The sequence below is a fragment of the Orcinus orca genome, chromosome 5 (genome assembly GCF_937001465.1).
Source record: "Orcinus orca chromosome 5, mOrcOrc1.1, whole genome shotgun sequence".
In the NCBI taxonomy this organism is placed as follows: Eukaryota; Metazoa; Chordata; class Mammalia; order Artiodactyla; family Delphinidae; genus Orcinus; species Orcinus orca.
This window is the reverse complement of record NC_064563.1, coordinates 34131559-34275737: the sequence shown is the minus strand read 5'-3', so window position 1 is coordinate 34275737 and position 144179 is coordinate 34131559. Positions and strand designations below refer to the sequence as shown.

Here is a 144179-nt window from a genome sequence, read left to right as displayed (position 1 = left end):
TGGAGATGCTGGGGCGAGATGGGTTGTGGGAACTCAGGGGGGGTTTGAACTTAGGGGACGACTGGGGACTGAAAGGTAAGTTAAGAATCCTTAGCAAATGCATAGCATTTAAGGCTGTGGGGATGGGTGTTCCTTAGGAAGGGAATGTAGAGAGAAGAGATTGAAATGTTGCTCCCAGTTCTTTGCTCCATGGTAATACATACCATTGCCACTATTTCATCATGAACATAACCCCCCTTGACTTTGGGCCATGTGACTTATTTTGTCCAATAAGATGTTAGCAGATATTATGCTTTTGTAGTTTGGCTTGGACGTCATGTTTCTGTCATTGCCAGAAGAACATACCCCAGGGAGGAGGACACCTCAGCCTAGCCTCAGGATAAGACACATGGAACAGAACTGGCCCACAGTTTACAACCTCAAGCAGAACTGCAGCTGGCCTGCAAGTGCTGAGGAAGAAAGAAATGCTTATAAGTATAAGAAATGCCATAAGTATTTTGTGGTTGTTTGTTATGCAGTGTAAGCTACCTGACACACCTCCCTTCAGCCTCTCGTGCCCATTTTTAATTAACTCCAGCTCTCCTCCACTTTGGAATAGCCTATAACCTCCCAACTGCCAAATCTTTCCTTTTCTCATCCAAGATCTTCAAATCCTATCCCCTTGGACTTTGCTCAACAAGGTGAGGGGGTGAGAATAGTGCTTTGTTTCTAGTAGTCATGACTTGCCAGCACTCAGCACTCCCGCGGGCCTGGAGCACTTCTTACACATTCTCATTTGGTCCTAACAACCTCATGTGGCAGATGTTCTTGCCGTCATCTTGCTGAGGAGGCAGCCAAGGTTCAGAGAGGAGAGTCTTGCACTCGGTCCCACAGCTGGAGGCAAAACAGGAGCCCAGCAGCTGAGACAGAAGCCTTCCTGGGGCCAAGCAGAAATCAAACACTGGCATTCTGGGAACAGGGTGGAGGAGAGAATTGTTTTTCGCTGAATAACCATTTGTTCCTTTGGAATTCTGTGCCACATGCATACATTATCTACACACACACACACACACACACACACACACACACACACACATGCACGTGCATATACACACAGCCCAGGAATAATCAGCAATATTAACACACTTTAAAAAATCCATTTGTTTTGGGGGATGGGAAAGGGGGAAGCACAATTTTTATTTCCAGTTCTGTCCAAGGGAGGAGACCTGAGGTGCAGTATCCCACAGAGGCCTCTCTACTTCCAGTTCTGATTCCACCCCTCCAGGCCTTCCTTTGGATGGAGAATTAGGAGCTGGAAGCATTGAAAGTTCTAGAGGAGAAGAGCCTCACTCTAAATGCGGTTCTGCCCTGCCTTGTGTGAACATGCTTCCTGGGGATCTGAAACTTTTGGGGTGCTGGCACTCTCCTTTCCTGGCCGCCCGCAGGGTCAGGAGACCCTGGAGAGACCCCACCTGAGACATCAGCCCCAAATCTCCCCCCTTGAGCCCTGACACCCCTCTTTGCATGGATATGCCTGCTAGTAATAGCAACCCAAATTGAGTGTGGGTGCTTCTGTTTTTAAATCCATAAAGACCACATCTGTCCACAGTTTCCTCTGTCTCTTAGTCTTTGGTTTTCCATCTGTGAAAAGGGGTGATGTGTTGGTTGTGTGGGGGAGAAGGGAGTGGGGTTGAGTGGGGGAAGGATGCGCTCCACAAGCTGCAGCCTGAGAGGTGCCTAGTGGGGAGGATGGATGATTAGAATCTTTGGGGGACACGGCAGTAGTTGTAACAGTAGAAAAGGTGAGTAGTTTGAAAAGGTGAGTTCACAACGGCCATAGCTTTGTTTTTGTTTGTTTGTTTGGTTTGGTTTGGTTTTGGTCGGGATATGCCAAAGTATTTGAAACTTCCAGTAACTTAAAGGAAGATGTGAGCTATTAAACACATGTGGCTGAAGAGAAGACTGCTGGGGCAGCAGGCTGGCAGGTGGGACGGGAACGGGCCGCATTTGCAGTTGCAGAAAAGAGAAACTCTTCTTTCAAGCCTGTGTCCCAAGAGGCCCGGACAATTGGGGTAAACTAGGAGGTTCAGACTTGCAGACAAAACCTGCATCTGCATTTGAAACGGGATCGCAGGGGCTCTTCAGGAAGGCTTCCGGCGGGATCTGCCAGCTGACGGGCTCCTGCGGTTCCGATAATATCCCAGAAAGCCCAATCAGAGGGCTCCGGCTCAGATGGCGGACCCTGGGTGTCCGGGTGCAGGAGGGGCCCCCAAAGAAGCCCTGTGCCCAGAGCTGGAGTGGGAGGGTGCCGGCGAATGTCCCCGGGTTTGGCTATTTGGCTCAAGGTCACCTCCAAACGGGATTAGAATAAACCCTCCTTGTTTGCCTCTCGCCCGGGCTAAGCCCCGGGTCCCCTTGGGTGTCTTCCAGGACGCCAGGCGCGGCGGCTTACAATTGCGCTCAGACGACAGATGGCGCGCGGGGCGGGGCGGGGCGGGGGGGGGCGCTGGCAGGTGCGCGGGGCAAAGGGCTGGGGAGGGGGGACGCGCCACCACTGCGCCAGCCGCCCCGCTGAGCTCTCAATGGACTGCAGCCCGCCGGCTGCAGGCGCCCCCCAGCCCAGCCCCGACAACAGTAACCGAATTCTCGGAGCACCCTGACCCCACCCCCGACCCCGGGCTCGGCCACGCGCCAGCCGGGCTCGTCCATCCCCGTGAGCCCGGAGCTCCCGGTGGGCCGGCGTAAGGGCCAGCGCCTCGTGTGCGCTGGGGTACACGTGCACGCATGGACACACACACACACACACACACACACACACACACACACACGCTCACGCGGGGCTCTGGGCCTGTGAGTGCTTGCAGAGGTCGCAGGTGTAGCGATGCCAGTGCCGAGAGCACAATGGCTTTCTTCCCTGGCACGCACGCCGACCTCAGAGAGAAGCGACGATTGGCTTGAGTGCCGAGCTCAGTATCAGAAGCCACGGGGCTGGTAGATCAGACAGGGCAGCGACACAGAGGGCCCGAAGCGGAGTTGGGAGGCCCGCAGCCTGGCCCTGGCTCTGCCTCGCGGAGGGGCCAAGTCGTGGGTTCGCAGAGCACCTTCTCATGCGTTCGCCTCTCCCCTCTCCGCTCTCGCCCGCAGGCCCTGGCAACTACTGTTACACGCCCCTCCCCTCTCTGTGCTTTGTGCTCCTTCCTAAAAAAAGGGAACCTGAACCCGCCAAGGCAGGTAACCCACAGCAGCCCTTTCTGTCCATCTCCTCAGGCGCGAAACTTTCCTGAGGTCGGTGAAGCACTTTGTGAGCTAAGTGGAGTGTTAGGTCCTTGGTGGCGGGGGGGGGGGGGGGGGGGGTCTCCCGAATCCTCAGGAGACACTGAGCAGTTGGGCAAGTCCATCGCAGATGGAGGCAGGACCCAGCGCAGGATGAGCCAGGACCCTTTGTTGTTGAGGAGCTCACAGCAGCCTGGTGATGTGGGTCGGTGAAAGTTTAAAGGGTGTGTTTGTGTGAGAGAGAGAGACTTTGAGAGGGGTGTGGTGTGTCCCAGCAGGGCCTCTTAAAGGTGCCACCATGACCTCCCTTCCTCCCTCCTCCATGCCTTGTGGACAAGTATTAATGAACATTACACAACAAAAGAAACAAAAGAAATACGTGACGCACCTACTTTGGAAGGAATTCCTCCCTGTAGTAAAGGCATATTGGGCTTTGCGGTCCTCAGTAGCCCAGACCCCTCTATGGAGGGGGTCCCCGGTGAGAGAGGAAGTCCCTTGTGATGGTTACAACTCCTGTCCAACCTTTCTCTAATAGCCCCAGGGTTCTGTGTCCTTGCAGCTATTATATCTAAAACATTATAAAGTCTGCCTCCTTGCTTTCTTGAACTATCTGTGTCTGTCCTAAGTTCTGTCTATGTGTATGTTATACATATTGATACATGTATATTGCACATACACAGTGTGTATATATATATGTGTATGTATGGCTTATCTAACCATGGAGAAGTCATTTTACTAGTTTAGTTCTGATTGTGAGCTTTTTTTTTTTTTTCCTTTAAAGCAACACATAACACCTTGTTAGAACACTCTGGTAATTCTGCCATGTAGAATTCTGCTGTGAAAGGAAAATTCAACATTTTTCTGGTGTAGTATTTCCCAGGCTTTGTTGTTCACACACCACCTTTGTGATTTCTGTCATAGCATGTATTGTCCATAATATTATATACTTGAGGTTTCTATAAATTCTTCTGCTTTTTAAACTAAATTCATTTTAAAAGGATATTTTAGAGGTGATTCTGGGGACACGGTAACTTGAATGTGGTTCCCTTTCCATCCATTTCCAAATGAATTTATCTCTCTCTCTCAAGCTAAACAGTTGTAGGTACCAGTGGAAAGAATGAGGGATAGGTGTTCTCCCCAGTCAGTTCGTCAACTACTGGGGAGCCTTGAAATGTCCAAGAAAAGGTGGAGCCTGGCGAGAGTTTGCACCCCAGAGATCTGTGGATGTCCAGAGGAAGGCTGACATTGGGTCAGATGAAGACACCTGGACCCCTCATGCCAGCAACTAAGAAGTTGTTGAACCAGTGGGCTTAGTTCCCTTGTTCCTGAGTCTGGAGATGCCAAGGAACCCAGACCAGGTAAGCATCTTCCAGGTACCCCCACAGGAGATGGGCAGTATGCCTGCATCTGTGCTGCCTTGATTAGGACAGAGCTCTTTCCCCTGTTTTCCACCAATAGAACGCCCATCCCTTAGGCTGCTAATTACTGTCTATTCTCATTATTCTAGGATGCTATATTTGCAAATTCACATACTTGCTAAACTTTCTTTGTAACCCGAAATCAATTTTGCAAAGTACAATACGTATAGGAAATGCAAAACGTACAACTACTGTGGAAGATAGTTTGGCAGTTTCTTACAAAACTATACATACTCTTATCATACGATCTAGCAATTGCCCTCCTTGGAATTTACCCAAATGAGTTGAAAGCTTATTTTTACATAAAAACCTGCACATGGGTGTTCATAGCAGTTTTATTCATAATTGCCAAAATTTGGAAGCAACTAAGTAGACGAGTTTCCTTGAGTAGACAAATGGATAAAATTAACTGTGGTTCATCCATACAATGGCATATTATTCAGCACTAAAAAGAAATTAACCATCAAGCCATGAAAAGACATGGAAGTACCTTAAAGCATATTACTAATTGAAAGAATCCAATAGGAAAGGGATCATACTGTATGATTCCAGCTATGTGACATTCTGGAAAAGGCAAACAATAGAGACAGTAAAAAGATCAGTAATTCTGAGGGGATGGGGGAAGGGACAGAAGGAAGGTGAAACTAGTCTACACGATACTGTAATGATGGATATATGTCATTTTACATTTGTCAAAACCCATAGAATACACACCAAGAGTGAACCCTAATGTAAACTATGGACTTTGGTGACAATGATGTGTCAGTGTAGGTGCATCAGTTGTAGCAACCGTAGCAAACGCAGCACTCTGGTACCAGTTGTTGATAGTAGGGAGGCTGTGTGTAGGGGCCCTGGGGGAATATGGAAGCTCTCTGTACTTTCCATTCAGATTTGCTGTGAACCTAAAACTGCTCTAAAAAATAACTATCCATCTATCTTGGATTAAAAAGATCAAAGTTATATAACAAACTGTCTAAAAAGCAATGGAAAACTGAAAAATAAAGAAACTGAGTATTCATCTTACAAATGAGAAAAGCAAATAAACCAGAAAAAGTCAGATACTAGATTCTAGTTTAAAAAATAAAAGAAAGGAATCAAGAAAAGGGAATCTAAAAAGATAAAAACTGAAATTAATGACATAGAAACAACAACAAATATGTCAAAGGAAAAATAAACCTCAGAATAGTTTTTTTGAAAAGATGAATGAAATAGATAAACTCTCCACCCACTTGATCTTAATCCTTAGTCCAAAGGGAGAGAAAGGGCAAAAACAAACATGATTAAGAATGGGAAAGGAGACATAGTTACAGATGAGATTAAAAATAATTATAAAGAATACTACATGCAAGTCTTTTAACAACAAATTTGAAAACTTACAGAAAATGGCTGTTTCTCTGGAAACATAAATTTCCAAAATTGGCCCTATAGAAGAAGTAGAAAATATGAAAAGGCCAATTACCATACATGATGGGAAATGTGATAAAAGACTTACTACTGAAAAACACTCTAGTAGGGCTTCCCTGGTGGCGCAGTGGTTGAGAGTCCGCCTGTCGATGCAGCGGACACGGGTTCGTGCCCCGGTCCGGGAAGATCCCACATGCCGCGGAGCAGCTGCGCCCGTGAGCTATGGCCGCTGAGCCTGCGCGTCCGGAGCCTGTTGCCCCGCAAGGGGAGAGGCCACAACAGTGAGAGGCCCGAGTACCGCAAAAAAAAAAAAAAAAACACTCTAGTAGCAGATAGGTTGATGCCTGAGTTTTTTCTTACCTTTAAGGAAAATCAGGCCATAGAAAAAGTTGGAATGTTTCTAATTCATTTAATGAGGTAAGTTGTATTAGTCAGGTTCTGCTGCATAACAATTTTAAAAAAATCTCAGTGGCTTCCAACACAGGCTAAGGTCTGTGGGTCAGCTATGGGTTGGCTGGGCTTGGTTAGGCTTGGCTTCAGGCTACAGTCTGGGTTTAGTTCTGGTCCATATGTTTTCTGATTCTGGGATGAATGATTCCCAGGGAAACGTTTTTCTCAAGGAGGAGGATAGCATGGGAAGGAGGCAAGTCAAACCAGGGATGAATGTGGCATATGCTGTGTTTGCTCACATTTCACTTGTCAAAGCCACTCACATGGCTAACGGCAATGGGGTGACCATGTCTACTCCATCCTCACTGAAGCCTTGGCAAAGGTGGTGGGGGAGGTGGAAGGGGAGAACTGTGTACAAATAGTACTATTTACTTGCCAGTATAAGTTGAATACCAAACTTTACTATTTTATTTTATTTTATTTTGGCCACGCAGCGTGGCATGTGGTATCTTAGTTCCAAGACGAGGGATCTAACCCACGGCCCCTGCAGTGGAAGTGCTGTGTCTTAACCACTGGACCTCCAGGGAAGTCCCCCAAACTCTACTTTTTAATATAAAGGCAAAAGCTCTAAATAAAATATTAGCAAATAATAGAAATATCTCTACCTTGACCTGAGTGGTGGGTATGTAATTATTTGAGCTATTCACTTAGGATTTGTGCTCTTTTTTTTTTTTTTTTTTTTGGCAGTACGCGGGCCTCTCACTGCTGTGGCCTCTCCCGTTGCGGAGCACAGGCTCCAGACATGCAGGCCCAGCGGCCATGGCCCATGGGCCCAGCCGCTCCGCGGCATGTGGGATCTTCCCGGACCGGGGCACGAACCCGTGTCCCCTGCATCGGCAGGCGGACTCTCAACCACTGCGCCACCAGGGAAGCCCTGTGCTCTTTTTTGTAAGTGTGATATTCTTCAATAAAAAACCTGAGTGTATACTAGAAAATTAAACACAAGACCAGGCAACCGACAGACCTATGAGCAAAGAATAAATGGTTTGTTATTGAAGGTCACTGAATTTTTTAAACAGCTTCCTAAAAGGTAAAGCTTCATGAGGTCAGAGATTTTGTTTTGTTTGTTGCCGTGGATCTAAACAATGCGCTTGACATGGTAAGCTATCCATAAGTATTTGCTACGGATAATGAAATAAAGTAACAAATAGATTCCACCAAAATATCAAAAGAATAATGTATTTTGACCAAGTAGATTTTTTTCTAGGAATAAATATCAGGAATTCCATTCAACATAATTTATTATATCAGCAGGTTAAAGGGGAAAAATTGTAGGCTCATATTAATAGATACTGCAAAGGTCTGGTAAAATTCAACAACCATTCTAAAAAATTTTCATAATAAACTTGAAATAGAAAGAAACTGCTTAAATATTTCAACAGACTATTCACTAAAATCCAATAGGAAATGCTATTCTAAGTAGTGAAACACTGAGATAATTTCAATTAAAATGAGAAACTTGGCAGGGGTGCCTACTATCATCATTGCTATCCAACATTGCTTTGGAGATTCTAACAAATGCAATAATACAAGAATATGAAATAATTGCTATAAACAATTAGAAAAGGAGAATTAAAATTATCTTTTTTTCTTTCTGTTTATGTTATAGTTCACCCAGAAAATCCAAAGACTAGGAAAAAACCTGCTGGAATTAATAGGATAATTTGGAAAGTGTTTTAGTAGGTGATATATATGTCAGAATAGCCTTTCTTTATTTTGGCAATAAACACATAGATATAGAAGTAGAAAAAAAATTTCAGTACAAGGGTGGCAAAAGATATATGGTGCCTAGAATAAATTTAACATGACAAGCACAAGGTCTATTTATAGGAAAATCTGAAATCTTATTTAAAGACATTCTTAGTTGAGAAGGCAATATTATAAACTATCAATTCTTCCAAAATTAATATATAAATAAAAAACTTTAAGTTTCCATAATAATTTTTGAATTGGATAAAATTATTGTAATGATTATGAAGAATAGTATAATGCCTGAGAATTGGCCAAAAGGTTAATATCTATAATATGATAACAGCTCTTACAAATTGATAAGTAAAAGATGACCTAATTTTTTTAAACAAGGGCAAAGGTTATGAAAAGGAAGTTTAGAATGTCCAAGAAGCAAAAAGAACATACTCAAAATACCAGCCATCAAGGGACTGCAAATTAAACTAAAAATGAAATAATACTTTTCGTTTATTTGACAAGAAAAATTTTAAAGGTACAGCATTGATTGTTGGAGGAGATTCAGGAAAGAGGTACTATCATACAGCCCTGGTGGAAATGTGAGTTTTGGGGAATACAACATCTACTAAAATAAAAATATAGCTCCTCTTTGACCAGCAACCTCACTCCTGAGGGTCTTCTCCTTAGTTATTAAACCATGGATGTATAAAGACACATATACAAGGATGTTTATAGCAGCGTTGTTTACGAAGGACAAGAATCAGAATCAGTGTGAATGTTCATCAGTGGGCGAATGGTTGAAAGAATTGGGACACATCCATGCCATAGAATATACATGGTACATACAGCTTCTAAAAGAATGGATTAGGGCTATAGCAGTGGACTTGGAGGAATTCCCAAGAGGTGGTTTTTTTTTTTTTTTTTTTTTTTTGCGGTACGCGGGCCTCTCACTGTTGTGGCCTCTCGCGTTGCAGAGCACAGGCTCAGGACGCGCAGGATCAGTGGCCGTGGTTCACGGGCCCAGCTGCTCCACAGCATGTGGGATCTTCCCGGACCGGGGCACGAACCCGTGTCCCCTGCATCGGCAGGAGGACTCTCAACCACTGCGCCACCAGGGAAGCCCCTAAGAGGTAGTTTTAAATAAGTAAAGCAAAATGCAGGACAGCATATACAACATGATTACATTTTTGTGGAGCAAACAGTGCCAAAGTCCTTTAATGAATGAAATAAATAAAAAAAAAAAGAAAACTAGCATGATGTTTCAAATAAAAAAGTAAAACGGGAAAGAAAGAAAAAGGCTTTTGTCCCTGCTAATAGTCAGACGTGTTTATCTACACCTAGTTTATTTCTGCTGAGTATCTGGATAGATAACAAAGCAGTGTAAGTCAGAGTTGTCATTTGCAGGGTATATGCTTGAATTGATCATCTTTAATTCAATTTGCTAATGCCTTAGATTTTCCTTGGTCCATTCTAATATTTAGAAAGGTTAATCCCAACAGGTTTACTTAAAGCACACTCCCTAGCCCAACCCCTGCTTTCCTCCCTACAATGTAAAATGCAAAGCCCTTTTTAATGGAAAAAAAAAAACTGAAAAGGAATCTATATTTTCACCATAAGTAGAAAACTAGATACAGTTAAAATAAATAGAAGGTAGCATAAAAAATTAAAATAGTAAAATCAAAATGAAGTTATGTAACTCCAGCTGCTACTGCCAGCAGATGGCTTGGACCCAAGACTCAAGCTCAACCTGTAATAAAGGAAGATTAAAGTCATTAGAGAGGTGTTAAAGGCCCACCAGCGCCAAACTGAGACTTTCTATGTTCCGGTATTAAAGAACTGAAAGATAACTGCAAAGAATTCTTTCAGTGCCTGCTTAAGTCTCATCTGATGCTCTGCTCTTGTGCCACCTAAATTCCCTCGTGTCACAGCTCCAGCACTTGGGCAAATGCTGATTTAGTCTAATCTTCATTTCTCCAACTGGAAAATCAACCCCAGGAAAGATGGGTGTCTCATGCAAGGTCAAACACCTGGACGGTAGCATGTCCTTCTGCCTACCAGGCTGGCTCTTCCTGAAGAAGCAAAAAAAGAGATGCATTCAGTTCTATTCTTTGCTGGTTGTGGAAAATAACTCCTTACTCCTTTCCTTTCAGTCATTTAGAAAAATAATCTTATTGCCAATGAAAATAAAAACAGACGTTCAAAGGATAGCATGGAATATGTAAAGGTTCTCAGAGGAGAAAAATGTTCATCAAGAAACCATTTAAAGTGCTTTGTCTTGTTTCTCAGGGCGGAGGAGGGATTTAAGAATAGAACTCACGGAAGCAAGGGTTCCAAACGGAAGAGAGCAGGCAGGGTAATTACAATGTGATAGGTAATTACCAGCGGCTGGGTAATTACAATGTGATAGGTAATTACGGCTTTCCAGGAAGTGCCTAAATTACAGGGCAAGTGTCAGGTCCATGCTGCTTCCTCCTGAGAAGAATAATACAGGCCAGAAAAATCAGGTCTGGCTGGTAGGCATTTGAAACCTGGGCACATCTGGTCCAAGGCAAGACAGTTTTGTGTCAGGGGCTCACTACTGCCCCCTCCCTTCCTTCCGCCCCTTGTCTGGGGGGTTGAAGGGGCGCTGTCACTGGCACCCTGCTCCCTTCCCTGACCAATCTCCATAGTAGGGTGGTGCCCTTCACCAGTCTCCTCCTGGCCTTCTCCTTAGCTCCAAGAGAGATGAAATGGTGAGAAAGCCAACACTGATGAGGTCATGGAGAACACGCGGCCATGAAATAGCAGATTCTCGTTCCCCTCTCCTCTGTACAATGGCAACCTTTCATTCCCTTGGAAAAGTCCACCACAGGCCCTGGTGAAGAAATGGTCTTCCCCAGGACTTCTGTTTACCCAGCTCTTGCCTGGGAGGCCAGGCCTGGCTGACACAAATGCCATCCTTTTAAGCCATACTGACCTTAAATTGGCAGGGTGGAAAAATAAGAGTTTGTGTGAGGGGATCCCACAGGGAAGGTCCATGGAATTTTCCTGCAGCCATTTTGACTGCAACTGCAGCAGCTGTTAAACACACGTTGTTTTGATGAGGGGCTGTTTTGACTCAGCCTAAAACCCAACCATTAATCTTTAGGCTTAAAAAAAATAGGCCAAGTACACAGACGTCCCTATCCAGCTCTTGAGCCTCACCCCTTGGGTGGGGTGAGTCAGGAATGGAGTAAGAGTTATAAGAGTCTGTTTTACACATTGATTAATGATTTTAAGAAAGTGTTTTACACTTGTACATAACCTATCAAAGTGTCAAGAAAGTAGCATCAGAATGGCCACATCAAAACATCTTGCTTCTCATCCAGCCTCACTCTTGCCCTTCCACAGGGCACCCCCTTTCTCATAGAGCCTCCTCTGTTGGTTTGTGTCCCCGCCCCAGCATAAACTCCTCAGGGGCAGGCACCACTTCTTCTGAATAGCAAACAGTAACAGCTGCTTAGTGCATGCTTATTTGACTAACAGAATAAAATATACTTACATTCAGCTAGGACTTTACCCTCGTCTCCAGAAGAAAAGATAATAAATGAAGATCTCTAGACCAGTGGTTTGTTCAAACTCTTTGATCACTATCTAAAACAAAAAAAAATTTAAGCATTCTATACTACAACCCAGTGTATAACCTCTCTCTCTCTCACACACACTCACACTTGATACAAAAGTTTGGTAAAATAAAACTTACATTTACTATGTGCAGTGCACTTCGCTATTTTCTATTCTATGCTATTTTGTTCTCCTTGATTTCATTTTCAAAAATGTTTGAACATTCTGCATTCAGCTGATTTACCCGATGGATGTTGACCCACGATATGAAAACACCACTCTTGACTTTTGCTGGACCCATTCCTGACAGTGCTCAGCAGGGCATCCGCCTTGTGGGTCATTGCTCAGGGCTCACTCACCTCCCTGAAGGTACCTAAGCAGGAGCTGCACTGTGTGCTTCTGAGCTTGGGCCCATGATGGGTCCCATGCTCACTGGCCAGGTAGCTGGCACTCAGTTGACTTTATGGGATAGGTGGATAGGCTGAGTGTTTTGTGTCAATGTAGAGCTCAGGCCTGGTATGCCAGTATGCCTGGTATGCCAGTCAGGGTGCAGTTGGGAAAAGGGAAACCACACTGGTATTTCAACAGAGGGGAATTAATATAGGGAATTGCTAACACAGATGTTGAAGGGCTGACAAAACAAAAAGGCATCATGAGGTAACTCAGAGGTAAAGTCAAGCAGTTAAGTGGTTCCTAATCTGGCTGATTTGCCTGGTAAAGGGACAATGAGATTTAGACAAGTGGATTTAGACAGTTTATTTCTCACAGCACAACAGGTCTCATGAGCTTCCTGTTTGCATCCATTTCCCTTGTCCTGTATTCCACATTCTGTCCAGTGCAGCGGAGTGATAAAGAGAGAGTGACAGAAAAAGAGGAAGGGGAGAGCTCCCTGCAGGGACATAGAGAGGGCCTGAGAGAGGGCAGGAGGCCACGCTCGGCCACCCAGGGCCCCGTCTGTGGCCTCTTCCTTCCTGCTAAAATCCCTACCTGCCCTCACCTCAGGGCTCATCCTTGCCCTCTCTGTGCTCCCACTTCTCAGTCCCTGATTTATTTTTAAACCACTCTATTGAGGTATGATTGACATGGAAAAGGCTGTACATATTTCATGTATACACCTCAATGAGTGGTAAGTATACACCCATGAAACCATCACCACCAACAGGCAATAGACATATCCATCACCTCCCAAAATTTCCTCCTGACACCTTTATTATTATTGCTATTGTTATTATTATTGTTACTGTTATGTGTGTGGTGAGAACACTTAGCATATACTGCATTGTATACTTACAAAATTCTAAGTATACAAGGCAGTATTGTTAGCTACGGGCACTATGCTGTCTAGTAGATCTCCAGAACTTATTTATCTTGCATACTTGAAACTTTATACCCTTTGACCATCACCTCCCCATTACTCCCTCCCCCACAACCCCTGGCAACTACCATTTTACTCTCTGCTTCTATAAATTTGACTATTTAGATCCTACCTATAAGTGAGATCATATAGTATTTATCTTTCTGTATTCAGCTTATTTCACTTAACTTGATGACTTCAAGGTCCATTGTATTAGTCAAGGTTCTCCAGAGAAACAGAACCAACAGGAAATATATAGATACAGATAAGAGGACATTTATTATGGGAATTGGTTCATGTAGTTATGGAAGCTGAAAAGTCCCACAATTTGCCATCTGCAAGGTAGAGAACTAGGAAAGCCGGTGGCGTAATTCAGTCCAAGTCTGAAAGGCTGAGAACCCAGGGGCCACTGGTGTAAGTTCTAGAGTCCAAAGGCCCAAGAACCAGGAGCTCTGATGTGCAAGGGCAGGAAAAGCTGAATGATGTCTCAGCCCAAGAAGAGAGCATATTAGCCCTTCCTTCACCATTTTGTTCCAATTGGACCTTCAATGGATTGGATGCCCACATTGCTGAGGGTGGATCTCTTTACTCAGTCTACTCAATCAAATGCTGATTCCTTCTGGAAACACCCTCACAGATACATCCAGAAATAATGTTTTACTAGATATCTGGACATCCCTTAGCCTAGTCAAGTTGACACATAAAATTAACCATCACATCCACCTATGTTGTTGTGAATGGCAGGGTTTCCTTCATTTTTAAGGCTAAATAATATTCCATTGTATGGATATACCACATTTTCTCTATCCATTCATCTGTCAGTTGATATTAAGGTTGTTTCCATATCTTGCCTATGGGGAATCTCAGCCTACCCACCATGATGTTCCCAGGACCTGGACTTTGGCCACTACCTGTGGACAATGGAGGAAGAGAGAATTTGGTACCCAAGACTCTGGATAAGGTCCAAGGTTCACAAAGGGGACATTGTTTAGCACCTCAGAGCTAGAAGTGATTTTAATCACCACCTAATTGAAGACTTCATTTCACAGAGAAGAAGGCTGGGCTCAGGGACACCCACAGGTCTTCAGGTTCCTCTGGCATGGTCTTGCCCACCATTGCAGAACTCTCCCACCCAATCTGGGCTGGCCAGGCCTCTAGTACCAGGCCCTGTCTAGAGCAATTTTACCACTGGATGTCATCTGTCCTTGCTTCTTTCAGTGTGTCCTTGTACTGTGTTCTCTCTCCTTGAGGAAAAGGCTGGGAACAAGTCCTGGGTTCAAATCTGGACTCTGACAGTTACTTGCTGAGCACCTTTGCGCATCATTTCACTTCTCTGAGACCAAACCTCCTCTCTCTGAGAATGAGGATCTATTTTTTTAAAGGTGTGGTACAGACTAGATGAAATAATGTTTACGCATAAGGCAGCTATGGCATCATGGAAAGAAATCAGAAAAATTGGGTTCAGTTTCCTGACTTGCTTGTTGTCTGAACTTGGGCAAAGTTGTAGCTTCCCTGACCTCAGCATACTGATCTGAAAAATGGGGATAAAAATCCCTCTCAAAAACGGTTGTTATGATGATGATTTTATTCATCCATTCATTGAACAAATATTTATTAAACTATAAACTACTATGTGCCAGGCTCCATTCTAGATGTTAGGAAAGCAGCAGTGAATAAGACCTACAGAATCTGTCATTATGGAATTTATATTCTATTGGGAGAGACAATTAATAAGCAAATGAATAGATGCACATACAATCTAATATTCTGAAGTGAAAAGGACTATGGAAAATGAGAGAGAGAGAGGCAGAGAAAGAGGGAAAAGAGAGAGAAAGAGAGAGGGAGAGAGAGAGAGAAAGAAGAGAGATTGATTGTAGGAAGGCACTTGGTAAATTACAGAGCACTAAATAATTGCCTGGCATTTAGTAGGTGCTCAACAAATGCTAATTTCCTTCTTGTCTACATTTCTTATTTCCACTTTCCTCAGGCAATTCCATGCTCACTGTTATTCTCAGGATGCCCATAACGCGACTTTGAGCATCCTCACCATTTCCATCCACCATCCACCCAGTCATGATGTGCTCCTTCCCACACCCCATCTCTTGCAGCCCCTGGGCCAGGCACTGGGCGTTCAGCGATAGCAGGGCATCAATGACAGTAGGAAGTTTTGCGCAAAGCAGTGGAAAGGCAAGGAAACAGAGGCACATAATATAGCCGGGAGCATTCCCCTTGGTGCTGTGCAGCTGTTTATGCACTGGGGCCTTGCCCTTTTAGGACTGGGAGCTCATCCTGGCCAGAACTTTCAATTTAGTAATGAAGAGATTTTTCTGAAAATATCACACTGATTATCAAGGATCAAGCCTCTCTCTCCCAAACTTATTCGTATTAATGAAGTTTAACATCATTGATTTATCTTATTCACCAAAGAGTATAAAAAGCAATTCCAAAATATAGAGCAAAAACAAGGAAAAAAAAATTTTAATGAAAAAAGGCAAGGAAAGGAAATTTAAGAAGTCCATCATACTTTTTTTCCATTTGTAAATACATACCCTGTCCTCTTGTACTCTCTCCCTTAGTTGTGAATGACTCCAGGTGTGAGGTGCTTGCCTATTCTGCTCAGAGTTCAAGGTCAGGAATACCCTTGATTAGTTCTGTTTGGGGTGTCAGAGGGACAGCTTACCTCTATTTGGGAGAGAAAGAGTCTAAAACAACCTTCCTTCCATTGCAAAGCCTCCGTTTTGCTCTTTTCTTTCTTCTAGGGCCCCCATCTCAAGCTCCCTTTCTGGAGCAGGCACCTACAATTCATCTCTGAGAGAGGCTGGATGCTGGTCCTGGGGGGCACTCAGGGGTGAGGACACAGAGGCCCCCTCTCAGAGAGAAGTTACTTTCAGTTCCAGCTCAATCTTTCACCATCCAGGCCTGTTTCCCCACGTGTAAAACGAGCGGGCAGGCAGAGATCAGTTATCCACGTACAGCAGTCCCATGAGATGCTCTGGGGAAAGCGACACTTTGGACAGTAAGCTGTGAGCCACTCCCTCCTCCAGGAGCATCTGGGAAGGGCTGCAGGTGAAAGGTCAGCTGCTGCATTGCACCCACCCCAGCCGCCCACCCTGGTGGGACACACAGCCCTTTCCTGCCAGGTGCCTGCAAGCAGCTTTCTGGGAAGAGCCCGCTGTGGGTTTCTGGAGGCCTTTCCTAGTCAGAGCACAGGGCTGTGAGGCTCTGGGCACCCTCTATGACGTATGGCCTGTGGTCACATCCCGCCTCCGTGGAGCTGCTCCAGCTGCAGTGGGGCCTGATGCTCTTCAGGCTGGTGGTTAAGGGGACAGGACCCAGCCAGGTGCACAGCAGCAGCCGTGAGCAATCGGGGCTTCGCTGCCTGCAGCCCCAGACAGCCTGCCTCATCCTGCCCCTCCTCACACCCTCCCCCAACCCCCTCCATCTTTTCAGAGATTCCCTGGGGCAAGAGAGACTCAAGCTGAAGCTCGGAATATACCGTGGAGGGGCAGGTCGGCCTTGCCTGGCGGGGACCCCTGTCAGAGTCACCAGCAGGGACATTGCCCAGCTTCTAGAAGTGGAAGAGGGGCAGTACCATCAGAGCAGCCGAGTTAGTTTGATTCCAGAAGGAGGTGACAAATGAACCACCCTTGGTGAAGGGAAGGATGGACGGTGCACAAAGCCCCTGGTTACTGAGACCGTGGTGGCAAAGGTCAGTGAGAGGGAGATGGTGACCTCAGCTTCTGTGAGGTCGGCCAGGAGCCCAGCTGGTACAGCTGCAGGAGCCAGCAGGAGGTCTGGGTTGAGTGTAGACTGAGGCATCCCGGGAAGGCAGAGTCCAGGGTAGTCACCCCTGTGAGTGATGAGCGCCTTGAGGGAGGTCAACGTCACGGACGTGTCTGGAAGGTGAGTCAGGGACCCACAGAACAGAGGTCTCGGCAATCCTGGGAACGGCTTCCTCTACTGCTTTTTTCTCATGTGTTTTCTCCCCTGAGTGACCTCAAAGGAATGAGAGGCTCACAAATGACATTTCTACAGCAAAATGAGCCAGTGTGCATCAGCGCTCCAAAGGTTGGAAACTGTGGGGATTCGGAGGCTGATAACTCTTCTCTTCTTCCCTCCCTCCCTCCCTCCCTCCTTACTTCCATCATGTCTATATGCATCTTTCAAATATTTACTAAACAACTACTGAGTGCAGGCAGTGTGGCTGGGGACGGAGAGATGAGCGAGACATGGATGGTCCCTGCTCCCACACGCCCTGTGGTCTACTGCAGGAGAAGGACACTGAACAACCACAAATAATCAAGTGCAATTTGAACCTAGTCCTGGGGGCTCTGAATGCCTCTAAGTGGACTTGGCAGGACCTGAAGGGCCAGGGAGGGCTTCCTCAAGGGCAGTACACTTAGGATGAGACAGGCAGGGCGGAAAGTTCACAAGGAAGAGTGTTCCAAGCAGAGGAGACAGAGGAAGTGGAGGCTTTGAGAAACAGTGTGGTCAGTGTGGCCTGAGCTAGGGGAGTGACGGGGAGGGACAGGAGTCAGGCCAGGCAGGGCCTTGTGGGGGCTGCGCTGAGGATGCTGGGATTTATCTTAAGAGCAATTCTCAGGCAGGGGAGGGTGGAGGGCAGGGTCTCCGGTGGCGCTGCAGTTGTGAATCCTGCTGGTGAAGTGTTCTGATCCCCCATCATCAGTCACACCTGTGTAAGGGTGCAAGCCCATGGCCAGGGAGAGAGAGGCTCCGGACCAGATGTTCTGCCCCAGGAGGATGGCTTCCAGGTGTCATGCTGCCCAGACCCACAGTGGCTGACTGGGCAGATGCTTCAGTCCCCCTTACTGTAAAATGAGTTGAGTAAGACTTGGATCAGCATGTCGAATTTCTAAGGGGAAACGATTGCAGTGGCTGGAGGGGAGCACTGTGCTCTTCTAATGGACAGTCTAGGCCTAGATAGAGGCTGCTGATTGCCCCGCTCCAAGCCAGCAAACCCTGGGGTTATGGACCATAGCAGTCTCTTCATCGTTAGGTGGTACCGTACTCTAGGAATTGGAGAAATCCCAAGGAAGAACCAAGTAGTTCACAGATACTTTGATATAGTAGAAGGAGTCCAGGCTTTGGAGCCAGAAAGCCTTGGACTTGCCTTCTGGATCTGCCACTAGATGTGTGGCCTTGAGCAGTTCACTTAACCTCTCTGAGCCGCATGTCTTCATCTGTGACTCAGGAACAGTTGCAACAAGCTACCCTTATCCAGTTGTTTCAAGGATTACAGATGGTGTTCGTAAGTAGTGGAGGCAGGGAAATGTTCACACCATCTGAGAGAGGTGGCTTTTCACCTGTGTTCTGAGAAAGGAGAAACTTCCTCTGCCATTAGGGCCCTGTGACAGTCCTTTATCCATCAACCATCACTGCCAGGAAGTCCTGCCCTACGTCTCTCTGCGTGGCAGCTGGAGCCCATCTTCCTTGATCTGTCCCAAGTCGAGACTGGCAGCGTCTGGGCACCATCACCAGTGAGAGGTGCCTGGACCCCTGGCCACTTACAGGACTCCTCCCCTAGTTCCCACCTCAGAGCTTACAGATGCAGGGAACACTGGTCCTGCTGAAATAGCAGGAAGGCTGCCTGGATTAAACCCAACGCAGGCACAGACACCCCCTCCCCATCACTGTCTTTGAGCCACACACCAACACCTATCACTGCAGCACTAAACCTTCCCAGGACCAAAGCAGGAGAGGCCCACCCTGAAGTGAGCAGGGGGCCAGGATGAGGATACAGGGTTCTGGGGCTGCAAACACACACATACATACACATACAAGGACACACATGGGAACACATAATTATGTAACACACACAAGGAGAGACGTGTCAGGGGACCCAAAACCTAGAGACCCCCGGACACTTCAGTCCATTAAAATGTTATTTAACTTTTCCAGACCTCAGGTCTCCTGTCTGTGAACAGGGAGGATAGTAAGAGGGTAATGTGGTTAAGGTTACACAGAAGGTACGTGGAACACTGCAGAGCCCAGAGTGGACGCTCAGTTTTCATTAGCTGTGATTCATTACAGTTGGAAACCTTCATAGGACACAGGCAGACATGGGAACACCAGTACACCAGGCCCTCAGGATCAGATCACAGGCACACATACCCCAGGTCTGACCACAGATGCAGGTGCAGGGGCCCATCTGAGAGAAGCCTGCTGGTGGCCAGTGTGGTAGGACCCACATGGTTTGGCCTTGGCCCAATTAGGCCTGGTCTGTTTCAGCCAGACTGCAGAAAAAAAAAAGAATGAAAAAAGAAATTGCCTGGCAAATTCTAATGAGCAGAATTTTGAGGAGTGTGGAGGGAGACCAGGGAGAGAAGGAGGGTGTGAGGAGAGTAGGGGGGCTGGACCTGAGAGTCAGAGCTTCTCTCCAGAGTTCAGATAGTCTGTTTGTAGCTGTCTAATGGCTGGGCCTGTAGAGTTGCCCCCTCCCCAGCCCCTGCCTCTTCAGTGGAAGGTGTATTGCTAGCAGCACCTGACATAACAGGTGTTTGGAGATGACACAAGAAAGGGGGTTGTGTCCCCATCTGAGTTACTGCAGCACTGGCCACACTTAGAGGCAATGCCTAAGAGATGATGGATTCAGTGGGAGCAGGAAATTAGAGTCTGCTGACCAGGACAAAGGGAAGGGGCCTGAGGCCACTCGAAGACAGGGATTGGAGCCATTTGTATGGCTGGACGGCCATCTGGGTGGCCAACTTCTGAATTATAAACAGAGCTGAAATATGAGCACATCTGTCCAGCTCTGGCTAAAACAATATCCCCACCTGCTCAGGGAGGCTGGAGGGAGGGTGTGGGAATTGTGTGGGTTTCGTAAGAGGAAGCTCTGTGAAAGGTGAGTGTGGAACCGAGGAGACGCTACATTGCGGTTGACCTGAAAGCAGCGCGCGTTAGATGGTGAGGGGCTCCTCCAGGAACTTTCTCTCCATTCACTAAGAGATTTCCCCTGCTCCCACACTGCGTAGATTTAAGATGAGTCTGTGAGTGGCCCTCGGATAATTAGTCCCTATTGTCTTTCTTTCAAGGATGAAGCCTCCCCCCACCCCCCACCCCCACCCGCCCACCCCCACCCCCCTTACCCCCCCACCCCCGCCAAATCTGTGATTAACACACACCGGCTCTGGATGTCACCGGGGATTAAAGGAGGGGGTGAGGTGCTTTTGAAGAAAAGGTGACCATCTGGAAAGTTCAGGGGCAAGGGCTGGGCTGGAAGGTGGCAGATGGTTTCGTTTTCTGAAGACAAATTAGGGAACACGGAAGATGACAGACAGGCAGGTGTTGTGAAAGGGTTTTGCTCAGGTGAAACAAAGACTTTTTTCTATTTAAATTTGGGATGAGCACAAAGATTTCATCACTATTTATTAACTGCCTTTCAAACTTTGCCCACAAACACAGGAGGAATCTCTTTATGGCAAATTAATTTGGGAAATAACTCAAGCAATAAAAAGAAGAGAAAGGAGAAGACAGGCAGGCCTAGCATCCCTTACCTGCAATTCCAACAGGTCAAGACAGCTCTGAAAACTGCAAGTTGTAAAAAAACTCATTTGGCAGCACGACCTGACCTGAACTGACCTGCAGCTCTTTGTCATCTTTATCCCACATAGTGCAGACGTTTGGTGCAGAAATACTGATGCATTTGACTATTGAGTCCTGCCCCAGGCCCCACTGGGGTTTTACATAATCCAAGTAATATGCACTATAGTAACTTTCCAAAATCCCAAAAGTTCTGGATTCTGAAACACATTTGGCCCCTGGGGTTTGTGGACGGGCCCCGCCCACCTTCAGGGACAGCTGAGAATGAATGCTGGGTGGGCTGCCTGGTGGTGGGTCTCAGTGTGGGATGCTCAGGTGAAAGAGAGTGGAAGAGGCTCCAAGGAAAGGCTGCAGCTCTTTGTACGGGTACATTTGGGGGGGTACACTTGGGGAGGGGATGGAGGTACCCTTGGGGAGAGGGGATCGGGGTACACTTGGGTTAGGAGGACCAGGGATATGGTACATGCCCAGACTGGTTCTACTGACTCCAGGTTGTGAAATAAAGAGAAAGAAGAAGCCCTTAGGAAGCCACGCTCCCGGATGAAATGATAATTCACTTTGACATAGTGCTAACGATTAAAATATTTTTCATGGCAGTTTTCTTTTTAACAGACTCGTTTGGTTAAGTCCACCTGCCAAGCCACTCCCACTCCTTTTACAACACATTTCAGAAGTCTGGGGTGTGATTTTGCTGTCCCCTGACTTGCCTTTTTGTCTCCATCAGGTGGGTGCCTGTTCTTGGCCCCTCAGTGTCCCTTCCTTGGCAGTGAGGAGGAAGGCGGAGGTGGGAGGGATCGGGGCCAGGGGATCATAAATAGATTTCGCCTTCCCCGTTCTTCTCACTGAGGCCTCCTGAGCTTCCCCAAACAGCTGCAGCATCTGCAGCCGTGGCCACAGGAGTGTTGGTATCACCCAGGACACAGCATCAGGCAAGAGGGGTCCTGCTGGCTGGGAGCTCCAGAGCAGCTGATGAGAAAGGCTCAACAAGTAAACAAATAAACACCCAGAGAGCTCTCATAATAAAGGAGGAAACTTACCAATTTCTTGGACAATTTTTAAAACCTAGAGCGTAATTCAAGAAGAAATATCCTGTGTGGTGTTTCTGCAGAGAACCTTGAGTGACCTGCATCTGTAACAGTGGTTTTGCCATTGACGCAAATGTAAATTTTTAATGATTTTTTTGTTTTTTTGTTGATGTGACCAACAATGGAAGACTTCAAAAGAGGCTCCAGACCAGTGATTCTTTGGGGGCCACCTCGAGGATTCAGCACAAGCACTCCTGTTACAAAGGATGTGGTGCAGGCTGTGCTAGGTCCCCTGCACAGGGTGCAGGAAGAGATGCTCTCGGGCAGAGTTTATTAGGCAGGAGAGGCTAAGGCTCTTGGTGGGAACCCAGAGTCCTCTTCACAAATTAAAGGACTTTCAAAAGAAGGAGAAATCAGGGAACCGAGACCAAGGGGAGGAGTCTCTATAGTCACCTTCTGTCTGACTCCGTCGAAAGAATGCTTCCCAAATGACGGAATGGGCTGTAGGGGGAAGCACTTCTGAGCACTTGCAATGTGGCTAGTGACAACGAGGAACTGAAATTTGTAGTTTCATTTAATTTTCATTGATGCAATTTAAATAGCCACATGCTGCTTAAGTCTACTCTATCAGATGGCACAGGACTAGACTATTTTGTTCGTGGGTTCTGCATCCATGGATTCAACTAAGCTCAGATCGAAAATATTCAGAAAAAAAAATTCCAGAAAGTTTCAAAAAGCAAAACTTGAATTTACAACTATTTACGTAGCATTTACATTGTATTAGGCATTAAGATGATTTAAAGTATACGGGAGGATGCGCATAGGTTACAAGCAAATAGTATGCCATTTTATATAAGGGACTTGAGCAGCCTTGGATTTTGGTATCCCAGGGGGTCCTGGAAAAAATCCCCCATGGATATTGAGGGACAACTGTATTTATTCTTTGAGAGCAGACATTGTTTTTTAAAAAATCTTTGTGGGACTTTCCTGGTGGTCCAGTGGTTAAGACTCCGGGCTTCTACTGCAGGGGCTGCGGGTTTGATCCCTGGTCGGGGAACTAAGATCCCGCATGCTGTGCAGCACGGCCAAAAATAAAAAAGAAAACTTTTTGTCTCCAACTCCTTGGATAATGCCAGTAAGTAGATATGCGATAAACAGATAATAAATGAAAATGAGGACTTTCTGGGAGGTTCCTGGAGAGAGCATGGCTGAAATCTGAAGGCTAAAGGATTGCTTTTAATAGATTAATGTAGAAAGCAAGTCACTGGAGATTGTTGGCTGGTTTGTCTGCAGTTTTGTTCCCAGTGGTTTTGGTAATTTCTGCCATTTGCATTTTGACAAATGTACACAAACATGTCACCACCACCAAAATCAAATATAGAGCATTTCACCCCTACTAAAAGTCCCCTTGTACCCAGGGTCGGTTTCATGGGTGTGCGACCTGTGCCCTCACATGGGGTCGGGGAGTCAGGCTCAGAAGGGCCCCTCGCTTGGTTTAATGCTCTGCTGTCCCTGCCTTGAAATTCTTAACTTCTGAACAGGATGCCCCACATTCTTATTTTACGCTGGGCCCCACAGATTATGTAGCTAGTACTGTTAGTACCTTTTCACAGCTTATCCCCTCCGACAACCCCAGTCTCAAGCAACCACTGATCTGCTTTTGTCAATGTAGGTCACATTGGTCTTTTTTTGGAATTTTGCTACTGAACCAAACTTGGGTTTGCTCGCCTGGTTTGCAGCAAAGGCAATGTACTGACACCAGGTTGCGGTGAAGGAAAATACAGGGTTTATTGTAGGGCCAGGTAAGGAGAATGGGCAGCTCATGTTCAAAAGACCAGAACTCCCCAATGGCTTTTAAGGAAGGGTTTTTAAAGACAGTGTGAGGGAGAGTGTCACAGGGTGCACAATCAGCTTGTATGTAATTTTCTGATTGGTGGGTGGTGAGGTAACAGGGAAGGTCACAGGGGTCAGCATTATCAGTCTTCAGGCTCCAGCCCGTCTGGGGGCTCATGGTCACCATGCAGTTAACTTCTTCCACCTGGTGGGGTTTTAGTATCTGCAGAACAGCTCAAGGATATGGCTCAGGATATTATCTAGCCCTTGAGGAAGAACTAAATGTCCTTGATTTTGTTCTATGGCTAACCTATTTTTATTGTCTCACTTGACTCTTTTTCTGTGTCTGCATTTTCTCACTTCTCTAATTAAATTTGCTCTTTGGAACTCAGGGAAGGCCTAGGAGACTAAAGCTTTTACATAAACAAGAGGCATGGGACATGCAGGTGTGTACCTGGGAAGACCCCATGGTCCCACTCAGTTTCAGTTTCATATAAATGGACTCATAAATATGCACTTCTTTGTGTCTGGTTTCTTTTACTCAAAACAATGCTCTTGAGATTCATCCTGTTTATGTGATTATCAGTAGTTTGTTCCCTTTTTATTGTTGACTAGTGTCCATTGTGTGGATATGCCACAATGAGTCTATCCATTCATTTGTCGATGAACATTTAGGTTGTTTACAGTATTTGTATATTATGAATAAAGCCTTTGTGTGGACATAGGTTTTCATTTCTCCTGGGCAAAAACCTGGGGATGGGATTGCTGACTTGTAGTTTAAGTGTATGGCTAACTTTTCAGAAACTGCTAAACTGTCAAATCGCCGAAGTGTTTGTAGCATTTAGTATGCTCACCAGCAATGTGTGAGAGTTCCAGTTGCTCCACATTTTCACCAGTTCTCTGTATGTCCATCTTTTAAATTTTAGCCATTCTAATGGATGGGTCATATCTCTTATTGTGATTTTACTTTGTATCTGCTTGGTAATTAATCATGTTGAGCATCATTCCACATGCTTTTGATTATTTGTGTATCTCCTTTTGTGGTTCCTGTCCAAATCTTTTGTCCATATTTGTTTGTTTGTTTTCTGATTATTGAGTTCTTTATATATTTTAGATATACATTCTTTGTCAGATGTGTGTGTATTTATCAGATATATTTTCTGCCATTTTGTGGATTGCCTTGTCATTTTCTTAATAGTGTCTTTTAAAAGTAGAAGTATTTAGGACTTGCCTGGTGGTCCAGTGGTTAAGACTCTGCACTTCCACTTCAGGGGACACAGTTTCAATCCCTGGTCAGGGAAGCCCCATGCCCTGTGGTGCAGCCAAAAGAAAAAAGTAGAAGTAGTTTTAACTTTGAGGAAGTCCTTTCTATTTAATAATCTTATCTTTTATGATTTGTGCTTTTTGGTATCCTAAGAAATTTTGCCTACCCTAAGATTACAAAAATCTGCTCTTAAGTTTTCTTTTAGAAGTTTTATAGTTTATTCTTTATCTTTAGGTCTATGATGCCTTTTGAGTACATTTTTGTGTATGGTATGAGATAAGAGAAAAGATTCTTGTCCTTTTTTTTTTTTAAAACATACTACATCCAGTTGTTCTGGCACCACTTTTCCAAAACCTTCTCTTTCGACATTAAATTACCTTTGCACTTGTGTCAAAAAACAATGGCCACATATGTGTGGGTCCATTTCTGGATTCTCTGTTTTGTCCCATTGATTGATATGTGTATCCTTATGCTAATGCCACATTATCTTCTTTTTTTTAGCATCTTTATTGGAGTATAATTGCTTTACAATGGTGTGTTAGTTTCTGCTTTATAACAAAGTGAATCAGCTATACATATACATATATCCCCATATCTCCTCTCTTTTGTGTCTCCCTCCCACCCTCCCTATTCCACCCCTCTAGGTGGTCACAAAGCACTGAGCCGCTCTCCCTGTGCTATGCTGTTGCTTCCCACTAGCTCTCTACCTTACATTTGGTAGTGTATATAAGTCCATACCACTCTCTCACTTCGTCCCAGCTTACCCTTCCCCCTCCCTGTGTCCTCAAGTCCATTCTCTACGTCTGTGTCTTTATTCCTGTCCTGCCCCTAGGTTCAGAACCATTTTTTTTTTTTAGATTCCATATATATATGTGTTAGCATACGGTGTTTGTTTTTCTCTTTCTGACTTACTTCACTCTGTATGACAGACTCTAGGTCTATCCACCTCACTACAAATAACTCAATTTCATTTCTTTTTATGGCTGAGTAATATTCCATTGTATATATGTGCCACGTCTTCTTTATCCATTCATCTGTCGATGGACACTTAGGTTGCTTCCATGTCCTGGCTATTGTAAATAGAGCTGCAATGAACAATTTGGTACATGACTCTTTTTGAATTATGGTTTTCTCAGGGTATATGGCCAGTAGTGGGATTGCTGGGTGGTATGGTAGTTCTATTTTTAGTTTTTTAAGGAACCTCCATACTGTTCATCATAGTAGCTGTATCAATTTACATTCCCACCAACAGTACAAGAGGGTTCCCTTTTCTCCACACCCTCTCCAGCATTTATTGTTTGTAGATTTTTGATGATGGCCATTCTGACTGGTGTGAGGTGATACCTCACTGTAGTTTTGATTTGCATTTCTCTAATGATTAGTAATGTTGAGCATTCTTTCATGTGTTTGTTGGCAATCTGTATATCTTCTTTGGAGAAATGTCTATTTAAGTCTTCTGACCGTTTTTGGATTGGGTTGTTTGTTTATTTGATATTGAGCTGCATGAGCTGCTTGTAACTTTTGGAGATTAATCTTTTGTCAGTTGCTTCATTTGCAAATATTTTCTCCCATTCTGAGGGTTGTCTATTCGTCTTGTTTATGGTTTCCTTTGCTGTGCACAAGCTTTTAAGTTTCATTAGGTTCCATTTTTTAATTTTTGTTTTTATTTCCATTTCTCTAGGACGTGGGTCAAAAAGGATCTTGCTGTGATTTATGTCATAGAGTGTTCTGCCTATGTTCTCCTCTAAGAGTTTTATAGTGTCTGGCCTTACATTTAGGTCTTTAATCCATTTTGAGTTTATTTTTGTGTATGGTGTTATGTTGTGTTCTAATTTCATTCTTTTACAGGTAGCTGTCCAGTTTTCCCAGCACCACTTATTGAAGAGGTTGTCTTTTCTCCATTGTATATTCTTTTTCTTTTTAAAATAAATTTATTTATTTTTGGCTGTGTTGGATCTTTGTTGTTGTGCGAGGGCTCTCTCTAGTTGCAGCAAGAAGGAGCCACTCTTTAGTCGCAGTGCGCAGGCTTCTCATTTGGTGGCTTCTCCTGTTGTGGAGCTCAGGCTTAGGCATGAGGGCCTGAGCAGTTGCAGCTCGTGGGCTCCAGAGCACAGGCTCAGCAGCTTTGGCGCACAGGATTAGCTGCTCGCGGCATGCAGGATCCTCCCAGACCAGGGCTCGAACCCATGTCTCCTGCATTGGGAGGCAGATTCCCAACCACTGTGCCACCAGGGAAGCCCTCCATTGTATATTCTTGACTCCTTTATCAAAAACAAGGTGACCATATGCACGTGGGTTTATCTCTGGGCTTTCTGTCCTCTTCCATTGATCTATATTTCTGTTTTTGTGTCAGTACCATACTGCCTTGATTACTGTAGCTTTGTAGTATAGTCTGAAGCCAGGGAACCTGATTCCTCCAGCTCCATTTTTCTTTCTCAAGATTGCTTTGGCTATTCAGCGTCTTTTGTGTTTCCATACAACTTGTGAAATTTTTTGTTCTAGTTCTGTGAAAAATGCCATTGGTAGTAGGTAGGGATTGCATTGAATCTGTAGATTGCTTTCGGTAGTAGAGTCATTTTCACAATGTTGATTCTTCCAATCCAAGAACATGGTATATCTTTCCATCTGTTTGTGTCGTGTTTAATTTCTTTCATCAGTGTCTTATAGTTTTCTGCATACAGGTCTTTTGTCTCCTTAGGTAGGTTTATTCCTAGGTATTTTATTCTTTTTGTTGCAGTGGTAAATGGGAGTGTTTCCTTAATTTCTCTTTCAGATTTTTCACCATTAGTGTATAGGAATGCCAGAGATTTCTGTGCATTAATTTTGTATCCTGCTACTTTACCAAGTTCATTGATTAGCTCTAGTAGTTTTCTGGTAGCATCTTTAGGATTCTCTATGTATGTAGTATCATGTCATCTGCAAACCGTGACAGCTTTACTTCTTCTTTTCCGACTAGGATTCCTTTTATTTCTTTTTCTTCTCTGATTGCTGTGGCTAAAACTTCCAAAACTATGTTGAATAATAGTGGTGAGAGGGGGCAACCTTGTCTTGTTCCTGATCTTAGTGGAAATGGTTTCAGTTTTCACCACTGAGAACAATGTTGGCTGGGGATTTGTCATATATGGTCTTTATTATGTTGAGGTAAGTTCCCTCTATGCCTACTTTCTAGAGGGTGTTTTCCATAAATGGGTGTTGAATTTTGTCAAAAGCTTTTTCTGCATCTATTGAGATGATCATATGGTTTTTCTCCTTCAATTTGTTAATATGGTTTATCACATTGATTGATTTGCATATATTGAAGAATGCTTGCATTCCTGGGATAAACTCCACCTGATCATGGTGTATGATCCTTTTAATGTGCTGCTGGATTCTGTTTGCTAGTATTTTGTTGAGGATTTTTGCACCTATGTTCGTCAGTGATATTGGCCTGTAGTCTTCTTTCTTTGTGACATCTTTGGTCTGGTTTTGGTATCAGGGTGATGGTGGCCTCTTAGAATGAGTTTGGGAGTGTTCTTCCCTCTGCTATATTTTGGAAGAGTTTGAGAAGGATAGGTGTTAGCTCTTCTCTAAATGTTTGATAGAATTCGCTTGTAAGGCCAACTGGTCCTGGCCTTTTGCTTGTTGGAAGATTTTTAATCACAGTTTCAATTTCAGTGCTTGTGATTGGTCTGTTTATATTTTCTATTTCTTCCTGATTCAGTCTCAGAAGGTTGTGCTTTTCTAAGAATTTGTCCATTTCTTCTAGGTTGTCCATTTTATTGTCATATTGTTGCTTGTAGTAATCTCTCATGATCCTTTTGTGTCAGTGTCAGTTGTTACATCTCCTTTTTTATTTCTAATTCTATTGATTTGAGTCTTCTCCCTTGTTTTCTTGATGAGTCTGGTTAATGTTTTATCAATTTTGTTTATCTTCTCAAATCACCAGCTTTTAGTTTTATTGATCTTTGCTATTGTTTCCTTCATTTCTTATTCATTTATTTCAGATCTTATCTTTATGATTTCTTTCCTTCTGCTAACTTTGGTTTTTTTTTGTTTTTCTTTCTCTAATTGCTTTAGGTGTAAGGTTAGGTTGTTTATTTGAGGTGTTTCTTTTTTCTAGAGGTAGGATTGTATTGCCATAAACTTCCCTCTTAGAACTGCTTTTGCTGCATCCCATAGGTTTTGGGTCATTGTGTTTTCACTGTCATTTGTTTCTAGGTATTTTTTTATTTCCTGTTTGATTTCTGCAGTGATCTCTTGATTATTAAGTAGTGTATTGTTTAGCCTCCATGTGTTTGTATTTTTTACAGATTTTTTCGTGTAATTGATGTCTAGTCTCATAGCGTTGTAGTAGAAAGAGATACTTGATATGATTTCAATTTTCTTAAATTTACCAAGGCTTGATTTGTGACCTAAGATATGATCCATCCTGGAGAATATTCCATGAGAACCTGAGAAGAAAGTATATTCTGTTTTTTTGGATGGAATGTCCTATAAACATCAATTTAGTCCATCTTGTTTAATGTGTCATTTAAAGCTTGTGTTTCCTTATTTATTTTCATCTTGGATGATCTGTCCATTGGTGAAAGTGGGATGTTAAAGTCCTCTACTATTTTTGTGTTATGTTGATTTCCCCTTTTATGTCTGTTAGCGTTTGCCTTATGTATTGAGGTGCTCCTCTGTTGGGAGCATAAATATTTACAATTGTTATATCTTCTTCTTGGATTGATCCCTTGATCATTATGTAGTGTCCTTCTTTGTCTCTTGTAATAGTGTTTATTTTAAAGTCTATTTTGTCTGATATGAGAATTGCTACTCCAGCTTTCTTCCGATTTCCATTTGCATGGAATATCTTTTTCCATCCCCTCACTTTCAGTCTGTATGTGTCCATAGGTCTGAAGTGGATCTCTTGTAGACAGCATATATACGGGTCTTGTTTTTGTATCCATTCAGCCAGTCTGTGTCTTTTGGTGGGAGCATTTAATCCATTTATATTTAAGGTAATTATTGATATGTATTTTCCTATTACCATTTTCTTAATTGTTTTGGGTTTGTTATTGTAGGTCTTTTCCTTCTCTTGTGTTTCTTGCCTAGTGAAGTTCCTTTAGCATTTGTTGTAAAGCTGGTTTGGTGGTGCTGAATTCTCTCAGCTTTTGCTTGTCTGTAAAGGTTTTAATTTCTCTATCGAATGTGCATGAGATCCTCACTGGGTAGAGTAATCTTGGTTGTAGGTTTTTCCATTTCATCACTTTAAATATGTCCTGCCACTCCCTTCTGGCTTGCAGAGTTTCTGCTGAAAGATCAACTTTTAACCTTATGGCGATTCTCTTGTATGTTATTTGTTGTTTTTCCCTTGCTGCTTTTAATATTTTTTCTTTGTATTTAATTTTTGATATTTTGATTAATATGTGTCTTGGCATGTTCCTCCTTGGATTTATCCTGTATAGGACTCTCTGCGCTTCCTGGACTTGATTAACTATTTCCTTTCCCATATTAGGGAAGTTTTCAACTATAATCTCTTCAAATATTTTCTCAGTCCCTTTCTTTTTCTATTCTTCTGTGACCCATATAATTCAAATTTTGGTGCATTTAATGTTGTCCCAGAAGTCTCTGAGACTGTTCTCAATTCTTTTCATTCTTTTTTCTTTATTCTGCTCTGCAGTAGTTATTTCCACTATTTTATCTTCCAGGTCACTTATCCATTCTTCTACCTCAGTTATTCTGCTATTGATCCTTCTAGAGAATTTTTAATTTCATTTATTGTGTTGTTCATGATGGTTTGTTTGCTCTTTAGTTCTTCTAGGTCCTTGTTAAACGTTTCTTGCATTTTCTCTATTCTATTTCCAAGATTTTGGATCATCTTTACTATCATTTACTCTGAATTCTTTTTCAGGTAGACTGCTTATTTCCTCTTCATTTGTTTGGTTTGGTGGGTTTTTACTTTGCTTCTTCATCTGCTGTGTATTCCTCTGTCTTCTCATTTTGCTTAGCTTACTGTGTTTGGGGTCTCCTTTCTGCAGGCTGCAGGTTTCGTAGTTCCCATTGTTTTTGGTGTGTGCCCCTCGTGGGTAAGGTTGGTTCAGTGGGCTGTATAAACTTCCTGGTGGAGGGGACTAGTGTCTGTGTTCTGGTGGATGAGGCTGGATCTTGTCTTTCTGGTGGGCAGGACTGCATCCAGTGGTATATTTTGGGGTGTCTGTGACCTTATTATGATTTTAGGCAGCCTCTCTGCTAATGGGTGGGGTTGTGTTCCTGTCTTGCTAGTTGTTTGGCATAGGGTGTCAAGCACTGTAGCTTGCTGGTCATTGAGTGGAGCTGGGTCTTAGCATTGAGATTGAGATCTCTTGGAGAGCTTTTGCCATTTGATATTACATGGAGCCAGGAGGTCTCTGATGGACAAATGTCCTGAACTCGTCTCTCCCACCTCTGAGGCACAGGCCTGACACCTGGATGGAGCACCAAGACACTGTCAGCCACACAGTCAGAAGAAAAGGGAGAAAATAAATAAATAAAATAAAATAAAATAAAAAATAATTATTAAAAATTAAAAAATTAAAAAGTAATAAAAAAAAGAAAGAAGAGAGCAACCAAATCAAAAAACAAATCCACCAATGATAACAAGCACTAAAAACTATACTAAAAAGAAAAACAACAAAACGGACAGACAGAACCCTAGAACAAATGGTAAAAGGAAAGCTATACAGACAAAATCACACAAAGAAGCATACACATACATACTCTCAAAAAGAGAAAATGACATACACACTCTCAAAAGGAGAAAAAGGAAAAAACATATATATATATTTTAAAAAAAAAAGAAGGAAGAGATCAACCAAATCAATAAACAAATCTACCAATGATAATAAACTCTAAATACTAAACTAAGATAAACATAAAACCAGAAACAAATTTGATGCAGAAAGCAAACCCCAAGTCTACAGTTGCTCCGAAAGTCCACCGCCTCAATTTTGGGATGATTTGTTGTCTATTCAGGTATTCCACAGATGCAGGGTACATCAAGTTGATTGTGGAGATTTAATCCGTTGCTCCTGAGGCTGCTGGGAGGAATTTCCCTTTCTCTTCTTTGTTCTTACAGCTCCTGGGGTTCAGCTTTGGATTTGGCCCCGCCTCTGCATGTAGGTTGCCTGAGGGCATCTGTTCCCCGCCCAGACAGGATGGGGTTAAATTAGCAGCTGATTAGGGGGCTCTGGCTCACTCAGGCTGGGAGGAGGGCGGGGTACAGAATGCGTGGCAGGCCTGTGGACGCAGAGGCATGACGTTACAACAGCCTGAGTCTCTCTGTCATTCTCCCGGGGATGTTGTCTGTGGATCGCAGGAACCTGGCAGTGGCGGGCTGCACAGCCTCCCGGGAGGGGAGGTGTGCATAGTGACCTGTGCTTTCACACAGGCTTCTTGGTGGCTGCAGCAGCAGCGTTAGCGTTTCACTCCTGTCTCTGGTGTCCGTGCTGATAGCTGCGGCTCGCACCCCCCTCTTGAGCTCCTTTAGGTGGTGCTCTGAATCCCCTCTCCTCATGCACCCGAGGTACGTGGAGAGTTTCTTGCCTTTTGGGAAGTCTGAGGTCTTCTGCAAGCATTCAGTAGGTGTCTTGTAGGAGTTGTTCCACATGTAGCTGTATTTCTGATGTATTTGTGGGGAGGAAGGTGATCTCCACGTCTTACTTCTCCACCATCTTGAAGGTCCCCTGCCACATTGTCTTGATAGTTATAGTACTTAGTAAGTCTTGAAATCAGGTAGGTAAGAACTCCAAATTTGTTGTTTATAAAAATATTCTTAATTATTCTAGATCCTTTGTACTCCTTTATAAATTTTAGATTCAACTCATGAACATCACATTGAATCTATAGATCAATTTGGGGGGATTTGATTTCTTAATGATATTGAGTCTTCCAATTCATGTACTCTGTCTCCATTTATTTAGTTCATCTTTAACTTCCTTTAGTGATGTTTTGTAGTTTTGAGTACATGTCTGCACATTTTTTGTTAAATTTATTCTTAAATATATCATGTTTTTTCAATGGTATTGTAAATGGAATTATAAAATTTCTGTTCGAATTGTTCATTGCTACTATATAGAAATACTTCTGTTTGAATTTTGTATATTGACTTTGTATTCTGAGATCTAGAACTTATTACTTCTAGTAGCATTTTGTAGCCTCATTAGATTTTCTATGTATACAATTGTGTTATCTGAAAATACAATTTTACTTTTTAAAGGTTTATTAATTTGTATTGTGGTAAAATATATATAACATAAGATTTATCATTTTAACCATTTTAAAATGTAAAGTTCTGTGACATTAAGTACATTCACAATGTTGTGCAACAATTACCACCATCCATCTCCAGAACTTTTTCATCTTCTTCAGCTGAAACTCTGTACACAGTAAACAGTGTAGTTTTACTTCTTACTTTCCAGTCTGAATGCCGTTTATTTCCTGTGCTTGTCTCTTACACTGACTAAGACCTCCTGTACAGTGTTGGATAGAAATGATGATAGCAAACATTCTTTCCTTCTCCCTGATCTCAGGGAGAAAGCATTCCATCTTTTACTATTAGGTATGAAGTTAGCTGTAGGGTTTTCATCGATTCTGTTTACAGGTTGAGGAAATTCCCCTCTGTTTCTGATTGGTTGAGAGTTTTTACCATGAATAGATGTGGAATTACGTCAAATGTCTTTTCTTTTTTTTTCTTGAGACAATCATGTTGTTTTTCTCTTTTATTCTGTCAATATGGTGGATTATGTTGATTGATTTTCAAATGTTGTCAACTTTGCATTCCTGGGATAAATGCTACTTGTTCATAATACTTTACCCCTTTTAAATATTGCTAAACTTTCTGTGCTAATATCTTGTTAGATATTTTTGTGTTTGTATTCATGAGGGATATTGGTCTATAGTTTTCTTTTCTTGTAACATCTTTGCTTGATTTTAGTAACAAGGTAATGTTGCCCTCATAAGCCAAGTTGGGAAATGTTCCTTCCTCTCTTTTATAAAGAATTTATGTAGTACTAGTATTAGTTCTTTCTGAAATGTTCAAAAGAATCCATCAGTGATACCATCTAGGACTGCAGTTTTCCTTATAGAAAGAAATTTATTTACAAATTCAATTTCTTTAGTAAGCATATGATTATCCAGACTTTTTATTTCTCCTTTTCCAGTTTTGTTATTGTATTTTTCAAATGATTTGTTCATTTAAGTTGTCAAATTTATTGGCATAGAGTTGTTCCTAATATTCTCTTGCATCGTTTTAATGTCTATAGCATCTGTAATGATGTGCCCTCTTTCATTCCTGATATTAGCAATTTGTGTCTTCTCTGTTTTCTTCTTGTCAATCTACCTAACAGTTTATCAATTTTACTAATCTTTTAAAAAAAAACGAGGTTAAAAATTGATGTTCTTATCATTTGTCCATTTTCATTGATTTTCACTCTCTCTACTTTGGGTTTAATTTGATCTTCATTTTTTAGCTTCTTAAAGTGGAAGCTTATATACTTGATTTTAGACCTTTTCAAATATAAACATATAAAGCTATTAATTTTTATCCAAGTAGTGCTCTAGCTACATTGTTCTAATTTTGATATGTTGTGTATTCATTTTCATCCACTTCAAAGTATTTTCATGATTTCTTCTTTGGCCCATAGGTTATTAGGAAGCTTGTTTTTTAATTTCCAAATATTTGGGGAATTTTTCCCCTAGATATATTTGTTACTAATTTCTAATTTAATTCTGAGTGGGCAGAGAACATATACTTCAATATTTTTATATTTATTGAGACTTTTTTTATGGCCCAGAATATGGTCTATACTGGTGAATGTTCCATGTGTACTTAAAAAGAATGTATGTTCTGCTGTTTTTGGTGGAGTATTCCATAAACGTTATGAAATCAAGTTGGCTAATTACTGTTCAAATCTCCTATATACTAGCCAGTTTTTCTGTCTACTTGTTCTATAAATTAATAGAGAAATGTTGAAATATCTAACTGTAATTATGGATAAAGTCTATTTCTCTTTTCAGTTCTGTTAGTTTTTGCTTCGTGTGGTGTGAAGTTTTACTTTTGGGTACATAAATGTCTAGGATTATTATGTCCTCTTGGGGAACTGACACTTTTATCATTATGAAATGTCCATCTTTACCTTTGATAATATTCTTTGAGCTAAAGCCTACTTAATTAATATTAATATAGCATTGTTAGCTTTCTTATAGTTAGTATTTGCATTTTATATCCTTTTCTACAAAAGATATTTTTACCTTTAACTTTTATGAGTCTTTATGATTAAAGTAGGATTCTTATAGACAGCATATAGTTGGGGCTGTTTTCTTTTTTTTTAATCCAGTTGGTATTTCACTTCATCTCTACTTTTAGTTTTTAGCTATATGTCTTGTTTTATTTTTTAATGGTTGCAATAAGATTTACAATGTATATCTTTAACTTACCACAGTCTACATTTAAGTAATATTATATCACTTCAGGTGTAATATAGAAATTTACAACAATATATTTAAGCCCCTAATCCTTTGTCCTATTGTTATCATACATATTACTTCTGTTATAAATCCTATAATATATTGTTATTATTTTTTTCTTTGAACAGCAAGTTATCTCCTAAATAAATTTTTAAATGAGGAAAAGGTATTTTATATTTACCCACTTATTTACTATTTCTGACACTTTTCATTCCTTTGTGTAGGTACAAGATTCCATCAGAGTCATTTTTCTCCAGCCTGAAAAAGTTCTATTTATATTTATAAAAAATATTATTTTGTAAAGTAGGTCTGTTGACAAAGAATTCTCTCAACTTTTGTTTGTCTGAAAATATCTTTATTTCACTTTTAGTTTTGAAGCATATTTGCACTTCTTATAGAATTCTGGATTGATTTTTTTTTTCTTTCAGCATTAAAAAAATGCCATTTCATTGTCTTCTGGCTTGCATTTTTTCTGATGATAAATTTATGGGAATTATCATTTTGTTTTATTTCTTTTTTTTTTTTTTTTTTTTTGCGGTTCGCGGGCCTCTCACTGTTGTGGCCTCTCCCGTTGTGGAGCACAGGCTCTGGATGCACAGGCTCAGCGGCCATGGCTCACGGGCCCAGCCGCTCCGTGGCATGCGGGATCTTCCCGGACCGGGGCACGAACCCGTGTCCCCTCCATCGGCAGGCGGACTCTCAACCACTGCGCCACCAGGGAAGCCCTCATTTTGTTTTATTTATGTTGTATGTCTTTTTTTTTTTTCTCTGTCTGCCTTTAAGATTTTCTCCTTATCCTTAGTTTTAGCAATATGCCTTCATGTTGTTTTATTTGTGTATGTCCTTCTTGGAGGTTAGTAGAGCTAATTAGATCTGTGATTCAAAGAAAAATTTACCAAATTTGGAAATATTTCAGACATCATTTCTATATGAACACATGTTCAACCATTTGACTTGTTTTCATGGTTCACAGGTTCTATTAATTTTTTCAGCTTTTTTGTTTTCCTCTCCATGTGTCAGTTTGAGAATGTCTATTGTTCCATCTTCAAATTCACTTGCATTTTCTTCTGCAGTATTTTATCTGATGGTAATTCCATTCACTAAACTTTTCATTTCAGATATTGTATTTTTTATCCCCAGAATTTTTATTTGTTCTTTCTTAACCCTTCTATTTCTTCCCTCATTATGCCTATTTATGTTAACATATATATAATAGCTGTTTTAATATAATTGTTTGCTTATTCCAAAATCTCTGTCATTTCTAGGTATGTTTCTGTTGCTGATTTTTTTCCTAGTTATGGGTCACATTTTCCTGCATCTTTGTATGTCTAGTAAATTTTTGTTGGGTGTTAGGCATTGTCACAGTAGCCTTTTTGAGTGGATTTTTTTTTTGTTTTTTTTGTTTTTCTCTTTAAAGAATATTGAATTTTGTTTCAGCATACACTGAATCAATTAAATTTCTTGAAGGTTTGCTTTTAAGTTTGTTAAGGCAGGTCTAGAGTAGCCTTTACTTTAGGTCTATTTTAGCTCTACTATTAAGATATAACCCTCTAGGGTCTCTACTAAGTGCCCTTGGCGTCCAGTGAACTCTCTTCCTTGGCTGGATCTATACTATCTCATATCCCTGAGTAAGCTCTGGGATTGTTCAGCACAGATTCCCAGTACTTCTTTGCATAGCCTCTTGGAGTTTCACCCTAAGCATTCACAGCTTGGTTTTCAGCAATAATCTCAAGGAGACCACTATGTAGATCCAGGAACTCCTTCTTCCCATAGTTCTTTCCTCTCTAGTACTCAGCTCCATAAATTCCAGCCATTTCTGCCTCTCTGAACTCTGATCTCTGTCTGCTTAACTTGACAAGACTGTAATGCTATTCTGCACCACTGTCTGGAAAAGTGGCTCCTGACAGAAAGCCAGGGCAATTGTAGGGCTCACTGTGTTTCCTAACTCTCCTCGACCAGTGTCCTGCACTGCCTGTTGTCCTGTACTTGGAAACAGCAGTTTCATACATTTTGTCCAATTTTATCATTTTTTTAATAGTGGGAGGACAAGCTTGGTATCAGTTACTCAACCATGCCTAGAAAGGAAAGATGGATTTTTTAAAAGATCACATTCATAGCAGTGGTGATTCTAAACGTTTTTTATAGAGCCACATACCAAGGGACTTTGGGAACTGGAAAGGACTTTGGAGAATCTGAGGTATGGAGATTTGACAATTGTAGCAGAGGCCCAGGATGCCAGGAAAAGGATCTCAGCAGAAAATCTGACAGTTTAATCTAGAACAATTGTAATTCCTGGTGTGCAGGCTGAGAACAGGATAGGAAGAGGATTTGAGTATTTTCTATCTAAAATTATTTGCTTCTTCTTGAAGCAGAGAACCCAATATAAGATGGACCAGGGACTTTTCTTCTAAGAACTGCGTCTCAACCCCGGGTACATATTAGAATAATCAAGGGAGTTTTTACAAATCCTGATGCTCAGAAGTATTGAAAAAAAAATGTCAATCTCTGGGTGGGTCCAGGCATCTGTATTTTTTCAAAGCTATTTAGGTAATTCCATTGTGTTGCCAATGTTGAGGCAACTGACCTAAGAAGCTCCACAGTCAGCATGAGGGCTGTAGTTCTTTCTCCTTGGGGAGCTGTATCAAATGCTCTCTCTGTATCAGATGTGTATCTCACCTACTTAATACCCTCTTCCTTTACTTTCCTGAGCATCTTCTCACCTTGCTGTTGTTCTGCTCAGAAGGAAGCACAGGTGATGAGACAGTGGGGAAGGCCAGGCAGGATGCGTTGCAGTGGGAAGGAGGAGTGTGGATCTGGGAACGGTGAGGGAGGTGGGGGAAGAAAGCAGAGGATGCAGAGACAGAGGGGGTCCCCACTGCCCCTTCTCCTTCTCCTGCTCTCACACTTTCTTCTTATGCTCCAGGCCCATATGAGTTTGGAGCTGGGCAGCTCGGTTGGCGACTGCCCAAGGACTTCTGCCCACAGTTCCTGGCCACAATTCTCCTTTCGGGGTGGTGAAAGGGCCCTGGAAGTCCCTTCCTATTCACCGAAGAAGTGTGGGCTTGTTTCTTGGGAACAGAATCCACAGCGTTTCTGTGATGAGAAGCACCCCGGGTCAGAGCTCCTGCCCTACAGCTGACTCCAGAGTGATCTGGCCCAGTTGCTTCCCCTCCGTGCCCCTCCGTTTCCCCACCTGTAAAATTAGGGGACCACGCTGCATGGCTTTCCTGGTCTTCCATCTCTTACAGTTTGGACACATGAAGGAGGCCTTGTGTTCCACTGGGAAGGCTCCAGAACTAGACTCCAGAACTTCTCCTGAGATGTGTGGTGTCTGGTGGGTGTTGTCTCTGATCTCCCCTCCTGAGTGTGCCTAGCTCTGAGAAACAGGTTGGAAATGGAAATCTTCGGCAGCTGAGAAGCTGTCAGGTGGATCATTTGATGTGTAACAAAGAATGCAGTGGAACTGGATTGTAGCATGGCCTTTTCTTTCTTTTTCTTTAAAACTGAGAAAAATGACTACTTTGAAAGGGTCATGCTGGGGACAGACTAAATGTCTATTTTTATTATTATTTTTAAAAATATTTATTTATTTACTTTATTTATTTGACTGCGCCGGGTCTTAGTTGTGGCACGCGAGATCTTCAGTCTTCGTTTTGGCATGTGGGATCTTTAGTTGCAGCATGCGGAGACTTTAGTTGCGGCATGTGGGATCTAGTTCCCTGACAGGGGATCGAACCCGAGCCCCTGGCATTGGGAGCGTGAAGTCTTAGCCTCTGGACCACCAGGGAAGTCCCTAAGTGTCTATTTTTAAAGGAACCATGCAGTACTACCACATGGTCTGGGGAGGGAGAGACCTGCTCTCTCAGGGCTGAGCGAGTGCCATGGAGTTACCTGGGGATTAGGTGGGGTGAGGGTGGAGAGCCATATGGCAGGTGCCACAAGAGGTCCTCGGAGGACATCTGGGAGCTGGGAGAAGCCAGCCAGCCAGACAAGGGACTTGGCAGAAGGAGCCAGGCACTGTCTGAGAAGATGCGTGGAGCAGCAGTGGAGGAGGGATTTCCGTTCATGGGTGAGGGGCCAATGGGAGAGTTAGGTCTCTAGGCCGGGCCCTGCAGCAAGGCTCTGGTGGGGCTCAGCCCAGCCACACCCACAGAGACGTGCCTTCACATGGTCCTTAGGCAGAGGGGCAGAAGTGCTGGGGCAGAGGATGAGTGAGGAGGCTCTCTGGAAGCATGTCTCCAGAGCCCACCAGGGAGCAGATTTCAGAGAGCCCGGATTCCCTGACTGGGAGGACGAGGGCTGAGGTAGAACAAGAAGTGGTCCTTCCTTTACAAGCTGGGGTGTGAGGGATGCTCCTTACAGCAGTACACAGAGATACCACACAGAACAGGGCAAAGAGCTAATTACGAGAGCAGACTGTGTAAGACCCAGTGCCTTTGGGTGTGTTTATAGAACTGCTGCTGTGATTATCACCATTGCTAACGATCCATCATGGGAATATTTTCATGAACTGTGGCCCAATTTTATGGATCCTTTTGTTGACTTTTTCTGGGTAACAGATATACCACGGTCCAGGCCTGATCCTCAGATTTGAGGGTCCCAGGCCAAGAGTGCAAAGGGAGGCTTATGTACTGAAACATTACAGATTCAGCTGACAGCCAAATTGAATAGCAATGGGAATGATGTAATAAAATTGCAGAAGTTTCCTTAGCCTCCATATATACACAACTGCCGTGAATGCAGCACTAATTGAGAACATCTAGAAGCACACACTGGAACAGGAAGAGAACAGGAAAGTGGATGCTCAGTACGACTGGGAAATTATATTCCGTTATGTAAGAATCTATTGCATTCATACTTTCTGAGAGGAAGGATCAGGCAGGTTAATTTGTCTTTCTTGATCTGAGCACCCCATGTCCACCTAAGCACACTGCACTTCTCTGAGGCCGCCCCTTCACAGCAATCAATAGTCACTTTGTTTTGAGGATTCGGGACAAAAGCTCTGGGGATAGGTTTTCCCAGGCTCTCAGTGGTGCTCATCACGAGGGTGGATGCTTGGATTTTGTGTTTGTAACATGTGGGGTGCTCAAAAGTATGGGGCCCCTCTTGCTGGGTTAGCATTGCTTTATTTCATTTTATTTTCTCTTTGGACCTTAGCTACAGAGATGTCAGTTCAGTGTACTCCTCATCTCACGATACAATATAATCCTTGGTGTGTCCAGGGGCCTCTTAACATTGGCTGTAATATTCAGGATGAGTTTTTCAAAGAACTATTAAATTAGACTAAATGTACTGCTAAGATGTTCTATTCTATTTTGAGAAATATGACTTAAACTTAGTTTAAGATAGATTCAGCTTAATTCTTGAATTTTTTATCAAAACAATTTTCAGGTGTTTTCTTTGATACCAGTTACTAAGCTCCTGAGGATAAGAAGGATTGACACCACTGGGTGTAGACGGGTGTTTATAGAGGCGGGTGTCTACATTTGCCCCAAGGAGAATATAGGGAACCAAGGAAGAGTAACTAAACTTGCGGGCTGGGCTGCCTGCCTGTGAGGGTCATGTCATCACTGGCCTGTCCACGTGACGACTCCTGGCGGTCAGCCACTTCCGGTCACCCTGGCCAGCACTGGCTGGACTTTCCACCACGGAGTTCCCCCCCCAGTTGTCATTCAGCCATCACAGCTGGCACCTCTTGAGCCTTGGCAAAGTTTCTCGTGTCTCCTCAAACCCCAGGAGCCCGCCTGTGCCCTCTGTGCCCACCGCCCCCATCTCATCCCTACTGTCTTCCCCAGAGGCCAAAGGCTCTGCTTACAGAAAGCCTCCCTTGGTGTCCATCACGGCAGTGGAGACTGGAACCGTGAGTGAGGCCACCAGCACGGCTGACCCTGTGGGCAGCCACTGGAGTGAGCCACGCAGCTCTCCCTTCAAGAGGGAACCTGTCCAGAGGAGCTAATAGGCTCCGGCTGCACCACCCCCAGGATCCGTTGCTGTGTTACAGCCGAGGCCACACTCTTCTGGGCAGCAACAGGCAATGACCATGTACATGACTGTCTCTGTCCAGTGCAGGGCTCCTCTCATGGGCAATCCTTGTTCCGGAGCTCCCAGGGGGGGCTGGCTGAGATTTTCTGGGGCTTGTACTGCTCTGAGGCTCTTGCTGCTTATTTCTCCTTCCTTCCTTCTGTCTTTCATGGGGTCAGAACGGCACTGTGGTCTGAAGGCTCTCCCTGCCTCCCCGCCTTCTTCTCTGTCATCTCCAGGAAATCCCTTGCCCTCCTAACTCCATCTTGGTGTCTGCTTCCTGGAGAACATGCACTGATTTAACATCTGAGGAAGTCTGTGTGAGAAATACCACATGTGGCTTTTCAGCTGTCAGCAGAGAGGGCAAAAACGGTTTGAGGGCGGGGCGGGTCAGCAGTGGCCTGCCCAGAGCCACTTGCCCGTGAGAGCATGGCTTGAGCAGGAAGTGAAATGGGGAAAGTTTTGTGCCTCTGGTTTCTGTGCCTCCCGAGATCTCCCCTTTTCTGGGCGGAGTGTAGGGACCTTGGGATCCAGGGCTGCTGCTCACCTTCTGCCTCTGGCTATTATTGGCCCCCATCCCACCCCCAACTCCTTGCAGGGTTTTTTAACAGGTGGAGTGTGAAAGGGAAGAAACTGGCCTCATGACCCTCTTTTCATTTGGCCAACTTACCTACATATAACGTCATATCTGTATTAATTCCTGGTGCAAATATCTCTTAAATGTCCATCTTCACCTCTACAATGTCATCTCCATGTGCAAAGGGGCCCTGTCTGTGCTGTTCAGAGCTGATTCCTTGGAACCAAAAATGGTATCTGAAACATAACAGCAACTCAGTAGTGTTGGCTGATGAATAAATGAGTGAGTGAATGCAGGATGGACCATATTCTTATACGTCCAGCAGCTATAAAAGTGAGTGAAGAAATAAAAGCCTTCCCAATAGTTCAGTATTCTAGCCAAAAAATACACCCCTCCCGTGGCTACCTTTCTAATGGGCATGGTCCCTGTGCTGGGTCTGGTTACCCTCTCACGCCATCACTGAGCAATCCTTCCCTCCTGAATATCTGTCCCTGCCCTAGAGATGCCATTCCTGTATTTAAGATGTTGTTTAAAAAAAATTCCTTGTAGGCAGCCTCTTCCCCCACCCTCTGTACCCAGACTTCCCTGAGAAGCTAAAGCCAGCTCCACATTGGCCAGCGTGTTTAGAGTGCCTGGAGATTACTCCTAACTCAGGAAAGCCTGTGAGATGACATTCCAAAGAGTACTCCTCCCATCTTCTTTCATTTAAATAATTACAGGTCTCTTCCTCTCCAGGTCCTGAAAGAAGTTTCCCATGGGGCAAAGTCCTTGGAAGGTGATCCAAGCCTGGTTTTGTTGATGTGCATGCATACTTTACAAACCATCCTCTATCAATCATCTCAGGCACTGGGCGTGCTAGCAAGCAATTATTTGTATATACAAAGAGGAAAAACGATAGTCACACTTGAGAGTTGAATTGAGCTCGAGGCTCTGGGCTTTCACAGTGGAGGAGGGAGGTCTCTGTCTATGCTTCTCTTCACAGAGGACCAGAGGAGAGCTAATGGGTTGAAAAGGCAGTAAGCATACCATGGGCTGTGTGTTGCTGAGCTGTGGATCCTTTAACAAATAAGGTCAGTTTGTTCTTGCAGAGTACGTTAGATGTGCTCACAGAGAGAGCTGGGCTCTGGATAAAGTCTTGTGTTCCCTTCCTCCTTGGTCACCTCAGGACACTAAACCAATTAAAGGGCAAGTTGCCATACCAGGGACGAGTCCTTTCAACACAAGAGTCTTTATAGCTGAGTCTCAGTCACTCACTTGCTCTGTTTTCCAGAAAACATTATGTTACATAGGAGGAAATTTCTCCAAGAGCAAGGTGGGAAAGAGTAGTTTCAATCAATCATTTATTCATTCAACAAACGTTCATGACATGTGTACCATGTGCTAGGAATTGTTCTAAGAGCTGAGGATGTGGTAGTGAACAAAGCAGACAGTGTTCCTGCTCTCACAGAGCTTATGCTTTCATGGAGAGGAAAGACTAAAACAGGCAGAAAATAAATGAGCAAGACAATTTCCAATAGTAATGAGTTCTTCGGAGACAATAAAATGGATAATGTGACACAGAGAATGGGAGCTCTTCAGGCACATGTTGAGGACAAAGTTGCTAATTTGCGTTGGTGGTCAGGAAAGAACTCACCAAGGAGGTGCCATTTGAGCTAATACCTGAACAACCCCAAGAAGCCAGCTATACAAAGACTTAGAAGTTGGGCTTTCTGGGTAAATGGAAGAGCGAGGGCCAAGGCTGTAAGATGGGAATGAGCCAGATGTATGTGAGGAATCAAAAGAAAGTCCAAGTGATTCAAGTGCAATGAGCTTGGGGGAGAAGAAGAGGTCAGAGATGCAGAGCGTGTGGTGAAAACTGCCAACCTGCCACACTAAGGAAAACATTAACTGTTCTATGCCCATCTCGATCTCTAGGCCCCTAACACTAGGTGCCAGTGGGGCAGGGAGCTGACTTTGGTCACTTCCATAGTCACACATATATGCAGGTGTATGTAGAATCCTTTGTTCCCACCAGGCTTCTGGCTGGTCTCTTCCATATTTTACTCTCATCTTGGCCAAGTCAACAGAAGTGACTTTGCAGACAAGCATTCCAAACCAACTACAGAATTCCCATTTAAAATTTGGTGTTCTACGAGAGGGAACTGGTTAGCCCTCTATGCTTTCCAGTGAGGCCTCTGACTTCCACGTTAACTCTCTTATTATGCAGCATCAGGCTGTAGACCAAAGCTGATTCAGAGAGTTGATGCCAAAGCTTCTCAATGATCAAGCCAGGACCTTGCAGAGTTTTGCAGTACCTTCATTCATTTTCCCTAGTGATTGTATCTTCTCCGACTTTCTGTTGACTGCTAGGGTCAGAAGAATCATTTGAGATTCATGTTTCCCACCCAGTGAAGGGATCTCAGTGCCAACAGCCTTGTCAGGAAGCCATCCATCCTTGACTGGATTGTTCCTCTGATAAGGAGGTCACCTCCATCTGAAGAAGTTGGTTCCTTTGTTGCACAACTTTAATTATTAGAAAACTCATCTACCTGCTGAATGGACACTAACACCCATCGACATGGTATTTGAAGACTTATTGTGTAGTATTAGAATCTTCTCTTCTCCGGATTACATCACCAGTTCCTCAGCTGCTCTCCTTGGTGAAATTTCCAGATCCTTCCAAGCACTCAGATGCACTTGTATCAGTTAGGATACAAGTTTGTTACCCTTTTGGTAACAAATGACTGAAAATCCAAATCAAATAGATTTAAGCCCCAAAGAGAAATTATTGGCTCAACTAACTGAAAAGTCCAGGAAATGCTCCAGGACTGCCATGGTCCAGGGGTTGGTTTCTCCCTGTCTAGCTGACAGGTTCAGCCTTCCTTTGTGTTTGGTTCATTCTAGCACCCCATGTGATGGCCTTCGGAGCTCCAGGCTCCAGAGTTTACAAGTGATGCTCTGACTGGCTGGTCCTGATCACAGTCCGGCAGGTAGAGAAGGGGTAGGAATCCACGGCACTAGGAACAGGTGCACTGACCATGGAGGAGAGACGGTTCCCCAGAAGAGAAGTGATGTACAGCTACCTGGTAAAAAGAGTGAATAGATGCTTTGGGGGCAAAACAATAGCACTCCAACTAAACCACAGATTTAAAAGTAACCAGAAGGGGTTATGGGGATATATATATGCATATGGCTGATTCACTCTGGTGTACAACAGAAACTAACACAGCATTGTGAAGCAATTATACTCCAATAAAGATCTATTAAAAAAAAAAGTAACAAATATGTTCCACTTCATCTGCTTGGGGTACAATTGAGGTCATATCTCTCTTTGCAGTATTCCAATTAAACATCTTGTACCCCCAATCTCAACTCATGTTTTCTCTCTTCCTGGAGTCTACCCTGCCAGGGTAAACTGAGAAGCGTCCAAGTTGTTAACTTGTGTTTGTTGCATCCTGCCTCACGGTGGAGAAGAACTCAGACCTATCCCAGAAGCCAGAAATCAGGCATCACAGCCGATGCCTCTGATGTCCCTGGAGACCTCTGCTGCCGTTGGGGCCCTCATCACAGAAGGATGTCACACCACTGGTCACAGGTGAAAATCAGTGGCCAGTTGGGACTGAGTCTCCTATTTGGGTGCAGCCTCTGGCAGAGGTGGAGGGTCTGCAGGTGGGGATGGAGGCTGACTTCCCTTTCCTCCCCCTTCCCACACCCTCATGCTGAGGCTCATACTTTGGTGTCCTCAACAAAGTATGGCCTGAACTCTAAGCATGTACATAAACAATTCTTTAATGGTTGAGGGCTTTTGAGGATGGAGAATTACTACTCCTGCACTTTGTTTAATGGTTCATTCATCAATCTTCCAAATTTATCAAATGATTAACATTCCATTAATTTTAAATGTTCCATATTTCTCTACATATTCACACAGCACTTACACAATTATAAGTCAAAACTCATTGACTTACAAATTAAATTTTCCCAGTCATTTTTTCCCACTGATGGAAAATTATTTAATTTTCTAAACATTTATCATATTCTAAAATTACAAATTCATTATATTAGCCTTTCTTAAATACTTTAAGAAATAATAACACTCCAAATATCAGTCATCATAAAACTGATTATTAGATTTCTATTAAAATCATTTACAAAAGTGCTAGTACCTAGATTTAATTATTATTATTTGTTCTTATCCTAATTCTTACTTTTATTCTAATATCTCATTGAAGTTCTCTTCCTAGGGTTTACAATGGTTTTAAAGGTTTTATTTTAAAATAGAAACCATCTATGTTTCTAACTTTCTCATTGTAAATAGACTGCTTGTACCAAAGGACACTTCTAGCAAATTCAGCTTCAAACTTGGTAAAGTCCAATTTACTTCACAATGTTAATATAGCTTACATCTGGGGAGTGGCAGTGGGAGGAAAAAGGAGAAACTTTAAATTTTACTGTATATACTTGTGTATCGTTGGAATTTTTAATCAAGCATTTACAATTTGTAATAATAAATGCAATTCTAAGCACTCTGAATAATAAAAACTAAACAACCCATGGTAAACACTGTTAATACTTTTTGTGGTTTCTTCTAGTCTTTTATTTCTCTGAGGCATCTATTCCATTTTGCACAATTAGAATCATAATCCATATTTGATTTTTTCATCCTACTTTTAATTTTAACTTAGCATCATGTCAGAAACACTTTCTCACCTTAGATATTCTTGGGAAACAAAGGGATTGTAACAGCTGCATGATACTCTATCATGAGGACGCACCATAATTCACTGAGTCATACTCCTATTGTTGGCAAAAAATTGCTTCAAATCTGGGACGTACAGGAAAGAGCATCCCATTTTTCTTATTTTCCAGATGAGAACACTGCATTCCCCGAAGCTAGTAACTTGTCCAAGCACAGCCAGCTGGCCAGAGGCTCTGCTGGGACCTGGCACTCCTAGGCCCAGCCCTCTTCCCTGGCTGTCACCACACGCTGCCTCCTGGGCCTCTGCAAGGCACTTTCTGGAACCTAACTGTAGGGCACTGCCTACATTCTTTCTAAATTACATTTTCTCATTTGGGGCCCGTTATTCCTGCCTGTCAAGCTCATTTTTTATCTTCTGTCATATAACCATTAGGTAATGAGGGACACCATAGCCAACATTGGAAATTATGGCTTTTCCCTCTATCAAGATGTGCTTCCTGAATCATCTCTGTGCCAACGAAGGGGAACTATTGTCATCACTTTTATCAGATAATTCCAATAGTCACCAGCAATTATGGGGAAGGGCGCTAATGAGCTTACCTCTGTCCATGTTTCTCAGGGATCTCCTGGGTTCTCACCTTCTGTGATCAACACACCAGCAGATGCTTGAGCTCTGCCTAAGGGCCCATGCTCACAAGGTGAAAGAGGAGTAATAATTGGGTGGGAAAAGAGGGGAGGAGGGAACTAACATCCGTGGCCGACTCCTTGTCCAGCTCTGGGTACCGGGGTGTGGATGCCACAAGCATCACAGGAGGGGGACCGTGGAGGACGGGACTGGTGTGCCTGGGGGGAAGCAGGTGGACCAGGGTAGCTCCCTTTTACTCAGTCTCATTTTGAGACTGTATTATTCAGCTCTACATGGAGGAACTCAGCATGGTACAGGAGACTACTCTAGGAGGGCTGAGCCTTATTCTGCTTCTTCCTTCACATGGTATGAAACACATTTATTCCAAGCTTTACAAACGAGTCTTTGACATCAGTGTCTGTCATCACTAGAACCACTTTTTGAGTCACCTAATGTTGTATTTTTCCAGGATTCCATGTTCCCTCCCACCTAATTTCTTGGAGATACAGCCCCGTTAAAAATCTGTCTTTGGAAATGTAGTGGCTTGGGCTTATCCGGAATTAATATTTTTTGTGTGTATTGCTTTTCAGAAAATGCTTAATTCATGTGAATGTGATCGGCAGGCACCACAGAATGTGATGGTTTCTATTTATGGTTGATGTTAATCCCTTGACCTTATGGTAGTTTAAATTTCTGGTACAGATTCCTTTTCCACGATGTTATAGCTCCTTCCTGGACTGCTGTAATTGTGTCGTTTATCAATGTGAAAAATGGACTTTGAAATGTAATAGTCCAGAGCTAATATGGGGAGCAGCAAGGGAATTTAGTATGCTTAGAGAAGAGCTGTTTCCATGGAAACTAATTCCTTTGAGCAAGGTCCCTGGGTCCCCTGGCTGCAGGGTGATTTGTGTGTCCAGGTGATACGACCTGGATTCTAGGCTTAGCTCTGACATGAATCACCAAGTGAGGTAGGCAAGTCCCTTAACCTCTCTGGGACTTAATGTGCTTATCTGTGACTTGAAGAAGGCAGACAAGTTCAGTGTTTACTAGACTTTGGAGTATTAGGGACTGGTAATATATCTTTTAAAAGTTTTTATTTTGGAATCATTTTAGATTCATAGAGAATTTGCAATGATAATACAGAGAGTTCCCACACCTTTCACCCAGCTTCCCCTAATGTTAACGCATTACTAACCACAGCATATTTAAGAAATTAACACAGGTACAATATTATGGACTAATCTACAGACTTTATTTGGATTTTCCTAGTTTTCTCACTAATATATTTTTCTCGCCCAGGATCTGATCCAGAATTCCACTTTGCATTTGGTTTTCATGTCTCCTTAGTCTCCTCTGATCTGAGACCATTTCTCAGTCTTTGTTTATCACACCTCGTCAGTTTTAATGAGTACCGGCCAGCTATATTATAGGACGTCCCAACCAGTAATGCTTTTAGAAAGCAAAACAAAATTGGAGGACCAGTTTAGGGCTGGAAAAGTTAGACAAGGGAGGTGTATGAGTGAGGTCTCTATGTTGCAAGTGACAGAAAACCAACCTTGAACTGTCCTGTCAAACAAGGAATTTATTGACTCAGGTAGCTAAAAGGCCAAAAGGCATACGTGGCTTCAGAATGGCATTCGTATCCAGTTCTGCTCTGTCTCTTTGCTTGATTCTCCTCTTCTCTGAACAGTCAGATCATTCTCAGATATGCACTCACCGCATAGTTACAAGACAGCTGCCAGCAGCCCACATGGCTATATCCATCCAGTGTATGCATGTGTGTTACTCACCTCTGTTCCACTTTCCCAGCTAGGCTCTCATTGGCTCTGATTCTGCCATCAGCCCATCCTCGAACCAGAGGGAAAAGATAAATGGTTTTCTGCTTCAGATGTGAGGATGTGTTGCCCAGAGTTGTGGCCACCATCTTGTGACCAGAGCAGAGCAAGCTGACAGCTGAGGAGGACACAAGAACCTTAACAATGGACAGGAACCTGGGTTCTGGATGATGTCATTTGGCTGTGGAATTAACCAACCTTGGATCTGGGTTGGTTATATGCTATAATAAATCCCCTTGATTTAGCTTCTGTTAGTTGAGTCTCATATTACTTCCAGCCAAAAGCATCCTAAATAACACACAGATATTGCAGGTTTCCTTGTTGGATATAGGATATTACCTTGATACAGGCTTGTCTGTGGACATGCATTTGACAGCACAATACAAACCTGAGTTCAATATATTCTGGTTCATAGTTTTGTTTTTTTTTTATCAGAGTTATGTTGAAAAATCCAGCTTCACATAGGCATTTTGGCAAAAACAGAAGTGATGCTCTTCAATTTTACATAACATAGAACATCTAAGTAATAGCTCTAATGTTTCTGGTGGTTTGTCCCCATGAAGGCTGGAAGCAAGCCACTGGTGACAGGCCAGGGAGGGGACAGGAAAGGGTCTGCAGGGTGTTCCTCACTCAGAACACGCCCAATACTTAGGCTTCCGCTCATCCAATGGGTACAATCTGGAGTCGGTCAGAAAGGGACACCTTGCCTGGAGAACACTTTCTCATGACAAATAATTGGGCACCCTGGGCTGGGATGATCTCCTCTAAGGCCCTTTCAAATCAGTCAGGCTAGTACTGCGTGCTGTAATGGTGTGGAGGCCACCATGCCAACAGCAGTGGGGACCTTTCAGTGTAATTATCAGTGAGATAATGAAAAGCTGAGTGATAAAGGTTTTTTTTTAATACGATTTTTATAAAAGGATAAAAAGTTTTTTATAAAAGGATAAAAAGTGATTCTTAAAATCCTATTTAAACCCCCTTTTTATAATCACTGGGATTAAAAAACAACAGTAACAGTGTAATTATCACTGAGAAAACAAACACCAGCCCATGATTTCCCATTAAGGAGTCATCATTTCAAGAGCTAAAGGAATGACAATTTGGAAATGCATTGGCTTCTCCCATCTTTATGTCCTATACACTCACTTTTGTAATGATGTATATAAATAGTTTTTGCTTGCCCTCTAAGCTTTTAAAAATTAAAACAGTTTCTACTCCTTCCCTCCATCCCACACACACTTTCTCACGAGCAGACACATACTTATGTGAATACACTCAGACCTCTTGTGGATCCACATATTTTGGGCATGTACATGAAACCATTTATGGGGGTTTAATCCATGAATCATAAACAGAAGATTCTCATTAAGAACGGGCAGTGGCTTCTTTAAGCTTGCATAGTACTTACGGTATTATGTACTCTCAACACTTTATGGGAGTCTCAGAGATTCACAGCAGACTCTGCATTGTAATATTAACTCAGATACGGTATTAAGCCCAAGAGGCAATAATCTGATACAGTAGCAGCCCTTTATTCAGGGCCTGGCATAGAGTACGTTGTTAAAAATATTTGCTGAGAAAATGAATGATATTCCCCCTCCCCGCCATTTTTCACAACTAAATAAGGGAAATAGGGGTGTCAGGATAGAAAGTTATAAGGCAGAGCTTTAGGGAAAAACCAGTGACTTCAGGATAAATAGCAACTATTCCTGGATTACTCACTGAAACAATTTTTAAGTTTCTATATAAATTTCAACATGGCTGTGGACAGTTGGGCAGATTCGTCACTTTCCTGTGAATGAAATTTCATCTTTAGTGTAAAACTGGCTCTGTTTCTTGAGCCCATGTTTTGGGGGTAGCTGCTGCTCTCTGCAGCCCACACAAAGCCATCAGGGCCTGGCTCTCAAACTGAGGCTAACACTTTCCTTCTTGGTCTCAAATTAGTTTCACTGAAACCCTATCTTTATGTGGGTCAGGGCTTCCTTTTTCATTAAAAACTTTTTTTTCCCATTTTGAAAACAAACAAAAAAACACTCTCCTATTTCCAGAAATTCCTTGCAATTCTTTATTTCCTGTTGGCTTCTTCAGGGGCATTTTTTGCTAATGAAGTTTCAAGATGATTTCTTGAAACTGTTATAAAGTTATGTAACTTTGCTCATTTAAAACTATCTTCTTTGCTAAATTCTTAACTGTTGAGTCTCTCTCTTTTCAGAACAGAGACTCATTCTTAACTATAGATGGTCACGACGGTGAAACCAGGGAGGATTTTACACCATATTGATCTCAGTTGCGAAGAATATGAAGTTAAGCATTTTTTCCCCTTTTCTGCAACTGTCCTCTGCTCTGTAACAGTTGTATTACCTACTATTTTAACCCTGCTGATTCATACTATTTCACCAAAACCCACTTTTGGACTCCAGGGTCAACCATGGGCTTGTTTCTGGGGTCCTGGGACATGCTGTCCAGAAGACAACCTTGTACCAGGAAGCAGGACATGGGGCCCAGCCCCCGATTCTGCCTTGGTTTCCCTGTCTGCAAAGCACAGAGCCCGCAGTGAGTGTCTTTACGGTTCCTTCAGTCTCAGGCGTGCTTCTGTCTAGGTATTCTGCCAGGCATTCTCTTTCTAAAGGTCTCAGAGAAGAAAATTCTAGAGTCCATGGGTTCTTTTTTTAATTTTATTTTTAATTGAAGTATAGTTGATTTACAATGTTTCAGGTGTACAGCAAAGTGATACTTATGTGTATATATATATATATATATATATATATTCTTTTTCAGATCCTTTCCATTGTAGGTTATTACAAGATATTGAATATAGTTCCCTGTGCTATACAGTAGGACCTTGTTGTTTATCTATATCATGGGTTCTTTAATTTTTTCTGCCTGTTAGCTCTAAAAATTTCTTCCTTCCATCATATAGATCTTTTCCCATTCAGTCAAGATTCACATCTTCAGCCACAGGGATAGCTGGCATTTGTGTGCCGATGGACGTAGAACAGTTGACTTTTCTTCATAAATGTTGACTACCGTAATTATTCATTTGTTTCAGAATAACGATTACAGGTGGGATGGCCTGGTGCAAGGAGGATGGGCTGGGTTGGGAAGGCCGCCCTCCGACCTTGGCTCTCTGAATTTCCTGACCCCCTGTGTAAAGTGGGGACCTGGCCACCCTGGCCGCAGTGCTGTTGTGAGGCTGAATTGAGACGATGCGGAGGGGGCCGTCCTCAGGCTCTGCGATTTTGGGGCCCCCGTCTCCCGCTGAGGCAAGGATCGGCTGTGCACCACCACCCCTCAGGAGCGGCTTTAGACCCGGTGCAATGCTTGGTGGAATGCGGGGGGCTATAAATAATAAAAGGAATAAGGTGAAGACAGAGACTCCGAGAGAATCTGGCTCCCTGTGATTCCGTTGGGGTGCCCGGCAGGGAGCGTTTATTCGGAGCACCGCCGCTCCCTCCTGTGCTTCCCCCGCAACCCCGGGTAAAAAACAAACAGAAAAACTTTCCCGAACTTTCCCATTCCTCCGTGGCCTGGCTGCGAACGCTGAAATTCCAACCCGTGTTTGTTGTCACCCGCGCGGGCCCGTTTCCATGGTTACCCAGATTCCAGGCGCTGGACCAGGGCCCACCACAACGCATCCCCCAAAGTCTCCTTGACAGAGGAGAACCAGAGCGAAGAAGGGCCCTCTCCTTCTCCCCGCAGCCCTGCCTCACCCCCCGGTCATGTGTGATGTGCGTGTTATAGGTGGTTCTGTTCAGCATCAGTTTTGGGGGGTAAGCACGATATAACAATTTCCTTCACTTCTCGTTTCCTCTTTGAAGCTGAGGAATTACTTTCTTATACCAAACATTACACCCTTGGCAAACACTCCAGATGGTTCTCATTAAAATTCCAATTCCTTTTTTTGCAATTCCTTTTCCCCCCATTCTTCTCACACTGCTATCTCAAAAATAAACACCAGGTGGAAGACTGATGAAGGGTCCTGTGGCCATGAAGGAGCCCCCAGGTCCTCTTCTTACCAATGGCCACCTCTACCCTTCATGGGGCTGGCTGGCATAAATACACACCTGGGGTGGGGCATATTTCATGTTAAAGGTGCCCTTGGCTTTGGTCTCTGTAGGAAGAGGGGCAGAGAGACAGCTAGGTCCCTGCTCCCCACTAGGCCCTGGCCCAGACTCTGCCTGCAGAGGGACTGGGGAGGGGGCTGCTGACCACCCCAATTAGTGTACACTGAGACCTCTGCAGCCTACTCAAGACACAGGAGTGAGACACACTTGCTTTAAGAAGCCAGAGGGAAGGATTGCCAATGCTTTTTGGCCATAATTGCAGCCGAGCAAGCCACAGGATTTGCTCACACATCTGGAAAAATTTGCTTGCGCAGGAAAAGTGTGTATGTGTCCAAGGATGTGTATTTGATGTGTTTTTATTTCCAACTTTATGAGAAAAATTTTAAAATAGTTGAAAAAATAATACAATGAATGCCCATATCCCTCCACCTAGATCCAACAAGTATTACATTTTGTCATATTTGCTTTCTCTCTCTCTCTCTCTCTCTCTCTCTCTCTCACTGCGTCTTTCTAGATAGATGGAGAGATGATAGATCAATCTCTATGTCAAATGTCTAGGTATTTGGAAGTTGGAATCTTACCCCTGTAGTGTTTTAAAATATTTTATGTATTATAATTATGTAATATATGAGTACATTCTTATTGTAAAATATTCATATGTTCAAATAATACAGAAGATTAGAGAGTAGAAGCAAAAGCCCTGTGCTGGTCCCTCCTCACCCTTCAGGGTAGTTTGGTTTGTGTCCTTCTTGACCTTTGTCTGATTTTTGCAGACATATGCATGTTTAAATAGAAACATATACTTTTGTTATATGTGTTTTTTTTTTTTTTTTTTTGCGGTACGCGGGCCTCTCACTGTTGTGGCCTCTCCCGTTGCGGAGCACAGGCTCCGGACGCACAGGCTCAGCGGCCATGGCTCACGGGCCAAGCCGCTCCACGGCATGTGGGATCTTCCTGGACCGGGGCACGAACCCATGTCCCCTGAATCGGCAGGCGGACTCTCAACCACTGCGCCACCAGGGAAGCCCAGCACTTTCTTTATGACATTGTAATAATCGTTTATGATGCTTCTCTCACCAACTGGTATTTCTCAATGTGTTCACCATCAATATTTTAGAATAATTCTTTACTGCAGTATATTTAACAGCTCTGGCCAAAATACCACTAAATACAGCAGTAGCCTTTGACACCTCCCTTCCCCACCACCCCAGTCACTGTAACACCAAAATTTCTCACATGTTTCCAAACATACCAGCTCTGCCTCTTAGTTGGAAGGAAGTGAGAGAGGGAAGAAAAAACTGGGATAGAATCAGGAATGACAGGATATCATCACTAAGGGACTTTCCCAATTCCCCTTTTCATCTCTAGATGTCCAAAACCAGCGTGTCTTTCAAAGGCTATCTTTTCTGCAAAGCTTTTCTAAATTCCCTCAGCTCTAGACCTATTCCTCTTCTGCCTTCCTTCTTTCATGGCATTATCTTTATATCTCCATCCATCCATCCATCCATCCCTGTGTCTATCTATCCAGAAAGTATTTACTGAGCACTTATAGTACACCAAGCACACTGACCACTTTCTTCTTAGATTATGACTCTTTGCCTAAGTGTCTTACCTGATCTGTTGTAATCTCAGGTAAAATTCCACATCTGATCTACTTCTGCATCTCCCAGAGTGCTTCACACAGAGCTGGTGCTCCTGCTGAACGTCAGTAGAATGAGTTACTGAATGCTGACACAAGTTTTAACGTATGTTCCAAATCTTTATTCAAAGGCAGTGGAAATACTTTTTTTAAAAGCAATGCCATTCTGATTTTCACAATATCTACATTATAATTTTCAAAAGTTACCCATAACCCCAACACTATCCTTTTCCAGAAGAAGATAGAGTAAGATGTGACAATTTCCTTCTTGGCCAGTCTAATCTTGTTCCAAGAGGCAACCACTGCCAATAATTTGCTGTCTTTCCTTCCAGACTTATAAAAACATGTTTATGTACATTCACATACAGATATACCTACATGTACATTTATTATGTTTAAATTAGCACATATGTTAAGAGCTCTATGAAACATAATTTTAGAATAAATTGTGAATTTATGAAGTAAATAAAGATGTCTAATGTAAGTGTATACAGTTCTTTATAACTACAAAACAGTTTTGAATTTATTGTACTCATGTTATTCCCTAACCCTGTGATGTAGGCTCAGAGAGGTTGACAGGCAGGCTCCTGGTCACACAGCTGGTAAGTAATAGAGCTAGAACTTGAACCCAGGTGTTTTGCCTTCTAATTCCTTGCTGGTTCTATTATATAAAATAATCCCCGAGGATTTGGGGGGAATAATTATCTACATAATAAAATGGATTATTCTTTGCTTTACTTCCGAGTATCAGTGTAGAATTATTTTGGAAACGCTTATTTTATTATATTGAAAACAAATAAAAGCTAATGTCTGTCAAGTGCTTCCCACGTGCCAGAAACTCTTCTAAGCACTTTACTTGCATTGTCTCATTTAGTCCTCCAATAAGCCATCACGTAAGCAATATTGTCAACCCAATTTCCAACATGGAAACTCAGGTTCAGAAAGGTAAATAACTTATTTGAGGATGGGCACCAGATGTGCTACGCTGGCTTTTTTTTTTTTTTTTTCCTACGCTGGGTTTGCAACCTAGGTCTTTCTGCCTCCAAAGTCTGTACTTTTAGCCACTATACTTTGCAGCAGCCTATATATGCTTTACTTATATGTAATTTCATATAAGTAACTATTATGTAAAATAAAACAAGATGCAAATGTGATGTGAGTTCTACTTTAAAGGAATTTGCAACATGAAAGAAGAAAGATAAGTCTAATGTATAGAGGAAGATATTTAGATAAATGCTTGAATAAGAGAAAGGGAGAAAAATAGCAAGAAAGAGAAATAGGAACATACGCAGAGAAAGACTGATTCTTTGATTTTAGAGAAAGACTGAAACCTGATGAAAGAGGCAGGAAGCAGTCAATGGGAGGAGGGGGGACCAGAGCCACAGCCCTTCCACTCCTGTCTTGAGTCCAGTCCATCAGGAACCCTCCAGTCCGGCCTGGGGCTCATTTTTCTTGTACTCCTGAAGCCTCTGCTGCCTGTACTCTCTGGCTAAGAGCTTGGATTTGTCAGCACTGAATCTCTTAGAAGGCAGTCCTGGCTGAACAGCAGCTGTAAGTGGGGCAGAAGGAGTATCTCCCAACATCTGCATAGCCCTGGGAGTTGAGAGCCTGAGCTGGGAGGAAAGTGGCTGGGAAGGCGAAAGCCAGGAAGATGGGCCTGAAGAGAAGGGCCTCACCAAGTAGGCCTGTTCCCATCTGTCTGGGCTGAGCTGGGGTAGGCTGTGAAGGGTCTTATTGGATGACAGATGTAAGGGTGTCCCCACTGGCAAAGAGCAGGGAAGCTGTCACCTCACTCTTCCTCAAGAAGACCTCACAGTTAGACTGCCTGCCAGTTAGAGTGAGTACCAATCTGTGAGCACGGTGGTGGGGGCAGCGGGTAGTGCTTGAGACTGAGCTGCATGGGCAGAGGTGTCAGGAGAATGGAGGCAGGACCATGGAAAGGGCGGAGGAACACCTCTTTGGCCTTGGGTGGTGGCGCGACGATAAAGGGGAGCTGAGTCACTAGGGGAGGCATGGAATCACTGGGATGGGTTTATGCATCAACCTCCCTCACTTCCTTTCCAGTCATTTGGCTGTTTTCACATTCTCCACCCTTTGCCAACTCCTCACCTCCCCCATCAAATCTGGTTTGTGTGCGCTGTGTGTGTATGTGTCTTTGGGTGTATTCACGCACAGTTGGCTCTAGGTAAGAATATATTAGCTAAAGACAGAGGAAATTGTGACTGATGACTTTGACCTATAAAAGCAGCTTTTTCATATGGCTCAACACAGAAGGGTAAACTAAATAAAAACCTAGGTAGAACGCGTCATGAAGGAATGTGTTGACGGTGTTTCCCAGCTCTGTAGTTAGTTGTGCTTCTCCTCTTACTTGGTCAGAGGCTATATTGTGAGCCAGCTGCATTGCTGTACCCAGGGCGACAGAGTACACATCCATATAGTAGTCGGCTGAGCTCCAGATGAAACTTGGGCAAGAACACGCCTGGGATTGGGTGATCATCTCTCTTCAGGTTCTCTTAGCCATCCACAAAAATCTGTCTTGCTGCACTTCTAGCATTTCTATACATACCCCTCACCCCAGGGTCAGCTATCATGCAGCAAGAATGACAGAGGAGCTCAGGAAACAATTTCAGCAACTGCACTTGTAGGATTTGCTGAGGAGCCAGAATACATTTCAGGACTCCGCAGCAAGCCTGGAGGTCTGCACCAGCTTTTCTCTTCCTTTTCCCGGACCTGCCTGCTTTTCTGTCACCCCAAAGGCCGATACTCATGGTGTCTTGAATTCTCACTAACAAGGTGGAACCCCTACAGATGACTGCCAAGGACCAGCTACAGAATTTACAGAGCCCAGTACAAAATGAAAATGTGGGCCACTTGTTCAAAAATGATTACTGGTTTCAACAGAGCCACAGCAGGGCCTTCTGCGTGCAGGGCCTGTATGTCTGCACAGGTTGTGTGCTCACGAAGCCAGTCCTGGTTGGCTCAGGTGCAGAGGCCAAGGCCAGGAAGGCCACAGACGTGAAGTCCTCTCAAGAGATGGCGCAGCTGCTTTTCCCTGCCAGCCCCTAACCTCCCCCAGTACTTCCCAGAGGAGCCCATGGATGAGGTGCAGCGTGGCAATGGACTGGGGGATGAATTTAACCGTGGCAGGGCCACATCAAGGAGGAAGATTTGGGAAACAAACAGTCTTTCTAGAGTCTAATAGATCATTCCAGGATGGTACCTAACATCTCCAAATAACTTAACACAAAGAGCTGGGAAACGGCATAGTAAAGAGTCCCCAGGCCGGACTATGTCTATAAGCTGGGGTCACAGGTGGGCAAACCCCCTGATTCTGGCTACCTTTTTCTGTAACCCAAATTCTGAACTCCCCACACCTTCCATGTGCCCTCTTGGCCCCCCACAGAGCGGGAGTGAGAAGCCCACTAGGTGAGCTGTCCAGTCCATGTGTGGCCAGCCAAAATTCCGGGGACTCACACAAATCCTTACCCAGCACACTGGGAATCCAGATACGCAGAATTGCTCCCAAGCAAAACACCACATTTATTCAGGACCTTGAGTTAGAGTTTACTTAAAGTTCCGCCAGCAATTCTGACTTTCTTAAAGGAATTGAGCGCCTCCTGCTGGGTACTAAGTAGCATTGACATCAAACTGTCAAAGCACCAAAATCTGAAAACACATCTTAGGGATTTGACCTTGTACACAAACCAGTGACAACAACATGACTCATGGTGGTAAAATTATGAGTTATATGAATTATATATAGGTTTGGTAATAGGTTGAATTTTTAAATGTTTCATGACTCCTAGGTTCCTAGCAAAAATTTTTCAGTTTTTTTATCTCAATTGTAAAAGAAGGTAAACATTTGCAAGTTCTAAATGATCCAATAGGATTTTCTTCCCATTTCAGAATGCAGTGGTCACAGAAGGTTTTTCAGGGGACATCACGTGGTCCAGGAAGAGGACACAGATTTTAGGATCAGACAGCCTAGGATGGAACCCATTTACTATTTGAGTGACTTTAACTTGGAATGAATTATTCAATTTTAAGCTGCCATCACTTGATCAATGAGGACAATAATATCCACCTTAAAAAGTGGACATGAGGGCTGGAGGTCACGTGTCTAAAACACAAAGAAGCACTCAGTTAACTGTATTATTGTTACTATATTATTAAGAAGTGGGTTTAAGTTGGACTTCAAAGGATGGGCAGCTCCTGGACCAGATTCTCCATTGCTAGAGGACAGAGGCTGCACCCAGAGTCGTGTGTCTGGCTCAGAGAATCTCCCCCTTGGTCACAGGTTAGCACTCACACTGGGCACCCGAGTCTCTTTTGAACCACACAACCACCATCCGGGGTGCTGGCTTCCTGACACACACCTCTCACCTGGCACTTGTGGGCAATGACCTCTAAGGTACTCCAAGTCCCTCTACTGCCACCCCCATATTGCTGGTTCAAGCCATCATCAGCCCTCACTTGAGCCAAGGCAAACTCTTCCGTCTTTCCACTTCTGTTCTTACCTGCTCAAACTCAGAGTGACTTAGGTTAAAAAAAAAAGGTTAAAAAAAACAAAACCTGATTAGGCCACTCCTCTACCTCCTCCTGCCTCCCCACCCACCTTGTTCGGGATGCCAGCTCCACCTCTGAGCTTTATGCAATTTGCTCTTGGCCATCAATCCTCACCCCCTAATTCTTACCCTGGCTACTCCTACCCATCTGTCAGGTGTTGGCCCACAAACTCAAAGAGGGTACAGGAAATGTCATGTTTTCTTATTTTCTTCAGAGCAAATTAAATCTTTTCGGCTCCATTCTGCTGTGCTGCAGCAGAAATTAGATCTGTGGTCCCTGAGGCATCCTTTCCTCTTTCAGGGTCTCACAAGCATTTAGGATTTTCATAAATGAGCTTGAAAATGGGCGAGGACCTCTACTCTCCAGTCCATCTGCGTCCCTGATGCTATCCTCACCATCAACTCTGAGGGGCCCTTGAAGGAGGTGGTTCCAGTGCTAGGGTGTCTTTGCTCAAGCTGGGAGACTCAGGTTGACTTCAGGTTTCCTTTGGGGCACCCCCAAACCACAAGCTTCTGAAGTTCACCATCTCCCTGGGTACCACCAGCCACTGGGGCGCAGACTTCCACTACTCCTAAGAGGCTCCTCCTCTCCCTCCCTCCTCTGCTCCCCAAAAGGGGGTAGGGTTGGTTTTGAGCACATGCTCTCTGCTGTGAACTGGAAGCACTAAGGACCTGGCCACTTCCTTGGACAATGGAAAAAATTCAAATACAAAATATTTGAAATTATGTGCTATAAAAGCTACTTATCACAAAGTTTTGCTGTGATTATCTAATCTAAATCAGGTCCCCAGTCATACTCCCTATACCCTGCAATAGTCACTGCTGGGGCCCAGATCCCCTTTGCCCCATCTGTCTGTGCACCCATTCCCTGACTGTTTTGGCTGCCAGGAGATACACTGTTCCCTGGAGAGCCCTGGACCCTGGCAATGCCTGGTTATGCCCTCCCTGGGGGACGGAGGGAGGGCAGAGCCAATGGCTGACCACTGCATACTCAACACGAAGGCCTAGGATCTTGCTTCAAGGTGGGAAATCTCTTGGTAACATCGTGCTCTGTAGCTCCTGTGGGATCAGGCAGAGGCCAGACTCCAGCTGAAGCCACATCTTTGCTCAGGTTCTTCCCCTGCCCTACCCTGCTTCCCTCACAGATTTCTCCTGAGCGCACAATCTCAATAAATTCCTTGCACAAGAAACTGCTTCAGATTTTGCTTCTAGGAACCTAAGGGACATCTATTTTTTCTTCCTAGCATGTGTCACAATTTAAAATCAAAGATTTGTATGCCTATTGGTTTAATGCTTGTTTCCCTCACTAAATGAAGGCAGAAGCCATACTTATTCTGTTCACTGCCACATTCTCAGCACCAAGTGAGGTGCCTCCCATAGAGGAGAGCAACACACATGCTTTGAACTCGAAAGTTACAGGAACCAAGGCGCAGGAACCAACTGGAAAGCTACAGGGACACAGCCTCTGAGCCTCCCTCTGCAGACACTTTCCTCCTTGGGTATTCTGGCACATAAGGTTGAAAAGGCACCCTACAACGGCAGCCTAGCATCTCTTGTGCCCATGATCCTCAAGCCAGTCCTAGATGGGCAGATTCCAAAGCTGCAGTTGACAATTTGGCCCAGAATTTGTCACCTAATTCCTCACATGAGCTATGGCTGTCACCACATCACAGGTCACAAACTTGGCGTGGGGGCAGTTCTCAGATAAGGGTCACAAGCCAAGCAGATAAACCAACAGCTGCCTGTCTTACAACCCTCATTCTGATTCAGCTGAAATCCAGACAGCTTTCATATTTCTCTGTTCTACCAATACCCCTGGGAAAGGCTGGGTCCACAAGCATGGATGGATTCATATGAACATCTCCTAATGTCCAGATGTCAGTGTTTTAGGTATTATACACCACAAATAAAGTTGTAGTAAAGCCCTCATTTAACTAGAACGTGGAAGAACTGTGGAATTTTAGGTACTTTAATTTTGTGAAGAGCTTTGTTCTCTTTCGGTATAAAATGTTTTTTCTGAACATCGTAATTCTCTTTTCTACTGGGTTGTCTGTCTTCAGTTATTGAGGGACTGCTGACTTGGGGTCTTTATTCTGAGATAAATGACTTCTAGGCAAGTCACCGATCCACAGGGAGATCAGCCTGGGTGTGTCTGGATGTCAGGTGAGTTGTTACAACCATGTTTCTTATCGAAACCCTAAAATCGGTTCATTTGTTTTGTGGTACACTTCCTACTCCTAAAAGGTACGTAAATAAAATGACCCAGTTAAAAAAACGATGAGAAGAGAGATTTCAATTATTCAGTGTTTCCAGTTTTTCAATGAGGGATACAGATGTAAAAGCCAGGGCCTCTTCCCACAGAATTTACAATCTGGGGAGAGAATAAAAGAGATCCCACATAAAACAGGCAAAGAATTCTAGGAGATAATGTCCATCAATGCGTTTTCCAAAATACAAGTTATTTCACAAATGTGTAACCAAATATTGATTCCATGGTGCTTCAGTTATATCTGAAAGGGCTTTGAGAAAATAAGAAATCCTGTTACTGGATAAAACTAATGGTCTATCTCGCCTTTCCAGCGGCACCAAAGGAAGCTGTAGGGAGAGCAGGGGTTAACCGTCAAGATAGCTTTTAATTTGTAAATTTATCCAAAGTTTGAAAATATCATGGGGAATCTTAGGAATCCCAGTAGTCAGTGAATGGGCCATCTATACGTCCATTATATCTACAGACTCTACACACACCCACTCAGATGATTCTCAGAATGGGGGTACATGAGAAGTTAATTCTCATGTCTGGCTTCGTTGTTCTTCACCTTTCCCTCTCATATCTTCAATCACCTGTGTCACAGGACATATATAAGTAGTTGGGAAGTGTTAAACTCTGACAGTAAAGCAAAATCAGAGTTAAAGGCAAATGTTTAATCAATCATGCTCAAATACGAGCTAGTCAATGAAGAACTTTAGGTTCAAAGGGCCAGATATTCTGCAATCCCAAGAAATCGCAATCAGTTTCCGGTTTGGGTTGAGTATTTTCACATTGCATTTTGTGGCCACAAAATTAGTTTTACATTTTTGAGCATTGATCTAACACTAAAAGACTCAAATTAGGAGGCTGAAAGAAAACATTTTGTATCTGTGTATCTAAAAAAAATCTGTGGATGAACAAGGAGCCAGGCGTCAGTTTCCAATGGGGGGAACGTTCTCATGGAGGTACTGTAAGGCCAAGTCAGTCCACTTCATTTCTTGTTCTTTAACAGATTCTGTGGTGCCGCCATTGTCCTGTTCAGGTTCAGGAAGCTCATTCTGAAAAGGTACAATGGACATTCAGGACGATGTCACACTCTATGTTTACAAACCCCTTAAAACTCAAAAGCACTTGGAATTAAAAACTGTGAGTTCCTAGAAACAGGCAGCATAGAAGCGTATCCTATGGAAAGAGCTAGAAAATAAAAAATGTGAGGAAACATCACAAGTCTCGCTCAAACGTGCCCCATCCGTCTCCAGCCGGGAGTGATGGCATTATGACTCTGGTACTTGTGTGGCAGGCAGCGTGGCAGAAGGCTCAGGACACAGGCTTCTGGGAGCCACTGGGATCCAAGGCCATGACTCCACCATTTGTTGGGTTACTCAGGCAAGGTATTCAGACCCTTGCAGCCTTTGCTTCCTCTTAGGCAACGAGAGAAAAAAAGTAGTCACCATCTCACAGGACTGCTGTGAGGGCTAAATGAGGAAATGCAGGTCAGGTGCCCAGCACTGCATGGGGTATCCAGTGCAAGGACTGTCATCCTTACTAGAGGCTAGGAACACTGAAAAGAGCCAGTACTAAATCTTTTTTTGGGAAGGCTGCTTTATAGAATACCACACTTGTTGGCATGTTCCTTAAGCACAAGAAAGGTATTCAACAACGATCCTGTATCCAATGTGCCTATATTATAATGGAGGTAGGAGCACTGAAAATGTAACACAATAGATGAGGCTTCCCCCTAGTGGTGGAGCAGGGCAACATAAAACAACATAGCCTACCCGCAACTTTCTTAAAATGGTAAGCCATGGGCCACACTTAGTGTAGAATCTGGGGAATTTTTTTATATATTTCGAGCTTTACTGAGATTTAATTTACATATAACATTGTGTAAGTTTAAAATGTACAATGTGATGATTTGATACACATATATATTGTGAAATGATTACTGCAATAAGGTTAACACATCCATCACCTTGCACAGTTCACCATTTTTTGGCGTGTGGTGAGAAGTTTTTGATAGTTTCCTTGTATTTTAAATTTAAATTTATTACTACTGGAACTCTGTTTCGTACTAGAATTCACTGATACCAATATATTTCTTTTCAGTTATCTGAATTTAGACTTTTTTTGCTGTACGTGGGCCTCTCACTGTTGTGGCCTCTCACTGTTGTGGCCTCTCCCGTTGCAGAGCACAGGCTCCGGACGTGCAGGCTCAGCGGCCATGGCTCACGGGCCCAGCTGCTCCGCGGCATGTGGGATCCTCCTGGACCGGGGCACGAACCCGCTTCCCCTGCATCGGCAGGCGGACTCTCAACCACTGCGCCACCATGGAAGCCCGACTTTTTTTTAAGTGTAGCAAACTGTTATTCAATATCTAGACTTATGATTTCCCACTGGACTCCAATGTGAAGTATATGAATATAATAACTTTTTTCCTTCAAAGTGATGTTCAATATGAATAAAATGATTTAATTACAATATGTACAAGTATGTTTGAATCACATCTTGCTCTACAAATACTCAGATTCAAACATACTTGTACAAATTGAAAGGAACTACCATTTTCTCTAAAGCAATATCGCAAAGAGAAAGTTTTGTTTCAGTAACTACTTACAGTTGACAAAGCATAAACAAGTCCTTGGTTAATCAATTATTTAATTCAGATATTATTTAGTTTCATCTTGTTCTAAAATAACACGTTTTTCATTTGGTCACTATTGTCTCTTGCAATGAATGCCAACATATAAAATTGCATATATGCCTGGAAAACAAACACAAAGTATCATAAAGTATCGTGAACATAACAATCATCTATTGTGGGGTACTGCAAAAATGGCCACAATTCTTTGTAGCCACTCCTATGAAAAGGCACTGTCTATTTCCCCAATCTTGCATTGGGGCTGATCATGTGACTTCTTGGCCTAGGCTCCATGAAGCCTTGCAGTTTCCTCTCATGCTGCTCTTAGAACCCTAAAATGATTGTGAAGTCTGGGCTAATCTGCAGGATCATGAGACTGTGGCCTAGTCAGCTCATCATCCCAGCCTCCAGCCAGCCTGCTGGCCGACTGCAAAACACCACCAAGTCCAGCAGAGATCAACCGAGCTGGCAAAGATCACAAGACTCTCTCAGGTGAATGACAAAATCATGACATAAATAATGGCTGTTTTAAGCCACTATGTTTTGGGGTTATTTGTTAGGCAGCAACAGAAGCTAACGACACAAACATTGCCTTAGAATCACACGTCCTGGGAAAAAACACAGATTAGCAACAGGGCCAGGCTACAACTTGGAAGTCAGCATGGAAATCTTCCTCTCCCTCAACCCCTTCCACACAAATGGTCCCCAAATCCTACTATTAGTATGTCCAGAATTCAGCAATTCCCCTCCACTTTCTTGCTTTTGTTTAGGTCCTCCTCCCTTGTCTAGACACTGCATTAGCTTTCTAATTGGTCTCTTTGCCCTGTCACTGGCCCCTTTCTCCTTGACACACGTTCTCTAACAATGCTGCTAAACTGATTTTCTAATATATTTGAGCATGGCAGATCTCTACTTTGAAGATCACTCACTCCTGGATATCCTCAGGATGAGGGCTAAGCATGGCATCAAATGCTCCTCTCAAAATTGGGTCCAAGACCAACTTTTCTCCCTACCTTTTATGAGAAGTATATCCTCCATCCACACTGAATTGCCTCACCAGCTCGAAAGCAGTTTAAAACTCTGAGCCTTTGCACATCTGTCCCCTCTGCTGGTTGGCCCCTGTCTACCCTCACTAAACCTCTTTTCCTCCCTACGACCAGCTTAAATGTGATTTATCTCTCTGAAGTCCTTCCTGATGCCCACCAGGCAATCAGCCACTTCTTACACTACATAGCTGTTCACAACCCTCACTTAGAACACTTACTATTACAATTATTTATTGATATATGTTGCCTCTCTAGACTCCGAGGGGCAGAAACTGTACTTATGTTTACCAAGTCTTAAGGCACATAGTAGGCTTCAAGAATTGCTTGCGGAATGAAAGAACCACCACCGGACAGGATCTGGAGCCTCACAGACTTCGGTGTGAAGTCCAACTTATTGGCTACCAACCTTTGGGCAAGTTCCCCTCTTTGATTCTGTTTCCTTCCTATACAGTGGGCAGAACACAACCACCCTTGAAGGGTGTCTTAAGGATACAGATAATGTATGTCAGATTTCAACCTTGGTCTATGACACAAAACAGGTATTCAATAAGTGGAACTATAATTCTCATTATGCTCTTTTGATTATTTTTCTAAACTTGAACTAAGCTGTTACTTGTTATTTGCTATGTTTATTATTCACTGAACATTATTACCTCTTATTCTTAGATGAAAATGTAAATGGCAGCAGCACATGGTCTGCCTGCAAGCTCTATTTTATTAATGGCTCTTTGCAATTGGCAGGCTCTAAAGAAAAACAGTCTCTGTTCTCCTTGCTAGTCCTCTGTGACATAAATAGGATTTTTAATAAATATTTATTCAAGCAAAATGTTTAGGTCACTTATTACGTTAGGTTTAACAAACTCATTGCAGGAGAATTTTCCAGAGGTCAGGAAAGAAAAGAGTGTGATGGTCTAAATGCAAAAGAAGAAAAGCCAGTTCTCTTCCAAATACTTTCCAGGGAACCTAGAATAGGTATGTGTTCCAAAAATGTGAGTTTCTAAAAATGTCAACTGACAAACCACAGGTAGGGAAGAAATAAAGTGCACATGCCACTGCTTCTTATTCCTCCTCATTGTGTGCATTAAACTTTCATCATCCGGTTTACTAGCTTTGGTGTGGTAGACAGAACATGGCTCAGAAGACCTGGGTTCTAGCTCTGGAATGACCCCCTAACTGAGCTGGTCATGTCAGCCCTCTGAACCACATTTCTCTTCAAAGTCAAGCTAAATGTTCTCCAGAAGCTTCTAGAGTTAGAGGACTCCACAGCTTTGATTTCTTTGCCTTACTAGTTTATTTGTCTTGATATCCTACCCCTACTAGGGTCTACCAGATCATACCTTTAACCTATCACCCTCAGCACAAATTACAGCCTACCAGTGGTATTGCAACATCCTCATAAGGCAGCTTGTCTTCTCGCCAAGCATCGTCAATCAAATCCAAGATCCTTCCATCTCTCTGTACCTCACTGTCCATTCTCCTGCAGCTTGGATCTTGCCAGATCTGTAAGCCAAAAAGATTATTTCTTAAACATGAAGACTGAGGAGATGATGTAATCTAGCAGTAGGGTTCTCCAGGCTTTTTAGCCTGGATGTGAATTGTGGCATGATATCACCCTGGGAAAGACTCATCTCATCTGGGTCAGGTTGCAGTTTATTTATAAGACCATAGTCCCTCCCAGCTGATTTTCCCGGTCACACACAAATTCCACCTTTCTGTAAAGTTTTCTCAGATCACTCCAGCTTCAGCACACATTCTGCCCTTGACCGGTTCCTTCTTGTCCTTATGATCCACTAAACAAGTTAGGTCGGCTTTATGACTGATTGCTCATGCATTACTGTTTCCAATTGCTGTGTGTAAAATTTGTATCAATGACTCAGCATAGCCTTCCCCAATCTGGCCTCAATCTTTTCCCACCTGTCTCTCTTCCAAACACCTCTAACCCTGTCATACTTTCCAACCTTTGCACTTAAAGGTCTTTTTGCCCCATCACTAACACCTACTCTTCCTTCCAAACTCAAAGTTGGGCGTCAGCTCATCGGGGTCAATATCCCATTTCCAGAATTAGGCGCTAAGGTGCCTTCACTCTTCAGGAGCTGGAAGGGTGGATAGCATAAGGTGTGCAATGACCAGGACACGGCCACCATCCCAAGCACTTTGCCACACTTGCCAGTACAAGCCATTACCACTTTCCTGAACAAAATTTTTTTTTACACGTGTGACTATTCCAATGCTTGGAATGCACGATCTTGTTCCTTTTTTCCCTAGCTAACCCTCAGTCAGTCTAAAAACTTAGCTCCCAGGTCGCCTCCCGCAGGAACTTTCTCTAAGCGCCAAGGAGAACGCGGTCCCCGCCCCTCCGCGGGCCCCATAGTTCCCTGGGCGCAGTGAATGGTCCCCATCGGGAGCTTGTTACATTGCCCGTCACAGGGTCTTCCCAGACAGGCGGTGCGTACGTTCCCCGGGGCAGGGCAGTTTTATCCATCTCTGTTTTAGAGCTCTGCAAACGTGTAGTTACAGTAGCAAAGCTAGAACTCCTTTTCCCGCGCTAAAAATGACCCTCGCAGGCCACCGCCATCCGTACAGGTGTGGGAGGCGGCCCCACAGCCGCGGCTTCCGGCCCGAGGCAGGATATACCAAATGCGGCAGCGGGGGAGGCCCAGGACCGCCGCGCAAGTCCCTTTCCACCTCTCCCGAAGTGCGGTGAGGGGAGTGGTTATGAGGATGAGGTTAAGAGAACGGCCTCGGCCAAGAGGAGCAGCATAAGTCCGAACGCACCCCCGCTTCTCCAAGACCTAGGCTAGGGGCGCGGGAAACCCTTACCAGCACCCGGCCCAGCGCAGCGCCCGCCTCCAGCGGACCACACCCTCAGTGTCACGTGACCGGCACGGTCTTCTTTCCAATCCCCAGATATGGGTGAGCCCATTTGCAGGCGCGGAGGGGGAGTCAGGGAGGATGTTGCTTCAATTAAAAGTGAGGGGGCAGTGGGCGGAACGAACGTGCAGACGACTGTGGCTGGACGTTAGGTTGGCGGTGACGCGCGTGCGCGCCCCCGGCGGGAGGTAACGGCGGGAAGCTTCGGGGGCGCGCTCGCGGCATCCCCGTAACAGCATGTGGGAACGTCGGACGAGAGAGGCGTGGCAGTGTCCACAGGCAGCTCTGGCTGCGGTGGGGCCGCGGCCAGTGCGGTCGTATGGCCTGGGGCCAGCTTCCTCAGCGGCCCGCTGGCCTCCAGGCTCGCCCCCGCCGGCCCGCGTCCGCCCCGGCGCCCCACCCCTCGGCCTCGCAGCGGACGCTCTGCGGACCCGCGAAGACAGATATGGCCTCCCCCAGCGCACTGTTCGGGCCAGCCACGTGGTCAGCCCTTCCCCGGAGGCCGGGCCGGCGGGAGGGCTGCGGGTTGGGCGAGCTGCTCATCTTCCCCGAGCGGAGTCGGCCGCGGGCCAGTCTTCCACTTCAGGGGAGGGACCCCCGGCCCAGCCCTCCCGCCTGGGCCGCCTCATCTGGTTAGCTTCCTAACATTGTTGAGACTTAGGTCTTTGATGGCAGGTGATAGCGGTTCATTTATGGGTGGGAAGTTTAGCAAGTTGTAAAAAGTGAGTTGATTTAAAAACCTTAATGTTAGTACATTAGGTACTGAAATGTGGCAGAAATCATGAAGGACTGAAGTTGGGGAACCCTGAACTTTTGGATTGCTCCATTCAAATCAGGGATGGGAAATAGATAATGAAGTAAGGGAATAAAAGGAACGGGTTCTTAGAATACTTTAATCATGAAGGTATTTGAAGGCAGTAAATCTCGGCTCATAATGTGTTGTTTTGTTTTTTTAATGACTTACAACATCAGGGTAAAGATGAGCTTGCTCTCAGCGACTAGTCATCGTTTACAGTTAACAGCACTCTTACTTGCAGAGTAGTATTCCTTGAGCCTTACAGACGATTCCTAAGCCAGTCTTAAATTTTTTTTTTCTTCCTTTAATAAAAGTATTGTAGGATCTGTGCCCTGTACTTATACAGTTCCCCACATGCTTGCATTTAATTTTATTTTCTAGATACGAAGAGGAAATCGTAAGGATCGTTAACTACATGTTACCTTCAAATATTTTTATTTATATTGATCATAGCTGTAGCTTAATGATATAACAAAGGGTATGTATTTTCTTATTTGGAATGCAGTATCATCTTTAGATTGATTTTTATCCTGAGCTTCTTGCCTTTTGACTATATCATTACCAGTGATCAGTATGGTAAGAATGACTGAAATTAAAGTGGGTTAGATATTTATAAACATTCAGTTACACTGCTCTTTAAAATGTATTCAGGTTTTAACAATTATTTGTAGTTATTGTATATGTTAATTGTACTGATGCCACTTGTCTCCCATTAAAAGGTAGAACACCTTTGCTTGTTCCTTCCTGTTCTCACTTATGTAGTAGTGGTGGCAGATGGTGACAGTGTCAGTGGTCCACTTTATCAGAGCTTCCTACTTTTAAACATATGTCAACTTGATTTGAAATTCAGCTAAAGCCAACATTGACCTGGGCTTCAGGAATTGAATTTTCGGTTTTTATGTTACTTTGGGTTTTCTTTCTTCAAGAACTAAGTTTGTGTTTTCAGTTTTACAAAACCACAGTATTGTCATCACATCTATGAAAATTAATAAAAATCCCATAATGTCAATATTCAGTCTGGGTTCAGGTTTCCCCACCTGTCCCATACATGTATTTTTATAAGTAGCTTGTTTGGATCAAAATCTCATAGAGATCCACGTGTTGCATTGAGTTGATAACACCTTTTCAGTCTTTTTTAATATAGCAGTTTCATTGCATCTCTTTTTTCCCTTAACATTTTAGATTTAGTTGATTGCATCCACATGGTATCCTTTAACTTGTACATCTATTCCCTTTATTCCCTCTAAACTGGTAGTAAGGTCTAGAAATGCACTGTCCAATATAGTAGCTATCAGCCATTGGTGGCTATTTAAATGAATTAAAATGAAATAAAGCTAAAAATTTCAGTTCCCTAGCTGCATTGGCAACATTTCAAGGGCCCAGTAGTTTGGTGTATATGTAAAATATTTCCATAATTGCATAAAGTTCTGTTGAACAGCACTGGTCTAGAAGATTGATCAGATTCAACCTTGACTTTTTTTGTGGGGGTGAGGGCAGGGCAAAATTTCATCGGTGGTGCAAAACACTCCAGAGAGGCACATGATGTCTTGAGTTTTCTCTCTGTGATTTTAAAATTGAGCATCTTAGTGGGTTCAGGTGTTGTCAGCCCAGTCCATCCATCATGAAATTCTCCATGAGCCTTTCACTTAATGGTGAGATCCTTTCATGGATTTAGGTTGCCTGTATCCACTATTGCATCGGCGGTTGCAATATGGTGATTTTCTGATTCTGTCATTCCTCAGCATTTATTAGCTGGAAATTTTTTATGAATAAGAACTTTTTACTTCACCAGCTATTTGACTACCCCACCAGCTATTTGAAATAGTTTGTATAGGAAAGGCAAGAAAAATGCTTAATTCTTTCCCTCTATTTTCAGAGCACAGTAATGAGTTGGTGGCCTGGCAACCTCAAAGGTAACCATGAGGGTTTTGCCTTTTTTTTTTTTTTATCATCATGAAATTATAGACTTAAATATATTTAAACTGTTTCAACCTACTGCAGTCTTTTTTTTGGGGGGGTACTCAAGTTGTCCTTTTGTTGGCGAGTGGCAGCCTATTTAAGTTGGCTTCTGTCCACTTTGATATGACCAGTAATCTTTGAGAGTTTCCTTATTTTCTGGTAAAACATGTTCCTGGCTCATTTAAACATTTCTGGCCACCAAGAAGCCCTGGTTCCTTTCAGTGGGAGATGGTGTTTAGAGACCAGTCTGGGTGCTGAAGGTACTCTTGCTACTAGACTGGTCACTGGTTTTAGGATTTACAGTGGCCAAAGTTAGGAAATACGTACATTTTTTAAAAAGAGAAATATCCAGAATTCACAGTGATATTTCCAATTTAATTTCATAGTTTTTTTTAAACACTTGATTTTATATTTGTATCTTTTTCTCTTTTGCCTATTAACATACTTTTTCTGTATTATATATAATGCTTTCAAATTAATGATACCAATTTTGCTATTAATAATATGATTCCTGAGTGATGTTTAGGGTTTCTCTGTAGTACGTTTTTGTCCTTAGTATATATCCCAGTTGGAATATGTACAGTAAAATTGTTGCATTTTAAAACCAATGAAACAATTTGTTATATGGTAAGGGTGCCAACTTGATATCTAATTGATAGTTGATTTATTTCATTTTGTTTCCAATTTTTTTTTTTTTTTTTTTTGCGGTACGCGGGCCTCTCACTGTTGTGGCCTCTCTCGTTGTGGAGCACAGGCTCCGGACGCGCAGGCTCAGCGGCCATGGCTCATGGGCCCAGCCGCTTCGCGGCATGTGGGATCTTCCCGGAACGGGGCACGAACCCGTGTCCCCTGCATTGGCAGGCGGACTCTCAACCACTGCGCCACCAGGCAAGCCCCTCCCACCTTTTATTTAAAAAACAGAGATCTCCTTAACTAAGTCTTACACCATCATTTTAATTTCTGAAATGGCTATTTTCCCCTATGTGGACTATTTTCACTGTTGTGCTACTGCCACCTGGTGGCCATGGTGGTGACATCATAGTTAAGTTTGTATATTTTTTCCTGTGTCCAGACTTTTCAATTTGGTTTGATTTTGTTTATGCCAAGAACACATTATTAAATAAAAACAAGATATGCTGATGTATTTTAAGATCTGGAATACTGTAAAATATATAAAGTTTGCACATTGGCTGGAACTTAGGAGTCACATTGCCTAGGTTTGAATCTTAGGACTGTGGTTTGTAGTTTACCATAATCAAGTTATTTAACCTTCTGAGCCTCAGTTTCCTCAAAGTAATAGTAGTTATGTTTTAAAATTGTTATGAAGATTAATCTGACAATATAGACAGGCAGAACAGTTGAGCATTCAATGACTTTTAGCTTCTATTATAAATATTCCTAATTACTAAATAATATCATCCAGAAAATATATTAATGTATTGTATGTTACTAAATCTGTTTCTAATATATATTACTAAATGTATTTTTTAAGAATAACATGACCTAAAGGAGTATAATTTTACTAATGATGGTTTTGAATAACTGTAGTAGCTCTGTCCTTAGGAAGAGCACTTTCCAACGTATTTAATAAATATCCATGTAGAGTTGTCAGGAGCATGCATGGTGCAGAATATATGTAATTGGCTATTAGAATCCCATTAAAAAGCTGGAAGAAACCTTGGAGATTATATAGATCATGCTTCTTACTTTATAGAGGCAAAAACTGAAGTCCAAGGACACAAAGCTACTTAGTTGCAGAGCAGGACTCTATCCTGGGTTTCCATATACATGGTACTGTGTGAACTGTGTACTGCCTCTCAGTTCCCTAGAGTGGATCAAAACACAGAATCTGCGTCCTCTTGTAATTGACTGTATCATTGTTTGAAAGAAAGTGGAATAGACCATGAAAACATTTTTCTTTAGGTTTTTATTTTGTCTAATGTTGGTGTAATACAAAGGATAAACCAGCTGGAAAGAAATCCTCTCTGCCATATGTGTGCGTGAACAGTTATTTAGTACTCCTGTTAGTAACTTTAGAAATAGATGCAAATAACGTGTAGTGGTTGTATTTTCCAGTCTTCTCATTCTCCTGTGTCTCTGTTTTATCTCCCTTCCCTTCTTTCTCTGCTAGACTTTTCTCTGTAGTTCTCCAGCTATGACCAGTTTGCATAGGGGGATAGGTGAAAAGGGAGGGGAATTGAGATACATTCAGCCAAAAGCATTCAGCACAGGCCAGGCTGAAATGCTACTCTAAGCCCTGGAGCTGCAGGTGTGAAAAAAACTGGTTTTCTACCCTTGACGGTTGAATAGTAGGGGGAAAAGGTGTGCAAAAGGACATTTCCAGGGTGGTGTAACTCCTATGAAAGAACCTGTTAAGGACTGGGAGCAATGAAGTGCAGAGGAGGGTGGGCCCACGAAGCTGCCTCTTAGGTGAGGGAAGGTGTTCTAGGAGCTTCATGGGCCTGTCATCTAGCCGGTGAGTAGGATCTCCCATGATGGGCCAAGAAGTTGAAGCGCAGGGCGTTTAACCTTTTTACAATATCTCTTTAAAAGAAGCTACACATGTCCTCTGACCTCTCAATTTGTTAGTGTCAGTGTTCCTCTGTTGCTAGCACCCCATCTCCACCCAGGCCCACTCTTACATGAGGAAGTAGGGACGTGACAGTGAGGTATTTGATTTCAATCGTGCAGGGGGAGTGTCAGTGGCAATTCAGATCATTTTAAATTGTTTTGTTTTAGTCTGAAATGTATTTGGTTCTAGTATTTCTTGAAGAGATATTCCTTGACTGCTTCTACAGTCATCTTAAGAAGTGCTGCATTTTCTCATTGTTATTTGTATGCTTTCATTCACATTCTTAAGTTTGTAAGTTGGAATGTTAGAACATAAAAAATGAATTTTCTCCTGACAGAGTTCTTTGCTTTCCCAGTTGCCAAAACAAAGGGGATTTGGCGATGGAGGCTTTGTTGGAAGGAATACAAAATCGGGGACATGATGGGTAAGTTTACTTTGACCTTAAGCTTCTCACTGAGTTTAAAAAGCATGTCTGAGTTATGCCTCTGACCATTTTGTGCTTTGGGTACAGAAGCAGAAGTGTGACCAAAATCTAAACTGATCCATGTCGTGTTTGTGGACAGTCTCTCTCCTTGGGGTGTTTCCCTCATCTCAGCAGTGTGAAGCTGGATGCTTACTATCATCCCAGTTAAATTTTCTGCTTTTAAAAAGCAAAAGGCTATAGAGGTTTTGTGACACTAAGAACAAATGCTTTTTTTTTTAAAAGTATTTAAACCTTAGGCGTTATCTCTCTGTGGCCATTCCCGGAAATCTCTGAATCCAGTACATCTGTGTCCACTTCTGTTTCTACCTTTGTAACATTTGGCATCTCCAGAAACATTGAAGGACATCAGTAAGTTTACAACAATAAGATAGGATGTGGTAAGTTTCTAATAATAAGTTGGGAAGAAATAGTTGGAATAAATTTGGCTCAAGGATGGAGGTTCTTAAAACAGCTCTTAAAATTGTATTGTCATTTTCCCAATAGCCTACTTGTTTCCAAAGCTTTTTATTTTGTTTGACTAGCTGAGAATGTGATATATGCTTGCCTGGATTCTTCCTGAAAGCTTCCCTAAAATGTTACAGAAGAGCTAGTTGTTGGTTGTGGAAGTCTCACTCACAAACTAGGCTTCAAACATAAACCTTGCGTTTGACCAGTTGACTTAGGCTTTAGGTCGGCTACTGTAGGAAGACAAACTTCCGTGGAATAAGTAATCATCTTAAGTGAGCATTAAAAGGAAAAGCTCAGAGATCCTGTTCTCTGCTTCTGATTATTTGTTGATACTGTTCCACTTCAGGTAGCTTTACATCTGCTATATTTTTACATGTGAAAGATGAAAAGCCACTTGGAGATATGTTCTGTGTTCTTAAGGGTCTGTCCTTATTTATAGGGGATTTTTGACATCCTGTGAAGCAGAACTACAGGAGCTCATGAAACAGATTGACATAATGGTAGCTCATAAAAAATCTGCGTGGGAAGGACAGACACATGTTCTAGAAACTTGCTTGGACAACCGTGAACGGGAACTTAAGGCTCTCAGGAGTCAGGTGGGTATGAAACACAAAGAGGTAAAGCAGATGATTTGCTACTCTTTTTGATATTTTCACCTTACCTTTTATAATAAATATGTTTCTTAAATATTTGTTGAAGAAAGCATTTAAAAAATTTTGAATTCAATTTATTTAAAACAAAACACAGTTCACCCATTTCTCCCATCCCCTGATCCAAGCCTTGTCTCTTGCAGCCACCAATCTGTTCTCTATATCTATGAGCTTATTTTTTGTTTGTTTCTGTAGATTCTACATGTAAGGGAGATCATACAATATTTGTCTTTCTTTGTCTGAATTATTTCAGTTAGCATAATGCCTTCAAGGTCTATCCATGCTGTGGCATACGGCAACTTTTTTTATGGCTGAATAATATTCTTTATATATGTGTATGTGTACCGCAGTTTCTTTTTTTTTTTAAATAAATTTATTTATTTATTTATTTTATTTTTGGCTGTGTTGGGTCTTTGTTTCTGTGTGAGGGCTTTCTCTAGTTGCGGCAAGCGGGAGCCACTCTTCATCACGGTGCGCGGGCCTCTCACTGTCGCGGCCTCTCTTGTTGCGGAGCACAGGCTCCAGATTCGCAGGCTCAGTAGTTGTGGCTCACGGGCCCAGTTGCTCCATGGCATGTGGGATCTTCCCAGACCAGGGCTCAAACCCGTGTTCCCTGCACTGGCAGGCAGACGCTCAACCACTGCGCCACCAGGGAAGCCCCCCACAGTTTCTTTATCCATTCATTCATCAATAGATATTTAGGTTGTTTCTAAGTATCTTTGTTATTGTAAATGAAGCTGCAGTGAACAGGGGGGTGCATATATCTTTTTGAATTAATTTTTTTTTTGTTTTCTTCAGATAAATACCCAGAGTGGAATTACTGGATCATATGGTAGTTCTATTTTTAATTTTTTGAGGCATCTCCATACTATTTTCCATAATGGTTGCACCAACTTAACATTCTCAACCAAGTGTACAAGGGTTCCCTTTTGTTCACACCCTTGCCAACACTTGTTATTTGTTGTCTTTTTGATACTAGCCATTCTGCAAGGTGTGAGTTGATATCTCTGTGGTTTTGATATGCATTTCCCTGATGATTAGTGATGTTGACCATCTTTTTCATGTACCTGTTGGTCATCTGTATGTCTTCTTTGGAAAAATGTCTGTTTGGATCTTCTGTCCATTTTTTCAGTGGATAGTTTTTTTTTTTTTGCTATTGAATTGTAAAAGTTCTTTGTATATTTTGGATATCAGCCCCTTGTCAGATACATGATGTGCAGTTATTTTCTCCCATTCAGTAAGTTGCCTTTTCATGTTGTTGATGATTTACTTTGCTGTGTAGAAGCTTTTTAGCTTGATGTAGTCCCACTTATGTAGTTTTGCTTTTGCTGCTTTTACTTTTTTTGCTTTTGCTTTTGGTGCAGATTCAAAACATCATCCCTAAGACCTATATCAAGGAGCTTACTGCCTATGTTTTCTTCTAGGAGTTTTATGGTTTCAGGTCTTATGTTCAAGTCTTTAATCCATTTTGAGTTAATTTTTGTGAATGGTGTAAGATAGTGGTCCAGCTTCATTCACTTGCATGTGGCTGTCCAGTTTTCCCAACATCATTTATTGAAGAAACTGTCCTTTCCCCATCGTATATTCTTAAATTAATTGACCATATATGTGTGGGTTTATTTCTGTGATCTCTATTCTCTGTTCTGTTCTATCGATCTAAGTCTCTGTTTTTATGCCAATACAGTACCATTTGTATGTAATAATAGCCTTATAATATACTTTGAAGTTAGGGAGTGTGGTGCTTCCAGCTTTGTTCTTTCTCAAGATTGCTTTGGCTATTCAGTTCCATGCAAGTTTTAGGATTTTTTGTTTTATTTGTATGAGAAATGCCATTGGAATTTTGATAGGGATTGCACTGAATCTGTAGATTGCTTTGGATAGTATGGCAGTTTTAACAATATTGATTCTCTCAATCCATGAGCATAGAATATCTTTCCACTTATTTGTGTCTTTTTCAGTTTCTTTCATTAATGTCTCGTAGTTTTCAGTTTACAGATCTTTCACCTCCTTGGTTAAATTTATTCCTAGGTATTTTATTCTTTTTGATGCAGTTGTATATGGGATTGTTTTCTTAATTTCTCTTTTTGATAGTTATTATTTTTAAAAAATAGATTTTTGTGTATTCATATCGTATCCAGTAACTTTATTGAATTCATTTATTAATTCTGTTAGTTTGTGATAGAGTCTTTAGGGTTTCCTAGCTATTTTCATGTGATCTGCAAACAGTGAGTTTTACTTCTGCCTTTTCAATTTGGATGCCTTTTATTTATTTTTCTTGCCTAACTATTCTGGCTGGTATTTCCAATACTATGTTGAATAAAAGTGGTAAGAGTGGACATCCTTGTCCTGTTCCTGACCTTAGAGGAAAAGCTTTGAGCTTTTCAACATTGAGTATGATTTAGCTGTAGGCTTGTCATATATGACCTTAACTATGTTGAGGTATGTTTCCTCTATACCTGCTTTTTTGAGAGATTTGAGATTTTATTATAAATGGATTTAAATTTTGTCATATGCTTTTTATGCATCTGTTGAGATGATCATATGATTTTTGTCTTCATTTTGTTAATGAGGTGTATCACACTGACTGATTTACAGATATTGGACCATCCCTGTATCCTTAGAATAAATTTTCACTTCATGATTGTATATGATCCTTTCAATGTGTTGCTGAATTCAGTTTGATAATATTTTGTTGAGAATTTTTGCATCTATGTTCATCAGGGATATTAGCCTGTAAAAAGAAATTTTTTTTGTTTGGTGGCACTCTTGTCTGGTTTTGGTATCAGGCTAATACTGGCCTCATAAAATGTGTTTTGAAAAGATTCCCCCTCTTATATTTTTTGGAAGAATTTGAAAAAGCTTGATATTAATTCTTTTTTGAATGTTTGGTGGAATTCACCAGTGAAGCCATTTGGTCCTGGACTTTTGTTTGTTGAGAGTTTTTGTTTAATGAATTGATCTGCTTGCTGGTAAGTGGTCGGTTCAGATTTTCTATTTCGTCATGATTCAGTCTTAGTAGCTTATATGTTTGTCAGAGTTTATCCACTTCTTCTAGTTTGTCCAATTTGTTGGCATGTAATTTTTCATAGTAGTCTGTATGATCCTTTGTATTTCTGTGGTGTCGCTTGTAATATCTCATCTTTCATTTCTGACTTACTTGAGTCTTTTCTCTTTATTTTCTTGGTGAGTCTAGCTGAGGTTTTGTCAATTTTATTTCTCTTTTCACAGAACTAACTCTTAGTTTCATTGATCTTTTCTGTTGTCTTTTTAGTCTCTATTTCATTTATTTCTGCCCTAATTTACTAACTTTGGGCTTTTTTTGTTCTTTTTCTAGTTCCTTAAGGTGTAGTTAGGTTGTTTGTCTGAGGCTTTTCTTGTTTCTAGAGGTAGGTGTTTATCACTATGCACTTCCCTCATAGAACTGTTTTTGCTGCATTCTGTAAATTTTGGCATGTTACCTTTCCATTTTGTTTTTCTCAAGGTATTTTTTTATTTCTCTTGATTTCTTCTTTGCCCATTGGTTATTCAGTAGCATGTTGTTTAATCTCCACATATTTGTGTATTTCCCATTTTTCTTCGTGTAATTTCTCATTTCATGCCATTGTGGTTGGAAAAGATGCTTGATTTGATTGCAGTCTTCTTAAATTTATTAAGACTTGATCTGTGGCCTAACATGATCTATCTTGGAAGATGTTCCATATACACTTGAGAAGAATATGTATTCTGTTGCTTTTGGATAGAATAGTCTATAAATATGTGTTAAGTCCATCTGGTTTAACATGTTGTTTAAGGCTGATGTCTCCTTATTGATTTTCTGTCTGGATGATCATTGATGTAAGTGGGATATTAAAGTTCCCTACTGTTATTGTATTGCTGTCTATGTCTCCCTTTAGGTCTGTTAATAATTGTGCTACATGTTTAGGTGCTCCTATGTTGGCTGCATAAAGATTTACAAATGTTATATCCTCTCATTGGATTAACCCCTTTATCATTATGTAATGTCTTCTTTGTCTCTTATTAAAGCATTTGTATTAAAGTCTTTTTTGTGTGTGTGTGATATAAGTATAGCTACTCCATCTTTCTTTTCCGTTTCCATTTGCGTGGAATTTCTTTTACCATCCCTTCACTTTCAGTCTGTGTCTTTATATCGAAATTGTATCTATTACAGGCAGCATATATAGGTGTGTCTTGCTTTTTATTCCTTCAGCCACTCTATGTCTTTTTGTTGGAGAATTTAGTCCATTTACATTTAAAGTTATTATTGATGGGTATGTGCTTATTGCCATTTTGTTAATTGTTTTCTAGCAGTTTTTGCAGTTTCTCTCTGTTCCTTTTTTCTTCTCTTGCTCTCTTCCTTTGTGGTTTGATGACTTTCTTTAGTGGTATGCTTATGGTCCTTTCTTTTTCTCTTTTGTGTATTTATTCTAGGTTTTTGCTTTGTGGTTGACGTGAGTCTTACACTTAACTTATATCTATAACAGTCTGTTTTAAGTTGATAGCATCTTAAGTTTGATCCCATTCTAAAGCTCAACACTTACTCTCATGTTTTATGTTTTTGATGTCACATTTTATGTATTTTTACCTTGTGTATCTTTTAGCTAATTATTGTAATCATAGTTCTGTCTTTTAACCTTTATACTAGCTTTATTAGTGATTAATCCACTACCTTCACTATATATTTATTTTTCCGGTGAGATTTATCCTTTCATATGTGTTCTTGTTACTAATTAGCATCCTTTCTTTCAGCTTAAAGAAGTTCCTTTAAAGTTTGTTGTCAGGCCAGTTTAGTTTAGTGGTGGTGAACTCCTTTAACTTTTGCTTCTCTGGAAAACTTGTTATCTCTTCTTCAATTCTGAATGAAAACTTTGCTCGGTAGAGTATTCTTGGTTGGAAGTTTTCTTCTTTCAGCACTTTGAATGTATTGTGCTTTCTGGCCTGCAAAGTTTGTGCTGAAAAATCTGCTGATAGTTTTATGAGGGTTCCCTTGTATAGAACTAGTTGTTTTTCTTCTGCTTCTTTTAAGATTCTCTCCTTGTCTTTAACTTTTGACATTTTAATTATAATGTGTCTTGGTGTGGGTCTCTTTGGTAGCATCTTTTTTGGGACTCTCAGGGCTTCCTGGATCTGGACGTCTGTTTCCTTCCCCAAGTTAGGGAAGTTTTCAGCCATTATATTTTCAAATAAGTTTTCTGCCCCTTTCTCTCTTCTTCTGGGAGCCTTATGAAGTAAATGTTAGTCTGTTTGATGTTGTTCCATAAATTCCTTTTTTCATTCTTTTTTCTTTCTGCTGCTCTGGTTGGGTAAGTTCCACTGCCTTGTCCTTGAGTTGACTGATATTTTCTTCTGCTTCACCTAGTCTGCTGTTGAACCCCTCTAGTGTATTTTTTTCAGTTCAGTTAATACATTCTTTGGCTCTGTGATTTCTATTTGATACTTTCTTATATGTTTTCATCTCTTTGTTGAAGTTCTCACTGTGTTCATCCATTCTTCTCCCCATCTTTATGACCATTACTTTGAACTCTTTATCAGGTAGATTACTGATCTCCATTTCGTTAAGATTTTTTCTGAGGTTTATCTTGTTCTTTCATTTGGAACATATTCCTCTGTTTCTTCAGTGTGCTCGACTCTCTGTTGGTTTCTGTACAGTAGATTAAACAACCACTTCTTCCGGTCTTGATTGAGTGGCCTTGTGTAGGAGATGAACCTTGTTATTCAACCCTGCCTCAGCTCCTGGTTGTCTCTCAAACCTCTATGCTTGTCCAGGTAGCCTATTATATTTTTAGTAGCTCCCAGTAGTTGAGGATGTGCCAAAACCTGTCACTGTCCCAGAGTGGAGGATCTCAGCACCTAGATTCAGGTTGACTGGAATCTGGACCCTCAGGCAGCAGCTTTTAAAGTATGCAAATATATACAGTTCTGAGGGGCTGTGAGCGTAGGCCACATTGGTCCTCAGAGCCAGGTGATCTGGAGGTGTCCACTATGTGGGGTCCAGATGAACTATTTTCTGGGTGATACTGATGGGTTGGAGCAAGGCAGAGGGAGAGTGCCTAGATGGCGTCCACAGCCTGTGTTTCTTGATAGCAACTCCGTAGGCCACTGAATGTGAGCCAAACCTGAAGCCTGCTCCTCAGGCCGAAGGTCCAAGACAAGTAAAGATAAAGAGGACTCTTTCACAGAAACCCTAGGGAGTGTGCCTCATTCTGCTTTCTGTGCAGTGCCTTGGGGTTGGTAGCCTGCCAAGAACTATCCCTCTGATTGCCATAGTCTTGTGGGATCCAGGAATGCAAATCCCTCCAGTCACCTAGAGCTAGGTAATTGAGGGGAGTCCCCTGGGCACCAGCCACGTGTGTAGCTACCCTCCAGGAGACACTGGTGCACTAGAGGCAGCAGAGTGTGAGAGCAAAGGTAGCACCTGCCCTCCAAGGTCTCTGGAAAGGATTACAGTCAACCCCAAGATGCATGCCTAATCAGAAGCTTGCCCCTCAGTTAGCAGTCAGGATGATCAGTTAATAGTCTCCCTTCGCAGAAAGATTGAGCTCCTGGGTCTGTTGCCTTTGCTGTGCCCTTGGGGTTGTAACTGTTTAAGAACTCTTTCTCCTTGGGCTACAGCCCTGTAGGACCTATGAGTATAAGCCCCACTGACCACCAGAGCCAGTTGATGTAGAGGTGTTCCCTAGCATCAGTCACAAAAATCCAGGCACCAGACAGGGGCATGAGCTCCTTTCTGGGTGACACCAATTATTACAGTTCCTTGGGACCCAGAACACAAGCTCCCCTGGCCTCCAGAGCCAGGTAACCAAGAATCATATCCTGGGTAGCAGCTGTAAAAGTCAGGACACCTGATGTGTGTAAAAGCTCCCTGCTGAGAGATACTGGTGCTCTGGAGCACAGCAAAGGTAGTGCCTGCCAGTCTTTGTTCCCAGAGCGTTCCAGCAGGCTTCTAGATATGTGTGTTGAACTAGATTCCTGCCCCTCTGATGGAGGTTTTAATATAAGCAGGTGAGCCTTATTCACTTTAAGTCTAGGCATGATTGGCTGCCTCTGAGCTGGACTCTGGGGTGGGTGAGTCCAAGCACATGAGCCCTCTAAGAGGTGTTTCTCATCACTCTCATTTTGTGGGTCTTGGGACACAAGACCCATTGGTTTTCAAAAATTAGATGTTTTGGGGGCTTATCTGTCAAGTGCATGTCTTAAAAGCTGGGGTGCCCAATGTGGGGTCTGAATCCTTTGCTCCTCAGGGAGTTTTGAGTTCCCTTCTGGTTGTTGGTTGCTAAATCAGGGGTGAGGTTTATGGTGAGATTGTGTCCCCATCTCCCCTACAGGCTTTTGTATGGTTTTCTTCTCTTTTACCCAATGTGTAGTCGTCACGCAGCCAGCCTTTAGGTTCTTTTTTCGAGAAGAAATTGTTCCATATTTAGCTGTAGATCCAGTGAGTCTGTCGGAGGAGGTGAGTTCAGTATCTTCCTACACTGCCGTCTTGAACTGGTGATACTGTCTTTTTCATAATGCAAAGAAAGCATTTGTGTGTCAAATTTGTGTGTCAAATTCTGATGGTTTCTTTCAGAAGAAGAATTCATTGGTGAAAATGCATAAGAGTATTAATATTTATTTCAAGGATCATGTTACCTTGGTCACATGTAATACATACAATAACTTCTTTAAGAAAATGTGAAGGGTGTCACATGATCTTTGTAAAAACCTTCATTCTATTACATGCCTATGTTAATAATCACCGAGTTTAGCAAACATTGTTTTTGGCCTCATTGTATGACTAGTGTAAAAAGTTAAGCCCCAAATTCAATAATTGGCTTCTTTTGGTTAGGTTTAAAATAAAATTCAGAAAACTCTTCTTAAAAAATTTATATTTGTGGGCTTCCCTGGTGGCACAGTGGTTGAGAGTCCGCCTGCTGATGCAGGGGACACGGGTTTGTGCCCTGGTCCGGGAGGATACCACATGCCGCAGAGCGGCTGGGCCCGTGGGCCGTGGCCGCTGGGCCTGCGCGTCCGGAGCCTGTGCTCCGCAACGGGAGAGGTGAGAGGCCCGCATACCGCAAAAAAAAAAAAATTTATATTTGCACTTGTTAACAATTAGGGAAAAAGAAAGAAAAGAGGAAAATAAATATTATTTGCGATCTCATCACCCAATGTTATTGGTGATTTGGGGGAAAAGTTTAATAACATTTGCTAATTGATTTCTCTTTTTTTTTTTTTTTTTTTTGTGGTATGCGGGCCTCTCACTGTTGTGGCCTCTCCCGTTGCGGAGCACAGGCTCCGGATGCGTGGGCTCAGTGGCCATGGCTCATGGGCCCAGCCGCTCTGCGAGATGTGGGATCTTCCCGGACCGGGGCACGAACCCGCGTCCCCTGCATCGGCAGGTGGCTCTCAACCACTGCGCCACCAGGGAAGCCCTGATGATTTCTCTTAATTTAGCTGGTACAGTGAAAAGAACATTGAATATTGGAAGGGAAGCAGAAAGCATATATAAGTGCAAGAATTGCCCCTAAATTTCTGGCATCAGTGTTGATCTCAGAAGGATTGGAAGAGTTGTAGGGAAACACTGGTCCCAAGCCCCACTTGGATGGGCTTTCCTACCAGTAGGATCACCAGTGCTGTCATTCAGCTTCTTCAGGGGTGCTTCTGTGAGTGGTAGATTCTGTTGATGATACTTACTTATCAAGAATATTTTAGAAATGTTTCATGTCACAAGGAAAGAGTTAGGCTTCATAAAGTGTTTTTTTCCTTGTCAAGAGAATCTCTCAATTGGCCATGTGCACATTGGGTCAAAGCAGTACAGTTGACCCTTGAACAACGTGGGGGTTGGGGGCATCAACCCCTAATGCACTCGAAAATCCACATATAACTTTACAGTCAATCTTCCTTATCTGAGATTCCACATCCATGAATTCATGTAGTACTATAGTATTTATTGAAAAAAAAATCCATATATAAGTGGACTCATGTAGTTCAACCATGTTGTTCAAGGGTCAACCATACATAGTAACATTGGCCGTGTTAGATTTAGATTCAGTGTTCTGAGAATGCCACTTGCTAAACTGGAATTTATTTTAAAATTTGGGTAGACTTTTGAGAATGTATTTTAAAATTACACCTCATGGGACTTCCCTGGTGGCGCAGTGGTTAAGAATATGCCTGCCAATGCAGGGGACATGGATTTGAGCCCTGGTCCGGGAAGATCCCACATGCCGCGGAGCAACTAAGCCCGTGTGCCACAACTGCTGTAGCCCGCGTGCCTAGAGCCCGTGCTCCGCAACAAGAGAAGCCACCACAATGAGAAGCCTACACACCACAAGAAGGTTAGCCCCCGCTCACTGCAACTAGAGAAAGCCCACGTGCAGCAGTGAAGACCCAATGCAGCCAAAAATAAATAAATAAATTTTTAAAAATTAAAAAAAGTAAAATTAGACCTCATGAAAAGATATAGAAGGTGGGTAAAAAAGTGCATGGAATGATAATCATATTTGATTTTTTAAAAATCGTAATTTAGGTAGGGTCAGTGCTCCTTGGTAAGTTACTTTAGTTACTACTTCTTTATTTCTCCTGGGGCAAAACAAAAGTAGTTCTGTTTAGAAAGTTAAGGTGATAGTGCTTTCCTAGTTAAAAAACACTGTACAGTTGACCCTTGAACAACCTGTGAATTAGGGGCACTGATCCCCGATGCAGTTGAAAATCTACATATAACTTTACAGTTGGCCCTTGTATCTGTATCTGTTCTGAATCTGCAGATTCAACCAACTTTGGGTGGTGTAGTACAGTAGTACATATTTATCGAAAAAATCCATGTATAAGTGGACCTGCACAGTTCAAACCGTCAACTGTGTATGTGGATATCTAAGTTGTTTACTTTGTTAGAAACCCATTAAAGAAATTCCTGTGTGTGTGATCATGAGAATATTCATGCCGAGGCCGTTGAAACTTATTCCTGCAGCTTAGTTTTGATGTCAAGGGCATTACTGCACTACATGCAGTAATAAAACTACTCATTTTATTGCACTTCACTCTATAATGCTTTGCCGATATTGTATTTTTTTACAAATTGAAGTTTTGTGGCAACCTTGTGTTGAACAAGTCTGTTGGCACCTTTTTTCTAATAGCATTTGCTCACTTCATGTCTCTGAGTCACATTTTGGTGATTCTTGCAATATTTCAAATCCTCTACCAACATATAGATTATGACCCACTGAAGGCTCTGATGATGGTTAGCATTTTTTTCTTTAGCAATAAAGTGTTTTTAAATTAAGATATATACATTGTTTTTTAGACATAATACTCTCGCACACTTAGTTGACTACAGTACAGTGTAAACATAACATTTATATGCACTGCGAAACCAAAAAAATTCATGTGACTCATTTTATCACAGTATTTGCTTTATTGTGATCTGGAAGGAACCTGCAGTATCTCTGAAGTATGCCTGTACTTAATACCTTAAAGAGGAATTAAAGAGATTGAGTAGATAGGTTCCTTGGTAAAGATTTGAAGATTACAGGTTTGGCCTGGGGACATAAAAGATGTTTAGAAATGTAGCTGTCAATGATTTGCTGCTTCATTGATTGGGTTGCTGGAAGTTGATTAAATTTCTAGAGGTAAATACTAATTATAGGAATCTGTTCCATAGAGTTTGTCTGTGAAATTGTAATTTCACTGTTATTGGTAATAATATGTTTATAATCTACTTTGAAAAGTACATGATAGAAGAACTAGAATATAGAGCTTTAAGTTTTTGTCAGTTTTATTTGTTTGAAAGTTTCAGTCCTAGAAGCAGTTAATCCTATGGTATAAACCAGTGCTACTGAAATGACAGGTCCATGGTGAGATGAAAGGATTGCACCAGAATGTAAAGTAGTACATTGCATCCTTCACTTCACGGAAAGTTTTGCTGTATAAAAATGTCAGTTGCACTAAACTGTGTTTTGTAACATAGTTGATTACATTCTGCTTCAAGGTTCTTATCTCACACTGGATTGCTGTTGTGACCAGCTCCAGCCCATCTGCAGATCATACTTGGAGGAGTACTAGTATAAACAACTTGTTTCATAAGTGAATGATCTGTTTTCTGATTACATTGTTGGGATTGGATTGGTTTTAATGGACGTTTCTGCTGCTGTTACCTTCTAATGCCCTATAGAGCAGGTAGAGCTAATGAAACAAGTAAGGAATTTGGAGTCCTGGCTGTGCCTTTTCTCAGCTGAATGGCCTTGGACAAATAATTTAACCTCTCTGAGCCCATTTCATCATGTGTAAAATTAGGATATAATCCCTGTGTTCCCATGTTGTTGTGAAGATTGAGTTACTGTTTTAAGAAACCACTTTGAAAACTCTAAATTGTAGTTAAAACGATATCATCCATACTGACAGTTTTCAAACCTCTCTTCCATTTCTCTAATGCCATCTCTTGCTCTCAGCAATTAAGCTCTTTCTTCCTCCTCTTTTTCTTTAAGAAATTTAGATATTGTTGTGTGCCCACTAACAACCAGACTCTGGTAAATAAATGAAATTAAACAATCTTTTCTTCACATTTTATATTTATGCTTGCCTTACATAGTAAATGAAAAGAAAAATGGTTCTACAAAGCTCGTAAGAAAAAACAGTGATCATCTGCCCTAGTCCTCTGAACCTAGGATTCTTGCTTCTCTGAGGCAGTCATTTCAGTGTCTTTTACTCTTTTTTTTGTTATTCTCTTCATATTTCTATATAACATTTTATGGCAATCTTCTTAATTTTCAGTTTTAACTATTTATCTAATAACTTGCTGCTATGAAAATTGAGGGCTTTGCTCTCATATACAATTTCCATCCCTCATCCTGCCAGAATTGTATATCTTAATTTTTCGTTAGGTCAGTGTTTAGTGTTTATATCATTAAGATGGTAATTATTATTTACAACTGAGTCAGATAGCATAATAATAATCAAGCTTATTTCTTGTGCAATGTTTTTGTTTTCTGGGGAATTAGTAACTGTCTCATTTTTATTTGCTTTTTTAAAAAGTACCTTCTCAATGATAGGAAGAATTGATAATGCCAGTATCTAGATTTGCCATGGATCTCTTTCTTTTATTGCTTCTACATTTTTTCACTTTTGTTGTCTTATCTCCTTGTATGTGTAGGGTTACTTTCTGAGTGGGTTATCAAGCACTGTATTTGTAAAATTATTTGAAGAAATAGTTTAAGGCACAGAATAGTGTTTTATTTTTTTCCTTTGGAGAAAGTTTAGGTTGTTTTTTCCAAGTTCCTGGAATCCCTAGCACTTTGGAGATGCCTGGGGACAGACGTTAGCACTCTCTTAAGATCATCTTAAACTGATTTCAGAGATTCAGATGTCTGCAGGTGATTGGCAATTTCAAGAAGTCCTGTTCTACATCTGGCCCATTCTTACTCCTAGGGTACAGCCTTTCAGGGTCCCAACTCAAAGCAAGGATGGGTTCAGAGCTGTCTTGGGCACAAAATCTTTTATTCTCTTAGCCCCTTGAAGTTATCAAAACTCCCATTCGGCCTCTTATCCTTTCAGCTGCCTTCTCTAGTTTCAGTTAATACTTGCCCCAAACTCTGGGCTCACCTCCCTCCACCTCTAGCCTAGCCCAGATGCTGACCTGGTAATTCTTCCCTATCATGTTAGCGCTTGACTTCAGGCACAGTTTTTAAGAAATCTTACTTATATAGTTGTCCTCAGTGTATGGACTGGCCCAGAATACCTAGCCTGCCATTACCAAATGTTAAAGTCTGAAAGATTCACATTTAACTAAAAACATCCTGAGTGAAATTTACTACTAAATTCTACAGCCAATCAAACTTTCAACCAGATGTGAAAATAGAATAAAGGTATTTTCAGACATGTAAAATCTCAAAAGAATGTTCTACCAAAATGAGAAGTAAACTTACAAAGAAGATGACAGAGAATTTTTTAAAAAAGCAAAAAGCAGAAAAGCACAGAAAGCCTCCAGAATAATGGTGAAGGGAGTTCCCAAGATGACAGCTATACAGGTAGCCTAGAGTAACTTACCAATATTTGAGAATGGCAAGCTCCAGGAAGGATGTTTTCACAGGAAGAAAGAAAGTAAAAGAAAGAAAAGGAAAGGAAATTGCAATAGCTATGTTTACTGTGTTCAAGGAGATAAAAGATAAGATTGAGCATTTCTTATCTTTTGAAAAAATTGGAAACTATTAAAAGATGAGTGGAAATCATAATGTTGAAAAATAGAATAAACGAAATTAAGGCCTTTAAGATTAAGAGATAATTGGTGAACTGGAAGATATGACAGAAGAAAATGTTTGGAATAAAGCACAGACAGAATGATAGAAAATATAGAAGAGAGGATAAGAGAAAAGAGGATACAGTGAGAAGGTCAAATATGAGTGTTTTGGGGATCCCTGAAGGAGAAAACAAAGTGAGAATGGGCTAAAGCAATATTTGAAGATAAATTGACCGAGATTTTGCCAAAAGTGAGGAAGGCCGTGTACTTAAGAAATCTGAAAACCTCAAGCAAGATAAACAGAAAAAATTATATACCTAGGTTGAAAACTAAAGACAAAGAGGACATCTGAAAAGTTATCAAAGAAAACAAAATAAAACAAAACCAGATATTTACCAAGAAAAAAAGGTGATCTACGAACGGCTTCTAACAGCTGACTTGTCAGCTAAAACAGTGAAAGCCAGAAGACAATAGAATCATGTCCACAAAGAAATGACTTTCTTCCCTGCCAAACCAGAAATAAATTCTATACCCAGAATAAAGATGAAATCAAGACATTTTCAGATCAACAAAGATTGAGAGAATTTGTCACTAGGAGACCTGCACCAAGGAAATACTAAAAGAATGTTCTTCAGGCAGAAGGAAAGTGACCCCAGATGGAAGCTCAAGAGATAAAGGAAGAAACGAAAGGTGACAGTAAATATGTGGGTAAATCTAAACAAATATTTACTGTATGTAACAACAAGAGCCTTCAGTTGAACATATATGTGGAATTATGATGGCATTTCAGTCAAGTTGGGGGGGCGGTAAATGGAATTAAAGTATTTCTGTAGTCCTTGGGTTGCCTGGGAATTGGTAAAACTAATGTTAATGTTAGCTAATGTTAATCTAATTAACGTTAGTTAAATCTAGTGTTAATTAGTTAAGTTTTAGTCTTGAGAGAACCATTAAAAGTATATAGTAATATGTTAATAGAGTATATGTCTTCTAAGCTAACAGAAGGAGAAAAATGAAGTAAGAAGTTATCAGCCCCAAAGAAGGCAAGAAAGGAGAGAAAAAGGAACATAGGAACGTAGAGCTTATTAAGTACAAATAGCACTTAGTAAGACAATAGATATAAATCGAAAGAGGTCCCGTAAATGTAAATGTACTAAATGGCTTAATTAAAAGATAAAAATTGTCCAACTGGGTAAAGATAATTGAACTCAATTATTTGATGTTTATAAAGATACAGCAAAGTTGAAAGTAAAATGTAAAAAATATATACCATACAAACACTTTGAATAGAGAGATGGTGTAGCTAAACTGTACTTGAAGCAGAAGCAGTGAACGTTACCAAAGGTGAAGAGAAACACTTCATAATGATAAAATATGAAACCTCCGTATATGTAACTGTAGCAGATATTCTTATTGGCCTGTATCACATCCTCCTTGCCCCCTCATTTCACCTGGATATTACATACAGCTCACTGTGTACTGCCAGCATCTCACTACACTGTGCTTCTCTTTCTGGAAACTTAAAAGCTGCTCTGGTGAAACCTGGGATTGTGGGGGCAGTTAACACTCCTGGGGCAAGCCTTAAGCAGTGGAGGGACTGGAATCGGTGGATAAACTCTCCAACTTCCCATCCCTTAGAGGGACAATTCTGAAACACATTCTGTTTGTTTCCTTGGTGAGTTCCCTGTGGGAGCGGTTCCAGCACTTACTGCAGAAATCAGCTCAGTAACACACTTTATTGGCTTTCCTTCCTTCCTGGATCTCTCTCTTCATTTCCTTACTGTGTTTCCTGGGATCACCTCCATTACCTAACTGCCCTAAAATCTACACTTTTGGGAGAACTCAAACTAAGACCAAAAAAAATCTGAATTTGTAAGTTTCTAATTTTAAATTTCTCTCTGTTTCTCTTATCTGTATGCAAAGAGTGGCAGAACTACAAGGAGGAATAGATGAAGCCACAATTGTAGTTGGGTATTTTAACCCAATTTTCTTAGTAACTGATGGAACAAGAGACAGATATCAGTAAGGATGTAGATTTGAGCACCATGATCAACAAACTTGACCTAATTTATATATACAGAACATTGCACAAGAGAACTGTGGTGTACGGTTTTTTCTAGCACAAGCAACTCTTTCCAAAACTGACCATATGATAAATCTTGACACAACTCAGAGTCTTGAAATAATGGAGTATGTTCTTTGAACATAGTGGAAACAAGTTACAAAAAGATACCTAAATACTAAAAACCCTTTGACATACTTTTGTAAATGTTTTTCTCAGTTTATTGATTTTTAATTTTAATGGAATTTTTTCAAATATAGAAGTTCCATATTTTGCAGAGTCAAATCTGTCATTCTCAAATGACTCATTAGTTTTAAGCTCAGTTTCTCCCTATCCAGGAATTCAGTAAATACTCATTTAAATTAAAAAAAAATTAAGTAGTTTTTTCTATTTTATTGGCTATACTTAATCATTCCTCTGGTTTGAACTTCAGAATCACTTTTTCGTTCCAAAAAAGAATTCTACTAGAATTTTTAATTGCAATTGCATTAACTCCTTGTTCTTATAAGAATTTTATTTTTGCATTTTTTAATTCAGGTATAATTGAGATATAACATTATATTAGTTTAGTTATACAATGTAATGATTCGATATTTGTATATATTGTGAAATGATCACCACAGTAAGTCTAGTAACATCTGTCACCATACATAGTCACAAAATTTTTTTTTCTTGTGATGAGAACTTTTAAGATCTACAGTTTTTTAATTTTTAAATTACCATTCTGTATTGTGATTGAGATTACTACTTACTGTTCCCATTCTTCCTTTCCCTTCTAGCTATTAGTAGATGAAATGCTAACTGGTTATTGAGAGATGTAGAGAAATGCTGATGGATATTGATGGAAGTGAGGGCTGGGCATGAGCTAGCTGTGGCTGGCATCAAACCACTGAAAAATGGGTTAGGATAACATGCTCACTCTGGCTGGTGAAACTGGTTTTCTTTGAAGTGGGGTAAATGGTAAAGCAGGTACAAGTCTCCTGCTATCTTTCTGTCTGATGTTACTATTCTGTACTTTGATTTATAGAATTTATTCTTGAAGTCTTATAGATTTTTGTTCCATATTTTTAGATTCCAAGGTTCTTGTAACTTTATCTCTCTTAATTTTTTGTGAGGTTTTTTTTGATAAAAAGGGTTGGGGAGAATAAATGAGACAGAGGAAGTTTCTCTCTAAACCTAGCAATTCTAGAACAATTGCTCGTTTTCCATTTTTTGGCATTGTTATGGTTATTAAATAATTAGATATTTGACTTCCTGAGAAATTGTACAGTTGAGAATGTGTATTCACAGATAAGTACAAAGGTTATTTCCTATTTTTGTGTTTCAGGGTTATTGTTTCAATGCTAATAGTGAAAAATGCTACCACCTCTCTGCTTTTAGGTTGGAATGTTGCGTCAGCAGGTTGAAGAACATGAAAAAGTCAAGCAAGAGATGGCCATAGAGTATAAGCTGGAGTTAAAGAACCTACATGAAGAAGTAAGATTTTAATTCTGTTATGTGTTGTATAATTCTGTCTCTTCAACCCATGAGAATTTTGTTAACGAGCCAGTTTCTACTTCATAGAGTGGATGTATATATACTAAGGGAGGTGCAGGGGTGGAAATCTATTTCTCTGTTCTTAAACCCAGGTAAAGAATCTTGCCTATTTATATGTTTGATACTACCTACAACAGCGATTCTAAAATGTGTTTGTTGGTTGAGGACCTGAAAGAAATAGAGCTATTTTTGTATAATACCATGAAATACTGATACCAAAAGCTTATATTAAATGTTTTAATTTTTAAGTTGAATCAGTTACTAGATTTTAAATAATGGAGGATCCAAAGGTTTCAGAAGCATTTTGGGATAGATAAGAAAAGTAAGAAAATTCTATCAGTTAACTCAATTTTATTCTTCAGATTGGGAAAAAACTGCTTTTATTTTCATTTAATTCCACAGTACTCCTCTCTTGCTTACTTACTCAGTGTTCCGCAGGAGAATGGTTCAAGAACCACAGGCCTAGAGAAGAGAGACAGGGTTTTTATTTGCTGCTTTTATTGTGGGGGTGGGTTTAGGGGCCCCTAAGTGCAAGGCGATTGTACATTGTAAGAAAAATTAACTTCTGTTTATAAAATATTTTCCTTTTATTTTTCTTTGACTCAATATATTTCTTTTCTGGTGTTTATTTTTTATATGTAGTTTTGAGTTGTTATTTTATCTGACATGCTGTCTATTTTCAGGGATACTAGTTAGCTCTATGCGTGCTTTCATAATGCCAATTTGTTGTATCAGCACTGTTTACACATTCTTAAATTTTAAGTCTAGAAATAACTGTGTCTACAGTTAGGCAGACTGAAGAGAAGCTATGAAAAGCTACAGAGAAAACATGTAAGAGACTTCAGAGGAAATGCCAGAAATCACAGGGAAGATCGGTCTGAAATTGAGAGATTAACTGGAAAAATAGAGGTATGTTCATAGTACTGATTTGCTCATAGTGATTGTCAGCCTTCATGTAGGAAAATGCTGTTTCTAATAGTGCTATTTCCTGAAACCAATTTTCTCTCATCTCCAGGACTACTACTGAGCTGTTTCAAAGGTGGGAGGGTGATCCACTGTGCATCCTGTCACCAGGATGGTTACTAGCTATCAGTAACTCTCAACAGGGCAGTACCCTCCTTTGAGGGCGTTGGAAATGTATGGAGACATTGTTTCGGTTGTCAGAATGGCTGGGAGTGAAACTGGTGTGTAGGGCACAGGGACCAGGGACACTAAACATGGCTGGGACTTTTCCACACAGGAAGGAGTATTGAACCCAAAATGCCAATATTGAGGAACATTGACTACCAGTTACTAGCTGTCCTCCATGGGCAGTGTCCTTGTCTTATTTATCACCTAACAGAGTAGGGGCTTAGTAAGTGTTGAAGGTACTAAGTGTTGAAGCTTTTTTGTACAGAGTACTCTGCATATCAGATTGTTTATCGTCAGTTCCCATTTAGATATGGTAAGTCACTTACCTCCCCCTTTGCTGACTTTGTTTTTATTAAGACTGAATAACTCCATTATTATTGTATATATTGATTCCCTAGAGGAGTTAAGGGAGTGGTGGGTTAAAACCACCAAGAGTAGATGAAAGAGCAGCATGAGGCTGTCACTTTTTTCCCCTTGGATCCCCTCTGTCTATGCTCTTGGTTCTCAACGGTACCTAAGAGTCACCCAGGGCCCTCTTTAGGCTCTCAGAGATTTTGATCCAGTTGTATGGCATGCGAGCTAGGACTCTGCATTTTATCTAGCTTCCCTAGCCAATGCTAATTTGAGAAACATTGTTCAACATCTTTGTGTGATTACTTACAATTTTTCTACTCAGTGACGTGTCACCCACAAATGCCAGTATATTATTACTACCTAGAATTTTAATTTCTGCATTTAATATTTTTTTATATCTCAATATTTTTATACATTTGAAGAGCTTAGAATCAGATACTGCTTTCCCTCCAGCCCTCTTCGGTGAGATCTGGGTCTTTTTTGAAAAACCCCTCATGTTCTTGTTCCCCATTACCACTTCCTGACCATTGTCTTTTCTTTGTACCTCAGAAACTCCATCTTTTAACATCTTTATTAGAGTATAATTGCTTTACAATGGTGTGTTAGTTTCTGCTTTGTAAGAAAGTGAATCAGTTATACATATACATATGTCCCCATATCTCTTGCCTCTTGCGTCTCCCTCCCTCCCACCCTCCGTATCCCACCCCTCTAGGTGGTCACAAAGCACCAAGCTGATCTCCCTGTGCTATGCGGCTGCTTTCCACTAGCTATTTTACGTTTGTTAGTGTATATATGTGCATGCCACTCTCTCACTTTGTCCCAGCTTACCCTCCCCCTCCCCGTATCCTCAAGTTCATTCTCTAGTAGGTCTGCACCTTTATTCCTGTCTGGCCCCTAGGTTCTTCTGACCATTTTTTTTTTTTAGATTCCATATATATGTGTTAGCATACGGTATTTGTTTTTCCCTTTCTGACTTACTTCACTCTGTATGACGGTTTCTAGGTCCATCCACCTCACTACAAATAACTCAGTTTCATTCCTTTTTATAGCTGAGTAATATTCCATTGTATATATGTGCCACATCTTCTTTATCCATTCATCTGTCGATGCACACTTAGGTTGTTTCCATGTCCTGGCTATTGTAAATAGAGCTGCAATGAACATTGTTGTACGTGACTCTTTTTGAATTATGGTTTTCTCAGGGTATGTGCCCAGTAGTGGGATTGCTGTGTCGTATAGTAGTTCTATTTTTAGTTTTTTAAGGAACCTCCATACTGTTCTCCATAGTGGCTGTATCAATTTACATTCCCACCAACAAGAAAATCCATCTTTGATTTTCATGTCATCAGCATATACCACCAACCAGTGTACATACAGCCAAAGTTAGTCATCTTCTGATCCCTGGTTACTCCCCTGTTCAAAGACTTCAGCTCCCAGTTCACTGTCATTCTCTCCAACCTTGTTCTTATCATAATTCTTGAGGATTTCAGTATCCACAGAGTTGATGCTTATAATACTGTGGTCTTTGAGTTCCTTGGTGTTCTTTCCTCCACGGATATTTTGATCTCCTATCTGTCTCTTCTCCCTTTTCCCATTGTCCTTCCTTAGGTGTTATCATTACCAATACTTGCAACCCTCCTAGAATCACATTTTTAAGCATCACATTCTCCAACTACCATCCCTGTCTTTTCAGCTCTCTCCCTCTGGCTCCTGATGCTCGATACTCACCTGACCCCCCATCCCTTAAAGTGCTTGGATCCTGCCACTTGTCACTGCTCTGTCTCTACCTTGTGTCCTCAGTTACAAGTCCTTACCCAGCTTCCATCCCATGGTCACACTCCTTATATTCCCCTTCAATTCTGTGCTCTCTCTTACTTCATCGCCTTTGCTTGGCAAAACTGTAACTCTCATTAAATCCAGCTTTCTCCCCACTTTCTACCTGTCGTGTGGCAGACCATGGCTGGAGAAAAATATAATCGTGCTGACTGGCCTCATTTTAAATTCATGGTCACTCACCTCAAATGGGTCCTCATGCTGCCCAGAATCATACTATATTTCCCCTCACTCTCCTACTTTCCATAATGACTGTTTCATACGTTCTCTTTTCTTGAATTTTCAACACTTTTCCCCACATCCTCACTTTTGGATGATGATCTTTCTTTCTATTTCATTGAGAAAATAGAAAATAATTTTCACAAACTTCCAGCCTTGTGTCTATCTGCCTATTTGCAACTGCACCCGTATACTCTGCCTTCCTGCTGGAGGGACTGTCCATGCTCTCCCTATTCCCTACCCATGACATCACTCTAGAAATGCTCCTCTCTTCTGCATCATCAGGTTTTTCCTCCCTACTGGATATTTTCCACCAACATGCAAACTTACCCCCTCTTAAATATCCTTTCTTGACCTCTCTCTTCATACTCTGGATACTGCCCCATTTTTCTCCTTCATTTTATAACTAAACTACTTTATGTACCTATACTTGTCTCCAGTTCCTTTCCTTCCATTTTTCTTACACCCACTCAGTAAGGCTTTTGCCCCCTCTCTATGCAGAAGCTATTTGCATGGAGGTCACCAGTGACTTCCCCATTACTCAAGCCTGTGGCCAGCCCTCATCTTCCCCATCCTGTCTGCAGCACTGGACCCAGCTGGTCTCCATCCTCCTTACACCTCTTTCTGGATTTGGCTTGGAGAACGATTGCACTTTCCTGGGTTTTCTCCTAACTTGTTTGCCACTCTTTCTCAGTCTCTTTTGTTCCCCAACCTTTTGGCATTGGAACACCTCACGGTTGTGTCATTGTACTCTTCTTTTTTCTGTCTAGGCCCACTCCCTTGGTGATATCATTCAGTCTCATAGTTTTAAGCATTGTGTATATGTTGATAATTCCCACATTTGTATATCTAGTCCTGACCTCTCCTTTTTGCTACAGAATAATTTCCAACCTCCTGTTTCACATCTCCAATGTCTAAAGCTGTCTCAAACTTGACATGTCCAAAATAAAGGTCCTGATTTTTTTCTCTCCTATCTTCCAGCACCATTTCTGTTTCAGTTAATGGCAACTCCATTCCTCAGATTGCTCAAGCCTAAAAACCTTGGAGTCACCCTTGATTTCTCTTTTCCCAGCACAATAGCCAGAATGATTCTGTTTTAATGTAAGTCAAATCATGTCCTCTCCTGTACATAAACCTTCCAGTAGCTTCTCTTAAAAGACAAAGTTATCATAATGACCTATGTAGTTTCACCGCCTGTTAACTCTGACCTTTCTCTTCCTTTTTTTCCTTTTACTCACTCATTCCAGCCACACCAACCTCCTTGCTCATCCTTGAACATACCAGGATGCTTCCACTTCAAGGCCTTGTACTTGCTGTTCCCTCTTCCCAGAATAGTATAACTTCATCCCTGTCTCCCTTGGTGTTTACTTAAATGTTACTCAATGTGGCCACTCCTTTTTAAAATTGCAGCCCCCAACTCTGAGCACTTCATGCTCTATTTTCCCCAAAACAGGTATAGTTGGCTTTCTGTATCTGTGGGTTCCGCATCCATGGATTCAACCAACCATGGATCTAAAATATTCTGGGGAAAAAAAATTCCAGAAAGTTCCAGAAAGCAAACCTTGAATCTGTCATGCACAAGCAACTATTTTCACAGCATTTACATTGTATTTACAACTATTTACATAGCATTTACATTGTATTAGGTATTATAAGTAATCTAGAAATGATTTCAAGTATATGGGAGGATGTGCATTGGTTATATGCAAAAAATACACCATTTTATATAAGGGACGTGAGCATCTGTGGATTTTAGAATCTGCAGAGGCCTGGAACTAGTCCCCCACAGATACTGAGGGGTGACTGTATTACTATCTAAGGTACTGTACAATGAATGTGTTGCCTATCTCCCTCCAATTGAGTGGGGCTAGAATTTTTGTTTTGTTAAATAGTGTATCCCCAGCACCTAGAACAGTACCTGGCATGTATATGGTAGAAATAATGAATAAGTGAGTATCAGCTGGTGAACAGTAATTACCCTAAGCTAGCATGAGACTTCTGGAGTTGAGGCTCCTGGAGGACAGTGATGGAAAGACTGAGTTTCCTTTCTCTTTGGTTTGCCTCATTTTCATAAATACTGGGCTCATTTTCTTGATCGTGCAACTTGAAGTTACTATTGATCCATCATTGATTTTGAACTGTTTGGCTTTGGGTTACAGATAGCTGTTAAAATTTAATACAGATATTTCTTGTTATTCATGTCTTTGCAGTTCTGTTGAGATAATAAAAATTTGGATATCAAAGGATACTGTGTTAACTGAATCTATTTGGTTCCTGAGTTTTAGACACTGATAAGAATTGGGCTACCCAGGGATTTATCTGAAAATTTAATTGAATGTGTTCAGTTCCTGGGTTTGGATATCAAGAATTTGGGCAGTGAGGGGTATCTGTAATCATATTTTGAAATTTTCATTATCTTAGCATCAGTTTTCTGAAAAATCACTAAAAAAATTATTAGCAACCCTTAGGTGGCAGCAGATCTTTGAAAATCATGAATCCAGTATTTAGCATCTGTGTTTCATACTCTTCACCATTAGGGTGTTAAATTTAGAAAGACAGATCTCCAGAGGCACAGTATGTAAGGAATTTAGTATTACTCTATAGTTCTATCAGCTAAGTGAGTAATGGGGCTCCTGCTGTGGAGAAAGGTGCATGTGTACCCAGGGACCTGGGGAACAATTAAAGTAAAAGTGAATCTGGAAAGTAGTGACAGCAAGGGGAAGCACTTAGAAGTTAAGTACCTTAATTGCTTCTTCAGGAATTTCGTCAGAAATCACTGGACTGGGAGAAGCAGCGCTTGATTTATCAGCAACAGGTATCTTCTCTGGAGGCTCAAAGGAAGGCTCTGGCTGAACAATCAGAGATAATTCAGGTAAGTTTAAGACATTTTGGGATAATGAGAGGCAGAGAGGTTTTGATTAAATTTGAGCAGGCTTAATGCTGTGCGCATGTGCTCACCATGTCCACCCACATCCCCACGCCCTCTTGCTCCCTTGCTTGCTGCTTTTCTCAGCGGTTCCTAACTCCTCACTCGTGCTCTTTCTTGCTCTCTCACTCTGTCACTGTCTTGCATTCTCATGCTCACTCCACACTCACATTTGTTTCACTCTCCTAATCTTGGTCTCTCCCTCTCTCCTTTTCTCTTTCTACCTCTGCTCTCTCTGTCTCCTTTTCCATTTCTTTCTGGCTCTGGCTTACTTATTCTGGCTGTTTCTGGCTCTTGCCTTGGTTCCACTTCTGTCTGTGTCTTGTTCCATCTCTGATAGTTCGGAGTGCCTTGGCTGAGGTCCCTCAGCCAGGGAGCTTCGGCCAGTCCACCTGTTTGGACACAAATATTGAAAGATTCACACTAACTAAAAGCAGTATCTTTGTGGCAACAGAAACACTTCTTAGAACACTACTAGAAACTTTTTTAATGAAAAAGTAATGGCTTAAACAAAACAAAAAATTAGCTACCCAATTTAGGAACTTTCTTCTTAGAACGTATTCAGTTTGTTTGCTTTTTCAATTAAAAACCAAGATCAAAAGGGAAATGAAAATAGAGGGTAGTGAATATTTGTGACCATCTTCTGTGTGCTAGACACTGTCTCAGTGCTTCTTCTAAATGTAGTTATCTAGAATATATAGTTATATGTTATCTGTTTAATACCATGATAATTTGTCAAGGTTGGTAGTTATCTCAGTTTTATAGAAGAGAGAATTACTGGAGAAGTTAAGAGAGCTAGAGAGAAGCTCTAAAAAAATTTTTTTTAAGAAACAATCTGTATTATTTGCTGCTCTAAGTTTCAGTAATATATTGGCTTTTAATCATCCCCCCTGAAATATCAGCAGGCTAGTAAACTACCACAAATGGCTCTGCTGTTAGTGAGTCTACTCAGAATGGCAAGAGGGGCCCACAGCAATCTCAAGGAACAAAATTATTTACTAGGCTGCAGCAAGCTATGCAGCCAGAGTGGGCCAGTAAAATCCTGGATGTCTAGACCAGCGTTTTTTGGCCTGAATGCTAAAGCACTGTATAAACATAAATAGCTGTAAGATATTGTAGGCCTCAGATTGGCAAAATAGAAAATTGAGTCCTGGTTTTTAAGTTCTCAATTATTCATCTATGTAGTATGCTTATTGTTGATTGTAGATCCTTTTTTCAAATTACTGTTGTGATTACTCAGCATAATTAAAGCTTCATTGTTAGTAAAAATGAGATTTTTATTTACCATAATTTAGCTGGGGCTAGAGTAAGATGCCTTTAAAAAGCCAACGTTTGTTTTCCCTACTTAAAGGTATTTGAATTATTCTTCTGATAGTTTTCTTTAAACTAAAACTGCTCTGATTAAGTAAAAAATGTTACTTATATTTCTTTCTCCCTTGTGGTCCTCATTTAAAATTTTTTTAAAAAATGAATTTCTGTATACTCATTACCCAGCAATAATAGTTATCATTTTGCCAATCTTTTAAAAAATTGTGGTAAAAAGCATTAAAACTTACCATCTTAACCATTTTAAAGAGTACAGTAGTGTTAACTGTATGCCCCTTGTTGTGTAACAAATCTCTAGAACTTTTTCAGCTTGCAAGACTAAGACTCTTTGAGCAACAACTCATTTTGCCAATTTTGTTTCATCCTTCCCTACTTTTTACTTTTGGCTGGAATATTACAGAGCAAATCACAGACATTGTCTTATTTCCCAACAGATAGGACTTAAAAAAAATAGACATACCAGAGTCACATTAACAGACTAACTTCTTAAATAATTTAATATCTAGTCTGTTCAAATTTCCTGAGTTGTGTGAAATAATGTGTTGGACTCCAGTTAAGGTTGAAACATTGCATTTTGTTGATATGTGAATCACCATTGAACAATAAAGGTAGAAAGTCTTGCAGATTGGATAAATGGATATCAACATCCACACTTCCCCTCAATTTAAAAAAAAATTGATGTAAAGTTTTTTCTTCTGTGTTTTTTAACATCTAAAAGTGGAGTTCAGGGAATTCCCTGGCGGTCCAGTGTTTAGGACTGAGTGATTTCACTGCTGTGGGCCCAGGTTCAGTCCCTGGTTGGGCAACTAAGATCCCTCAAGCCACATAACCAAAAAAAAAAAAAAGTGGAGTTCAGAATAACTTCTCACTGTTTGAGTCATATATTTGCTTGATTTTTTTCTTTTAGTCAGCTATTAAAATGACATAATACATGTTCATTTTAGAAAAATGAGAAAATGTAGATGAAATGAGAATTAAATAAAATTACTCATAATTCCATCCTTTAGAGATTTACCATGGTTAACATTTGCATGTAAGTTTCTTCTGACTTTTTCTGTGCTTGTACGCTGTGCACATTGCATTCATGTACATTTGGTAGGAAAAACACTGTATGTGTGTGTATGGGAAGAGAGGAATAGTTGCAAACTTAAAAAATTACTAAGAATGGCAAAATGTTGATAATTGTTGAAGCTAGGTGATGAATCTATAGGGGTTCATCATCTTACTCTTTCCATATTGTATACATTTGAAATTTTCCATAAAACATAATGTGAAAATGTAAATTATATGCTTACAATGTGACAGGCAGTATGCTAATAAGCACTTTATAATGCAATATTTTATTTAATTTTCACAAGTTAAAAATTTTCCTTTTTAAATACATGTCAACAAATGTGAGTCATAATGATTGTATAGAAGTTCAATCTACCATTAAATGTCTTCATTTATATAACCAATCTTTTGTTGTGGAACATACAGTTTTTTAATTTTTTCACTCTTATAAATAGTGCATGGGTGAACATCCTTATTTAAATATTTAGGAGTATATGTCCATTTATTTTCTTAGGAAATGACCCTAGAAGTGAGATTGCTGCATCAGAGTAGTCATACATTCTTAAAGATTTTAATATATATTGTCAAAGTACTCTTCAAAGGTGCATTGATACACACTTTCACCAGCAGTGTTTGGGAATGTCCATTTCCTCACACTTTCTCAATATTGTCCATTTCCTCCCACTCTCAGTATTGGGCACTATTATTTATTTTATTATTTTTTAAAATTTCTCCTACTTTTAGGCTTGTCTTTGTCAATCTGATAGGTGGAAAAAATGGTATCTGATTATTTGTTTTAATTTGTATTTCTTTAATTATGAATGAGATTGAGCATTTTTTTCATCTACTTATGGCTATTTCCATTCTTTTGTAAATTATTTATGTTCTTTGCTCTTTTTTCTGGTTATTTTATTTATCAAAATCTGTTGTAATTTTAATCAGTAGAGATAATATTTTAAACTTTGTTAATTAGGAGAATACTTTCTATAAACTCAGTATATTTTTTCTTTCAGAACAGTAACATAAAAATGTCTAAATGTACAAAGCACTAATCACTCTGACATATTGTGTGGAAGAATGTATAGCAGTTCAAGTCACAATACACTGATTTTCAAAAACCAATATATTTTCTTCTATTTCAATCAAGCATTAGAGCCTGAGACCCAGAAGAGGTCATAATGAAACCTTATCCAACCAAATCAGAACTAAAAAAAAAAAATTTAAACCAGTAATGCACTTGTGTAGCCTCTTAGCACAGTTACCAAATGCTGCTTACATACATTCAACATCTAGCTTACTGGCATGATTTTTTATAAAAATGAGAAAATTTTGCAGATATATGATTAGAAGGTACACAGATTGCATTACATTAAACACAAAGGCAGTGTGGTCCTTGTAGGAGAAATCAAGTCAGTACCCCTTGGTAGAAATGTTCTATAAAAATGTGTCACATTGAAGCATCAGTGTTTTCAGCCAATTATCTGTCCCTGATGTATTTCCTTGGAGTATATGATCTGTCAGGACTTCAGGTTTCTTAATCCAAAATATCTGACTGAATTTAGGTACATCTGGAAAGCAGCTGAAAGGGTTTCTCCAATAGTCTGACATCACAGAAAGTGGGTTGAGAAATCCCTCTCTTTACCTGAAGACGTACTTGTTCTACTTCAGGCGTCAACAGCTCACAGAAGAAAAGAAAAAAAAAACAATCAAAACTTCCCCTCCCACACAATCCCACACAAGCTAAACAAAAACTACCCCCTCCCCCCATAAAACCCCAGCACCAAAGTGTCAATCATTCCTGGGAAATAGAACATACCCCTTGGATTCTCTGATTTATTAACTGTTCAAACTTGAAGGACAGAAATGACCTTATGTCCTTGTGGGGAGGAAGGAAGACATGTTAATAATGACTGTAGAGCCATTGAGAAAGTGCATTATCTATTACACAATCAACTTAGAGCCCTGTCCTCCAACAGAGGTGGCCACAACTTCATTTAAATTCTTTGCTCATTTTTTTAAGGATATTTATATTTTACTATTTTGAAAGAGCTCTTCCTACATTAAATATATTAACTCTTTGCTGTTTCATTGCAATTGTGTGTGTTTTCCCAGTTTACCTTAATTCTGCTTAGTAATTTTTATGGAAATACAATTGTTTTATAAACAATTGTTTAGAATGGCTTAATTCTATTAGTTTTTTAAGGTTTTTATCTTGGTTGTCATACTGTAAATCCTTACTAAGCCAAGATTTCTTCTAATGCTTTATAATTTCTTCTTAATATATTTGATCTGAAAATTATTTTGGTATAAGGAATTTGGTAGGAATCTATATTTGTCTTTTTCCAAATGGTTATCCACATAATTTGTTGACTGTTACATTTTGAGAACTTTACAGAATGATTCTAAAATTCATATGGAAGGATAAATGAATGGTACTAGGCAACATTTTTAAAAAGAAGAGTAAAGATGATGTTTCTTTTATCAAATATTAAAATGTATTAAATTTAAAAGTACAGTTGTTAAACAACATGACAATTATTATATGCAAAGACAGAATGATGGTTATTATAAGCATAGGAAAATATCAGTATAGTCACTAAAACATAAGGTCTTTTCTGTTTAGAGGTCAAAGAATCACTTGCTTCTTTCCCTCCTGCTCAAATAATATAAGAGTGAAAAGGAAACATTCAGGGAAATCTTAGAGAACATAAGAACATTTGAAAAAAAAATAAAACTATTAAGCCAATACAGAGTGTAAAATATTTAGCTTATTCATAGTATGTGAGAAAAGTAAAGGCTGCATTGTATATGTTTTCCTTTTGAAATATTTAGATGAGCTATGTGATATTGTTCAAGTTAGTTTTAGATCCTCTGTTCAATTATATATGTATATTTATACGTTTGAATATATGTTAATATTTTTAAAAGCACCATTTTCCTTATGAGGAAAAGATGATCCTAACTCAAATGTTAATCTGTTGTCTTGGTAGAATTATCACAGAGTTAATTGAATTGGCTCAGACCTACTGTTTAAAAGTTTATGGTGACAGAGACACAACAGTGATAAGAAGGTCTTACTGGGAGCTGTACTGTTAATGGGCTGGCTCTTCAAGCTGCTACTTAGTGGAAATACTGCAGAGCTGTGGCCTGCACTGACACATTTGGAGTTGACTCTGATGGGGAGCTTCGTAAAAACTGATGCCTGCAGTGGCCATAACGTCATGTTGAGATCCTTTGGAAAATAAAAAACCCTGTTGCTTTGTATCATATTCTTCTCAGTAATCTCACTATATGGAAAAGTTATTTTCTTGAAGTCCCAGGATTACATACCACAAAGCCAGGGGGGGATTTGTGTTCAACCCCCAATCCCCAGCCCTTCCAAACTATTTTCACACTTTCGCTGCCCACCCTCGGTTTTTGTTTTTATCTCCGTGACATAAATTGCTTTCTTAATTATTCCTTTACTTTTAACCACCTCTGTTGTGATTTATGTTGTTGAAATAATTCTACCCACTCCACTAGAATAGTTAGGATGCTATATATTATATTAATAAGAGGAAACTCTGGTTTCTGGTTCAAAAAATTAGTGGCAGTGGTTAGTGGGAAAAAAAAGGTTTAAAAATATATTAGCCTTAAGATACCTCTAACACCAGATATTTAAGAGAAATAATCATTATTTTATAATGTTTATATTTTTATTTCTGACTCTCTTCATATTGGAAAGAGGTAGTCTTGAGATATTGTAGTGTAGCTTTGTCCAATAGAAATATGAGTCACCTATGTATAAAATTTTCTAGCAGTCACATTAAAAAAGTAAAAAGAAACAAAATTAATATATTCTGTTTATCTGAGTTTGTCAAAAATATTATTACATTCACATTTTTAAAAAATTGGGTCTTTGATATTCAGTGTGTACTTCATGCTTTGAGTACATCTCAATTTGGACTAGCCACGATGCAGGTGCTCAGTGGCTACGTGTGGCTAGTGACTGCTGTATTGGCCTAGTGTATTCATTCTAGTTAATGAAAATTTAGAATTTGTTCTTGCAATAATTATGTAATTTTCACTATGCTTAAGAATGGTGTATTTGTATGTGATTGAAATATTGAATAATTAAAGATAGGCTATGCCTGCCCACAGCAGTCATGGCCAGGCTTTACAGTCAGCTGGCCTGGGGACCAATCCCACCTACCAGTATGCCTGCAGTAATTGTGGTCCAACGTAACAGGAGGGCACACCCACACAGGGGATACCCCTGGAGCACTTGGCTGAAGATGTAGCTGATATACCTCATACATAGAAACAAACATAGAGTTAGGCAAACACAGAGGAGACAAAGGAATATCTTCCAAATGAAAGCTAAGACCAAATCTCAGGGAAAGAAAACTATATGAAGCAGAGATAAGCAATTTACCAGATAAAGAGTTCAAAGTAATAGTCATAAAGAGTCTCCAAACTTGGGACAAGAGTGGATGAACTCAGTAAGAGCTCAAAGTGATAGAAAATATAAAGATCCAGTCAGAACTGAAGAATACAATAACTGAAATGAAAAATGCACTAGAGGGGATCCAAAGCAGATTAGAGAATGTAAAAGAATGGATCAGCAATCTGGAAGACAGGGTAGTAGAAATTATCCAATCAAAACAGCAAAAAGAACAAAGGATTTTAAAAAATGAGGATAGTTTAAGGGATCCCTGAGATAACATCAAGCATACTATCATTGGCATTATAGGGGTCCTGGAAGGAGAAGAGAGAGAGAAAGGGTCAGAAAGCCTATTTGAAGAAATAATGACTGAAAACTTCCGTAACCTGGTGAAGGAAACAGGCATGAAAGTCCAGGAAGCCCAGGAGTTCCAAACAAGATGAATCCAAAGAGGCTCACATAAAAACACAATATAATTAGATGTTAAAAGTTAAAAATAAAGAGAATCTTAAAAGCATCGACACGTGTGCACACACACACAGGAGCTAGTTACGTAAAAAGGAATCCCCCACAGGTTGTCAGCTGATTTTTAAGCAGAAACTTTACAGACCAGAAGGGACTGGCATGATATATTCAAAGTGCTGAAAGAAAAAAACTTAACAACCAAGAGTACTCTTAACTGGCAAGGTTAGAGCTTCGAAGGCTCAGAGGAGAGTACAGCAGCTGGCTTGTGGCAGGCAGAACAGAGAGAGAGCAACACAGACAATCCTGGCCACCTCACTACTCCCCAGCTGGAGACATGTATCTGATGGTGCACATGGGGGCTGGGTGCTGAAACTTGGGCTTCAGAGGACAGACCTGGGGAGAGGACTGGGGTAGCCTGCATGGAGATAGCCTGAAGGGGCTGGAGTGTTGGCCAGGCCACAACTGGGAGTGTATGCAGGACAGAGCCCAGGTCCACTTTAGAAGCTCCATGGTTAAGATGCTTGCAAAGGGATACGTGGGGCCCCATGATGGGAGCCTCATTTTCAGCATGCTTGCAGTGGGTATGGCTCTGCTTCTATGAGCTCTGGGAGTGTGCAGTTGCGGGAGGGTTGCCCACACACGGAAGCCCACACACGGAAGCGGGGCTGGAATTTGAGCAGATCCCCAGGGGCCACATGACTTTGGAAGCAGGGCTGAAATCTGAGCCATGTCTGACGGCTTTGCAACTTAAGTGGATTTACACTGAGGTGCCTTTGTAAGCTCATTGTTATCAGGACATCAGAGCAGATTACTGGTGCTCCTGTGGTTGGGGTGGGTCTGGAGTTAGCAGCTGTGGGCTTTGTGGGCAGGCACTCGTGGAGCCAGGGCCAGGGTCTGCACTGATACTGTAGCTCCCATGGTGGGTCCAGGTGCACAACTACTCGTGACTGTGGTGGGTCCCAGTGCCTGATATAAGTAGATCTGTGCCAGTGGATCTGTGCTGGTGACTTTGTGAGCACAGTGCCTGAGGACACCTGGTCCTACATTCCCACAGCTGAGGTGGGCCTGCAGGCAGTGTCAACAACAGTGTACTTTGTGAGCATGCACAATGGGTGATGGACAACACCACAGAGCATACTTCCTGATGGACAGCTCCTGTGGAGGAATGCTCTGTGACTCCTCTCCCAGTGGAAGTTCTCCAGTCCCACCTACCCCACACTGAAGCTCACAAATAGATCTGGGGGCTTCTACTCCAACAACTGGGGAGAGACCCTGTTCCTGACAGGGCTTTGACAACCACAGAGCAAAGAGGAGGTGGCCCCGCTCAACATCCAGTGCAGGCTCTGGTCACTACAACACCAATCACACCCTGTATCAAGGGGATAACAGCCAGCACACCCTGAGGAAAGACATGGCAGGCACCCATACTAAAAAAAAGCCCTTGCACCAAAAACATTAGACTCACGCAGGCCACACAGGGATGCTCTCATAAAAACAGCCCTTCAAGACCACAGTAGATAACTATTTCTCCTAAATTTATAGAGTCAGAGAAATATAAGGATAATGGAGAAGCAGAGGAACCACTCCCAATTAAAAGAACAAGAGAAATCCCCTGAAAGAATAAACAATGAAACAGATCTCTCCAATCTACCAGACCCCAAAGTTCAAAAAGGAGGTAATAAAAATACTGAAGGAATTAAGAAAGGCTATCAATAGAAATGTAAATCACTGTAACAAGGTACTAGAAACTATAAAGAGGAGCCAATTAAAATTAGAAAACTCATTTGCCAAGATGAGAGCTGAACTAAAGGCAATAAATAGCAAACTAAATAATGCAGAAAAATGAATAAGTGATCTGAAAGATAGAATAATGGAAATCACCCAATCAGAACAGCAGACAGAAAGACAAAGAAAAATGAAAACAATGTATGAGACCGATGGGGTAATATAAAGCATCCCAACAAGTGCATAATACAGATCCCAGAAGGAGAAGAAAGAGAAAAAGGGATCGAAAGTTTATTTGAAAAAATTATGGCTGAAAACTTTCCAAATAGAAAAGAAGCAAGAATCTATAGGGAAGAGAAAATCATAATTGGAAAGCAAATCACTTAAATAAGCCAGTACATAGATTAAAAATTTTTAGTGTGTGTGAAAGTGATGATAACTACAATGAACAGCAGAAGGATAAACATGAAGATATAAGAGAGGACATCAGAATCATAAGGTGTCAGGGAGGGGAGTAAGAAAATGTAGATTTTTTTTTTCAAGAATGTGTTTAAGCCTATATGACTATCAGTCTAAAGCAAGTATATATAGTAGTGGGTTAACATACTTGAAAAACGGGTAACAACAAATAAAAAGCATACAGTAGACTCATAAAAACCAAACAGAAGAGAACTCAAGTATAATACGAAAGAAAACCATCAAACCACAAAAGGAAAAACGAAAAGAGAGGAACAAAGAAGAAATACAAAATCAACTGGAAAATAAGTTTTAAGATGGCAGTAAATACATATCAATCAATAATTACTTTAAATGTTAGTGAACTAAATATTCCAGTCAAAAGACAGAGTGTCAGACTGGATAATAAAACAAGAGCCTACAGTATGCTGCCTACAAAAGACCCACTTTAGGGTGAAGGACGCACATAGGTTGAAAGTGAGAGGATGGAAGAAGATATTTCATGCAAACAGAATGACAAGAAAGCAGAGGTAACAATACTCAGACAAAATTTAAAGGTCATAAGGTACTATATAATGGTAAAAAAATAAATACAAGAAGAAGTTATTACACTCGTTAACATATATGCACCCAATATAGGAGCATCTAAATACATAAATACTAACAGACATAAAAGGAGAAATTAACAGGAATGTAATAATAGTAGGAGACTTTAACACCCCACTTATATCAACGGACAAGTCTTCCAGACAGAAAATCAATAAGGCAACAGAGATCCTAATTGACACAATAGAACAGTTAGACTTAATTGACATTTTCAGGACATTTCATCCAGAAAAAAAAAAAAAAAGACTTAAAATACAAACTTTTCAACTGCACATGTAACATTCTCTAGACCACATACTAGGATGCAAAACAAGTCTCAGCAAATTTAAGAGAATAGAAGTTATTTCAAGCATCTTTTCTGATCACAATGGCATGAAACTAGAAATCAACCACAGAAAGAGAAACGAGAAAAAGAAAAAACGATTATGTGGAGACTAAACAACATGCTACTAAAAAAACACTGGGTCAGTGATGAAATCAAAGAGGAAATTTAAAAATACTTTGAGACAAATGAAAATGAATACACAAACATGTGAAATCCTTGGGATGCAGCAAAAGCAGTTCTTAGAGGGAAGTTCATAGTGATACAGGCCTTCCTCAAAAAACGAGAAAAATCTCAAACAACCTAACCTACCACCTAATAGAATTAGAAAAAGAAGAACAAACAAAACCTAAAGTCAAAAGGAAGGAAATAATAAAGATTAGAGAGGAAATAAATAAAATAGAGATTAAAAAAAACAATAGAAAAATAATAAAACCAAGAGCTGGTTTTCTGAAAGGGTAAACAAAATCAATAGACCTCTTGCTAGGCTCACCAAGAAGAAAAGAGAGAGGACCCAAATAAATAATATAATGTAAGAAATGAAGGAGGAGAAATAACCAATACTGCAGAAATACCAAATAAAACCCCATAAGGTAATACTGTGAACAATTATATGCTAACATATTAGACCACCTAGAAGAAATGGACAAGTTTCTAGAAACATACAGCCCACCAAAACTGAATCAAGAAGAAATAGATAATTTGAAAACCCCGATCACTCGAAGTGAAATAGAATCTGTAATAAGCAAAAAAACAAAAACAAAAGCACCCTGCAAACAAAAGTCCAGGACTGGATGCCTTCAATGGGGAATCTACCAGACAAAGAAGAACTTATATCGATTTTTCTCAAACTAATCCAAAATAGAGGAGGCAACACTCCCAAAGTCATTCTGTGAAGCCATTATCACCCCAATACCAAAACCAAAGACAGTACCAAAAAGAAAATTACAGGCCAATATCTTTGATGAATATAGATGCAGATATCCTCAATAAAGTATTAGCAAGCCGAATCCACCAACACATAAAAAAGGTGATACACCACAGTCATGTTGGATTCATCCCAGGGTCACAAGGATGGTTCAGCTATGCAAATGAATCAATGTGATACACCACATCAACAAAAGAGAAGACAAAAACCACAGGATCATCTCAATAGGTGCAGAAAAAGCATTTGATAAAATTCAATACCCATTCATGATAAGGACTCTTACCAAAGTGGGTATAGAAGGAACATATTTCTATATAATAAAAGCTATTTATGACAAACCCACAGCCAATATAATACTCAATGGTGAAAAGCTGAAAGCCTTCCTGCCAAAATCTGGAACAAGATAAGGATGCCCACTGTCACCACTTCTATTCAACATAGTACTGGAAGTCATAGTCAAAGCTGTCAGACAAGAAAAAGAAATAAAAGGTATTCAAATTGGGAGGGAAGAGGTAAAATTGTCATTATATGCAGATGACACAATACTATATATAGAAAGCCCTAAAGACTCCACACAAAAACTGCTAGAACTGATAAACAAATTCAGCAAGGTAGCAGGGTACAAGATTAACATACAGAAACTTGCTACGTTTCTTTACACTAACAATGAAATATCAGAAAGGGAAAGTAAAAAAAAAAAAAATCCCTTTAAAAGTTGTATCCAAAAAAATAAAATACTTACAGATAAACCTGACCAAGGAAATGAACGACTTATTTTCTGAGAACTATAAAACTTTGATAAAGGAAATTGAAGGTGATCCAAAAAATGGGAAGGTATCCCATGCTCTTGGATTGGAAGAATTAATATTGTTAAAATGGCCATACTACCCAAAGCAGTCTACAGATTTAATGCTATCTCTATCAAATTACCCATGACATTTTTCACAGAACTAGAACAAATAGTCCTAAAATATATGTGGAACCATAAAAGACCCAGAATTGCCAAAGCAATGTTGAGGGAAAAGAACAAAGCTGGAGCCATAACCCTCCCAGACTTCAGGCAATACTACAAAGCTACAGTAATCAAAACAGTGTGGGGCTTCCCTGGTGGCGCAGTTGGTTTAGAGTCCGCCTGCTGATGCAGGGGATGTGGGTTCGTGCCCCGGTCCAGGAGGGTCCCACGTGCTGCAGAGCGGCTGGGACCGTGAGCCATGGCCGCTGAGCCTGCGCGTCCGGAGCGCTCCGCAACGGGAGAGGCCACAGCAGTGAGAGGCCCGCGTACCGCCAAAAAACAAACAAAAAAAAGTGTGGTATTGGCACAAAAAAGGACATATGGATCAATGGAACAGAATAGAGAACCCAGAAATAAACCTCACACACCCACAGTCAGTTAATCTTTGTTAAAGGAGGCAAGAATATACAGTGGAGAAAAGACAGTCTCTTCAGCAGCTGGTGTTGGGAAAGTTGGGCAGCTGCAGGTAAATCAATGAAGTTAGAATACCCCCTCACACTATACACAAAAGTAAACTCACAGTGGCTTAAAGATTTAAATATAAGAAAATGACGCCATAAAATGCCTAGAACAGAACATAGGCAAAACATTATCTGACATAAATCGTAGCAGTGTTTGCTTAGGTCAGCCTCCCAAGGCAGTAGATAAAATAAAAAATAATCAAATGGGACCTAATCAAACTCAGAAGCTTTTGCACAGCTAAGGAAACGATAAACAAAACGAAAAGACAACCTATAGATGGGGAGAAAATATTTGCAAACAATGTAATCAGCAAGGCCTTAGTTTTAAAAATATAGAAACAGCTCATAAAACTCAGTAACAAAAAGGTAACATAATCCAAAAATGGACAGATGACATAAATAGACATTTCTCCAGAGGCCAATAAGCACATGAAAAGATGCTCAACACCGCTAATTATTAGAGAAATGCAAATAAAAACTACAGTGAGGTATTACCTCACACTGGTCAGAATGGCCATCATTAAAAGGTCTACAAATAATAAATGCTGGAGAGGATGTGGAGAAAAAGGGACCTTCCTACACTGTTGGCAGGAATGTAAATTGGTGCAGCCACTATGGAAAGCAGTATGGAGGTTTCCTTAAATACTAAAAATAGAGTTACCATATGACCCAGCTATCCCACTCCTGGGCATATATCAGGAGATAACTCTAATTCAAAAAGACACATACCCCAAATGTTCATAGCAGCACTGTTTACAACAGCCAAAACATGGAAGCAACCTAAGTGTCCATTGGCAGATAAACAGCTAAAGAAGATATGGTATATATATACAATGGAATGATATAATGCCATTTGCAGCAGCATGCCATTTGCAGCAACATGGATGGACCTAGAGATTAGCATACTAAGTGAAGTCAGAAGAAGACAAATATCACATGGTATCACTTATATGTGGAATCTAAAATATGATACAAGTGAACTTATTTACAAAACAGAAACATACTCACAGACATAGAAAACAAACTTATGGTCACCAAATGGGAAAGCAGGGGTGAGGGGAGGGATAAATTAGGGTTTTGGGATTGGTATCTGGAAGCTACTGTGTATAAAATAAACAGCAAGGACCTACTGTACATCACAGTGAACTCTATTCAATATTGTGTAATAAATTATAATGGAAAAGAATATGAGAAACTATATATATACATACATATCTTATATATATATGTATAACCGAATCACTTTGCTGTACACCAGAAGCTAAGACAACATTGTAAATTAACTATCTTCATTAAAAAAAATTGAAAAAGTAATAAAATAATAAAATTAGGTAAGTGATACACAAAATAAATGTAAAATATGCCATCAAAAACAAAATAGGGAGTAAAAATTTAGTGCTTTTAAATGCACTCAAATTTAAGCAACCATTAAGTTAAAATAGGTAAGTTGTTAACATATGAACCTCGTGATAACCACAAACCAAAAACCTGTAACAGATACACAAAAAATAAAGACAGAGGAATCCAAACATAACACTAAAGAAAGTCATCAAATTCCAAGGGAAGAGACCATGAGAAGAAGAAAGGAATGGAGAAGAAGTACAAAACAACCAGGAATTAACAAAGTGGCAATTAGTCCATACCTATCAATAGTTACTTTAAATGTAAACGGACTAAGTGTTCCAAAAAACAGAGGGTGGCTGAATGGATAAAAAAGGAAGAGATTCACCTACAAGATCTCTCTTCAAATCTAAAGTCTTGCACAGACTGAAAGTGAAGGGATGTAAAAATATATTCCACGCAAATGGAAACAAAAAGAAAACTGGAGCAGCAATACTAATATCATACAAAATAGACTTTTTTAAATAGGTTTATTTATTCATTAATGAAAAATTTAATGTTTATTAGGCATAATAGAGGTGGATTTAACTCAATCCCATTAAAAAATTTGCATGTACATTTTATTAATTTATTTTATTAGTCATCAATTTTATGCACATCAGTGTATACATGTCAATCCCAGTAGCCCAATTCATCACACCCTCACCTCCTCCACCCCCGCGCCTTTCCGCCTTTCGTGACCATACGTTTGTTCTCTGCATCTGTGTCTCAATTTCTGCCCTGCAAACCGGTTCATCTGTACCATTTTTCTAGGTTCCACATATATGTGTAAATATACGATATTTGTTTTTCTCTTTCTGACTTACTTCACTCTGTATGAGTCTCTAGATCCATCCACGTCTCAACAAGTGACCCAATTTCGTTCCTTTTTATGGCTGAGTAATATTCCATTGTATATATGGACCACATCTTTATCGATTGATCTGTCGATGGGCGTTTAGGTTGCTACCATGACCTGGCTATTGTAAATACTGCTGCAGTGAACATTGAGGTGCATGTGTCTTTTTGAATTATGGTTTTCTCTGGGTATGTGCCCAGTAGTGGGATTGCTGGATCATATGGTAATTCTACTTTTAGTTTTTTAAGGAACCTCCATACTGTTCTCCATAGTGGCTGTATCAATTTACATTCCCACCAACAGTGCAAGAGGGTTCCCTTTTCTCCACACCCTGTCCAGCATTTGTTGTTTCTAGATTTTCTGATGATGCCCATTCTAACTGGTGTGAGGTGATACCTCATTGTAGTTTGATTTGCATTTCTCTAATAATTAGTGATGTGGGGCAGCTTTTCATGTGCTTCTTGGCAATCTGTATGTCTTCTTTGGAGAAATGTCTATTTAGGTCTTCTGTCTATTTTTGGATTGGGTTGTTTGTTTTTTTTAATATTGAGCTGCATGAGCTGTTTATATATTTTGGAGATTAATCCTTTGTCCGATGATTTGTTTGCAAATATTTCTGCCATTCTGAGGGTTGTTTTTTCATCTTGTTTATGGTTTCCTTTCCTGTGCAAAAGTTTTTAAGTTTCATTAGGTCCCATTTGTTTATTTTTGTTTTTATTTCCATTACTCTAGGAGGTGGATCAAAAAAGATCTTGCTGTGATTTATATCAAAGAGTGTTCTTCCTATGTTTTCGTCTAAGAGATTTATAGTGTCTGGCCTTACATTTAGGTCTCTAATCCATTTTGAGTTTATTTTTGTGTATGGTGTTAAGGAGTTTTCTAATTTCATTCTTTTACATGTAGCTGTCCAGTTTTCACAGCACCACTTATTGAAGAGACTGTCTTTTCTCCATTGTATATCCTTGCCTCCATTGTCATAGATTAGTTGACCATAGGTGCATGGGTTTATCTCTGAGCTTTCTATCTTGTTCCATTGATCTATGTTTCTGTTTTTGTGCCAGTACCATATTGTCTTGATTACTGTAGCTTTCTAGTATAGTATGAAGTCAGAGAGTCTGATTCCTCCAGCTCCATTTCTTTTCCCTCAAGACTGCTTTGGCTATTCGGGGTCTTTTGTGACTCCATACAAATTTTAAGATATTTTGTTCTAGTTCTGTAAAATATGCCATTGATAATTTGATAGGGATTGCATTGAATCTGTAGATTACTTTGGGTAGTATAGTAATTTTCACAATATTGATTCTTCCAATCCAAGAACATGGTATATCTCTCCATCTGTTGGTATCATCTTTAATTTCTTTCATCAGTGTCTTATAGTTTTCTGCATACAGGTCTTTTATCTCCCTAGGTAGGTTTATTCCTAGGTATTTTATTCTTTTTGTTGCAGTGGTAAATGGAGTGTTTCCTTAATTTCTTGTTCAGATTTTTCATCATTAGTGTATAGGAATGCAAGAGATTTCTGTGCATTAATTTTGTGTCCTGCAACTTTACCAAATTCATTGATTAGTTCTAGTAGTTTTCTGGTGGCATCTTTAGGGTTCTCTATGTGTAGTATCATGTCATCTGCAAACAGTGACAGTTTTACTTTTCTTTTCCAATTTGTATTCCTTGTATTTCTTTTTCTTCTCTTATTGCTGTGGCTAGGACTTCCAAAACTATGTTGAATAATAGTGGTGAGAGTGGACATCCTTGACTCATTCCTGATCTCAGAGGAAATGCTTTCAGTTTTTCACCATTGAGAATGATGTTTGCTGTGGGTTTGTAGTATATGGCCTTTATTATGTTGAGGTAGGTTCCCTCTGTGCCCACTTTCTGGAGAGTTTTTATCATAAATGGGTGTTGAATTTTCTCAGAAGTTTTTTGTGCATCTATTGAGATGATCATATGGTTTTTATTCTTCAGTTTGTTAATGTGGTGTATCACATTGATTGATTTGCATTTATTGAAGAATCCTTGCATCCCTGGGATAAGTCCCACTTGATCATGGTGTATGATCCTTTTAATGTGTTGTTGGATTCTGTTTGCTAGTATTTTTTTTTTTTTTTTTTTTTGCGGTACGTGGGCCTCTCACTGCTGTGGCCTCTCCCGTTGCGGAGCACAGACTCCGGACGCGCAGGTTCAGCAGCCATGGCTCACGGGCCCAGCCGCTCCGCGGCATGTGGGATCCTCCCGGACCGGCGCACGAACCCATGTCCCCTCCATCGGCAGGCGGACTCTCAACCACTGCGCCACCAGGGAAGCCCTGTTTGCTAGTATTTTGTTGAGGATTTTTGCATCTATATTCATCAGTGATATTGCTCTGTAATTTTCTTGTTTTGTAGTATCTTTGGTTTTGGTATCAGGGTGATGGTGGCCTCATAGAATGAGTTTGGGAGTTTTCCTTCCTCCACAATTTTTTCGAAGAGTTTGAGAAGGATGGGTGTTAGCTCTTCTCTAAATGTTTGATAGAATTCACCTGTGAAGCCATCTGGTCCTGGACTTTTGTTTGTTGGAAGATTTTTAATCACAGTTTCAATTTCAATACTTGTGATTCGTCTGTTCATATTTTATATTTCTTCCTGGTTCAGTCTTGGAAGGCTATAACTTTCTAAGAATTTGTGCATTTCTTCCAGGTTGTCCATTTTATTGGCATAGAGTTTCTTATAGTAGTCTCTTAGGATGCTTTGTGTTTCTGTGGTATCTGTTGTAGCTTCTCCTTTTTCATTTCTAATTTTAATGATTTGAGTCCTCTCCCTCTTTTTCTTGATGAGTCTGGCTAATGGTTTATCAATTTCAGAATAGACTTTAAAACAAAGACTGTAACAAGAGACAAAGAAGGTCATTACATAATGATTAAGGAACCAATTCATCAAGAGGATGTAATACCTGTAAATATGCACCAAACATAGGAGCACCTAAATACATAAAGCAGACATAAAGGGAGATATTGACAGTAATGCAGTAATAGTAGGGGGCTGTAACACCTCATTTACATGAATACATATGTCATCCATACAGCAAATCAATGACACAACATTGGCCTTAAATGATACATTAGACCAGATGGACTTAATAAATATATAAAGAATATTTCACCCCAGAACAGCAGAATGCAGATTCTTTTTAAGTCCATATGGAACATTCTCCAGAGTAGATCACATGTTAGGTCACAAAACAAGTCTCAATAACTTTAAGAAATTTGAAGTTGTATCAAGCATCATTTTAATACCACAATGGTATGAAACTAGAAATCAAGCACAAGAAGAAAAGTGGAAAAAACCACAAACGTGGTGGCTAAAGAACATGCTATTTGACAACCAGTAGATCAATGAAGAAATGAAAGAGGAAATTTAAAAAATACTTTGAGAGAAATGAAAATGTAAACACAACATTCCAAAATCTGTGGGACACAGGAAAAGCAGTTCTAAAAGGAAAATTCATCGTGATACAGGCCTACCTCATGAGACAAGGAAAATCTCAAATAAACAGTGTAACCTTGCACCTATAGTACTAGAAAAAGAAGAACAAATATAGCCCAAAATTAGTAGAAAGGAGGGAATGATAAAGATCAGAGCAGAAATAAATGAAATAGAGACTAAAAGGACAATAGAAAAGATTAATGATACTAAGAGAAGGTTCTGTGAGAAGATAACCAATTTGATAAACCTTTAGCCAGATTTATCAAGAAAAGAAGAAAGGGCCCAAATAAATAAAATGAGAAACAAAAGAGGTTACAACAGACACCACAGAAATACAAAGGATCATAAGAGACTGCTATGAACAACTTTATGCCAACAGTTTGGAAAACCTAGGAGAAATGGATACATTCCTAGAAGATTTCAATTTTCTAAGGGTGAATCAGGAAGAAATAGGAATTCTGAACAGACTAATCACTAGTAATGAAACTGAATCAGTAATCAAAAAACTTCAAAAAAAAAAAAAAGTCCAGGACCACAGCTTCACAAGTGAATTCTACCAAACATTTAAAGAAGAGTTAATACCTGTCCTTCTCAAACTGTTCCCAAAAAATTGAAGAGAAAGTCTTCCTACACTTCCAAACTCATTCTGCAAGGCCAGCATTACACTGATACAAAACCAGATGGAGATGCAACAAACAGAAAATTATAGGCCAATATCCGTGATAAACATACATGCAAAGGTCCTCAACAAAATATTATTAATCCGAATTCAATAATACAATAAAAGGATCATATACTATGATTAAGTGGAACTTATTCCAGGGATAAAAGGATGGGTCAATTTCTGCAAATCAATTAGTATTATACACCACATTTAAAAATGATAAAAGATCATATGTTCATCTCAATAGATGAAGGAAAATCATTTGACAACATTCAACATTCATTTATGATAAGAACTCTCAAGAAAGCCGGTGTAGAGGGAACATACCTCAATATAATAAAGGCCATATTTGACAAACCCACAGCTAGCGTAATACTCAACTGTGAAAAGCTGAAAGCTTTTCTTCTAAGATCAGGAACAAGACAAGGATGCCCATTCTCACTACTTTTATTCAGCATGATACTAGAAGTCCTAGGCATTGCAGTCAGACAAGGAAAAGAGATGAAAGGCATCCAAATTGGAAAGGAAGAAGTAACTGTCACTATTTGCAGATGGTATGTTATTATATATAGAAAACTAAAGCCTCCACCAAAAAACACTATTAAAGCTAATTAATTCAGGGCTTCCCTGGTGGCGTAGTGGTTGAGAGTCTGCCTGCCGATGCAGGAGACATGGGTTTGTGCCCCGGTCCGGAAAGATCCCACATGCCGCGGAGTGGCTGGGCCCGTGAGCCATGGCCGCTGAGCCTGCACGTCTGGAGCCTGTGCTCCGCAACGGGAGAGGCCACAACAGTGAGAGGCCCACGTACCGCAAAAAAAAAAAAACAAAAAAACTAATTAATTCAGTAAAGTTGGAGGCTACAAAATCAATATACAGAAATCTGTTGCTTTTTTATATACTAATGATGAACTATCAGAAAGATAAATTAAGACTTCAGTCCCATTTACAAGTGCATCAAAAAGTATAAAATACCTAGGAGTAAGTTTAACCAAAAAGGTGAAACACATATACTTTGAAAACTATTAAGATGTTTATGAAAGAAATTGAAGATGAAGATGACACAAATAAATGGAAAGATGTACGATACTCATGGATTAGAAGAATAAATATTGTTAGAATGGCCATACTACCTAAACAATCTACACATTCAGTGCAGTCCCTATCAAAATTCCAATGACCTTTTTCACAGAACTGGAACAGATAAATCTAAAGTTTGTATAGAACCACACACACACAAAACCAAACCCCAAATAGTTAAAGCAATCTTAAGAAAGAAGAGTAAAGCTGGAGGTGTCATATTCCCTGATTTCAAACTATACTATAAGTCTATAGTAATCAAAACTATGTGGGGCTTCCCTGGTGGTGCAGTGGTTGATAGTCCGCCTGCCGATGCAGGGGACACGGGTTCGTGCCCCGGTCTGGGAGGATCCCACATGCCGTGGAGCAGCTGGGCCCGTGAGCCATGGCCACTGAGCCTGCGTGTCCGGAGCCTGTGCTCCGCAACGGGAGAGGCTACAATAGTGAGAGGCCCGTGTACCGCAAAAAACAAAAACAAAAACTATATGGTACTGGCACAAAAACAGACACATAGATCAATGCACCAGAATAGAGAGTCCAGAAATAAACCCACGCTTATATGGTCAATTAATTTATGACACGGGAGCCAAGAATATACAATGGGGAAAAGACAGTCTCTTCAGTAAATGGTGTTGGGAAAACTATACATCTATAGGCAAAAGAATGAAACTGGATCACTTTCTTATACCCTGTACAAAAATAAACTCAAAATGGATTAAAGACTTAAATGTGAGACCTGAAAGCATAAAACTCCTAGAAGAAAACATAGGCAATATGTTCTTTGACATCGTTCTTAGCAATAGTCTTTTGGATCTGTGTCCTCAGGCAAGGAAAACAACAGCAAAGATAAACAAGTGGGACTATATCAAACTAAAATGTCTTTGAAGAGCAAAGGAAACTATCAACAAAATGAAAAGGTAGACTACTGAATGGGAGAACATATTTGCAAATAATTTATTTGATAAGAAGTTAATATCCAAAATATACAAAGAACTTAAACAGCTCAACATCAAAAAACAACTTGAGTAAAAAATTGGCAGAGGACCTGAATAGACGTTTTTCCAGAGAAGACATACAGATGGCCAACAGACATGAGAAAAGATGCTCAGCATCACTAATCATCAAGGAAATGCAAATTAAAACCACACTGAGATACCACCTCACACCTGTCAGACTGGCTATTATCAAAAAGGTAACAAATAACAAGTGTTGGTGAGGATGTGGAGAAAAGGGAACCCTCAAGCACTGTTGGTGGGAATGTAAATTGGTGCAGCCACTACGGAGAGCAGCATGGAGATTCCTCAAAAATTAAAAATAGAACTACCATATGACCTAGCAATTACACTTCTGGGCATTCCCCCCCCCCCCAAAAATCAAAAAGATATATGCACCCCTCTATTCATTGCAGCATTATTCACAGTAGCCAAGATATAGAAGCAACTTAAGTGCCCAGTGATAGATGAATGGATAAACAAGATGTGGTATATGTATACAGTGGAATATTAGTCATGAAAAAGAATGAAATTTTTACCATTTGCAACAACATGGATGAACCTAGAGAGTACTATTCTAAGTGAAATAAGACAAAGACAAACTCCATATGACCTCACTTACATGTGGAATCTAAAAGACGAAACAAACAACAAAACAGAGACAGACTCATAGATACAGAGAACAACTGTAGTTGCCATGGGTTTGGGGTTGGGGAGTTGGGCAAAATAGGCTAAGGGAATTAAGAGGTACAGACTTCCAGTTATAAAATAATTAAGTCATGGGGATGAAATGTGCAGCATAGGGAATATAGTCTATAATATTGTAATAACTTTGTATAGTGATATATGGCTACTAGGCTTATCATGGAGATCAATATGTAATGTATATGTGTAGAATCACTATGTTGTAAGCCTGAAACTAACATAATATTGTATGTCAACTATACTTCAGTTTAAAAACATAAAGAAAAAAATAAACCTATGTTATGTTCTTCTAGAACAAAAAATTTCACAATTTGCATGGAAACACTAAAGACCCCGAATAGCCAAAGCAATCTTGAGAAAGAAAAACATAGCTGGAGGAATCAGGCTCCCGGACTTCAGACTATACTACAAAGCTACAGTAATCAAGACAGTATGGTACTGGCACAAAAACAGAAATATAGATCAATGGAACAGGATAGAAAGCCCAGAGATAAACCCACTCACGTGTGGTCACCTTATCTTTGATAAAGGAAGCAAGAATATACAATGGAGAAAAGACAGCCTCTTCAATAAGTGGTGCTGGGAAAACTGGACAGCTACATGTAAAAGAATGAAATTAGAACATTCCCTAACACCATACACAAAAATAAACTCAAAATGGATTAGAGACCTAAATGTAAGGCCAGACACTATAAAACTCTTAGAGGAAAACATAGGCAGAACACTCTGTGACATAAATCACAGCAAGATCCTTTTTGACCCACCTCCTAGAGAAAGGGAAATAAAACCAAAAATAAACAAATGGGACCAAATGAAACTTAAAAGCTTTTGCACAGCAAAGGAAACCATAAACAAGACGAAAAGGCTACCCTCAGAATGGGAGAAAATATTTGCAAACGAAGCAACTGACAAAGTATTAATCTCCAAAATATACAAGCAGCTCATGCAGCTCAATAACAAAAAAACAAACAACCCAATCCAAAAATGGGCAGAAGACCTAAATAGACATTTCTCCAAAGAAGATATACAGATTGCCCACAAACACATGAAAGGATGCTCAACATCACTAATCATTAGAGAAGTGCAAATCCAAACCACGAGGTATCATGTCACACCGGTCAGAATGGCCATCATCAAAAAGTCTACAAACAATAAATGCTGGAGAGGGTGTGGAGAAAAGGGAACCCTCTTGCACTGTTGGTGGGAATGTAAATTGATACAGCCACTATGGAGAACAGTATGGAGGTTCCTTAAAAAACTAAAAATAGAACTACTGTATGACCCAGCAATCCCACTACTGGGCATATACCCTGAGAAAACCATAATTCAAAAAGAGTCATGTACCACAATGTTCATTGCAGCACTATTTACAGTAGCCAGGACATGGAAGCATCCCCAGTGTCCATCGACAGATGAATGGATAAAGAAGATGTGGCACATGTACACAATGCAATATTACTCAGCCATAAAAAGAAACAAAATTGAGTTATTTGTAGTGAGGTGGTTGGACCTAGAATCTGTCACACAGACTGAAGTAAGTCAGAAAGAGAAATGCTAACACATATATATGGAATCTAAAAAAAAAAAAAAAAAGGTTCTGAAGAACATAGGGGCAGATCAGAATTAAAGACACAGACATAGAGAATGGACTTGACATGGGGAGGGGGAATGGTAAGCTGTGACGCAGTGAGAGAGTGGCATTGACATCTATACACTACCAAATGTAAAATAGATAGCTAATGGGAAGCAGCCGCATAGCACAGGGAGATCAGCTAGGTGCTTTGAGACCACTTAGAGGGTGGGATAGGGAGGTTGGGAAGGAGATGCAAGAGGGAGGGTATATGTGGATATAGCAGATTCACTTTATTATACAGCAGAAACTAACACACCGTTGTAAAGCAATTATACTCCAATAAAGATGTTAAAAAAAAAAAAGAAAGCTATGTTCTTGATGCTGCAAAACTAGTTGTTTAGTTTTTAAGTATCAAATCTTGGCCAGCTGGTTAAACTATAGCTTAAACTATAACGTCAATACCAGTTTACTTTAAGGTCACAGATCTGAACTGAATAATGTTAAATAGCTGTTAACAGTGTTAAAAAGACAATGCTAGTGTTTTGCAGTTATGTATTGTTTTTCATCCGGAGCGTCCAGTTGAACAGTGGTTTTCTAGCTATGTTCTGTCAAGCCCCAGGGCTGCTGTGCAGTTTAAAGTAGGGTTGGGGAGGTTCAGCATGTTGGGCTCTTTCTTATCATCCTCATCCAATGTCTTCAGTTATATATTCTGTACAGAATTCTATGTAAGATTTCCCCTTGTTGGGGGTGGGTAGTTTATATTGTATTTTAAAAGTTTGGAGACAGTTGCATCCTGGCAGTTATTCTTGTGCATTTAAACCTATTTGATGTTCTTTTTTCACACTGTTGCAGGAATCTGGTAAAATTTTTTTGAATCTTTGTGCTGGAATCTTGGATCTGTAATTTATATAAACACTATTTATCTGCCTCTTTGCCTTTCTCCTCCCACCCTTTTTCTGGCTTATGGGCATTGTTGAGCGTCTACTTTATGCGCCCACAATATAGGATTTTGGCCCTGTACTATTCACAATAAAATCCTTAAATCCACAGCAGATAGATTTCCCAGAGACATTTCCACTTAAATTTCTAAAAATAAAATTGTGTGCTTTACCTTTTTTTTTGCGGTACGCGGGCCTCTCACTGTTGTGGCCTCTCCCGTTGCGGAGCACAGGCTCCGGATGCACAGGATCAGTGGCCATGGCTCACGGGCCCAGCCGCTCCGCGGCATGTGGGATCCTCCCGGACCGGGGCACGAACCCGTGTCCCCTGCATCGGCAGGCGGACTCTCAACCAGTGCGCCACCAGGGGAGCCCTGCTTTACCTTTTAAAAATATTTAGAATAAGGGAAGTTTTACTTACACAAATGATTTATGCCTATCTTCAGTGTGAAGATGAAGTACTTTTCAGGATGCTGGATTAAAATTTCTGAAAACTAGAAAGTTGGGAGCTAAAAAACAGTATAGCTGGGATACATAGCCTAAAAAATCATCCAAGTTCTAGGAGCTATGTACTGCAGGTCCATGAGACAGTTGCTAAAATGGTCTTATTGGTATGTAACTCAGTAGATAAAGCATAGAAGGAAACTTTGAGATTCACTATATTTAGTTGAGTCTTTTAGCTCAGGGAGTGTCCAAAAGTTGATGACAGAACAAATCCTTCCTCCCCTCCACACACCTTTTTCCTGAAGGAACAAAATTCTACAATTCTCTTCTCCCCACTCCTTTCCTCACACAGGTAAACATTTTTGTGGTCAATTTGAATCATTGGAATGTGTGTGATTTTCATGAAAGGAATGTTAAAACACAATAATTAACTACATGAAACATGTTTGGCGGTGGGGAGAGAGGAAAATTTGACCTGGAAATTTAAGTGATTTAGTGACTTTTAAAAAATTTTAATTTCTGCACTTCTGTAAGAAATAAAATAAGGCACTATAGTTCCTTTTTCCTATGTTTTAAATAAGAGATAAATCCAGTTTTCCTATATGATGAGTCATGGATATAGTTAAACTTCTGTACAAGTAGGTAGAATAATGCAGCTGTCTTTTCAGTAGGTAGGCAGCGTCTCTTCTCCATCCATCCATAAACATATCCATCATTATAATATCATACAGATTATTTTCACTGCCATAAATTTCCTCTGTGCTCTGCCTATTCATCACTCCCCTGCCTACCCTCCCCATAATCACTGATCTTTTTATTTTCTCTATTGTTTTCCCTTTTCCAGAATGTTGTATAGTTGGAATCATACAGTATGTAGCCTTTTCAGACTGGTTTCTTTCACTTAGTAATATGAGTTTAAGACTCCTTCATGTGTTTTCATGGCTTGATAGCTTATTTCTTTTTAGCATTGAATAATATTCCATTGTCTGGTTATAGCATAGTTTACTTATCCCCACACGTACTTGGTTGCTTCCAAGTTTTGGCAATTATGAATAAAACTGCTTTAAATATCCATATTCAGGTTTTTGTGTGGACATACGTTTTCAAACTTCTTTGGGTAAATGCGAAGAAACACAATTGCTGGATTATATGGTAAGAATATGTTTTGTAAGAAAACATCAGACCGTCTTCCAAAATGGCTATAACATTTTGCATTCTCACCAGCAATGAATGAGAGTTCCTGTTGTTCCTTATCCTCGCCAGAATTTACTATTATCAGTGTTCCAGATTTTGGCCATTCTAATAGATATGTAATTGTTGTTTTAATTTGCGTTTCCTTGGTGACATATGATATAGATCATCTTTTCATATATAATATTTGTTTGCCATCTGTATTCAAGTCTTTGGCCTATTTTTTAATGGAGTTGTTTGTTTTCTTGTTGAATTTTAAGAGTTCTTTTTATATGTTATATAACAGTCCTTTTATCAGGTGTGTCTTTTGCAAATATTTTCTCCCAGACCTGGCTTTTCTTCTCAATCTCTTGACATTGTCTTTCACAGAGTAAAAGTTTTCAATTTTAATGAATTTCAGCTTATCAGTTATTTCTTTCAGGGATTGTGTCTTTGGTGTTGTGTCTACAAAGATATTGATCTCGGAGAGATAGCGGTGAGCGGTCCTGAAGAGAGATCTTAGTTTCCTGGCCAGGAATTGAACCTAGGTAGTCTGGATGAAAACCAGGAATCCTAGCTGCTAGACCACCAGGGACTAGAGGCTAGAAGCATTGTGCCCTGGCTGTAACCCCCATTGAAGGCAAGAATGTTTCAAGGAGGCAAAAACTGTAAAAACAGGTACAAAGTTTATTGTTAGAGAAACAGCATATCATGTGGGAGAGCACACAGAGAAGCAGTTTATTTAAGACAGAAGCAAGGCAGAAATACACACCAGGAGAGGAGTGCGGTCATCCTGAATGAGGAGTGCAGTAAGTCAGAAGTTAGGCATAAATACACACCCAGAGAGAAAGAGTATGTGCGTCCTGTCTAATGAGGAGGAGTGCAGTAAAGAGTTGATTTAAATCCTTTATGTAGGACAGTTCTTCCAGGTCTTTGTTTACCTTTGGCCGGTTATCTTGTTTCTTTTTTCACACCTGACTGGTCCTAGGACCCTCCCCAAGATGCGTGCGCAACTTTTTGCAAAGATGGATCCCACTGCAGAGGCCTGTGGGGATATGTCCACACTTATTATGGGGTGGTGCCCCCTCTCTTTTGGACCCCCAAGGAGCCTTCCTGCACATATGCAGACAGGGAAGTTTTCCTTGACCTCAGGACTGGTCATCTTTTTACTTCAGCAGAGCTCAGCTTTTGCCACTAGCTTTGTCCTTGGAGTGGCTGGGTGAGAACAAAGCTTCAATTTTACTTCACTTGCAGACACCAGCTGTCCAACCCAGGGGTCCATCTATCTCCTACCTCAGTAGGTCCTCTATCTCCTACTGTCCCCAAAGTCATCTATGTTGTCTCCTATGCTGTCTTCTAAGAGTTTTATAGTTTTCATTTTACATTTATGTCTATGATCCATTTTAGTTAATTTTTGTGGAGAGTGTAAGGCCTTTGTCTGGATTCATTTTTTTGCATGTGGATGTCCAGTTATTCCAGCACCATTTGTTGAAGAGACTATCTTTGCTCCATTGTATCACCTTTGCTCTTTTATCAAAGATCAGTTGACTATATTTATAAAGGTCTATTTCTGGGCTCTGTATTCTGTTACAGTAATCTATTTGTCTGTTCTTTTGCCAGTACTACACTGTCTTGATTACTGTAGCTTTATAGTAAATCTTGAAGTTAGGTAACATCAGTCATCCAACTTTGTTCTTCTCTTTTGATATTGTATTGGCTATTCTTAGTCTTTGCCTCTGCATGTAAACTGTAGTTTGTTGATATCCATAAAATAACTTGATGTTTTGATTGGGATTGTGTTGAATTCATAGATAATATTGGGAAGAACTGACATCTTGATAGGATTGATTCTTTCCATGAACATGGAATATCTCATTTATTTAGTTTTTTAAATTTCATTCATCAGAGTTTTGTAGTTTTGCTCATATAGATCTTGTACATATTTTGTTAGATTTATACTTAAGTGATTTATTTAGGTGTTACTATAAATAGTATTGTGGGGGTTTTGTTTTTTTTTTTTTGGCAGTATGCAGGCCTATCACTCTCCGTTGTGGAGCACAGGCTCTGGACGCGCAGGCTCAGTGGCCATGGCTCATGGGCCCAGCCGCTCTGTGGCATGCGGGATCTTCCCAGACTGGGGCACGAACCCGCGTCCCCTGCATTGGCAGGTGGACTCTCAACCACTGCGCCACCAGGGAAGCCCATAGTATTGTGTTTTTAATTTAAATTCCACATGTTTATTGTTGACATATAGGAAAGTGATTGACTTTTATATATTAACCTTATATCCTGCAACCTTGCTATAATTGCTTACTAACTCCAGGAGATTTTTTTAATTTTTGGTTGATTCTTTCAGATTTTCTACATAGATGATCATGTTATCTGTGGACAAAGACAGTTTTATGACTTCTTTTCTGATCTGTATACCTTTTATTTCCTTTTCTTGCCTTATTGCATTGACAAGGATATCCAGTGTGACACTGAAAAGGAGTGGTGTGAAGAGACATCCTTGCCTTGTACCTGATCTTAGTGGGAAAGTATCAAGTTTCCCCCCTTTAAGTATAATGTTAGCTGTAAGGTTTCTGTAGATCGTCTTTACCAAATTGAGAAAGTTCCCCTCTATTCCTAGTTTTTATCATGGAAATTTTTTTTATCATGAATGGATTATATATTTTTAATGAGCTAATGCTATATGTATTTATGGAAGTAAAACTCAGTTTCATTTTAGTTTTCCTTATTCATTGATTATTCTTTTACCTTTTCACTTTTACCAGTTGTTAATTTGTGTGTTTCTAGGCTCAGCTTGCCAATCGGAAACAAAAATTAGAGTCTGTGGAGCTGTCCAGCCAATCGGAAATTCAGCACCTGAGCAGTAAGCTGGAGCGGGCCAATGACACCATCTGTGCCAATGAGTTGGAAATAGAGCGCCTCACCATGAGGGTCAATGACTTGGTTGGAACCAATATGACTATTATGCAAGACCAGCAGCAAAAAGAAGAAAAATTGAGGGAATCTGAAAAACTGTTAGAGGTATGTTTTTAAATTGTAATATACTGTAACTGAGGAAATGTGTGTTTTAAGAGAGACTAATGAACCTGGAACTAGGTTCCAAAATCTATGGTTTCTTCCCTACTCTGTAGCCAATATATATTGATTTAATAACAGGATCAGATATTAATAACAGGCCTTATTAATATGGTGCCTGTTAGATAACTTACAGTTTGATTCCCTGGCTACGTTTTCTCATGAAATAGAAAAATTTAATAACATCTGACTTTTTTTCTGAGTATTTTTGCAGGTTCTGCAAGAAGAAAAGAGAGAATTGAAGGCAGCTCTTCAGACTCAAGAAAATTTCATGTGTGAGACAAGAATACAAAAGGAGAAGCTACAAGCAAAATTAAAGGCAACTGACACTCAACACACAGTAGAGACCATAAGGTATATTTAATCTTAAATATTATTAATCTTAGCCACGGGGTGGTTTAGCATTAAGCACCATTTTTAATATTGCATAGTCATAATTTTGTGTTTGATCATATTATGGGTTTTCTTATTCAGTGTTAATTTCTGAGTTAAATTTTTATATCTTTAGAAAGTATTGTATGATTAGTTTTTTCTGCCTACAGTTTGAGTCCCCTAACCAAGAGACTCTGATGTTTAGAAAGTGAGGAACCCTTTTGTCAATCCATACCCTTGCCAAAACTGCAAACGTGAAAGGAATTATAGTCTACGTCTCCTGGGAGGCCTCCCTTCCTTGGTAGAACAGGTCATGTTTAGTAGCTGCTTATCATCAATAAGCCAGCTATTGAGATAGCCCTTTAAAAAATTCCTAAAGTTAATTTTGCTTCTATGTATGAATTGTTGCTCTGAAGTTTATAATTTAAGTCTGGTGCACATTTCTGTTTTTGTCTATAACTTTTCAGTTTCTTTGACTCAAGGTATCAAGTGTCAACAAGGTGAATTTTGCCATTTTGTCTTTTTCCCTTGAAAAACAGGCCAAATTCCAGTTGAGAAAGTAGTAGACTGTTGCTGACTTTTTTAGAAGCATCATCTCTGCCTCTTTACTCGCCCAGTTTTTTGTTTTGTTTTGTTTTTTCGTAAATCAGGAAACAAACTGAAGAGTTCTGAAGAGTTTCATTACCAAAAAGAGTTGGGAAATATGAACTGGCTGTGTGTTGCTTTTGTTTGCAAAGATACAAGGCGTTTAACAGTCCTCCTGTGGCTTCCCATAGGTCACTGGAGGAGTCTCAGGCAGAAAGGAGGTATGCCTCTCAAGGGCAGGGAGACTTAGAGAATGTGCTCTCCCGACTGGATTTTACCCACACTAGTGAAGAACTTCTGCAGGCAGAAGTGACTCGTCTGGAAGTCAGGTACGTAATTACATACATTTCAGAAACACTCAAATTGTTAGAAACTATTTTCAATCATCATATTGATAAAGTAAGCTAATATAACAAGTGAAAAAATTTTTTCCTCTCTATCATTCACAAACGGCCTAACTTCTTATTTCATTGAGATTAAAGGAGAACTGTAAATCTCAGTTAAAGGAGAACTTCCTAATATTCTTACCACCAAACCTACCAGTCAGCCTGCAATCTGTCTGTGTCCTTAATCTGTTAGAGTGAATGAATCAGTGGATGATGTCTGTGCTCCTAAGACTCCACTTACATACTGATTCTACAGCTTCTCCTTTTCTCTTTTACATCATCAAGTTTTTAATCTCTGCTAAATCATTTCCACTAGTATAAAATATGTTTTAATATTCCTCATCTTGGGAAAAAAATGAAAATCCTCCTTTAATTCTATACCCCTGTCAAGTTCTTTCTGTATTTGTCTGCTGTCCTTTAAAACCAAATTCTTCAAAAGAGGTGTCTCTATTGACTGACTGTACATCTTCACATTTCTCCTGTGCAGAAGGCCTTCAGTTAGGCAGCCTTTCCCCTCTACCAGCCACATCACTGGAGCTGCTCTTGGGAAGATCTCCCTGGACACATGGTGCTCCTTCCTTCTGTGCTGAAATGCTGTTGATATTTCCTAGTGTGTTGATTGAATCCTGACTTATGCTATACCATGCCCAGCTCACTTGTATCACCATACTGTGAATTTTTTTATCATCCCGCTGAACTTGCTGATTGGGAAGAGTTTGATATTTTGTTTAAACGTAAATCATGGTCATTTGTAAAGTAGTATTTTCTGCTGTGTAGAAGATAAAAATAAAATAAATAAACTGTTAGCCTTTAGGCAAACAGATAACCAAAAAATTGCTGTTTTACCCTTTTAAGTACAGTAATAAGTTTTTTGTCCTATCTTTAAGTAATATATCTTTTATTTCTGTTTTTGCAAACCACTAACTATTTTCTTTACATATTAAATATACATGCATACACACACAGAGTTTTTGCTTTATTTCTTTCTCACCTTGGAATACTTAAGATATTCTTAGTTGTCATTACTGAGGTATATTTGCATACTTTAGATTGAATAAAGTAAAAGCTTAGTATTCTTATTGACATTAGAACTAATATTTACATTTTTTATCCTGATTTTCCATTGATAGACTTTTTAATGATCTTTTACATGTTTTGCTGTGCTCTCAGCAGGCCCTGAAGGCTTGCCTCTTGTTTCTGACACACTGCCTCTTGCATTGTGACCTGGTACACTTTAGTCTCTTTAGGCCTCGATTTTCCCATCTGTAGATAGGACAAGATTATCTGATTTTCTTCTCGCTCTACCTCAATGTTTGACACACTGTAGTCACATTCTAAGTACCAAATAAATAAGCATTCTAGGATTTTTAGAAATAGGTAAAGTTGGAATAAATGGATACAAATACCAGTGTTCAGTAGTAAAACAAAGACTTTCAAAATTATTTTTCTGTATCAAAAGGCAAGTAGAAAAATGAACCCTTTTAGACAGCTTATTTGTGTTGTTCAGTTTGAACAGAATATTCCCTGAAACAGGAACTGTAGGAATTTAAGGGATTGTTTCTGTGTTGTTGTATTGTAGAGATGGTATTTTTGAACGATAGCTTATCTGGTAAGTTGGCTGTGTGGGTGAAACAACCTAGATAGTTATTAAGCCTGTATTGAACAGTCTGGAACCAAATGATGCAGGGCATAAGGGTATGGTGGGCAAGCTTAGAGGGAGGTAAGAAGTAAAAGACATTATTTTAATCATAGAATTTGTGGTTCGAGAAACATAATATGCACATTAAAGGACCTAAGAGCAATTTAAAGTGAAAATTCTAGAAAATGTCTACATTCAAGCTCTAACAATTGAAAATAGACTGTTTTTAAGGTAATTAAGGAATGAGGGTCAGTGTGGCTCTATCCAGGTAAATGTTGATCTGACTCTTGAAAGGGTGTTGACTATCCATTGCCTTGTAGGAGGGGAAGGTGCTGTGTGGTCAAGGGGATGGTGTGTGAAGAGACAAGAAGTCAGGCTTAGCAAATGGCACACGGCAGACAGTAAAGCCTAGCAATTTAGCGGCAAAAAGACTTTATTAGTAGATATGAGCTGTGAGATAAGAGAGGTATGGTGCCCCTGAGGTTCTTGTATCTGATGAGTGATTGATTCTTAAGTAAGGGTGACAAGTTGGAAACTCTTTGAAGAAGATTCTTTTGGCAGCTGTGTGTAGGATGGGATTGTAATTAAGTTGGTGAAGACTGAGATTATGATGCAGCTCCTGTACAACTAGAGAGAAAAAAACTACCTAAGTTGCTATAATCTTGAGAATTTTGTAACCAGTAATATTCTAAGCAGAGAGAAAGAATATAGGTAAACACAGAACTCAAAAGTATCTCCAGAAGTGTGAATTGGATTTAGCTGCCTCCAATGATAAGGAAATCAGAAATGAGTTTTATTTTGGGGTGGGAGGTGATGTTTAAGGGTATTTCTTGGACATCAAGAAGGTAAGGTTAGATAACTCAATTTGTGGGTTTCAGGGTTTTGTTTTATTTTAAATATGTGACCTTAATTTTGTCATACAGCTTGGAATCTGTGAGTACGACATGTAAACAGCTGAGCCAAGAGCTAATGGAAAAATATGAAGAACTAAAGAAGATGGAAGTGCATAACAATGAGTACAGGGCAGAGATTAAGAAGGTAAAGGTCCGCATGCCTGGGATCGCAAAGCCCTTTGTGTTTATGGACTGAGCTGTGGGTTGAGAGGTTACAGGAATTATTTTTAATGAGAGAAAAATGTAACCCAGAAGCCATTTGATGCTCACGAGTAGAGAGTACCTGGAAGGTGCTTAGGAGAGTGTCTTTCTGTGTCATCCCCAGGGATGCCGTGTAAGTATTTTCAAGAGAGTTGAAGCCTGCCCCTTTGAACTCTACAACGTTATTTTAAATGTGCCTTGATGAAAAGTTTTCTAGAAGCTACGCACCTTCTTGCTTGCACAAGCACATGAACATATTATATGAGCTGGCATTTAATATTTTCTTACTGACCAAAGGTGGTGATGGATGTGTATTCTCTTCTGTGCTGTGGGTAGTTATATCCTCATTGGCATTTGATGTGTGCAGAGTTTGTCTCTATGTTAGTGGGCCCTGGCTGTCCTGTTTGTTGACTCATATTTTTTATTACTTCTTTGAGATTACTTCTAGCCCCTTTCTTCCTCTTGCCTTTCTGTTGTCTTCTGTGGACCAGGAAACTATATAAGCAAAATTTTTAGATTTGCAACTAGAAAAAGAATGAAGGTGACAGGTGCTGTCCTCTAAACAATGTGGCTTCGACTTTGATACTGGTTCTCAGCATTTGAGTAAGGCATCTCTCCCTGTTTTGAAATCTAATAGGTAATTGTGGGTATAACCACCTGACCTTCAGTACAGATATGCAGCTTGGTAAATTGCTAATTTTCTGCAGATTTAATCAGGGAAAAATTCATGTCTTGAGGTAAGGTAAAAATTACTTTATTATTATATTTTTCTATCTAACATGTCTTCTCTTAATTTTTAATGCCTTCTATTTCTTTGTAGTTGAAAGAACAGATTTTGCAGGCTGAACAGAGTTACAGTTCTGTACTAGAGGGAATGAAGATGGAGATCTCCCAGCTAACTCGAGAGTTACATCAGCGAGATATCACTATTGCTTCCACCAAAAGTTCTTCCTCTGACATGGAGAAGCAACTCAAAGCAGAGATGCAAAAGGCAGAAGAAAAAGCAGTAGAGCACAAGGTGAAACTAGAACAAAAATTCTCTTTATTTGAAGTTTGTTTTTTAAATTTATTTATTTATTTTTGGCTGCATTGTGTCTTTGTTGCTGTGTGCAGGCTTTCTCTAGTTGTGGTGAGCGGGGGCTACTCTTCATTGCAGTGCGCGGGCTTCTCATTGCAGTGGCTTCTCTTGTTGCAGAGCACAGGCTCTAGGCGTGTGGGCTTCAGGAGTTGTGGCACGCGGGCTCAGTAGTTGTGGCTTGCGGGCTCTAGAGCTCAGGCTGAGTAGTTGTGGCGCATGGGCTTAGTTGCTCTGCGGCATGTTAGATCTTCCCGGACCAGGGCTCGAACCCATGTCCCCTGCATTGGCAGGTGGATTCCCAACAACTGTGCCACCAGGGAAGCCCCTGAAGTTTGTTTTTGAAGATTCAATTTATTAAAGGTATATTCCATAGTAGTTAATTTAGTAAATTTTTATTAGCCCTCTTCTTCAGGCTAAGGGTAGGCTGGTTAACAAGCAGTCTAGTGGAGATTGGTGGGAGGTGAGAGTAGATGAGACAAGTGAAGAGACCCTCTCTGTGGTGTGTAGGGTGTGTATTAAGGCTGTGCCACGTTCGCTGTGACAGACCAGAGTTCAGACAGGGCGAGTGGTCAGGGATGAGACTGGAAAGCAGTGACCTGCTCCTGAAGGGCCTGCCCACCCTGTGCAGGAGTAAAAGGTCTCTGTGGTTGTCGTGTGGAGAATAAGTGAGGAGGCAAAGAGACTCGGATGCTGTCACAGCAGCGAGACTGTGGCCCGAGCACTGCGCCAGGGAGGCAGAGGGAAATGGATGCATTCTGGAGAAAATCGACTGGGCTTTGTATTTGATTGGACCAGGAGAATGAGTTAGACAGAGTTAGGAGAAGATGTCACTCAGGATTCTGGCTTGGGCAACTGAATAGGAAGTGATGCTCTTTAGTGAAATACAGAAAAGATAGGGAGCAGGTTTGAGGAGGATAATGAGTTTGTATAAAGGGTACATAAAATGGGCAAGCTGGGACACTGGTTTGAGATAAAGGCTGGACTTCCATATGGAAATATCTAGTAGTCAATTCCACAGAAGGCCTGGAGTTCAAGATTAAAATCAAGGTAAGACATTTAGTTGTGGAAATCTTTGCATGAAGTTGGCATTTGAAACCCTGAGAGACTTTGATATTATAGCGAGAAGGCATAGAGTATGAAGAGGAGAGACTTGCACCAAACTTAGGAATCTACTCATTTAGGGTAAAAAGGTGTTGGAATGGAGCTAAAAAGAAAAGTAGCAATAAGGAAGGAAATCAGGTAGTTTTCACAAAGGAAGTAGGAAGGCAGGGAAGGAAGGAATCTTTTCAAGTAGGAAAGGCTAAGCAGAAAAGCTAAGGAGAATGAGGACTGAAAATAAGTTTTACTGCCTTGTGAAAGGAGTGCAGTCCACATGATGCTGGAGGTGGAGGCCAGTAAGAGGAGTGCTGGGGGTTACCAGTGCCTGATTCATCTTCTTAGAATAGTATTCTAATTGCATGCATATGAATTCATGTTGAAACACCTTTTCAACAATCTTTCAGAAAGTATTTGTATATATGAATGAAGAATGTGACCTCGCCTAATGAAAATTACATGTGGAAAAATTTTATAAGATGCGCTTGATTTATTTGTTACATTTATTTGTTTTTTGCTTTTCCCTTCTCAGGAGATTTTGGCTCAGTTGGAGTCACTCAAGTTAGAAAATCATCGTCTTTCTGAAATGGTGATGAAATTGGAATTGGGTTTACATGAGGTACATAAATAGAAACTTAAGTTTTTCTACTATCCAAGCCTTTAAAGAAATCACTTTGTAAATACTGATATTGTAAAGAGAAAGTTAAGATCAAACTATGAAACAATCCTTCTGCAAAAACTTTCTCAAATGAAAAGAAGTCAAGACAGTGATGGGAGTGAGCAAAATATGACTCTCCACTCCAGCAATTGGAAGATTTAAAAAAATATTATGTATGTGATAAAATACATAATGTGTTCTTAATAGGGAGAATGTATGTAAAGGGCTTAGCATAGTGTCTGGCATTTAGTAAATATACAATAAATGTTTGATGCTGTTATTATTATTACTGAAATTATTGTGTTCACAATATCTTTTCATTATAAAGTATATGATCTTTTAAATAGTTTGGTTTTAGTTATATTTCTACAAGATATAGTTCATTTCATCAAATAGTCTAGAATCTTTTATGTTCAGAGTATTTTACTAGACAATGTAATGGACACAAAGATGAATTAAGGTAAGATTCTTGGCTTTACAAGGTTGAGGGTAATCTAGTAGGGAGGATAAGAAATGTAAACAAACTGCTGTGAAACCAGAGAACATGATCAGCTACAGTGAGTTATAAACTGTGTGGATGCTCCTTGAACTATTTTGTTATAAAATCTATGTAATTTTCAAAATGACCCATCTGATCTGACCCATCTTTTCTTGATGTAGGTCAAATGCCCAGAGATTGTAGAAATTATTTTTTTCTGTATTTCCAGAGAGTGTGTGCCTCCAAAGATTCATGGTGACACAATGTCCCTGTTTGCTCCTAAGTAGTTTTAGTTCCACACTCATGGATTATGGAGGCTGTGGTGGCAGAACATGCAAAAAACTACATGAATACGTTATTTCAGCTAAAAGAAAATACGGGGGACCATTTTTATAATATTTTGAGAGGGTGAGACTCTCTTAGCGTCACAAAACCATAAAGAATTTTACAACATAAGGAATTTTACAACATAAAAATATAAAATTTCTGGATGACAAAAGAGCCCATTAAAAAAGACTAATAGACTAGAGGAAAACAATCTATTAACAGATAAAAGGTTAATATAAAATATTAATATATAAGGATTTCCTGTAAAGATAATAAAAAGATTGGAATCCAGTAGAAAAATGGGTAAAGGACATAAATAGATAATTCATAGAAGTAATGCAAAAATCCAGTAATGAAGAAAAGCAGTTACACCCCTCTAATAATCAAAACAAAAGAAATAAATATTCTTTTGTTTATTGGCTTGACAGTGATTTTTTAAATCCAGTATAGCCAGTGTTGGCAGGAATATAGAGGAACAGGCTCTTCAGTGCTCTGTTAATGAGAAAGTGAATTGACATAGCTATTCTAGAGGGCAATTTAGCAATATCCATTAAACTGTATGTAAATACATGTAGCCTATAAAGTCCTGAGTCATGTGCTTTTCTGATTTTGATCATCATTGTTTTCCAGAAAGGTCGTATCAGTTTGCATTCCCAAAGAACCCATCCTGTAGGAGCAAAGGCATAAAAATGGTCATTTCAGTGTTGTTTGCAATATCCAAAATTTTGAAAAAAACTAAATGTTAATCTATAGAGGGATGGTTAATCATGACTTTCTATACTAGGAAATATTATGCCATCATTTAAGGTGGCAGATGAATGTGCACATCTAATCTTGCTCCCTCCCCAAATCCCTCTAAAACTATAATGAAAGGATTTTTTTTTTTTTTTTTTTAAAGCACAAACCTACAAGGATGGAAAAAGTGGGAGAGGAGACAACAGCTAAACATTTTGTAAGGGGGAAGATGGAAGGAAGGAAGGAAGGAAGGGAGGGAGGGAGGGAAGAAGGGAAGAAGAGAAGGAGGGAGGAAAATGACTTTATATGCCCTGATTTAACCCAGTACTAAGCTAGTGGTGGAGAAAACCTAGAACCAATCTGATTTGCACCACAGAATCTTCAGAAGGCTCAGGATTTGGCAATAGCTGATTGACAGAATCTTATCTTATGCAGTGATTACCTATTCATATTTAATAGTTGGGAACTCTCAGGGGTGCGTAAGCCAGACTATGACCAGAGAATCTGTTCAGCTTAATTTCTCCTGAAACCTCTATCTAACAGTGGTGATAATGTCCTTTCTTTACACAGCAAGGTGTGTGCTTGCTATGCACTTTTTATATTACCTTCCACATTCATTTATCTGTAATTGTTGATAGTAAAATAATAAATTTGAGAAAAAATTAAAAGATGCCTGCCTGGCAAAAGCAAACATTATCTTCTTTTAAAAAGTATATTTAAATGACATCAGAAATCAGACTCTGGCGGGGGAGAATCCTGTTAGCAGTTTATACTTCCTCTGGTTTTGAAGTTACACACAGTGTAAACATGGTGTACGTATTAAGAACAATTATTAGAAAGTGCCGTTTTGCATTTTACCTTGGAGGAAGGTGATATTACTTTTACAAATGAATATTTTAGCTAAATAACTGTTTTAATAAAAGTATCTAATTATCTTAATAGTAAAAGCAATAGCTCTGATAAAGTATTTACCACAGTAAAAATAAAAATTGACAGTAGTTTATAGTTTAACTCCTATGTCCTGCAAATTTTTTTTTGAGATTTTAGCATTTTGTAACTTACTGTCACTGCTAGAACAGATAGTTAAATGGTTTTATTTTAAGATTTATTTTTTTGCTAGGTACATTCTGTTTGTCAAACCACTGTTTACCAGCTTATTTTCGGAAAGTTCTTTATAGAAAAGACCAAGCTAAACATCGAATTAAATTCCAAAGAAGATAACCATAATTTTTCAGAATGCTAATGAAAATATTTTGTCATTAGAAGAAAATGGTCCAGACCTCTGTCTTTTTAGGTACCGTATTACCAGGAAACACCTAGAATTGAAGAACAATAAATAATCACAGAATTCAGACCAGATCAGAGTAGTCATACCTACCTTATCCTTGAATACTGCCTTATCATGTCCAAATTTATTTCACATACCAGAATAGGTGCCAACATTACGTAAAACTCTTTAAGACCAGAGAGTTGTTTATTTAAAAGTTGTCCCTGCCAGCCAGAATTCCTTTTCAGAGCCTTATGTCCAAATTTCTTTCTTTGAAATAGGTCTTTTGATTTTCTTCCACAGGTGTTCTGGGGCTATTCAACCTTCTCTTTCCTTTTTTTTTTTTTAATCAGTAGCTTTGTTTTTAAGTTAAAGCGTAGTTGTAGAATTGTATAGTATAGTTACAATATTATATTAAAGTGTACAACATGATTCAGTATTTTTATAGATTATAGCCCATTTAGAGTTATTGTAAAATAATGGCTTTATTCCCTGTGCTGTACAATATATCCTTGTGGCTTATTTATTTATACATATACATGCATTTGTACCTCTTAAACCCCTACCCCTATCTGGTCCCCCCCCCCTCCCCTCTCCCCATTGGTAAACCACTAGTTCTGTTTCTGTTTTGTAATATTCATTTGTTGGTTTTATTTTTTAGATTCCACATCTAAGTGATAACATACAGTATCTGGATTTCTCTTTCTGACTTATTTCACTGAGCTCAACGTTCTCTTTCTTGAGGAAGAATCCATGGCTGCTATTTTCTTTCTTTTTCCCTGTTTTTGATTCTCATCCGTAGCTTTCTTCCATCCTAGTTCCAGCTTTCCTCCAGTTCCTTGGATATTCCTTGGCACATCAGGGAAGCCCATTGTGCTCCTCGTTTTCTGCCCCTATTCACTGTAAGAAACAGAACGTTGTTTCTCTTTTAGGGGACCAAAACCAAATCTTCACTTTTTCCTGAGTAAAGCCATAGATTAACTAGTCATAGCTGAAAGTAATTTTCCAACAGCAGTATCACAGATTACAAGTTATTCTTGTATAAAGTAAGTGACTCTAGTATTCTTTTTTATTAGGCAAAAGAGGTTTCACTAGCAGACCTCCAGGAGAATTATACTGAGGCATTAAATAAATTAGTGTCTGAAAATCAACAACTACAGAAAGATTTGATGGATACCAAAGCTCAGCTGGAGATTTCTACTCAGATTTACAAAAAAAACCAGGACAGGATCTTTAAACCAACACACAGCAGAGTACCTGAGTTCAAGAACATGGAGTTCAAGTAAAATTTCTTCATAGTTTATTTAAAATATATATCTTTATAATATAATTCTCATTTCTTTGAGAATAATTTCCAATTTACAGAAATTAAACCTTCGTCAAAGGACTCTGTTTAATCCTGAAGTACACCGTGCACAAGTAAAGCTGTTAGGTTAAGAGGTGCAGGGGTTCTAAGCACTTTCATCGAGGCTTCTGGATGTAGGTGCAAATGGCAGCCTATTCCACTGAGCCTCCTCATGCCGCCTCCTACCTCTCCAGCCCCACTTGCCCCATAAGAAGTAGAAGTTGGCTTTTTGTAAAAAGCTTCTTTTGTATTTTTGGTCAACTAATGATAGACTGTTACCTAAGAAGTCAGCATTCAGTGGAAAACCACCTGGCTTCAGCTCCTACGGTACGGTTTACACGTTTTCCTACCGGGAGCCTTTGTTGACACCCTCACCCCCACTCCCACCTCTTCCCCAGATGAAGGTAAGGGCCTTCTCTCTGCACAGTGCTTCCCTCTATCCTAAGCACCAACCACACGGGGTCACCCTGGCAGCTTGCTTATCTTCCTTGCTGTATTGTAAGTGTGTGGGGGGCGGGGGCCTGGCGGTGGGGATCGGGGATTGGGGCCGGAGTGAGGGAAGGACCATCTGGTTGGAGCCAGCTGCTCATTTGGTAAATTACAGCCTTCTTAGCCTGGTCCTGTGAGTTTAAGTGAACTTCAACAACAAGTATGTTTTAAAAGAGGAAAGTTGCTACAATGTTTATCTGTTTGATTTTCTCATCTGCTATCCAGGCCAGCCAGTGGCCAGCGCAAGCATGATGGGATGGAGGCTGAGCACTACAAAGCAGGTCTTCATTCTACGCAAGGACAAGCGTTGGATAGCGTAGAGGCTGTGTCCTGGGGCCTCACCCCGCCGAGTCATCAGATCAGCCCTTGCTGCTCCACCATCTCTCTGCCTTCTAACTTTCTGTGCAAAACTGACTCTTTGCCTTCAGTGCTAGATACAAATGAAACCAATTTTTCTGACACTGTCTCTGAAAGTATAAATGACCAAGAAGACTTTATATATTCGGTATGGAGACTTGCTGAGCTTACTAGTGTATTAAGTTTATTTAGTTTGATTTTATTTTTTATTTTAAGGTGGAGCAGTATTCCCCCTCCCACCCCCCTTACTGGTTCTCTCTCTTAAGCAGCCTTTGTTATCCTCAATTATTTCTGTCTTAAGGTTTTGCTTGTGAAGACACTTGTCCACGACTACTTTTCAAAATGCATCTTAAGAAATATAACATAAGTTATAGGTATTCATTTCTTTTTAGCCTGAATGGGAAATTCCATTCCTGCCTTTTTCAGAGAGGGTCAATTTTGTGTTGGGATGATTGGTTCAAGGAATATCTCTGCCTGCCAAGATAGTCCTGGGGCATAGACAGTGGGGAAGGAGAAAAGGAACGGTTGGAAAGGGAAAGAGGTGGGTAGAGGCGGGGGAAGGAGTCGCATCTGACGTGTCTAGAACATGGACTGGGTGCCACACAGTGGTGGCCCTGGTGTCAGAGGCTGCCTTTCCATGTGGACTGGCCCCTTGTTCTCACAGCTGCTGTGAGGACTCCACTCCCCCATCTTTTCTTTACCTTCTGTGCTGAAGCACTCGCCTCTGGCCATTCATTCCCATCAACCTCCCGTGGTCGTATACCTGAGAAAGTTCAGTATTTTTGACTTTTTAATGTGCCAGCAAGTCCATGGGAAGGTTTTCTTTTAGTTGTCAAAATATATGTAATATATGTATTTCTGAAATCCAAAAAAGTCCTGACAACTAACTTTCTTCCTAAGTTTGTCAGCAAAACTTATTTGGCGCTGAAACCTCACCTGGCCTGAACTGAGCTGATGTGATAGTATGTATAGACTTTATTGATCCCATTTAGCATTTTACTTCAGAAATATCAATGTGTTTGATTATGGGAGTTACCTCTGACCCCTCATGAGTCTGTATTTGCGAATTCGTCTACTCACTAAACTGTAACCCCTGAGCAGTACTCATGAGCACTTCCACAGTCATTCGTGAACGTGTGCAGAGGTGCACAAAATTTGAGTCACTGGACTTGCGTGTTTCCAGCTGAGGTCAGTCAAGGTGGCACTTTGCCCTCTTGTTTCAGCTCTTGTGCTGAGTTGAGATACCCAGAGGATGGAGCCCCTGGGGGACAGCACAGTGCAGTGCAAGAAGCTCAGATGCTGGCGTTGAACAGGGTTTGAACCCCAACTCTGGCACCCTTTAGTGGGGTGGCCTCGGGCAGGTCACTAAACACTCTCAACCATGTTTTCTCTTTTGTAAAATAAAGAAAATAGAATCTACTGGATGAGTTGTTTTTAGGAGTTAGGATTATAGTCTATGTGAAGTGTGTGTGTGTGTGTTTCCCATAAGAACAGTGTTTCAATATTCATTAATTCAGTGTTTGAGATGACTTTCATAGAAAATAACTACTGCAAATGAGGATTGACTGAACTTGGTACATGTGACCTTTCTAAAATCTAAATTCTGAAACCAGTGGTTTCAGATAAGGCACTGTGGACTCAAAATTTGGAAGAAGGAAAGTATTGATTTTAACTGATATCTAATTTATTATAGGTAGCTTTTCTATGCTTTAAAACAAAAGTAACATTCAGATTTTAAAAGTGCGTTTGAAGTAATAGGCATTAAGTATTTCTCTTCTGGGGTATAGAAGGATATACAAATGCTTTCAGAGGAAAGCATTTTTTAAAAATCACCTTTTAATATTGCTAGTTAGAAAATATCATGAATAATGTGTCTTAGAAATATACTATTCAACTTACGTGTGTCAAAATGTGTTTCTCTTCTAGCGCCCCTTGCCTCTGTCTCCTCTTGGTTCAATAGCCACAAGATTTTTGGAAGAGGAGGAACTGAGGTCTCATCACATTCTAGAGCGCCTGGATGCGCATATTGAAGAACTAAAAAGAGAGAGTGAAAAGACAGTGAAACAATTCACAGCCCTAAAGTAGCCTCTTAAAAAATCACAAACTTGGAAATAAAAATAAACACCGAAGAGTTACTGTCATCGTGAAGTAGCGGCTCTTTGAAAGGCCAAACATACAGACACCATAAAGATGAGATGTACTAATAAAGCTGCCATGAGGAGTCTGAGAAACTGATATTAGCTCTAAGGTGTTTTCACTGCACTGGTTTGTTCGAAGGACTTTTTCCAGCAATAACTTGTAAATAAACCACTTTGCTAGACTTTTTCTCATGTTAATATTTATTATCGTAAAGTGATACTTTCTCATGCTGACTTAAATGTGAATAGCTGTAGACTAACTAAAGATTTTATGATTCGTGTTGAAAATAAAGTAACTATAGGAACTTCCTCTGAGAGCAGTAGCATTGTATGTAGTGGAAGCATGGATCTCGGACTCAGAGTGATCCAGGTTGGTGTACTGGTTTTGCTTCTCATTAGCCAGCTGGGCTGGTAATGTGTGAGGTTGGGCCGAAGTGTGTAAAGGGGCTGAAGGACTTTGACAGGAAGCCTTCTCTTGCTCAAAACACAGGGGGAGGAGAGAGGTGGGGGTGGAGCCTGGGGCTGGGTTAGTGTGGGTGCCTGGGGACACACGGTGGAAATCTTGGTATCTGCATTTCTGAGGAGAGGTTTAAAGGGGAGACGGAGCTCAAGGTGCAGGGGCATTTGAAGCCACAGAGAGCTGAGGAGGAGGAGGGCAAGGAGAGAGAAGAACAGAGCTTAGAACTTGGCCGCCCTGAAGGACACCGGCACAAGAGCATCATGCGATTAGACCCAGCAGAGGAGCTGGAATGTGCGACTAGAGACCAGAAGGTGAGGTGTAGGGCTCTTGCCACCAAGGATGGGGCTTCTGTGATCTTTCCCGTCAGCATGGAAACATCCTGTTATTCTTTCTTTAAAGCAAAACAAAACCTCGGTTCCATATCCTCCCTATCTACTGCTGCATACATTTGCTCCCCTTCACGCAGACACCTCTGGTGAGAATTGTCTGCAGTGACTGTTCCCATCATCTTCCTAACCCTCTCCATCCCCACTTCCCTCCCTGAAACTGCTCTCCTGCTCTAGAGGTTGCCAGTGACCTCCTTAGTCCTGAGCATCATTTCACACACTTGGCCCCTCCCTCTTCCACTCCTGGCTTCTTTGACCTGACACTCCTGCCCACTGGCCACTCCATCTCATTCTACTCTTGTGGCTTTTCCTCTTCTAAAGCCCCCCCCCCCCCCACCCAGGACTTCCATGTGGGTTTTCTCACTCAACATGCTCTTCCCTAGACTGTTCCATTCAACTTCAAGCTTTTAGTACCATCTGTAGACCAGTGACCCCTGCATTCAGAGCTGATCTTGACCTCTCCCCAGAGCTGCTGCCTTACATATTGAACTGCTTATGGAATAGCTTCACTTGAATGTCTGATAAGCATCTCAGGTTGAACATTTCCAAGAGAGAACTCTCGATTCTCCCTCTTGCTTAGGTTCCGTGTCAGGACAGCGTCATGTGTGCCGATTGCTAGGAGTTATACTTAATTCCTTCCTACCCACACGTCTGTATCCAAGCCATCGGGAGGTCCTCTCCATGCTGCCGCCTATCTCAGGTCCAACCATTTCTCTCCTTGTCACGGCTGCCGACCAGTCACTCACCTAGGTTCTGGCAGTAGCCTCCTAATTGGTACGACGACTCCTACTCTTGACCCCACTAATTCATCCTCCACGGCGCCTCCGGAGATATCCTTTAGAAATGTAAGTTAAACACCGTCAAGCCCTCAAAGGCTCCTTACTGCTCTCAGTTTAAATCTGAATTGCTTGTCATCGCCTACAAGGCCCTCAGTACCCCGTGCCCGCCTCCGTCACCCGCGGCATCATCGTCCTTCCCTCGTGCTCCAGCCACGCTGGCCTCCTTTCTGCCTCTCGAGTGCTGCCAGCTGTAACCTGTGAGGGTTGCTGCACTTGCCGTTTACCTGGTGTCCCTTTCTCTCACCGTGCCTGCCATAGGCGCTTTCTCCAAAGCCTCCCTGACTGCTGTCTCCAAAACCTGCTTCGCCCAGCTTCTCTCGCTCCCTGCCCTGGGTTATTTCCTTCACAGTACTCGCCACTCTGCAGTCATTTTGTTACTTGATTTACGTTTTTGTCTATTCTGCCTTTAGAATTAAGCTCCTTGAGGGGAAGGACTTGGCAGTCTGGTGGGGCCCTCATCTCTCCACACAAGCCCAGCACTTGGAGGTGCTCAGTTCAAAGAGCAGTGAATAAATGTCCTTCCTCAGAGGCAACACATTTTCCCTGTGAGTCTTTGTGCATGCCGTCCCTTCAGCCAGCCCCTCTTCCCACATGCTTCCACCCCCACAACCCCCATGCCCTTAGTACCTCGACTGGCAAGAATTTCGTACATCCCAGGAGGAGTTCCTCGTTTCTCACAGCGCCCTGTGTGTGCGTCTCTCAAAGTGCTGAGCACCCTGTGCTTCCTCTTACAATTTCTGTCTCTCCCGCTGAACGGAAAACTCCTCAAAAGCAGGGGCCATCCTCAGTCAGCAGGCTGCCTAACACATAATAGATACTAAGCAAACACGAGGTGGATGAAAATCACCACCATTCTAGCTTTCATTGTACTGACCTCTAAAACGGGGATAATACTTCATGGGGTTGAGAGGATTTACTGAAAAGGTATTTCTGGGAGGGCTTTGCAGACTCTGAAAATACTGTACCAGTGTGGACTGGTGTGAGGAGATTCTGAGTTTAAGACTGTCCCAAGCTTCCACTTAGAATATATAGGGTACAACCCCTGCTTCTGGAATGCT

At 40.7% G+C, this 144179-nt stretch overlaps 2 protein-coding genes across 16 annotated transcripts; one reads left to right on the top strand and one right to left on the bottom strand.

The window, feature by feature from the left end:
* Positions 1-62197: 62197 nt before the first annotated feature.
* Positions 62198-68162, bottom strand: ANAPC13 (anaphase promoting complex subunit 13). 2 transcript variants are annotated; one of them, XM_012536433.3, is made up of 3 exons: positions 68049-68162; positions 66603-66728; positions 62198-62602 (listed from the first exon to the last, which is right to left on the bottom strand). In XM_012536433.3, the coding sequence occupies exons 2-3, from the start codon at positions 66699-66701 to the stop codon at positions 62477-62479; spliced, it is 225 nt and encodes a 74-aa protein (XP_012391887.1). In that variant the 5' UTR covers positions 66702-66728; positions 68049-68162; the 3' UTR covers positions 62198-62476. The 2 variants fall into 2 exon arrangements, with proteins under 2 accessions (XP_012391887.1, XP_033259969.1); XM_033404078.2 differs by lacking the exon at positions 68049-68162 and adding an exon at positions 66937-67446.
* Positions 68013-141745, top strand: CEP63 (centrosomal protein 63). Of its 14 annotated transcripts, none has more exons than XM_033404071.2 (16): positions 68032-68141; positions 69277-69373; positions 73782-73850; positions 74797-74953; positions 91654-91749; positions 92596-92718; positions 98105-98218; positions 127106-127339; positions 127608-127747; positions 128542-128679; positions 131299-131413; positions 132290-132487; positions 134175-134261; positions 138184-138389; positions 139167-139446; positions 141225-141745. In XM_033404071.2, the coding sequence occupies exons 3-16, from the start codon at positions 73807-73809 to the stop codon at positions 141381-141383; spliced, it is 2091 nt and encodes a 696-aa protein (XP_033259962.1). In that variant the 5' UTR covers positions 68032-68141; positions 69277-69373; positions 73782-73806; the 3' UTR covers positions 141384-141745. The 14 variants fall into 14 exon arrangements, with proteins under 14 accessions (XP_033259964.1, XP_033259962.1, XP_033259961.1 ...); XM_033404070.2 differs by lacking the exon at positions 68032-68141 and adding an exon at positions 68147-68287; XM_033404068.2 differs by lacking the exon at positions 68032-68141 and adding an exon at positions 68442-68582.
* Positions 141746-144179: the final 2434 nt, after the last annotated feature.

Bases quoted from the DNA above. Each gene is read 5' to 3' on its own strand.
- ANAPC13 (XM_012536433.3), bottom strand. From the start codon at position 66,701: ATGGACAGTGAGGTACAGAGAGATGGAAGGATCTTGGATTTGATTGAC. The intron at 62,603-66,602 runs GTAGGCTGTAAT...GTACCTTTTCAG, and splicing joins AGGATGTTGCAATACCACTG to AATGAGCTTCCTGAACCTGA.
- CEP63 (XM_033404066.2), top strand. From the start codon at position 68,419: ATGGCCTGGGGCCAGCTTCCTCAGCGGCCCGCTGGCCTCCAGGCTCGC. The intron at 98,219-127,105 runs GTAAGTTTAAGA...GTGTGTTTCTAG, and splicing joins AACAATCAGAGATAATTCAG to GCTCAGCTTGCCAATCGGAA. The intron at 138,390-139,166 runs GTAAAATTTCTT...TCTGCTATCCAG, and splicing joins TTCAAGAACATGGAGTTCAA to GCCAGCCAGTGGCCAGCGCA.